This window comes from Tiliqua scincoides, chromosome 6 (assembly GCF_035046505.1).
Source record: "Tiliqua scincoides isolate rTilSci1 chromosome 6, rTilSci1.hap2, whole genome shotgun sequence".
NCBI classification, from domain to species: Eukaryota; Metazoa; Chordata; class Lepidosauria; order Squamata; family Scincidae; genus Tiliqua; species Tiliqua scincoides.
The window spans coordinates 83,413,638-83,536,958 of record NC_089826.1 but is presented as its reverse complement, the minus strand read 5'-3'; the positions used below and the strand labels follow the sequence as shown (position 1 = coordinate 83,536,958).

Sequence of the window (123,321 nt, the reverse complement as noted above, 5' to 3'; positions counted from 1 at the left end):
GTTTCCCCTCTGGCTGAGCCACCTTGGGTACCTATCCTGCACTGGACACAGCGCCTCTTGGCTTGCCTATTCCAGCGCAAGTTAGGATTGTGCCCTTAATATCTTAATGAATGAAGTCCTGAATCCAAACAGTGGTATACAGGATACAATCCAGAAACCTAATATGTGCATGTCAGTCATCTGGGATTGTTCAAAATTTCAGTTTTCTGAAATAGAATTTTGCTTGCAGTTTTGCAGTTTCAGAAACACAGGGCAGTTTCAGAAAAATGCATTTTGAAGTTTATGTTCCTGCTCCAGGATGACACCACTGTAGCCTGAAAACCTCATAATGCAAGGAAAGAAAAATAAAAATAGCTGACAACAAACACAATTTTTAAAAATGCAATAAAGAGTCAAGGTGTCAATGTTCTCTTGTTCATGCCCCACTGAAATGAGTGGGAGCTGCAGAAGAGCAAGCCCTATTAATTTCAAGGGAACCTGTGCAGGAGAACAGCCTGTTGGATGTTGGAAAGTACGATATGCTTAAAATGAAGGTTTTTTTTTAAATAAAAAGGTTGCTTTGTATAAAACTAAGGTGTGTATTCCAGCTTAATTTTATAGACTTGCCTTCCCACCTGTTTTGTTTTTCTCCTAAAACATTTTTAGTCATTATGCTTCCTAGGTTTGGAGTATGCAGTTTCCTGGTGTGTGTGTGTGTGTGTGTGTGTGTGTGTGTTTTAAGAACACAAAATGAGCAGTTAGCTGGAGGGATATACTTTTCATCTGAGGCTTCAATAAACTCATTTTCCTGGAAGCCCCACTGAATATACTGAGCCCCTTCTGAGTAGACAAGAATAGGATTGTGCTGCAATCCTAACCAAACTTTCTTGGGAGTAAGCCCCACTGAACAAAATAGGACTTATTTCTGAGTAGACCTGGTTAGGCTTGTGCCCTCAGTTGTGTCTGCATTGCACAGAGAATATCAACTGGAAACCTCTCTTCCCAGTTAAAGGAATGTATACACTGTATATCTGTGTAACTTGAGAGAAGGAAAGAAGCTAAAAGGTGGTTACTGAATAACCTTTTCCTCTTCCTTCATTCGCCCAGTCCCAATCACCCAACTGCCAGACAGGGAAATCTTAAGACAAGTGGAAAAGGAGTTGAAATCCATGGAAATACAGTACACTCTTGGAACAAGGTGAGGAATGCGAAAGCAAGAATAGAGATAAAACCAAAAGAAAGTTTTGTAGGCCAGGCCAGAACTATCCTCACAGGATATCTTTACTGTCTAGTAGTTCTTATAATAAATATTGTGAGATTCACCCAGAAAACCTGGTATGGTGCTGATGGGGGGTGGTTTTCTTGTCTCCAATAACTACTGTGAGAGCCATCAAGAAAAACAGGAAGCATGCGATGGGCTGGGAAGAGAGTTCACTTTTCTGTCCCCAAAGGAGTCTGGTGAAATGCATCAGAAAGCTTTCCATCTGCCTTTGACCTTCTAGGAAAATGTATCTATGAGGGCATTCAAGACGTATGTGAAAATAAACACACTGCCTTCATTTTTCACTAAACCTGGAGATTTCTCATAGTTTGAACTATTATCCTGACCTTTTCACAATGATTGAGGCATTTAAGTGTTTCTTTTTGCCAATAATCATGGTTTATGCATCAAGTCGTAATGTACTAATTTTGTTGCAAACCACATAGGAGTTGCGGTAGGGGGCTCCCTACAAATGACTTGGGCTCCTGAAGATTGCAGGTGTATGTACAGAATACTTCTCCAGATTAATAGACAGCAAACCACATTTAATGTAAGCATTTAATCCATTACAAAAGTCATTTATTGCCGCTACACAAAGTAGTACCGCACATTACTGCACACATTACTTCAGTGAGACCAGCCATAGTATAGACATGTCTAATTTATTGAGACCTGCCACTGAACTCTGCTTGGTGAGCCACAGAATGAAATCAACAGAAGATCAAGGAATACCCGTTGGAAATAGTAAAGCATTTTGGAACTGACAGCATATTAGAGCAAGCGTTTTGTAGCAGCTGAACCTGTGAACAGTGAATTGTGAAGCTGGCAGTTCAATTCTCACCTCTGCCCAGAATGTACCAGGTGACTTTTGGCAAACTATTTCCTCGGTTGTCCCCGCTGCAATAGAGGGATATTTGATGTGCTTTACAAGATTAAGGATTACACTGTGTTTTTGAAAACTACGGGCCCAGTCCTAAACTGGGCCAGTGCTAGCACTGAGTTCAAGCATTGGGTGTCGCAAACATGCCATAAGGCATGTCTGTGGCACCCTGTGCAGAGTCAGTGCTGGCCAGCTGCCACCTGGAGCTAGGTTAGAGCTGGTAAAGAGGTGCCAGCTGCCACCTGAAGCTAGGTTAGAGCTGGTACTAGAGGTGGTGGTAAAGGCCTCAGGGGTGGGTGGGGGAGACATTCTGGGGTGGGGGGAGGGCAAGGGGAGGAAGCAGGGCAGGAGGGGAGTAGGGCCTGAACTCCATGTCAGGCCAGAAGGCCCAACATGAGTCTCTCAAGTCTGCACCAGCAAAATAGCCAGCACAGAGTTGAGAAGAACTTTGGAACTTTCCCTGGGGGAAGGAGACAAAAGTCCCCTCCCCCAAAGAGACCTTCAGCTTCTTCCTGGTGCTTGCTGGATACAGCGATAGCTGCTTTGTACCGCTGCTCTAGCAGGCCCTGGGAAGCTCAGAATTGGATTGCCCCCCCATAACCTTTAAGTTTTAGCGCAATGGCTTCTTTCTCATACCATTCAGCTATATACCCTTTGTAAAGCGCTCCCCAAGGCATCTTCCGTAGCTGTGGGTTCCACCACCAGGACCCATGAGAGGGGGGTGCAGGATGTAAATTGTACCTAGGCCCAGGGTAAAAAAAAAAATGGGAACTTTGTTCCCTCAGTGGCGTAGCTAAAGGGGGGTGCAAAGCACTGGGTTTTGCAAGGAGCCTCACCGTGGCTTGCAAGCAGCCCCTCCCCCTCCCCTTTGGAGCCATTCCAGGCTGGGGGAGCAAAACGGAGGCATATGCTTCCCCAGCCCAGAATGGCTCCGAAGGGGAGGCGCTGCTTGCACGCCATGGTGAGGCTCCCTGCAAAACTTAGAGCCCAATCCTATGCATGAGCACTCAAAACTAAGTCCCATTATAGTCAATGGGGCTTACACCCAGGAAAGCGTGGATAGGATTAGGAGCCTTAGTGCTTTGCACCCCCTCTAGCTACGCCACCGATCATATGCGTGAACCTAATCCTATGCATGTCTACTCAGAACTAAGTCCCATTATAGTCAATGGGGCTTACTCCCAGGAAAGCGTGGATAGGATTAGTGCTTGGATGGATACAGCCCCTCTGGGAGGCTGGGGCAGGGGGCAATGAGGGGCTGCTTTCCCGCCCTGCTGGGACTCCCCAGAGCTGGGCAGGGTGGTGCTGAACGGACAGCTCTCCGCAGTGGCGCGGCAGCCCCGCCTGGTCCGCGGCGCCCTGGGCAGGGCCGGCGCAGCCTCCTCCTCCTTCGCCCGCATCAGCACCGCATCCTCCCCGCCCCAGATCGCAGAGAGGCGCCGCGATCACTTCCGTGTCAGGCTCTGCCGGGGCTGGGAAGCCGGCTTAAGGGGCTGCTGCCACCGCAAGCACCTGGCCTCCGCCGTCCCCTTCTCCCCTCCAGCTGGACCCTGCCTCTCTCCATCACTGCCTCCCAAGCGCCCGCAGGGAGCCGTCCGCTCCATCGCAGGTGCTGGCCGGGTGGGTCACCTCTGGCTGGAACCCAGGCGTCCGAGGAGGGTGGGGGGGGCTCCCTTTGTGGCGTGGCTCGCGTGACATTCGGATCGGGCTGGCCACTGCGCCGCAGCCCCCCCACCCGTCGAAGGCGCTTCCCAGCCCCCTCCCCGTCCCTTTGTACTGACCTTCACGTGTTCCCGGGGAAGGGGCGAGCGTGGGTGCCCGCAGGAGCGGGGGAGGCGCGTGGGTGGCCGCCCCCCGGGGGAAGCGTAGCTAAGGGGGCACTGCCGGCGCAGTGGCGTAGCTGGAGGGGGCAAAGCACTGAGTGCTTTCCAGGGGGGGAGGCGCGGAGGGGGGCCCCCAGGCAGCCCGGCAGCCCCCCGCCCCCTTCATTTGCATGACCGGCGGCCGCGGCTGGCGGTAGAGGAGCGCCACGATGGCCGAGAGGAAGCGCACCTGGAACAAGGAGGACGACCTGCCCGTCTACCTGGCCCGCCCGGGCACCACGGCGCAGACCCCGCGGCAGAAGTACGGGGGCATGTTCGCGGCGGTGGAGGGCGCCTACGAGAACAAGACCATCGACTTCGACGCCTACAGCGTGGGCAAGAAGGGCGCCCGCACCCCGCGCAGCGGCAGCCGCCACGACCTGCTCCTGGACGGCGCCGGCGGGGACAGCTACAGCGAGACGGCCAGCGACGTCAGCGAGATCTCCGGCTCGGTCATCAGCTCGCCCGGGGGCGGCGAGAGGGAGGACAAGACCCCCGGCGTGGAGATCCGCGAGCCCTTCGGCAGGGAGCTGCTGCAGGGCCAGCGCGATGGCAAGGTGAGCCCGGGGCGCACCGGGACGCGGGGGTGGCGTAGCCAGGGGGGAGCCCTAAGTCTTGCAGGGAGCCCTACCACGCTGCAAAGCACCAAGTCTTTGCAGGGGGCCTCGCCCCTGCCTGCACTAAGAGCACAAACCCCAACCAGGTCTACTCAAAAGTAAGTCCCATCGCATTCAATAGGGCTTCCTCCCAGGAAAGCGTGGGTAGGACTGGGCTCTAAGGCTGCAATCCTAACCACACTTTCCTGAGAGTAAGCCCCATTGAACCAAATGGGACTTACTTCTGAGTAGACCTGGTTGGGGTTTGTGCCCTAAGTCTTGCAAGGAGCCTCACCGCGGCGTGCAAGCAGCCTCTCCCCTTCGGAGCTGTGGGGGAGCACCCCCGGAATGGCTCCGAAGGGGAGGAGCTGCTTGCACGCTGCGGTGTGGCTCCCTGCAAGACTTAGTGCTTTGCCCCCCTCCCAGCCACGCCACTGCTGCTGCTCTGGGAACCCCGAGGGGCTGAGGAGTGGGGTGTTCCCAAACGATCGATGGCTCCCCCTCGCCCCCGCTGCAGTGCCACTGCGGCGTTCTTGCCAGCAGTACCAGGGAGAGGGCTTGCAGGAGGCCTGGTTGCAGCAACACCCCACAGCTGCTCAATGTCAGGGCAGCTGCGACAACCCAACCCCCCCAAGAATCTTACTACAGCTCCAGCCACATAATACCCACTGATCTACTAGGGTCTAGCTGAGCTCTGTCATTCTTTATGTGACCAAAGGAAAGGGGCTGAGAGCACAAGCCTATGTTTGTCTACTCAGAAGTAAGTCCCATGATTTTCAGTGGGGCTTACTCTCAGGAAAGTGTGCAAAGGATTGCAGCCTGACTTGGTTATCTCTCAGTGGCTCCAACTGAGTTCCCTGAGGCACTGTCTCCGCCAAACCCTAGGCCTGCCTAATCAGAAGAAGGCCCCACTGAGTTCAGTGGGACTTACGCCTGGGTAAATGAGCATAGGATGGCAGCCTCAATTCCCCCAGTGGGTTCTGGATTCATGAAGATGGGAGTGGGTGGTGTGGGAGGAAAGGCGTACTTCTCTCCGGCCTTTAGCTAGTATGTAAAACTGATGTGCTTTTAAGAGTCAGTGGTCCCATTGAAACTTGTGTCTGGCTGAGCTTTCTTTCTGTCTGGAAGGAGGACATCCTTATGAAGGTCCTGATAAGATGTATTAGATGCAGTTCTAGAGGTGGTGCTAACAAGCTGAAAAGGCCCCTGGTTTTTGTGGGCAGGTGCTCAGAGAATGTGCTTGCTATAGGGCTGAAATGCTTGTCATGGTGGGCCTTGCATAAATGCGGAAAGGGACCATCAGTTTCACTTTCCATAGGCAATGATATTCCCCCCCCATCTGAAATCCCCTCCTCCCAACATTTGTCTTCATCAGCAGTCCTTTCCCATGGCCCACTGCTAGGCATGCGCATCGGGGTATACCTCCTCTATAGGGGCACCGCATGGATCTCTCCTCCCTTTGTGGCTGATCAATGGTTATGAGGCAGGAGCCCCAGTGGTTGAAGAGCCTGTGAATTGGAGAAGCTGTGGGGCCCTGTAGAATCGGAGCTGTGCAGTTTCAACTTTGCTGAGCTCATCAATGGGCAGTGGCTTGACCCTTCTTCCGGAAAGGCTGCACAGTTTGCTAATTCCTATTTGGAGTCACTGGAGCAGCACAATGATCCAGTCATGTTAAGTTAGGTTTCGGTAGGGGGGGAGCACTTAATGAGTTGGACCAGAAACCCTGCTGGGCTGCTGAGCTAGGAGCCTCTTTCACCGTAGGCACCAATCCATCTCTTAGCTGTTGTGGCATGCAAGGCTGAGAGGGCATCCCTCTCTCTCTCTCTCTCTCTCTCACACACACACACACACACACACACACACACACACACACACATTATTTCTCTCCCACATAAAGTACTTTGAAACCTTCTCAAGCTACCTTTTGAACTACTTGATCCATTAAATCCTATACCCAATTTCTCAAACTGTGGGTCACAAGCCATTTTCAGGTGGGTCCCCATTCATTTCACTATTTGGTTTTTAATATATTAGGCTTGACGCTGACATGGTATGTGACTGCATTTGGGGAAATGTTACAGATCTGTACTTTTAACAAGCTACTATGTATATGCTTTTAACAATGATAGCCAATGGGACTTACTCCTGGGTAAGTGTTGGTAGGATTGTTAAAAAATTTTCTGCTTGATGATGTCACTTCATGACATCATGACATCATTTCTGGTGGGTCCTGACAGATTCTCATTCTAAAAAGTGGGTTCTAGTGCTAAAGGTTTCAGAACCACTGCTATACACACTCTCCTGGGAGTAAGTTCCATTAAATACAATGGGACTTGCTTCTTAGTAGACGTGCATAGGCTTGTGTATTGTTGCAGCCTGTCATCTTTCCCCCTTCATTTCTATCTCTATCTACGGTATGTGTGTGGAGAGAGAGAGAGAGAGTTACATGAACACACACACACACAGAGAATTTCTATATGTTGATAATCTTCTCTTAGGACATAGACTAATGTGGGATTGCAGGTGTAAGCACAAATGGCATTAAGAGAAATAATTTTTCTTAAAGGCTTGCACTCCATTATCTGCAGGGCAAAGGCCCCCCCACTCGGTTTGCCCAGAGAGACCTGCCTGTAAAGGGGTACTTTCAAGAGGAAGATCCCCTGGGAAGCTTTCCTAGACAAGCTCCACAGGAATGAAGGGCAATACAGGAAATCTTCCCAGTGATTTCTGCCCATGGTCTTCTGCCTACTGACATCTGTGAAGGGCCACTTATACATCACAAAAGGAAGACTGACAGATGGCAACAGCATCCTGTGGACTAGTACTCACTATACCCAGAAAACCACACCTTTTCAAGGCCGAAACTTGTTCTTGGCACATGGGTATAATGTTTTCCAGTGATCCAGGTGATCACTAGATATGAGACTGGGAATTCAGAAAGAAGCTATTGTTGTTGCCATCACAACCGTTGGCACCTTGGCTGGAACGCAGCATTACAGGATCTGTTCCACAAATAGACTGTTGGTCCACCTCAGCCCTTCCCACATAGCATGGCCCACTCCTCCAATAGCCAGGAGCCATGTCCCCTCAAAACAGTAGTCTATAGGTCCAAACTAGGCATTCATGAGACATTTGGAAGCTGAGTTTTTCTATGTAGTTTTCTTTCCTTATAAATAGTCACAGGGAATGGTGGTTGGGGACAATAAGGAAGGGAACCAGAGCATTGGAAGAATTGTGATTTAACCCTTTTTGATTTCCCAGTGCAAAATCCCCACCTCAACTGTCAATCTCTCTCTCTCTCTCTCTCTCTCTCTGTGTGTGTGTGGGGGGGAGGGAACACAGAGTACCTGTACATTTTTGCCATAGTTCCTGGGGGCAGGGGATTTCATTGATGCAATTGTGCAGAAGAAGGGTTAAACTACGCTTTTGACATGGTTCTGACCCAAATTGGGGGGCCTACAGCTACTTAAAAAAAAATACATGGGAGATCCTGTCACCGAACTCTGATGCAGTTGCATCACTAGGGCTTGTGTCATGAGAGACCAGGACATCACCCCCATGATGGACCTCTTCCCTTGCAGTGGGAGGGGCAACGCCCCACATGGAGGGCGTGATGATGCACCTTTGCCCCAACCCCACTGGTTTTTATTGCTATAACGCTGGATAGAATAGAGATATTTCAATGCAGTTTATTCAGTTGTATTCTGCATGAAATTATGCATCGAATGATGTGTAACAAGATGGTATTATTTGAATACCATGATTTAAAAAATTTTGACCAGCAGCAGTGTCACCCTCTGTGTTGCCTGCTGTGATTCCCCCCTAATGATGCCACGGTTCTGACATAACATTTATATAGTTGAGACTGTGTTCAATGTGTTGATGCCCTTACCTAGTTTGGAGACTTAGAACAGCGGTGAACAGCGGAGACTAGTTTGGAGACTTAGAACAGAGGTGATGTCATGACTAGAAGTGGCGTCATCAAGCAGGAAAATTTTTAACAATCCTAGGCTGCAATCCTACCCACACTTACCCAGGAGTAAGTCCCATTTACTATCATTGTTAAAAGAATATACACAGTAGCTTGTTAAAAGTACAGGTCTGTAATATTTCCCCAAATGCAGTCACATACCATGGTAGCATCAAGCCTAATATATTAAAAATAAAATATTGAAATGACTGGGGACCCACCTGAAATTGCTATAGAGCATTCTATGACAAGGTTAGCTTTGTTGCTCTCAGCAGAATGAAGCTACTTCATGCATTGCAAGGACAGGTTCTTGTTTGCTAAATATCTCCATGGGACCACCATAACTGGAAAAGAGATTGAGAAGTTTATTTGAAAGCAGGTGATATACCTTTGCCTAGGAGTAGGGGTTGTGATGTTCAGACATGCATCTACCCTCAATGTTTGTCATGAAGAGATGTTGTTGTCAAACAGGAACTTGTCTTTTCTGTAAAGCATACTTGAGAAACCCACAGCAAGTAAGCAAGCAAGCAGCTATCTTTGACTGGAATAGCAAAGGCCATTTCACATAATGTCACATGGTGGTTGCTGTAGATGCTCCATGTCATGACAGCTTCATGTAGCAAGCATGTTGCGTTGCTGTGTATACTAGCACACCATGAGCACATAATGAGAATAAAGAGAATAAAGGCCATCAGAATATGGAAGTGACCTGAAGTGGCATCAGATGGCTGCCACTGACTTTCTGAGAAGTTGACCCAAGTGTATACTGTGCAGCAATTTCCTCATTCACAATTGTGCCTTTATTGTTGTCAGTCACAGCTCTTCTCTTAGGATGGGGCCTTTGGAAACATCACAGAAATCTGTTTTCAGATTTGATTGGCATGGGAGAGAATCCTTTGTTTACACCATGTGTGGGTGTCAATCTGACATCTCTGCACATAGTTGTGATGCAGGGTAGCTGGTTTTTAATAGTGACCACAGAAAATGTCTAGTGGCTGGAGATGTACCTCCAACTAAACTGCAGTTGACAGACTTCCTCTTTTGCCACTAGACAAAGACTCTTTTGCCACATACAGTTTAAGGACTGTATAGAATGCATGTTCCTAAAATTTCTGCTTCTACTAAAGCTGTTATACCTTCTGCCAAGTTATCACTTTGTACCTCTTATGTTCCTGGTTGCCTCTGCATCAAAAGTTCCTTGCTGTTGCCTGTAAGAGATGCCCCATGGCATACAGAAGTCAAAATATGCCCTGACTGACAATGGTGCTTGTCCAATTTAATTGGGTCATTGTCTTAAGGACTATACAGGTTGGATCTCAGTATCTGCAGGGGATCCACTCGAAGACACCTTGTGGACACCAAAAATTGCAGATAATGGAATCCACTGGTGGGGTCCAATGGTTGGCAACCTTCAGTCTCGAAAGACTATGGTATAAGCCTACAGCACCCAGTATTCCCAGGCGGTCTCCCATCTAAGTACTAACCAGGCCTGACCCTGCTTAGCTTCCCAGATCAGACAAGATCAGGCATCTGCAGGGTAACAGTTGCTGCTCCGGATGTAACCTGAAGTGCCTTCTGGTCACATTCAAGGATGTTCTGCACTTCCAGTTGCATTTGGGAGGTCCCCCGTGGGTCCTCCTGCAGGTTTAGAACCCATGGTGGGTCAAATTTGTGGGTTTCAAACCGCAGACCCACTGTACTCTTTTGTCACCTTATTGTGGGTTTCTTGTGTCATGGTGGTAAGCCGAATTCCAGTCCAGACTGGTGGTATTCAGAAGACTTTGCCATATGGTGCAATTCAGATGTGAATGGGATACCAAGGTGTCTGGTTGCGTGTGGCTTTGAGGTGAGAAAAGCAGCTCCTTTGAATGGGATTGTTCTGTGCATTGCAGAAAGGACCACTCAGAGGAAGGTTTCTTTCTGGGTGAGGATGGACCCAGTGGATAGCAGTATTAGCATGTAGAGAGAGAAAAATAGCAGATCTCCTTTTGTACCTTTCAGTGGATCATTTTCATGACAGTAAAAGCTCATATGGAAAAGGCACCATTGCCAGTGGTGTACAAACCAGCCTCTTTTGGGGGGGGGTGCCCTCCACTGTTCTGTTGAATCAGGGTTTGGCAGGATTTGTAAGCCTTCCAGCAGAGTGTGGGCAGTGAGATGGGCCTCCCATTCTCTACAAAGCCCTTGCCCAGTGGCATAGCTAGAGGGGGGCAAAGCGCTAAGTCTTGCAGGGAGCCTCACTGTGGTGTGCTGGTGGTCCCTCCCCTTTGGAGCCATTCTGGGCAGTGGAAGCAAAACCGAGGTGAATGACTGAAATGGCTCTGAGGGGGGGGGGTTGCTTGCATGCCCCAGTGAGGTTCCCTGCCAAACTTAGTGCTTTGCTGTACCTTGCCCTTGCACATCCCCAGCCACATCTGAGCAGAAGAGGGAATGTTGCCAGGTGCAGTTTTTCTCCTTACCTTTGTATAGCCAAATGCACCTGCCCACATCCATCTCTTGTTGCTGCTGTTCAGCGATGCCCACCTGGATCTGGAGGCAGAGAGGGGCCTTTCTAGGATGCCATCCTCTTCACACTTACCTGGGAGTAAGCCCCTTGACTACAGTGGGACTTAGTAGGCTTGCATAGGATTGGGCTCTCAGGCTGCCATCCTAGTCACACCTTCCTGGGAGTAAGACTCATTGACTACAGTGGGACTTACTTCTGAGTAGGCTTGCATAGGATTGGGCTCTCAGGCTGCCATCCTAGTCACACCTTCCTGGGAGTAAGACTCATTGACTACAGTGGGACTTACTTCTGAGTAGACTTGCCTAGGATTGGGCTCTCAGGCTGCCATCCTAGTCACACCTTCCTGGGAGTAAGACTCATTGACTACAGTGGGACTTACTTCTGAGTAGGCTTGCCTAGGATTGGGCTCTCAGGCTGCCATCCTAGTCACACCTTCCTGGGAGTAAGACTCATTGACTGCAGTGGGCCTTACTTCTGAGTAGGCTTGCATAGGATTGGGCTCTCAGGCTGCCATCCTAGTCACACCTTCCTGGGAGTAAGCCTCATTGACTGCAGTGGGCCTTACTTCTGAGTAGGCATGCCCGGGATCGGGCCCCCACGCCTTCCCCCTGCCTCCCCCTGCCGCTGCCGGGGTGGGGAGGGCCTGGAGGGGGGGCGGCGTGTTCTGGGAGGCCGGCCTGGCTGGGGAGGAGGGGGAGGCTGGCGAGCGCTTCCTGGGTTGCGCGGAGCGAGCGAATCGGGCTCCTCGCCGCCGCCGCCGCCGCCCCTCGACGGAGCTCGCCCCCTGCGCCCAGTGCCTGCCGCGGGCTGGGGAGCCGCCCTGCACCGCAGCAGCCCCCGATCGGCGCCCGCGCCCCCGCCGCCCCTTCGCGCTTTGTTGCCGCCGGGCGCGCCCCTCCCCGCCGCCGGCATGTCTGGCTACCAGGGCAAGAAGAGCATCCCGCACATCACGGTGAGCGCTGCGGGAGGGGGCGGGCAGCGACCCTGCTGCTGGCCCGGGGGCTGGGCGGAGAACCCCGCGGGGGGGGGGGCGCAGGCAGCGCACGCCCAGGCTTCCCTGGGCCTGGGGGGGCGTGGACGGAGAGGCTGGTCTGGGGAGACCCTCCGGGCGGGGCGATGCCCTGCTTTGCCTTGGGATCGGGGCTGGAGGGGGGGCAGTGGCGTAGCTGGAGGGGGGCAAAGCGCTAAGTCTTGCAGGGAGCCTGACAGCAGCAGTGTGCAGGGGGCCCCTCCCCCTCGGAGCCATTCCAGGCGGGGGGGAGCAAAACGGAGGCGTATGCCTCCGTTTTGCTCCCCCCCCCGCCTGGAATGGCTCCGAAGGGGGCTGCGGTGAGGCACAGGATCGGGCCCCAGGAGCGTCCGCGCTCAGGATCGGGCCCCAGGAGCGTGCGCCTCCGTTTCCCCCCCCCCCGGCTGGAACGGCTCCGAAGAGGCGGGGAGCCCCTTGCACGCTGCTGCGGTCAGGCAAAGGATCGGGCCCCAGGAGCATAGGCGCTCAGGATCGGGCCCTAGGAGTGTTCGCCTCCGTTTTGCCCCCCCCCCCCGGAATAGGTCGGAAGGGGAGGGTCCCCTTGCACGCTGCTGCGGTCAGGCTCCCTGCCAGACCTAGCGCTTCGTCTCCCCTCTAGCTACGCCACTGGGGGGGCGCATCGCGACCTCTGGGGACCAGGCATGGCGGGGGGGTTTACCCAAGACCCGGGAGAGGCAGCCGGCGAGGATGCGGAGCAGAACAAAAGAGGGAGGGGACGCGCGCCGGGGCCGGGCCTCGCTGGGGGGGGGAGGACCGCCTCTGCTCCAGTGCTCAGAGCACCTGCTCGTTCGCCTGGTCTTGTGAACGAGGCGCTCCGTCGGGCAGCAGGGATGCGATCCGCGAGGAGGTTTGATCTCCTAGGGGGATTGCCAAGGACCGATGAGCGCCATCGGAGGAGAACCAGCGCCCCCTCCCCTTAATATATCCAGAACAGCCTTAATAGCGATGCTTGTGGGGGTGTGTGTGTGTGGATTTTCTGTTGCAAGCAGACCAGCCCCTTGCAGAACTGGGAACGCACACACAGGAGATCAGTGGCTTTCCCTTCCAACTTGTGCCCTTTTCCTGTTTGCTGGAGCCATCCATGATAAAGGAAAGGCAGAAGGAAGCGTTTTTCATGCGCCTTGATGCGCTTTCTGGTGCATCCTAGTCCCACACGTCTGCTCAGAGATCAAACACCATTGAGGTTTATTGCATTTGTGGTACTTTTGTATTTGGGTGTTTTTTTTTTACACACACACACACACACACACACACACACAAGACTGCCTGATCTTTAGGGTGGGAGGTGGAGTGTGATGTATATTTTTATGGACAAATAGGAACGCAGGAGAAGGGAGGCGAGGCAAGATGGGGGGGCAAAGCCACTACTGCCCTAGATTTTTCCTTTGGAAGTCTCAGCAGTCCTAATGCTCTGGAGGCTTGGACTCTGTTCAGATGCAAGCTGTAAAGAATGGCCGGGTTGAGCGCATGTGTGTGGGTCTTTCGCAGCCCTCCCATTTTAATGCTCAGATTGCCTTGAATTTATAGGCATGGCAGACTGTGGTAATAAGACTCCCCATCTCCAGATTAGGGTGCAATAATTTATTTTCCACATTTTTATATATCCTTTCCTCCAAGGAGTTTAGGGTGATGTTCGTGGTTTCTCCTGACTTCTTTTTGCCCTCACAATGTCCCTGTGAGGTAGGTGAGGCTGAGAGATAGTCACCAGCCCATGGGCACCAAGGAAGCTCCATGGCTCAGTGGGGATTTGGTCTAAGCCCAACTCCTGAACCACGACACCACCCTGGCTCTCGTAATTGAAGCAGATGTCCATTGGAGAGGTAATTCTTGCTCCAGCAGTCAGCAACAGAGAAATTGCATAGCTGGTCTGACAAGGCAGTTGCCACCCTGGTCAGTAGCAGGCAACTCCTGTCCTCCTGCACATTGGATTCCCCACTAATGTTACATCCGACTTGTCTGGAATTGGTTTGTGTTTGCTGAGTTGCGTCTATTCAACCATGGCCTCCCTTTTTAGAGTCAGTGTATTTCTGATTACTGGCTGCTGGAAGCAAGCCACAGGGCAAGGCTGGTGCATGATGCCCTTCCTGTAAGGCTCCCAGAAGCATATGGTGCACCATTGTTTGAAATAGGATGCTAGACCCTTGGTATGATTCAACAGGGCCATTCATGTGTTCGCCACTATGATTAAAGGAACATTTCAGAGCTTCTCACATGTGGTTTGCTCCCATTTTCTTTACTAGGGCAGGTTTAATCTGTGTGCAAGGAGAAAGATGAACCTGAACTGAAAACAGAAACTGAAGCCCCAGAAACTGCAAACACCCATGTGGAAATGAGCATTTCGCATGGAATAACTGCACGTTCGAATGCAAAATTCAGATACAATTGACTGCAAAACGCACCTGGGTTTCCTCATCTGTGAGGCATCCATGAATTTTTTTGCTACAGAATATCCAGTGCCTTGTTCCCTCTTAAACATCTTTTAATCCATGCATTTGGGGCCTTCCACCTGGGTTTTTGAACATACGGTTGCACAACTTATGTGGCTTTTGAAACCTGTGACCACAGTAAACAATAAAAAAGCACAGTGAAAAACAAAACAGAGCACTCAAGACATCTCAGCAGCAGATTTAAACAGATCTTATCCAACCAGCAGGTTAAATTGCCTGCATTGGGGTCAACCAGGTTGGACATTAGCTAAGGGCCCACGACCATCCAAGGGCTATAAGGTTAGGCTGGCTTAACTGCCAAGTACTGGTGTGCATTGCTCAAGAGACACACTGTTCTGTGTCCCAAACCCTTTGCATCCTTATGGGGCCTCTAGGAGATTTTCCCATTGGCCAGTGGGGAAGGTGGGAGAAGGGGCTGCCTTGCCAGTCTCTTGGAAACTCACACAGCACCAATTCTTTCCCCTATATTGCCTGCTGGCCTTTACCCCAAAGGCCATAGGAGGACAGTGGGGCTTTTTGGGAGAAAGCCCATGTACCAGTGGGGAGGGTGGAGGTAACTGTCACTAATAGTGGTTCTTTTTCCCATTTGCATTGGTGAATGGGGACAGATTGCACCCAGACTCTTTTCCCTCCTACCCTCATAGAGTGGGAGGGAAGGGGGCACCACCACAGATTTACCCAGTTCTTTGGGAGTGATGAACTGCCACTACAGAAGAGGCTAGTTCGGGACTGTGCCCCAGTGCATCCAGCAACCTAGCACTGATTCTGCGCTGCCTAAAAAAAAAAAAGTCTTAGCTTAGTGGAAGAGAGAGATCATGGAGGAAGTACAATGGGCTTCTCTGGGAAGGGAGTTTCAGAGCTTGGGCAGTACTACAGAGAGGACCTCTTCCACTAGCCTAGAGGGGGTAGTCGAGGGTGAGTGACCCTGAGTGACATGCCTACAGGTGTGCTTCTGCCATCCACTGCCCCCCCCCCACAGACACTCGGTCTCTTGGAGTGGCTGGACACTTCTTTCAAATCAAAAAATAAAAAAGGCAACCCTGTCATTCCAAGTGATCGCAGCCACTCAGAGTATGCGGGAAATAATGGCAGTGCTGTCATGATGTGACTTCAGTTACTTCGAGGTCAGGAGGATGGCATCTCCAGGGTGGCACAAATCCCAGGGATGCCCCTGGCCTCTCCTGCACCAAATGTAACCCAGAGGCCTTTAGGACGTGGATAAGGACCACTTCAACAGATCTTAATGGACACAGCAGTTCACAGTAATCCTTATTCGGCATGTGGGCAAGTAACTGACACCATCATGTAATTCTTCAGTATGGAATTTTTTAAAAATTTACTAGCTGCTCTTGAGATTGAAGTGTGTACAATTAGATCACAGGGTGGAGCAGCACATATAAGTTCTTGCTTGTTTGGTTCTTCCCATTCCAGAACTGTCAACTACTGTGGCTGGTACGCTGTGGGCCAAGTGGAAGTAAGCTTTGATTCTTTGCCTGGCCCCACACATTAAGGGCCCAATCCTATCCAGCTTTCCAGTGTTGATGTAGCCGCAGTGCAGCCCTGAGGTAATGGAACAAATGTTCCTTTACCTTGAAGAGGCCTTCATGATTGCAACCCCTGCCCCCCCAGGATACAGCATACGTCCTGTTGGCATGATTGCATCAGTGCTGGAAAGTTGGATAGGACTGGGCTCTAAGACACATACATTCACACAGTATGTGCACCCTGGCCTTTGTTTTCCTGCTAAGTCATCCTCGCTGGAGGTGGTGGTTTGGAGGAAACCCCCCCACCTCCTGTGATCTGGAAGATTTACAGGGAAATGATGGGAGAGGGCAGGACATGAGTCTATCAGTTTTAGGTGCTTTACAAATAATCAGGATCATAATCCAACATAAACATTTGATCAACAACATGAAGGGCCCAGTCTTAACTAAGTATTGTGTTGACGCGGTGATTTAAGTGATGTGCCACTGGTGTGCACAATGAGGCCACCTGCACACACGATTGTTGGCTGTGCGTGTGGGTCAGCAGAGAGCCCTCTTGCCAGCAGTGCCAGTAGGTTGGCAGTGGGGTTGGGTGGTGGGAAGAATGGGGTGGGGAGGGGGAGGAATCAGTAGAGTAGCTGGGAGGGCAAAATGCTAAGTACTGCAAGCACCACAATGTGCTGTGTAAGCAGCCGCTCCCCATCTGAGCCAGTCTGTGATGGCTACATAAGGCAGGTGCACTGAACCAAAAAGCATCTCCTGTGTGTTGCTGTCCAGAATGGCTCCAATGGCCAGTGAGAGGGTTCACTTACGTGGTGCATCGCACTTGTCTGCACTACTTACTGTTTAGCTCTAGTTATGCTACTGGGAGGAATGGAGTAGAGAGGGGTGGATCGCAGCAGCACCCAATAGCACCGAAATCCTATCACCATTCATCTCCTCTTTCCTCTGTTATTCTCCAAAGTTCAGGTGCAGATCTGAGCAGACCCACTGGGTCAGTGGAGACTTGCCACTGTATGGGAACAAATGTTCCCTGCCCCCTATGCAGGATGGAGTGTGTGCTCTGTTGTCATGGCTGCATCACTGGGTGGGTTTAGTTAGAATTGGGCTGCAAATGAATAACCAGGTTATTTACCTGGTGTCAGCCAACCCTTAGATGGGGTGCTCCAGTCATGACCCCTCTGTGGAGTACGTGAAATTTGAGGGACAGAGAGTCGGGGGAACAAATGGAGTGGATTTGGCATTGTTACTGCAACTATTAATTGCAGCCCAATGCACAGAACTTTAGAGCTCAATCCTACACATGTCTAAAGTAATTCTCACTGTAATTCACACACTCCCAGGGAAGTGTGAATAGGATTGCAACCTTAGTAGGTGAAAAATTTCCTGCACCTTGTCTCATTGTTAAGAGAGGCCAATACCTGTTAATTACGCACTACTCTCCTCTGACAGCAGCCATCCACTTTCAGAACTTTCACAGGCGGTTTTCCCTGGCAAAAATGGGGAGAAGGCAAGAGCCATCCATTCAGGTTCCTGCTCATAAAACCTCCAGTCAATCTGGGCTTAACCCCTTTTCTGCCTTGGACATACTACTCCAAGTTCTACTACTGTGGCGCAAAGCCATAATTGGAGTGACACCTGAGGGGCATCTGTCCCAGTCGCTACAGCTACGCCAAGGGTGTTGCATGACTGCTCCTCAGGCTCTACCCTAGTTATGGAGGTGGTGGTGGCTTCACACCCCTATTCCTTCTCCTGTGGATGTTTCCCATCAAGGGGAGTCTTCACAGCAGAAGGAACGGGGGGGGGGGGGGTGCAAACCACTGCAGTGAACTTCTCTCCTCTGGGGAGAACCTGGAAGTGATGTCACATGACACAATGTCACGTGATTTCATGACGTTACTGCCCCAGGTGTGGTACACCTCTGCTGCAGTGTAGGACAGGTGAAGTAGGAGTGTCTTTTTTTTTCCTGACTGGTTTTCAGTATCTTTCAGAGCTGGATAACAGCAGCAGGCAATTGTTCCCAATGAGATTTGAACCTCGGGGAAATGCTATTGTGTGTAAGAAAACTGTATGACTACAGGTTGAGTCTCCATAATCAAAAGGGTTCCCTTCCCAGAACTCACCTGGCTGGCAGAAATCCAAACTAAAGCAAATTCATTTAAAAAACAATGTCCTTTTGCTCAGTGATTTAATAACAGCCTAGCTGACCTTTTGTCATGCACATAGAGGCAATCAGTGCATGGGACCCCTCCCAGCACAGGGAAGTGATAATGACTTGCATTCTTTCATGTGCTCAGGGGAAGGGAGGGGCTGCTTGCCTGGGAGTAAAGCTGTTCTAAGTGCCTGGAGAGGGAATGATTGATGGATTGTCTACCAGCTGCCCTTTCCATCATTATCAGCTATTGTTAAACATATTTTTCCTTTACTTTAAAGAGCTCTTCTGTGAAAAATCTGTTGATAATTAGCTTATACCTGTAATTACCAAACTATTTGAAACGTCTAAAGCAGGAGAAGCAAATTTAATGTACATATTTACTTGTCCTTGTATTGAATTAGTCTTTAAACAACATCAGTATACCAATTCAGCATAAAATACGCAACCTCGGGTTGCAAAAGACCTGTGCAGAATTGACATTTAAAATGCATCCAAAAACTAAACGCAGTAATACACAAATAAGTCATGCTAGTATTAAAATCCTTATATCAACTGAATAAAATTAACAGCACAAGCCCATGCCTGTCTACTCAGAAGTAAGTATGATTGAAACACAATGGAACTTACTTCGAGGTAAGTGTGCTAAGGGTTGTAGTGAAGTGTTACATGTTGTTATGCAAACATTTGATGACTTAGGGCCCAACCCTATCTGACTTTCCAGCATCGATGCAGTCATAACGCAGCCCGGAAGTAAGAGAACAAACTTTCCCTTACCTTGAGTGCCCCTCCACAGCAGGATGCAATGTGTTCCCCACTGGCACAGCTGCATCAGCACTGGAAAGCTGGGTAGGATCGGCCGTTAGTCATCAGAATCTTCAGCAGCCATGAATCATTTACTCCAGTGTTTCACTGCCAATAAAGCTGCCCTGAGTCTCTTATTGATTATCAGCTTGTAATATAAGTGGCTCCTCCTACTCGCAGGGCTTGAGCCAAAAGTTTTCATTCTTGGGTACTCTGATGGTTTGATGATGAAACAGGACAGTGTTCCGCAGTTCCACAAAGTAGGGATGAGCATTGCTAAAGGTCTTTCAGCCCTGATCTAAACTAGAAAATTGTAGAAATTTGGGTGCAGTGCTGGCTGGCAGGCAGTGTATAGGTGGTGCCTCTGTATCTATGGGGGATCCATTCCCAGCCCCACGAATACAGAAAAACACAGATAATGAAATCCATGGTTTTCTGGCCCACTGGAGCTCCAAGCGTGACCGGAGCTTCACTCCGCTTGCATCTGGAGACGTTGTGAGGCCTGTAGAGGCCATGCGGGGCCTCTGTGGACCTCAGAAAGGCCTCTGGTAGTCCTAGAAGAAGGTCACTTCTGCTTTTCAGCTGGAAACCAGAACTGGCCTTCTAGGACCTCCAGACCGGAGGCCATTTTTAGGCCTTTAGAGGCTGTGCATGGCCTCAACTGCATGGCCTCAGAAGACCACAGCTCCAGTTGCCTGCAGAGGTTTCAAGTTGAGTCTTGGTCAGCAAGGACAAGGACTACAAAATGAGCATGCTTGGTACTTGCCAGATGGGGGTTGGAGTCGAAGAGCTTTGGAAACAACATGCAGCGAACACTGAAGTTGGCAGCCTTGGAGTGGAAGGAGAAGAGGGCGGGGCTGCAGCAGCCACTCTGGCAGTCCCTCTCGGAGGGAGCAGCTGAGCAACTCCTGTGTCTTCTGCTTTAAAAAAAAGCGCAGAAGACGGGCAGAAGACGGGCTCGTATTCTGCCCATGGGTGTGACTGTATCGCTGGGAGAGGACATCCCGCGCCTCCCCTTTGAGTTCCTGGCGCCTCCCTAAGGATCCCTAAGGCGCCTCACAGTTTGAATAACACTGCCCTAAGGAACACTGCCCTAAGGAACCACCATTCCGAGCGTGATACCATAGTCTTCAGAGACTGAAGGATGCCAACAACCAAGGAACAAAAGGTGGTATTCCATTTTTTAAATCCTGTTTTGATAGTTAGGGATACAACATCATATCAGATTGTAATCTTGGAAGTACAGTTGTAAAATTATACGTGATTGAGGCTACAATCTTGTGCACACTTTTTGGGGAGTAAATCCCATTGAACACAGTGAGATACACTTCTGAGTAGATGTGCATAAGATTGCACTGTATGTTATTTTGAAAGTACTTGGGTCTTTTCACAGTATGCTTTGTGATCAAACAAACCTGCTGAAGGTTAATCATATAAAGCTTTATTTTAATTTCACTGATCCTTTTTTTCCTCTTAGAGTGATCGTCTGCTTATTAAAGGTGGACGTATTATCAACGATGACCAGTCCTTCTATGCAGATGTGTACCTGGAAGATGGGCTTATAAAGTGAGTTTAAAACACTGTGTGTGTGTGTGTGTGTGTGTGTGTGTGTGTGTGTGTGTGTGTGTTGCATGTGTGTTGTTGCAAGACTAGGTATTCTAGCAGTTAGAGATCTGTAGGTATAACTTCACAGTTGTATCTAGTAAAAGATACAACCTCTGCTTTTAGTCTTCACTGAAGAGTAGAATGCTAGGAGAGCAGATGACCTGGACACAAAGTATGTATTTAGTGTAGAAATGTGTCACAAGAACAGCTAGACAAACAGATACTTCCCATTAAAGAATGATGTAATGTAAAGCAGGACTCTTCTTTTTGCCTCTTTTATAAAGAAAAATGCAGTTTGGGGAACAGTGCCCACTTAATTGAGGTACAATTTATAGGTAGTTAATATGGATAATCTTGTTTATTACATTCATTAAGGGTGTAATCCTATCCTGTGCTGGAACAGGCAAACCAAGAGGCTTGCGCTGTATCCAGCACAGGATAGGGGCCAGAATCGGCTCAACCAGAGGCAAGGGGAAACTTTTCCCCTTACCCCTGTGTATGGTGCCCTGGCCCCTATGGGTCTCCTCAGACTTGTGCCACCTCCTGAGGTGGCACAAGCCCGAAGAGAGCGGAGCGGCTTGAAGCCACTCTGAACTCCCTGGGAATGGGGGTTGGGATCCAGTATAACTGCTAGATCCCAGCCCTGCGTCACGCCTCCCGCTCCCCACCCGCCCAACCCTAGGGCCACCCACTGCCCGTCTTCCCCCCGCCCCAAAACGTCTGACTTAGCACACAGAATCTGCGGTATTTAACTGTGTAGAGATCTTCAAGATTGCTCTTAGTGTTTCAAGGCAAAGGAGTAAATAGCTCTTTGCTCTTCTTAGACAAATAGGAGAGAATCTGATTGTTCCTGGTGGAGTGAAGACCATAGAGGCTAACGGACGAATGGTTATTCCCGGGGGCATTGATGTCAATACTTACCTACAGAAGCCCTTTCAGGGCATGGCTGCTGTGGATGATTTCTATCAAGGCACAAAGGCAGCTCTGGCAGGAGGCACTACCATGATCAGTAAGTACTGGAAACGTAAAGCCCTTTATAAGGGGGAAGGTGTGGCCTGGCTTTATTGTGCATCTGTGAAGGGAAGGGTTCGCTGCCCTGTATCATGTGGGGCTGGACAGGCAAGTCCAGAACCCTCTTAAAAGACAGTAGTAGCTTAAAGTACAACTGCTGTTATGGGCTCAGTGGGTCCTCCTTATCCATGGGCTCTGCATTCACATATTTAAGCATCTGTGGATACCCTCAGAGGGCCTCAGAGGGCCTCTTGGTCGTGAGCAGAAGCTGCTGCTGGTTGCATCCTTCTGAAGAGACTGGGAGGCTGTTGCGACCTGTAGAAGGCCCGACGTGGCCTCCAGGTGAGATGTTGTGGTGCCACGACCCTAGCGCCCTCCCCCTCCCGCAGACTTCATTGTCCACAAATTTCGGTATCCACAGGGGGTCATGGAACTGATCTCCTGCAGATATTGAGGACCCACTGTAAATGCAAATGGTTCATCTAAACTGAAGAAGGAAAGGCAGTTGGTCTTATTGCAGGACTATCTGTCCATGTGCCATGCTACTGATCTGGGTTGGGCCCTGGGCAGCAACTTTTTTCTTTTTTCTTTTTTTTTAATTATTATTTTTTATTTAATTGATGTTTAATTTTAAAGTATACATTCCACTTATATTTACATAATCATACATCAACAATCTTTTTCCCCCTTTTTCCCCTCCCCCCATGAACAGCGACCATTAACATTAAGTATTTATATCCGCAGCCATAAGCACACCTTTTGGATTTTATCCATTATAACAGTATTGGCCCCGCCTTCCCTTACCCATCTTATATATCTCAACCATTTCTTTTTTATCTCGGTTTTCTTATCTTCCCATGTCTTATCCTGTTTCAATATTGATACTATATCTGATTGTATCCATTCATGTAAATACCAATTCCATTTTTCCACCCATATGCTATAACTGCATGGATAGCTAGAATCATAGCTTTGAATAAATCCTGATTATGTTTTTTTACTTTATTATTTCCCCAAACTCCCATAAATAACATTTTCCCAGAGAGCTCCAGCTTAAGGTTACATAATTCCTCCACGTTTTCAAATATCAATTGCCCAAAATCAATTACCTTAGAACATTCCCACCAAAGATGGGCATAATTACCCTGCTACAGTGCCAACAATTTGAATTCCCGCCCTTAATCATATAAGCCAGTTGGGCAGGTGTCCTATACCATTTCAATATTAATTTCATCTCCAATTCTCTAAATTTTTCCATTCTAATCTCCAATATTCCTTTCATTATTCTGTCTATCTCCTGTACTGACATTCCCACCTGTCTTTCCCATTTAATTTGTATTAACCTAATCATATAGTCTCTATTCATTAAATTGTATAACTGTTTTGCTATACCCTTTTTATTATCCTCTTTAAGACTATATATTTTTTCAAATTGAGTATCCTCTTCATTTAAAACTCGGGAGTATCTTTGTTTTAAAATATTATATAAAGCCAAGATCCTTAACCAGTACTTTCCTCCCACTTTCTCCAATAATTCTTGTATAGGGGTCAATATCCCCTGAGGATTGTATAAATCCTTCACTCGAAAATAACCCTTTAACTTCTCCCAAAAAGTTTTTTCAACATTTTTAAATTCCTCACTTAAAAATTCAAGTGGGGTCTATTTAGAAAATTTTGGCATCCAATTGGGTTGCATTTCCCCCCAAACTTTTAATGCTAACTGTCTTGGTCCTATTGTAATTTTAATTTCCTTTTTCACTTTCTGTGTAAATATTCCAAAATTACCTCCTCCTCTATTTATTGTATCTTCCCATCTCACCCATTTATCCAAATTTTTTGCAAATTTCCAAATTTTGTCCCTTTGAAAACACCATACAGTGGGCCCTTCTTCTCCATGTGTTCAGAACCTATGAATTTGACTCGGTATGGGGGCTGAGCCCATGTCTGGTGGACCTCAAGCATCTTCTGGAGGCAAATGGAAGCGTGTTCTGGTTGTGTCCAGGAGGTGTTCTTAGGTGTGGGGAGGTTGCATGCAGTCCCCCCCCGCCTCAGAAAGCCTCGTGAATGCTTCAGAGAGGCACTTCTCGTTGCCAACCTGCCCCCCCCAGATTTAGAAATCTGCAGAGGCTGGTATCTATGGGGGCGGGCCAGGAACTGTTCCCCCCACGGATACTGAGGGCCCACTGTACCAAATGAATCCAGATTATTTCAAGGCCTGCTTTCCTTCGTGTACAATTATGAGCTATATACCTGCAGACAAAATGTGAACTGAAAGCATGGCTGAATAACAGGTGCTTCATTTCCATTACAGTTGACCACGTCCTTCCTGAACCGGGCTCCAGTTTATTAACGTCATTTGAAAAGTGGCACGAAGCGGCAGACACCAAATCCTGCTGTGATTACTCTCTTCATGTGGATATCACCAACTGGTACGATGGGATCCGGGAAGAGCTGGATATACTGGTACAAGATAAAGGTCAGTGCAGCGGGGTGAAGAGAGGAAAAGAGGCTTTCTGGACTTTTAAAATGTCAGTCAAGTAACATTGAGTAACCTTGTTCTTATCCCGTGAGATTCATAAGAATTAGATAGTATGAACAGTAATGTGCAGAATTCAATCTGAGAAGTTCTGCCCCTGCAGCTGTTGGGTGCAGACTCTGAATGCACAACTGCCTGAAAAGGGCTCTGCCTTTGAGAGTGTGCAGATCACTGCTCAGGACATTGCCATGCATGTTCACCTGTATGAATGACCTTCTAGGGAACATCCTGAATAATTTAGACTGTCTCTCTATAATAATCACAAATCTGTATGTAAAGGTTGTCCTGCTGCAGTGATTGTGCCCACGATGATAGTGACAGAGAGACTATCTAAGTCAGAGGGAATGCTGAGGTTTTTTCCTACAGAGTCCCCATGTATGTCTAACACCACCTTGGAGGTGCACCCATACCAAGAAACAGCAGCTTGAATGCTCCCTCACTGAAAGTATAATCTTGTAGGGGTACATTTTGCCCAAAGGGACTTGCTGTCTTCAAGACACATGGGAGACACCAGCAAACAGTGACAGGAAAAAATTCTGTGGTGGAATGAATAGGGATACTTGCTCTCCACCTGCTATGTTCAAGAAAGCTGTCACTTCTTGCACTTAGTATCACCCTTGTGTTGCAAGAGTTGGGGGCAGAGCTGTCACTGAAGACAGTGGCACCTGGGGCAATGATGTCACATCACAAAATCACTTCTGGGTTCAGCTTCTATGCTGGTGGCAGTGTGATCTGGCTACATCCCTCTCCTTTGGAGGTTCAGTGAGAGCCTCCATTGAGGCTTTCAATGGAGCCTCAGTGAGACTCCATCAATGAGTCTCATCACTGATAAAGAACAGGGGTGGGGCCCAGACTGCAGGGTCACTGAAACTTGAGGAGGAGGCAGAAGTCCCACAATCCAGTGCCCATCTTCAAGTGGCTCCCGGGGCACATGCCCTACTTGCATGTCCCTAGATACTCCTTTGGTTGGGTGGGCAGCTGAAGTTGCCTGAAGAGGCCCTGTCTTGCCTGTTGACAAACATGATCAGAGGAAACATACTAATAAATCTCTGTTGTTTGGGTAGGTTATCCGAGATCTTTTGTGTTCCTTATTACCAGTACGTACCCTATTTGTATCTCCTGGATCATTAGATTTCTAAATCATTAAACATTCTAATAAATCAGCTGTGTTCCATATGAGTAAATGGCAAGCTATAGTATGTTACTATCATGTAGTTGATGTTTGTAGGATAACATCATCTGTCAGTTGCAGTGAGCCAAGTTGGTCTTATGCCTTAAAACAATTTATAGTGTTGGGGATTTGGTGCTGCTGTTAAAATGGCATGTACCAGTATCGATTTGTATCAAGTTTCGCCGATGGTCCAGCGCTTTTGCCTGCCACTTAGGACTCCCACTAAATGTCTAGTTTGAGAAATTGGGTTCCGAGTTGTCTCTCCCTACAGAAATGTGAAATTTTCGTACAGATTAAAAATAATTGAATGGGGAAAAAGAGAATTTTGTCTAAGTGCCCAAGGATGAATTCAAGATGGGATCCCAAACAAAGATGTGGTTTGTAGCGTGGGAACAGGTTGTACCAGGGTGGTCAATTTTCAGGTACGCAGACATACGGATAAGCTGAATAAGAGCCAACAGCTATCAAAGCCCTGTGAATCCATATCATGGATTAGTGAACAGATTCCTGTTGATGAAGGAGCACTGTGTTTTTGTTCTTTGCCAGCTAAAAATAGTTGAGGCAAAATAGACACTGAGTGAGGTACAGCCCAATCCTGAACTCTTACCAGTGCTCCGCTAGTCCTCAGACCTATCCAGTCCTGGATCCAAACAACACAGTCCTGGAACACTCTTTCTCTCGATACCGAGCTAAACAAGCGCATCGGTAAAGCAGCTACCACGTTTTCCAGACTCACAAAGAGAGTCTGGTCCAACAAGAAGCTGACGGAACATACCAAGATCCAGGTCTACAGAGCTTACGTCCTGAGTACACTTCTGTACTGCAGCGAGTCATGGACTCTTCGCTCACAACAGGAGAGGAAACTGAAAGCATTCCACATGCGCTGCCTCCCACGCATCCTCGGCATCACCTGGCGGGACAAAGTTCCACAGTCCTGGAATGAGCTGGAATCCCTAGCATGTATACACTGCTGAAACAGACACGCCTGTGTTGGCCTGGTCATGTCATGAGAATAGGTGATGGCTGGATCCCAAAGGGTCTCCTCTATGGAGAACTCGTGCAAGGAAAGCGCCCTACAGGTAGACCACAGGCTGTGATACAAGGATGTCTGCAAGAGGGATCTGAAGGCCTTAGGAGTGGACCTCAACAGGTGGGAAACCCTGGCCTCTGAGCAGCCCGCTTGGAGGCAGGCTGTGCAGCATGGCCTTTCCCAGTTTGAAGAGACACTTGGCCAGCAGTCTGAGGCAAAGAGGCAAAGAAGGAAGGCCCATAGCCAGGGAGACAGGCCAGGGACAGACTGCACTTGCTCCCAGTGTGGAAGGGATTGTCACTCCCGAATCGGCCTTTTCAGCCACACTAGATGCTGTTCCAGAACCACCTTTCAGAGCGCGATACCATCGTCTTTCAAGACCGAAGGTTGCCAACAATAACTGGTCCTCTGCCGGCGCGGAGTGTCATGAACATGCCATAAGGCACATCTGCAGCTCTCAGTGCTGGTCCAGCACTAGAGCTAGCCCAGTGCCAGCTAGCACCTGTACTCCGCTGCTCAGTGGTCGCACAGACTGCTGGGCGGTGGAGAGGTCAGTGGGGTCATGGGGGAGGTGTTCTGGGTGGAAGGAGGTGGGAGAGGGCAGGGAGAGGGTGGGGAGGAGGCATGCCAGGGGGGAGTAGGGCGGGAGGAAGGCTCCTCCGGTGGCTGAGCTCCGTGTAGGGCTGCACAGCCCAACACAGAGGGTCTTGATTCTATGGCAGCCCAGCGAGGAGCTGCTGGTAGGCTGCCTTGTTGCGCACAGGATTCTGTGGCAGCTAAACAGCTAATTCTGGCACTGTGCAGCTAAAGTAACAAATTATTTATTTATTGAATCAATAAATTTGTTTATTAAGTGTGTGTTACCTACCTTTCCGAGTGGGCAGCTTGCAACAATGAACAATACAAATAAACAACAGCAGCAACAAAAATTAACTCAAAACCACAACTAAATCAGCAGCGAATACATTTTTTCATACCGAGGTTGTAGCCACCATGTCTGGCTTTTCTCTCTCCTTCCTCCTGACAGATGGGGCTGATGGGCAGACCTCCTGCCTTTGCCAACTGCCCAGGGCTAAGAGCCAAAAGCCCTTAGGCTCATGCCACCTAACAGGAAACAATACTGGGAAATCACAACAGAGTAAAACTGTCTTCTGGATTAATAGGCTAGCAGTTTATTTCTTGTCTACTCTTTAAATGCCTCCGGTCTGCCTCTGGCTCTGATGACAAAGGTCACATTAACATGATAAAACTGGTTAAAACTGCTGGGACTGAAACAAAAATAGCTGCATATACATTAGGGCACAATCCTAACCAGGTCTACTCAGAAGTAAGTCCTTATTTTGTTCAGTGGGGCTTAGGAAAGTGTGGGTAAGGTTGCAGCCTTAGTAATTCAAAACTATTAATTTAACATCTGCAGTGTTGATATGAATATATTTGTGCTAGATCTCTACTTTCAGCCTCAAAATGCTAAAAAAAAGCTGCATTAGCTCACCTTTTTGGCATTAATTGCTTTTTTGTTCTTTTATAAACAGGTGTTAATTCGTTCCAAGTCTACATGGCCTACAAAGATCTCTACCAAATGACTGACAGCCAGGTAGTCTGCTCCACACGTTTGTCTCTTAAGTATTTGAGTCATGAGGTTCAGGATTGTATTTTGAATTTTGACAAATGCATGTCATGCATACAATGTTAAACAGAATGTGGGGCAAACATTATTCAAAATACAAACTTGAATGAAGTGTTTTGGACTCTGAAACATTTCATCATGATAGTCATGTCACAGTTTTGAGATTTTTTGTATGCTTGGAGCTTACCTTGACTTTGCTTTGAAATGTCACCTAATTGAATAATTTTTGGAATACGGAATGCAAGAAGCTTGATATTATTGAATATGATACTTGGAAAAACTCATTTGTTTTCTTTGGGAACATTTGCGAGAAACTTATGAGAGCCTGGCGTTGATTGCTCTTGAGTTCGTTTTTTTGATAACATTTGCAAACTCTTAAATGTTGTTCTTGGACAACAGCATGGCCTTGCAGTAGAAAGAGGCTCTTAGGCTGCAATCTTATACATGCTTACCTAGGAGGAAGTTCCAGTGAAATAAATGGGACTTACTTCTAAGTAGTCATGCATAAGATTGCACTGTCAGTTTATTCAATTTTGTTCCTACTTACTCCCCAAGAAGGATTATTTAAAGGGTTGTTACTTTCCAAGGTGTGGAAGTCTTGAGATTCTAAGCAAATCAGTCTCTAGAGCAGTGGTTCTCAAACTGATGGGTCGCGACCCACCAGTTCGTGTAACACTTCCCCATCCCTTTAAGGGGCGGGGGAAGGGGAGGGATCGTGTTGCTAAGGGGGGTGAGGGGGTTGCTTGTGCCTTACTTTGCATGATGCTGGGCTACAGGAGGTGCAGGCAGCCCTTCACAGAGCTCCCTGACGCTTGGAACCTGCCAAAGACGCGGGCGCAAAGCACTTCCGTTTTGCAGGAGGTGCTTTGCGCCCGCTTCTTTGGCAGGTTCCAAGCGTCGGGGAGCGCTGTGAAGGGCTGCCTGCACCTCCTGCAGCCTACTGCAGCCCAGCATCATGCAATGTAAGGCACAAGCACCCCCCCTCACCCCTCTTTGCGACGCGATCCTGGGGATTGCGTTGCTGCCCTAGCCCCTCCCACACAAGAACTTACTGAGGGAGTAAAGCTCCCGCAAAGTTTGAGAAACCCTGCTCTAAAGAGATATTTTTAAATGCCATGTAGAGTCAGGTACAAATGTTGAAGTGAAGCTTTACCTTTCTCAGGCTTCTGTCCGATCCTAAACAAAGAGAGTGACATGGTTTTAAAAAATGGGCATAAAGCCATTAAAATAACAAGGCCATTGTTGACCTCATTGACAGTTCTCTCTTTCTCCTATGGGTAGCTCTATGAAGCCTTTACTTTTCTGAAAAGTCTGGGAGCAGTAATCATGGTCCATGCTGAAAATGGAGACTTGATAGCTCAGGTGAGACAAACCTTTTCTGTTTCTGATAGGGTTAATCAGGGTTCATTGATGAACAGTTCCACCTGGGCATGTCCCTAGAGGTGGCAATTTGGTATAGTTTGGTTTATTTAAAGCTTGATACCCTGCCCTTTCCTCCCAACTGCCAAGGGGGGCTATTGTACAGGTGTCCCCTGTATCCAGAGGGGATATATTCCCACCCCCCTGCAGGTACTGAAACTGCATATACATAATATATATGTACTTAACTTTTTGTTGCGCCAAGCACTCATCTCTTTTATGTTAGAACAGCATTCTGTTCAGAATGCTAGAGGAGGAACATGAGAAGCTATCTTTTGGAACGCTAGAGCAGTGTTTCTCAAACTGTGGGTCAGGACCCACTAGGTGGGTCGCAAGCCAATTTCAGGTGGGTCTCCAGTCATTTCAATATTTTATTTTTAATGTTGTACTTGATGCTGCCATGGTATGTGACTGCATTTGGGGAAATTTTACAGATCTGTACTTTGAACAGGCTACTATGTATATGCTTTTAACAATGATAGTCAGTGGGACTTACTCCTGGGTAAGTGTGGGTAGAATTACAGCCCAGGATTGTTAAAAATTTTCCTGCTTGATGATGTCACTTCTGGTCATAACATCACTTTCGGTGGGTCCTGACAGATTCTCATTCTAAAAGATGGGTCCCAGTGCTAAAAGTGTGAGAACCACTGCGCTAGAGAATGGACAGTAAGAGAATGCTAGCAGGAAGTATTTTGTCCCTCCTCTAACATTCTGGGTGATTGCCATGAATATGGGGCATGTGCCTTTATTCCCTCTCCATTGAGAGTTCTGATGGTTAGATATGTGCACATAGAGAAGTGAGTGTGTGGTCTGGTCCACACATGATACAAATGGTATGCAGTACCTTTGCAATGTGGAAATCGGGTACAGGGGAACACGTTTGTAGGGGCAGTTATGCTCTTAAGGGAATATATGAATCTGGCTTTCCTTCTATGTGATGACTATAGAAATGGGGTTTAAGGACAGGTACTTACATTTCCTTTGAGAAATTTAAGAATTTAGACTCTCTTGGACACAAGAAAAGAAATGAAAAGATAAATCCCTGTCCCAAAGGGGTTCACACCAGAAAATGTGTGCTGGAATGAACAGGGCTCTGTTGCTATCTCCCACTAAATGTAAGAGAACTATGAATTAGCAGGGAAGACCTTCTCCTGTCCTTAATGTGAAGATGCAATGCGCAAATGTCCACGAGTTATCAGGACTGACCAGCAGCATGCGTGCCTTAAATCCCCGATGCCTAGGGATTAAAAAAAATGTATATAAAAATTATGCATAAAATGAGATGGGAGACTTCCTGCTTGTCTTGGGACATTTTTCAATTTCCAAATGTTACATTTGTCAGAATTTGCTCATTAGAGGATGAGGAAAGTCAAGAGCAGAGATGTATTTAGAGATCTGCAGCACATTCCACTTTTGGTTTGTGCAGGACAATCTATGACTTCTTTTGCAAATGAAGTTGCTACCAACAAAAAACAAAAAACACCCTGGGGTGCTGTCTTTAAATCCAAGGGGCCTTTGAGGTCCCTTATGCTTTGAGGTCCCGATATGCTTTCATATACCCACAGCAAAGTCTTTTGCAGTGAACTCCTGGAATTCCTGCCCTTCATAAGCTGAGCGGAGCAATTTAAAGCAAAAGGGTATTTATAGCAAGAATGCTGGATTGTTAAACAGAATCTGGTTATGGTCCATTTGTCTGTTGCAGCAAGTGAGAAGCTCACCAGAATTATTGGCGATGACTCACCCCGATGAGCAGACAGTCCAGGTTTCCAAGACCTGTTTATCACATGGAACAACCTGCTAGTTAGCGCTTTGGGGATGTTGTAGATATGTAGGAGTAGAGAAAGGGTTTTTTTTTTTAATTGTTCCTTTACCAAGACTCAAGACAAAGATTGCCTCTGGCAAGTAACTGGGTTTGGCATCAGTCAAGGGCCACCTGGCTTTTAGACTCTCCCCGCCCTGTTCCATTTGCTTCCGATTCTTGTAAACCAGGGAAATTTGTAGTGGTGACGCAGTTGGGAGGGGAAATCTGGGAGCAGCTGTGTCTTTGGGCAAGGTCAATCGATGCTTTCAGATTCTGTTGTGCTGTCAGCAAAGCAGCTGGACCTAATGATCATGAATCATGCATGCATTTCAAAGGGGTGGGGAGGAAGACTGGATGATCTTTGTATATGTGAGGCTAGGCTTTTTGTTCTACATTTCCATTTGGTAGACATGATTGAATGCAGCCTGTGGACATAACTCTTGGTATATCACCTAAGTTATCAATGATAACCCCTTAACCTATAGGCTTTGCCATGCATCTGTTCTCTTTCTAGGAACAAAAACGTATCCTTGAGATGGGAATCACAGGACCTGAGGGACACGCCTTAAGCCGTCCAGAGGAGGTGAGGGCTGCGTTCAGTTCAAGTGCTCCAGCACCACTGTGTTTGAAAGATCTCACTTTTCCAAGTGCCTAAAATGTAAGGCAAAGCCTGGGTGATACATTTGGAACTTAGCCAGCGCTTCACAGTTTTACAGATCTGTGATAAAAATGCTCTAAATATAGAGTCCCTTGCTAAAAAATTAAGCTGCAGCCTTGAAATGGATGAGCTGCAGTTGGTTCCACTGATTTCTGAGAGAATATTTATGCAGAAGAGTTTTTAGAGACGGGAAAGGAGGGGGAAGCTGCAATTGGAAAGCCCAAACCCGTTCATGTGGGTGAAAGCCCCCAAATAACTTGAATGGGGGAAAAACATAACAAGGCTATCTGAGTCTTCCTTTGGGATACCAGCAGCCAGTAGACGAATGCATTTCCTTTATCTGTTATTTGCTGGATTTGTATTTGCTACTTTTGCAAATTGCCTGGCTAGATTTCCATTTGCATTCCTTTCCCCAGAATTTGAAGGCATTTAGCTTATTAGGATATAATCAATAGATAATCTTGATTGAAATATTTGGAAAGCAGTTAATTTTTTGATTCTGAAACAAAGGATTTGATGGATAATGACAGCAGTCAGTGTAGGATTCTCATTAAATATACTTATGGCACAAACCTATGCATGTTTACTCAGAAGTAAGTCCTGTTCTGTTCCATGGGGCTTATTCCCAAGTACGTGTGTATAGGATTGCAGCCCTACATTCAGACCTATGTCTTAATATTTTCATTGCAACTTGGAGGCTCCTCATTTTTAAATACAGGGAAGTGAAAAGATCTTTTTTTAAGGGCAAGATTATTTTAATTTAGGTTGTTGCTAAAACGGGAAAAGCAACTGAAGGATATGTTGAGAACTTTGAGAAGGATATGTTGGGAAAAATTAATTCCAATTTTAATGGCAGTGTCATGAAGATTGTGTGTAGTTTTCAATTAATTCAGTTTAGAGCAGTGTTTAAGAACATGAGAACAGCCCCACTGGATCAGGCCATAGGCCCATCTAGTCCAGCTTCACTGTATCTCACAGCGGCCCCACCAAATGCCCCAGGGAGCACACCTGATAACAAGAGACCTGCATCCTGGTCCCTCCCTTGCATGTGACATAACCCATTTCTAAAATCAGGAGGTTGCACATACACATCATGGCTTGTAACCCATAATGGATTTTTCCTCCAGAAACTTGTCCAATCCCCTTTTAAAGGCATCCAGGCCAGATGCCGTCACCACATCCTGTGGCAAGGAGTTCCACAGACCATCCACACTCTGAGTAAAGAAATATTTTCTTTTGTCTGTCCTAACTCTCCCAACACTCAATTTTAGTGGATGTCTCCTGGTTCTGGTGTTATGTGAGAGTTATGTAAAGAGCATTTCTCTGTCCACTCTGTCCATCCCCTGCATAATTTTGTATGTCTCAATCATGTCCTCCCTCAGGCGTCTCTTTTCTAGGCTGAAGAGGCCCAAACACTGTAGCCTTTCCTCATAAGGAAGGTGCCCCATTCTCATTTCGGCAAAGTCCTGAAAAAAGAGCTCTCTGTCCAAGCTCTAAACTTTCCAGAAACTTTAAAAGCTGCCAGGATAACAGTGCTTCTCCTAGCACTCATTACCAGGTCTCTAGACCTGCAGTTTCAGGTGAAAAACAGGTAATCTCCAAGAGCTGATCCTGGAGACTGTCCTGTTTCATTCGCTGCTTAGCCCCTCCCCAGATGTGACACTTTTAAGGAACGTATGCATTCCTGGGCCTGGTGCATGAGGCTTCTGGCCGTACTTGCCGCCATGCGCCATGCGCATCCCATGTGGTCAGTGACTCTGGGTGAAATTGGAAAATTTAAGATCCCAGGACATTTCTGGGCCCCCTCCTTTGGCTTCTGGGCTCCCTTTCTGACACTGGACCCGGGTACAAATTACCCCCTTTACCCTTCTCTCCTAGGCCCAGATCACCAGACATCTCCTCAATTATCACTGGTGGTACAAGTACCACTGGTTGAGAAACACTGTTTTAGAGCAAGAGCAAAAAAGGGTTAACTAGAGTGATAGCACAATCCTATGCTTGTCACTCAGAAGTAAGTCCCATTGTGTTTAATGGGGCTTTCTCCCAGGAAAGTGTGCACAGGATTGTAGCCTGAGTAAAGGAAGAGAGATGAATTTAAAAGAGCCACACTTTCATGAACTGGGGAAAAGATGGCGAAGGCAAGGAAAGCTAATTAATATAGCAGGAAAGGGAGACTTGAAACCTTGGACATACATTTGTGAAGATGTTGCATAGTAATTATGGACTTACTTCTGCTGAAGAATCTGTTTTCTTGTTTCAGCTTGAAGCAGAAGCTGTTTTCCGGGCCATCACCATAGCTAGTCGAATCAACTGCCCAGTATATATCACCAGAGTCATGAGTAAGAGTGCCGCGGACATCATGTCGCTGGCTCGAAAGAAAGGTACAGGCCGCTGCTGCCTTTGAAAGGAAGTCCCTTGAGTCTTTGCTATTGGCCTTCTGGCAGCGGGGTGGGTGGACGGTTGGCTGCCAGCCAAGAGTAGATTCTGAGTTATTCTTGTACAAGAGTGGTGGGATCAGGACCTTCTGACACCGTAGAACTCAGTGCATAAGTGGTCACATGAAAGGGAGGCTATTCTCATCAAAACAAAAAGAGAATGTCCTTTAACAGCCCTCTACCCAATGTTCAATGCACACCAAATAGTGCTCCCTCTTTTCAAGGCCACCACTCCCCTTAGTGCCCCTTAGTTAAGAGTCCCACAACCTCTTAACAGTTCCTTTATCTTTAGGTAAAGGTTGGGAACCACTGCTATATCTAGGGCTTTTAGCCACTTTGCTCTCCTCAGACTTGTGCCTCAAGAGGTGGCACAAGTCCAAAGAGACCCATCGGTACCAGTGGCCCTTTCCCAGAGGTAAGGGGAAACGTTTCCTCTTGCCTCTGGCTAAGCCGCTTGTGGCCACAATCCTGCGCTGGATGCAGTGCAAGCCTCTTGGCTTGCCTGTTCCAGCGCAGGATAGGATTGCACCCCTAGTTGAGTTTCCTAATGTAATGAGAGTCAGCAAACTGACAGCATGAAAATCTGCGTGATAGAAATAGTGGTTGAACTCGAGTGTTGAAGCTGAAAGATGATTGACTGCTGGGAGACACAGAGCCCAATCCTGAGCTCTGTGCACCATCTCACCGCCAGCGCGCAGTGTTGCAGACTTGCCAGAAGGCACATTTGCAGGGCTTAGCACCTGCCCGGCCCAACACCAGAGCTAGCCCAGTGCAAGCCTGGACTTGCCTGGACTGCCTGGCAGCAGAGAGTTGGGTGGGAGCATGGGGTGATTGAAGATGATTATAATATCAGTCAAATTAAACCAGTGTTGACCTCATTTCTTCAACATTAGCTAACACATTTAAAACTATGCTTAAAAAACATAAGCAAGCCTGCTTATATAATTATTAAGATGCAGAAGTAGGCACAGTTCTTCAGAGTTATTGTCTTTGTGGATGGGCATGGAACTTCCCTGCTTTGGAAGAAGGGGGTCGTTTGACCGATTGCTTGTTTCCTTCTCTCAAGGTGCTCTTGTTTTTGGGGAGCCACTCGCTGCCAGCCTAGGGACAGATGGAACACATTATTGGAGCAAAAATTGGGCCAAGGCTGCAGCATTTGTGACCTCACCACCCCTCAGTCTGGATCCTACCACACCGGATCACTTGACCTCACTTTTAGCATGGTACTTCATTGTAACTGCTTATAAACCTAGTGATTGGGCCAAGGGAGTCGTTGAGTATTTTAAGTGTAATCAAAAGTGCATCAAATAAAGGGTAAAAATAGACAGGAATTGTGTTCTGATTGCTCTCAAAGGAATAGTAAATTATGGATTCACTTAGGGCCAAATGAGACATAATGCAAGAGGTGTAGAAACAGTTTCCTGGCCCTTGAAAAACTGAGAAGCATCATTGGGGCTGAGAAAGAATGGTAGGGGAAGGATTGTTTGGCCTCTTCATATGCTAGTGAAGCACCCCCAAGCTGTTATCTCAACCACGGTTGGAAGGTCTAAAGGACCTATCTTTCACTCTTTGGGGAGAACGATTAGGGATGAAGACTTTGAGTGGAAAATGTGGAAGAGAATTAAACAGCCCCTCCTGCTTTTTCTCTGCTCAAACTGGCAGCACCTATGTTTGCTGTTCAGTCAAAAAAAAAAAAAAATCCACCAGGAGGTTGTTCACAGACCTTCCACATTACATGTAGGGTGAAAGAGGATTATAGCAGAGGTGGCCGAATTCGATTAATGTAAGAGTCGCATACAATAAACTTCAGATATTTGAGAGCTGCATATATAAGAAGCATTTAAATTCTTCAATGTTATTTACTCACCATGAACATTAAACTAATGCTTTAATCCGGTGGACTCTAAGTTTATACCTGGTAAATAATTTTAAAGCTTGAAAATGTCTTATTTACTTTTTATATTAAAGATAGACTCAGCCAACATATTTCCGATAGCTGTGCATTAGCTTATGTTAAAGAGCGGCATGTGGTTTGTCCACCCCTGGGTTATAGAATCAAATAGCAATATATAGAAATTCCAGTGGTTTAGTTTCATCTTAGAGTTGGTTTGCATGTGCTTTCACTGAAACTGACCACAGAAAATCAGAGCAAAGAGATGGTAACTTCAGGGGTATCTCTTTGTTGATGTGAAGTGGACGGAGCGGCCAACATAGTTAACAGAATTGAAAAGCAGTAGTTGTGAATAGACTGGACCTATTTGACTGCAAACCCGTTCCTGTCAGAGAGTGATCAAGAGCCCAATCCTGGGCTTGAGGTGCCAGCTTACCACTGGTGTGCCATAAGGCACGTTTGCAAGGCTTACAGCCAGGTGAGCATCTGTGCTAGCCCAGCGCTGGGCTAGTGCCGGGTGGGCGCCTGGCCTCCGCCACTCGGCGGTTGCATGGACCGATGAGCTGCAGTAAGGGAAGTGGGGGTGGGGAGGAGGTGGGGAGGAGGCATGACAGGGAGGCGGGAAGAGGGCGGGCGGGAGTGGGGAGGGAGAGAGGCGTGTCCGGTAGAGCTCTGCTCCACCGGATCCAGAGTGTTCACGTGGGGCTTGGCGCCCGACACAAATGCTCTTCCCTCACTGCCGACCTTTTGGTTGGTGGTGAATCCCCATTGTGGGGCTACTTCCCTTACCCGGGAGAAGGAGACGAAAGGTCCCTTCTCCCGAGGTGCTTCCTGTGGCTGCCGATGATGTGGCGGTAGCCATTTTCAGTGCCGCCGCAGCCGCGTGCCACGGGAGCTCAGGATCGGGCTGTAAAGCTGTAAGAAGTCTACAATCTCGTCCTCCAACTTAAATATTTCATATGTAAATTCTTTCAGTGGTGATCTTCAAGTGACTGGGAGCGGCCATTGTACCTATAGTACAGCCCAGAAGGCTGTTGGAAAGGACAACTTCACTCTGATTCCTGAAGGCGTTAATGGAATTGAAGAACGAATGACGGTTGTCTGGTATAAGTGTGTAGTAAGTAAAGGCTTTCTTTCTTTCTTTCTTTCTTTCTTTCTTTCTTTCTTTCTTTCTTTCTTTCTTTCTTTCTTTCTTTCTTTCTTTCTTTCTTTCTTTCTTTCTTTCTTTCTTTCTTTCTTTCTTTCTTTCTTTCTTTCTTTCTTTCGAGTTTACAGACTGTTTTGTTTGTTGCTGCTCCCAGCAATTCAAACTTAATGTAACTTCGAGGCTTATGTAAGGTGGGGACTTGCTGTACTTTGGAATGGCCTCAGCAGGTAACCTGTTTGGTGAGCTATGAACTACATTCTGTAGTTGATACAGGTTTCCAGAATCCTGTGTTGCTTTGGGATTTTCTCCCTATGTTTACTAATCCTCAAGTTCTCTTATATGTACTTATTACTAGATCTATTACTAGAAACTGGGAATTCTTAACTCCTTCCCAAAGCAGAACCTTCAAGCAGAAACTGAAAGTGTTCTTATTCCTGACATCTTATAATACTATATTTTTCTGCTTCTATGTATGCTTATCAATAACTGTGGGCTTTGTATTTTATTGCTTGTTGGTTTAAAATTGTTTTTTGTGCTTTCAGCAGTGTTTTTGTTTTACTTTCAACTGTTTTGATACGTGCTTACTGAACTCTGGCTTATAGATATTGGTAATAAATAACTGTTACTTATTGAAAATGGATTTCAGTCGACAGGTAAAATGGACGAGAACCAGTTTGTTGCAGTCACCAGTACCAACGCAGCCAAAATCTTTAATTTGTATCCACGGAAGGGCAGGATTGCTGTGGGCTCTGATGCTGATATTGTGATCTGGGATCCCGAGAAAGGAAAGACCATCACAGCCAAAAGCCATAAATCGGTAAGCGCGAGAAGCCTTTGGTCCTAGGTCAGTCGATTTATAGAAAATAAAAAAGAAAACCTGAAAGAAATGGCATAAAAAATTAGTATGTGGTTTTCAGATGCAAAAGTATCCATATCAACATATTAATCTATCAGATGAATCTATCAGAATCAAATGGAGGAATAACATAACTGTAGATCACCAGAGATGATTTTTGCTCTGCACATGAATTTCAAGTACATAGTTCCACTGTTGAGGGACAGGGGGCAGGAGGCTGTGGGAAGGGGTGGCAGTGGTGCACTGCATTCTACCTCCTCCATTTAGAAGCTCCCCACCTCTCACCCCTCCTTGGACTTGGACCAATGAGCTGGTATAGGTCTGAGGAGACCCATTGAGGAGTGGGAGGGATGAGGGAAAAAACTGCTTCTCCCCCGCTCCGGATTTAGTGCGTACCTTTCTGGCGTGGCTGCATCTGCCGTGGGGGTGGAAGGATAGGATCTGGCTGTTATTTTCTTTGCCAAATCCTGCTCCTTGTTTCTCCACCAAGTAACAACCTTTTGTTTTCAAACCTTTAGTCCGAAGGGTTTACAATTTTTATTAAGTGCTATCATTTAATTATGACCAACGAATCTATTGCATTGATCCAGCAATAGGGAGCATTGTCTAGAGTGGACTCAGTATGGTATAAGAGATGCCCATCAATGAATGAGAATAAACTTGGTGGATTTTCTGTCGTCATTACAGGCTGTGGAATACAATATCTTTGAAGGCATGGAGTGCCACGGGGCCCCCCTCGTAGTCATTAGCCAAGGGAAGATTGTGTTCGAGGATGGAAATCTCCATGTCAGTAAAGGAATGGGTCGTTTCATTCCTCGGAAGCCTTACCCCGAATATCTTTATCAGCGTATCAAAATTAGGAATAAGGTAGGTGTGTGCCCAGCGCCAGAGTCAAAGACCTTTACAGTCAGATTTTTATTGTGATACCGGAGTCCTCTGATGCTGAGCTGCAAGTGAAGCCCCATTCAGGGACCCTCTTGACTGAATGAGGCTGCAAACAGAATCCCGTCTGAACCCTCAAATCAGCCCCATTTTTTCAAGGCAGCAGGAGTAGGTGAGGTGCAGATGCCTCCGTAAGCTTTACACAGAGGAGTGTTACACTGACTGGTTACCTGCTTTGGGCGTGTTTAGTTTAGAGCTCAATACTTACTTTTTTCCCTTACTTTGGGGTAAGCCTGCACTTCCCTAATGGGTCTCCTCAGATCTACGCCAGTTATTTTGCTGGTGTAAGTGTGAGGAGGGTAGTACAGGAGAGGGAACTGGAGAAAGGAAAGGGAGAGGATACCAACACAAGTTGCTGCTATTGGGACCCATCCCCAGTCCGCTTTCCCCCATCCCTGCCCAGACAGTCCCATTTCTCGCCCCCATTCTGGCTTATTTGTGTTCCCTCAGGCTGTGGTAATGAGCCTCTACCATTTGTGGTGGGGACCCCAAAATGGCTGCTGGGGGTGTGCTGCAATATAATCGTTAGCATCTTATAAGAACATAAGAACAGCCCCACTGGATCAGGCCACAGGTCCATCTAGTCCAGCTTCCTGTATCTCACAGCGGCCCACCAAATGCCCCAGGGAGCACACCAGATAACAAGAGACCTGCAAGGCATTCTGGGAATTGTAGTTAAGAACATAAGAACAGCCCCGCTGGATCAGGCCATAGGCCCATCTAGTCCAGCTTCCTGTATCTCACAGCGGCCCACCAAATGCCCCAGGCAGCACACCAGATAACAAGAGACCTGCAAGGCTTCCTGGGAATTGTAGTTAAGAACATAAGAACAGCCCCACTGGATCAGGCCATAGGCCCATCTAGTCCAGCTTCCTGTATCTCACAGCGGCCCACCAAATGCCCCAGGGAGCACACCAGATAACAAGAGACCTGCAAGGCTTCCTGGGAATTGTAGTTAAGAACATAAGAACAGCCCCACTGGATCAGGCCACAGGCCCATCTAGTCCAGCTTCCTGTATCTCACAGCGGCCCACCAAAGGCCCCGGGGAGCACACCAGATAACAAGAGACCTGCAAGGCTTCCTGGGAATTGTAGTTAAGAACATAAGAACAGCCCCACTGGATCAGGCCACAGGCCCATCTAGTCCAGCTTCCTGTATCTCACAGCGGCCCACCAAAGGCCCCGGGGAGCACACCAGATAACTTAGAAAGGATTGGGCTGTGAGTGCTTCTTGAAGCAGGAGCAACTTTTAGGAGAGGACTGTGATGGGGAAATTATCTGGGAAACAGCTGTTTGATCTCTCCCCCCCCCTTTTGTTTTGGGAGTTCTCTAGCTTTGCTGCAGTTTGGTGGGTGTTTCCCAGCAGACTGTCAGCCCCAAATGACCCCTACAAAAATAAATCCTCAAATATGATATAGTGACATTCATTTAAAAACCTGAAAATGTGTATCTTGCTATTTTTCAGATTCAATGTGCGCTTTGGTTGAAATATTGAAACCTTTTTTAAAGCCAAAAATGGAGACATATTTTTGGAAATATGGAAATTTTGGAAATTTCCTGGAAATTTTGATTTTTACATTTTGAAACTGGAATTGCTACATGTACACTGGGAACAATCAGGTTTATGTCAGAAGATTTTTGACACAGAGTCTGCAGGCTTAAGAACTAATAGATACAGTGATTGAGGGAGTATGTGTCACTCACAGTTCCTCTGTTGCCCCCGTGGGTGAACATTTGAAGCCAGCCATAGCTACTCCTGTATTTGCGTTGATTCATTCTCTCTCTCTCTCTCTCTCTCTCTCTCTCTCTCTCTCTCTCTCTCTCTCTCTCTCTTGTGTGTGTACATGTGTAAGAGAGAGAGAGATGTGGGTGGATAAAATGTCATTGGGTCATAAGGAGTGAGTTAATGCATTTCTTTTTGCAATATGTAGGTCACAGAATTACAAGCAGTATCCAGAGGAATGTATGATGGGCCAGTCTATGAAGTCCCCGCAACGCCAAAATATGCAACTCCCGCACCTTCCACTAAATCGTCTCCTGCCAAAAACCAGCCTCCACCCATCAGGAACCTCCACCAGTCTAATTTTAGCTTATCAGGTGAAATGATGTCACAATGAGGCAGCCTGTAATAATAATATAATAATAATATACAGTATTTATATACCGCCTTTCTTGGTCTTTATTCAAGACTTTATTCAAGGCAGTTTACATAGGCAGGCTTATTAAATCCACGCAGGGATTTTTACAAATTGAAAGAAGGTTCTTTCTTTCAAGAACCACTACATTCAAGGTGTTACACTCTGATCTGGTTTAACATTCTGGCCTCCATCCTCCCATGCTCCGAGCAGATGGAACAGCTCAGCTGTAGCTTGCCAGCTGCTTCAAGGTCGCACGGTGCCGGTGGCCTCAAACTGGCAACCTTGTGGATGTTAATCTTCAGGCAAATGGAGGCTCTACCCTCTAGACCAGACCTCCTGCCCTCCTGTACCTGTTTGCTGTGTCCTCCCTCTAGCACAAGGGTCTCCAAACCCCGGCCCGGCGGCCTGATGCGGCCCGTGGCAAGCCTCTATTCCGCCCGCAGCCAGCCTCTTGTCCCCTGAGAGCCTCTGGCCCACTCAACTAAACACAACTGGAGCTGTGTTCTGGGTTGTGTCTGGAGGGTGTTCTGAGAGCCAGAGAGGTTGAATGAATGAGCCCATTCATTCATTTATTCACTCATCTAAGTTCCATCTCTATTTTATTTAAACTTTATATTTAAATTTTTTTCCGGCCCTCCACACCACACCAGATATTTGATGTGGCCCTCTGGCCAAAAAGTTTGGAGACCCCTGCTCTAGCATGTAGAAACTGTTCCATTTTAAGGGTTCTAAACTGGTACTAAAGAAACTGGTACTAAAGAAAAATGAACGTAATGGGTGGGGGGGCATGGAGCATTGCTCTTTATATAGGTTTCCCTTGTATCCGCTGTTTCCACATCTGTGGATGGCCAGAATGCAACCCCTGCTGATGCGGTGGGAAATGCCTATGTATGGAAATCTAAAGGATGGATGAAGGATACCTATCCCAGTAGCACACACTTTCTTGCTCTCTGTGTTAGCCTCTTTAGCAGGGACTCAGGACCCGGTATAAAATTTGAACACAAGCAGTGTGGCCCACTTTGCTTCAGAACCCACCCACTTCTCCCTCTGTAAAATGTGCAGTAGTGTTCGCTTTCTTAAATCCATATTTCTAGAAGTCAATCTCAAATTTTCACCAAAAAACAGAAAACCTTCATGAAATGCTCATCGGTGTTTAGCATTTATTGCTGATGCCAGTGAATGCTAAAGGAATGGGAAAATGTCAGGCCTTGAGAGCTGATTAACTTTGATTTCTTTCCGTCTACCATTCTTACAGGTGCTCAAGTAGATGACAACAACCCTCGTCGTACTGGACACCGCATTGTTGCCCCACCGGGCGGCCGCTCCAATATTACTAGTCTTGGTTGAGCTCAGAGGAAAAACAGGAAACTGGGAATGAAGTCTCATGGGAATAATCTTATTTCCGTTCTGTGTCCGTGTTATTGAACCCACAGTTTTATTCGATGCTAATGAAGGGGGAAAAAAATGGAATTGTCTTTTTTTTAAAAAAAGTTTTGCCTAGAAAAGGTCATCATAGTGTGGTGTGTTTGCTTGGAACTAAATTGCGTCACAATTGTGGTTTCATACCTTTTTGTCACCTTAAAGCATGGTGCTTCCATTTCCCCCTTTCCCCTTAGTGACTACTGCGTTTAGCTGTGTCTTGTAACTTACCCGCTGGTTCCTTTGCACCCCTCACCCACCCCCACCCCGTAGCTGTGCTCGCGTAGTTGATGCATGTAACTAAATTATCGATGCAAGTTGCAGTTTGTGAGTGAGTCCATTTTAGATCATGTTGCCAACACTTACCTAGACACGATGCCAAGATAAGAAAATTCCACAAAAGAAGGAAGACTATGGACATTTTAAAAAGTATGCTGTAGACTAGGACAAGCGGTTTTCTGTTAATGTATTTTTTTTATTTATTATAGGCTCGAGTAAGGAGGATTGTCAATTAAAAACCTCACTAGAGGAGGGCCTAGCGGCTCCGATCCACTTAGTACATTCCAAGTCTGTGCCATTGTTTGTTTTTAGAAAGAGCCATAACTTTCTCACAGCAATGCTCTTGCCATCTTGTTCAGGGGATTTCCGCATCTGGGCAGGAGCACTGGCTTTTTGCATGAGATTTTTTGGTACTTGCGAACAGTTTCGGATTGCTGTCGGATTTTTAAAGTTTTTGTACAAAGTTTTTTCTCCTTTTAATCACGTTCATTTTTACTTCTTACGATGTATGGGATCGACTAGTTGTGGTTCATTTTCGGAGTTGAAGGCTTGTGAAATAAAAGAAAATGAAATGTGCTTCCCTCCTTCTAGTTCCTTCTAGTTGAAGGTCAAGACGTTCTAGTTCTTGGTCAAGAGAGTTGTGATGTGTTGTCACACAAAAGTGTCTGCATATCACCAAAGTGCTTTAAGTGGGCAATTAAACATGCAAAACAATATTGTCATGTACGCAGACACAATGGTGTATCTATGGTGTTTCAAATGAGGACATCTGCCCTGGGTGGTACTTGAAGGGCAGTGCTGGGCATGAACTTACCCATGTTCTGCTGATGGTGAATTTCCACACTACAGCCAATGGTGAGTTTTTGCACCAGTTTCAGGGAATCTCTAAAAAGAGGTAAATGCTTGCAGAAAAAAATCCAAGGTGTTTCCATATACCTGAAACAGAGTTGTTGCAAATGTGCAACGCTAGTAGGAAAATAAATCATTTTTTGCAGTACTGTCCAGGGTGCTGATGTACAGATCCTTGTCTAAATCAGTCAGAAGCTGACTTCACCCAAGAAAATCTCAACAGGACTGGCTTCCCACCCCAAGATCTCCCGTTTGGACGGGGAGGTCTCGCCCATAGCAAGCAATTTCAGTGCTTGCCATGGGCGAGATTTTCCCTAGGATCACCACTGCACAGACCTATTCCATGAAATCTTTTTTGTGTGGATTTGAATGGATGTTGTCAAAGTTCACAGATGCTTATGTTAATTAGCGAGTTGATGGCTACCTTGGCTCTTTGCCAGGGACTATAGGCCTGGAGCTGTTGAGCAAAGTATTGCCACCTCATTAAGAAAATGGGTGTGTGTGTGTGTGTGTGTGTGTGTGTGTGTGTGTGTGTGTGTGGAAAGGTATTTATGTATTCTTTATTTATTACTGAGTAAGGTTACACTGCATTTTTTAGGTTGCTGAATCAGGAAAAAAGCATTTTGCAAAACATTTTGTTTTCTTGCTGGAAAATGAGTAGTGGACTAATGGGGGAAAGGGGTAGTCCATTAACTTCAAATGCATTGAAATCAATGGAGATGAGCATGCGCAAAATGCACATGACTCGTTTTTAATGAAGCAGAAAATATCTGTTGGTTCCAGACTCTGTTACATTGTGCAGTAAACTCAGTTTAACAGCCTGCAATATGGCTGCCGTAGTATATCAGTGTATAAGTGTAGATATTCCTATGGAGGCCATGCAGATTAGTTGGCATAGACCAGGGACTCAAGAGAGAGAACAAGGGGAAGGGTGGCACTGCTAGAAGATTACATTTCAAAGGCTTATTGAGAGGCAGAGACCTTAACAACAAAGAGCTTCCCCTTCGCAGTCAATAACAGTCAGTGTGTTGTTATCTGAATGGAAATAGACTACAGAACAGCAGCCCTAAGTATTCTTGGACACAAACTCAGTGGAATCAATGGGACTCTCTCCCAGCATAGTTCAGGTCGAACAGGTCCTGGTTCTAGATGATCTCAACCTACTGTGGCCATTATGACTGCCCAACAGATAAGTAACTCATTGTTGGAAACGGGGGCTACTTGACACATTTTACGCAGAGGGTTACATGATACAGCCGACGCTGATACTAAGGGGGTCTGGGTCTGGTTGAGATGACTGATAACGACATATATCCTGCCTTTTTTCAGGCAGGCACTATGGAAAAAAAGGGAGGTATCAATGAATATGTGTTCTGTGGATGTTGAAGGAATTGCCTCAAGATGGTCTAAAAAGTACACAATAAGTTATGCTCCTACAAATGCCTCCGTTTTGCTCTCACCTCCCAGAATGGCTCCAAAGGGGAGGGGTCACTTGCACCCTCTAGCTACCCCATTGGCTGAATCATGTCATTTTGTATAAAGAAACCATGCTTGACCACCTGCATATTTCAATGCCAAATCACAAAAAACTCATGAGTATTTTTAAACTTTTCTCTAAAGCCTCTTCTAACTGTGATGTGACAGAAGGACCGGACAGCCTCATGCAAAGGCCATTTCAGTTTGGAAATCCCAGGATCAGTAAACAATGCTTACTAAAAGCACTGAATGTATTTCCTGCACACAAAGGGCTTTAGAACAACACCTGGTTGATATCATTAATTCCATAATGCAGTTTCGGCTCCCTTGGACCAGTGTGTTACGTGAAAACCCCCTTTTTCCTTTTAAGTTGTGATTTTATATCTGGTTATAGGCCAAACTTCTCACAGGCCCAATTTCCAAAAACCCTGGTAAAAGTCACAAGTTTACACAACCTCCAGCTCTCCATGCACACAGCAACAAAGACTTTAGCAACGAAGTCTAAAGAGTAAATGGTTGCTTAAGTGTCTCCTATGGTTGTATTGTTTAAATCAATCACTGCGTGTTGTAAGTTTCCCCAGCCAGGTAAGCCAGCCATTAGACCAATTCAATTTTGCTGATATGCTGATAAGGGACATCTTGACCCCAAACACCCTGGTGGGCGGCAGCTTTCCCCCAGCTCAGCGCCCAGCCCATTTCCGTCACAGCAAAAAACCCTTTTAAGAGAGGGCTCCTGCCACGTTCTCCCTCTCTGGCTGCCCCTCCAAGGTAGAGGTCCTCCTCCCAGGACGTCCCCCCCCATCCAACTGCTCCACAAGACAGGTAACTATATCTGCGTCTGGAACCTTTTCCCTTCTCCCCCCACCTTTAGTCAGCAACCGGGTTGGCAGATCAGGGACACCTAAAATTCTTCCCTACAACCTATCCCAGTGACGGCAAACCTTTTAGAGACCGAGTGCCCAAACTGCAACCCCAAACCCACTTGTTTATCGCAAAGTGCCAACACGGCAATTTAACCTGAATACTGAGGTTTTAGTTTAGAAAAAACAACTCTTTAACATCTTTGCGCTGCTTCCCTCAGCCTGTGCTGTGCAGTGCAGAGTGCTGGCTGGCTGGCTGTATGAGCGGCTGGAACATAGGAACATAAGAAGAGCTGGATCAGGCCAATGGCCCATCTAGTCCAGCTCCTGTATCTCACATTGGCCCACATCTATAATAAGGGGGTAACACATACCCATCAGGGCTAGATGGACTTTTCCTCCAGAAATTTGTCCAATCCCCTCTTAAAGGCATCTAGGCTAGATGCCATTACCACATCCTGTGGCAAGGAGTTCCACAGGTTACTTACATACTGGGCAATTGTGCTCACTGTGTACACGCTGGGCAATTACATGCTGGGTAAGTGGGTGTTCCTCTTTGATTGAGCAGGGGGAGAGTAACTGGTCCTCCGCACCCCAGCAGTGTCTTTTCTGGTGGCTGTCTGCTGGTGTTCTTTTTACATTGTGAGCCTCTTAGGGACAGGGAGCAGTTAGAAAAGTGAAATATAAATAGCGTCAATAACAGTAATACTGTGAAAGATGGCATTTATTATTTTATTAAGCCAGCAGTATCTTAGTTGGATGGCTGCATCATTCTGTATTTCATGCTCACAGCTATGTGAAATTCTGCATGCACTTTTTTTCCAATAGGATTGGAGAAGCAATTCTGTGGTTTACTTTTAAGATCATATAAAAATTAGTTTTGTGTGACGTTCTTACAGATAAGCCTCCAGCGGGCAACAAGGCAGGGCCAGCAGCACGTGCTCTGCTCCCCTCCAGCTATGCCACGCTGTGAGCTCTGCTCCCCTCCAACCTAGCTCCTCGCCACAGGAATGTCTGTGTCGCACCTTCAGGCTGCAATCCTACCCTCACTTTCCTGGGAGTAAGCCCCACTGACTACAATGAACTTACCTCTGAGTAGACATACATAGGATTGGGCTCTCAGGCTGCAATCCTAGCCACGCTTTCCTGGGAGCAAGCCCCATTGACTTTAATGAGAGTTACTTCTTAGTAAGTCAGGACCAGCACCACGTGCAGCGCTGGCGCCCCAAAGCCCGCAGCAGCAGCTTCACTGTGCCCGCCCACATGCCGCATGTGAGCCGCCGGCCTTACCCCAGACAGGGGAGGGAGGAAGTGCTCCCATTGGGCTGCTGGGCAGAGGGGCGGGTGATGTGAGAAACGTGCCCGCACAGAGCCTCCCAGCCTTCCTCCTCCCCGGTGGCCTGGCTAGATGGGGAGCCTTGGGAGCACGCCTGGGTCTTTGGCGTCAGCCCCCCCCCCATTTCCCTCTTCCCCCTGCTGCGCTGGCCTCGCCCCTCGCTCCTTTGCCCTGGCTGCTGCCAAGCAGGAGGAGGCTGGCTTTGTGGCTGTGCGGGCTCCTCAGCCTTCCACAGCAGACGCCGCGGCTGTTGGTGACTCCCGGGGCGGGAGCCTAGAGGCTCGTGCCTGGCAGCTGGGGCAACGGTGCGCGTGCCCACAGAGAGGGTTCTGCGTGCCCTCTCTGGCACACGTGCCATAGGTTAGCCACCACTGACCTATCCTTTTCTGATTTTCTTGGATGCACCAAATACACTCCACACGCAACCACCATGAAGGTCAGGTACACTGGATCCAAGTACTAGGATTCAAGTAGACATATATTTACCATTTTTCCATGTGCATTATGTATACCTGTGTGGTTTTGTAATAAAAATATAATCTTTGATTGAAAGTTATCTTTCTCCCAGTCTCCTCCTTAAGTTAAAAGGGAATTTCTCTGCATTACGCCATTTTGTTATCCAGCCTGCGATCCTGAAGTTTCCAATAAGGGCAGTGAACTAATTCCCCTGAACAAAACAGCCCTCATTTGGTAACAAGTGAAGGAATGAGCTGGGGTTTGTTTCACCAGTTTGAACAAGCTGCTCATGGTTAATCTGTTTATTCATCTGTTTTGTGTTTAAATTTCCTAACTTGGAGTTTTCTTGGAGATCTAGGAAGAAGTACTTGCTAGGCTTGCTTATCTAATTCCAGAAGTGGAACCTCTTCACCAAAGCTGAATGCCCTCTTGCCTGTGAGAAAAACTGCAATATATGTGAAGGGAAGGCATCAGTTTTGTATTTTTGCCACAAGATGACACTCTTGGCCTAGATTTTGGTGTTTTAATGGTGCAACAATTCTTGAATGGGAAGAAATGGGATTTTGCTTCTGGTTGATAGAGTGCTTTTGCTTCTATATGACCATGCCTTAGAGCAGCTAGTCAGGGAGCCCACCAGAGGACAGGTGACACTGGATTTAATATTGTGTGACAAGCACATCGGTAAAGCAGCTACCACGTTTTCCAGACTCACAAAGAGAGTCTGGTCCAACAAGAAGCTGACGGAACATACTAAGATCCAGGTCTACAGAGCTTGCGTCCTGAGTACACTTCTGTACTGCAGCGAGTCATGGACTCTCCGCTCACAACAGGAGAGGAAACTGAACACTTTCCACATGCGCTGCCTCCGACGCATTCTCGGCATCACCTGGCAGGACAAAGTTCCAAACAACACAGTCCTGGAACGTGTTGGAATCCCTAGCATGTATGCACTGCTGAAACAGAGACGCCTGCGTTGGCTCGGTCATGTCGTGAGAATGGATGATGGCCGGAGCCCAAAGGATCTCCTCTATGGAGAACTCGTGCAAGGAAAGCGCCCTACAGGTAGACCACAGCTGCAATACAAGGACATCTGCAAGAGGGATCTGAAGGCCTTAGGAGTGGACCTCAACAGGTGGGAAACCCTGGCCTCTGAGCAGCCTGCTTGGAGGCAGGCTGTGCAGCATGGCCTCTCCCAGTTTGAAGAGACACTTGGCAACAGACTGAGGCAAAGAGGCAAAGAAGGAAGGCCCATAGCCAGGGAAACAGACTAGGGACAGACTGCACTTGCTCCCGGTGTGGAAGGGACTGTCACTCCCGAATCGGCCTTTTCAGCCACACTAGTCACTGTTCCCGAACCACCATTCAGAGCGCGATACCATAGTCTTTTGAGACTGAAGGTTGCCAACAGGCAGGCACTCAGGACCTGGTTAGGGACGTAAATGTTACTGAGCCATTGGGGAACAGTGATCATGTTGCGATCCGTTTCGACGTGCACGTTGGGGGAAGAGTACCAGACAAATCTGTCACAAAAACCCTTGATTTCTGTAGGGTGGACTTCCCTCAAAAGAGGAGGCTGGTTAGAAGGAGTTGGTAAGGGAAGGTAAAAGGAGTCCAATCTCTCCAGAGTGCGTGGAGGCTGTTTAAAACATCTGTCTTCATGGCAGATGACCTCTGGCAGACCTCAAGAAGACCTGACTAAGGAATTAAGGGCGCAATCCTATCCTGCGCAGGAACAGGCAAGCCAAGACAGCTTGCGCTTTATCCAGCGTGGGATAGGGACCCAAAGCGGCTCAGTCAGAGGTAAGGGGAAACTTTTCCCCTTACCTCTGGGTAAGGCATGCTGGCCCCTATGGGTCTCCTCGGACCTGCTCCACCTCCTGAGTTGGGTCCTGGACAGATTGTCACTCTAAGAAGTGGGTCCTGGTGCTATAAGTTTGAGAAACACCTTGCATGTTACTTTTATAGCAGAAGCCATCCATTCCTCTCCTAACATCTTGTTCAGAGTAGCTGAGCGCAGTTGTTACTGATAGAGAGGACTTCAGGGAATGATTAAAAGAGTATAATGAAACACAGACCTCTGCTGGAACTATTTATTTGTTTGTTTAATTTAAAAAGATTTGGGAGGTCATGGCAATCTTTCCAAGCCTGTGTGAGAAAGGGCTAGGATCCAATCCAATCATGGTACTGCCTTATGCAAACCGAGTCCCAGAAGAGCCAGCTGGAAGCTGCAGGGTCATGAGCCTCTCGACTCTCTCGGGGAGACGGTGAAGGAGCACATCCTCAACGCTTGCACTCCTGCAACTGCCAGCTGGCTTTGCTGTGCTGCCCGAGGCCCTATTCACCTTCAGGCCGCCCAAGATCCTGCTGGAGCTTCTGTGAAAACCAGCACTAGAAGAAATGGGTGCACCCCAGAAGTGATTGGTGTACAGACATGGGCCAAGGGGTGGGGACAGCCCATGGCTGCACTGAGTGCCATACTTCTTCAGGGCAACTCTGTCCTCATATCCTTTTAGTGTGTATGGATTCTGGGTGAAACTATTCATTGTGCCAGACTGGCATCTAGATGTGTTGGCACGTAAAGCTGGTGCTTCTGGCAGCTGGTAGCAACTTTAATAGTGGCAGTCCAGCATGGCTGACTAGGTGAGGATGGGATGGGATGGGTAGTCTCCACTCCTCCCACAGGTGCTTCTATGACATGAGGAACTTTATGACATCATGAAACCAAGGGATGCTCAGGGGTGTCTCTGCCAGAAGGAGAGCAGGCAGCAGGAGTGATATCTGATTGGCGACTGGGGAGAGAAGGCAAGTTCACTTTGCAGTGGACTTGCAGGAGGAGGGGTGAGGAAGTGGCCTGAAGCTGGCAGACGTCAACCAGCTGGCTTGGTGGAAGCTGGTCGATGTGAGCAGTCAGAAGCTGGTGGCCGTCTGCTTTCGGAAGCCAAGTGCGGATATGTCGCCTGAGTCGTGACGAAGCGGTTGGATGGTGGCGGGTGGTGGAAGCCTGCCCACTAAAGCCAGCTGGCAGAAGCCACTGGATATCTGCCGACTGAAACCCGGGTGTGTACGTGCATGGAGGGTGAAATGGGAGAGCGAATGGGGGTCAGTTTGATGCTCCAGCATCGCTGACTTTGTGGCAGCAAATGTAATCAAGGCAAGTGGCGGTTTGCCCTTGGGAGCTGATGGAGATCGACTTCCAGGCATTACATGTGCATGGGACGGAGGACAGGAATAATTGGTGGAGATCCGTGGGTGGAAGGTGGCGGAAGCTGGCGTGCGGAAGCCAGGCATCATGTTGGCAGACAGAAGCAGGTGGATGTGCCTGGGTGATGCTTTTTGGACGATCACGACTTCCAGGCCTGTAGCCAGGATTCTAGAGATGGGGGGGCAACCATTTTTTCAGGGGGGGGCAATTATGTCAGGTATCTATACTGGTGTGCAAAATGAAGGATAAGTATGGAGAAACATCAAAGACCCATCACTAACCCCAATTTCATTAGGAGGAAATATTTTGGGTTGTGTTTTTTTTTCTTTGAAAGATGCATTCATTATCTGTAAAGCAATCTAACAGTGATCTGCATAGAATAAATGCATCTCTGTATGCAATATATATTGGTCTACATAGAAATAACATGCAACTTGTCCTTTCATTTCGGACACCAGTGCAATACACAGACTTGCAACACTGCAGAAATAAAACATATTACTAAGATACAGGTAGTATTTACTTGTATTGAAAGCCTTTCATTTGCTGATGACAAAAGTAAATTTACTTTACCTAAAAGCAAGAGGAAAGATATTGAAGTAAAATATAGCAATGCCATGGAACATTAGTTTTTTACATTATTCATTACTTTTAAAAAGCAAGGTACAGAAGATTTGAAACTACCTAGTAGAGCTGAATTCTCCTATCTTTCTGAGAACTGAATCTTCTTAGAACCTTTTCCACACTTAAATTCTTGGTTCTCTTTAGCTCAAAAGCAAGGTATACTAAATTAGCCATTCTTGAGTGAGACATTGATAGTCTTTGCGGTCTGTTAATTCGTGTAAGCACTGAGAAGGTCGATTCACAAACTGCTGTGCTACATGCAAAAGTTCTTACAGCCACTAACATACTGTAACAATCTTCAAAGGCACTCCAGTGTTTGTATATTTCACTGAAGAAATTTTGCTTTTCAATTTTGTTCTTCTCAAGGAAATGTTTTACTACTTTCATTTCTTCTTTACTTGGAATGTTAATATTGAAATTTTTTCGATAATTAAGCTTACCATTTTCATCATCTAAATTTTCTGCTGCAATTATTGCCTGAAGAATCTCTTCATTGTCGTGGAATCTTCTTTTTATTTCGGCTAGCACTACATCCAGAATTTCAAAAAAGTCAGAAGCATGCTTGCTGTGGGTGTCACTACACGATGCTCTGTTACCTGTTGTTTCAGACACCACATAATCATCAAGTAAGGAATTAAATTTCCTTTTCCTTGGCATTTTTACTTCTTCCTCTTTTTGATGTTTTGATGTTTCCTGCAGAATTGATTTCAAAGTCTCACTGTTTCTTAAGTCTTCTAGTGAACTTTCTGTAGCTTGAATTAAGTTATAGGCCTGCTCCAAGGAAATGTCATGACTTTGGAGTCCCTTATCTACTAGAGAAGGAATTTCTAAAATATTTTTCATCACCACTAGACAAAATCTAAACTCTTGCTTCCACATTATAAGATGGAGACCAGTGCTAAGAACCACATCTTCCCCAGCAAATCTTTTTCCATTATTTATTGATATTAGTTCAAGAGTTTCTGATATATGTTTGTATTCTACAAAAATTGTCCTACACACTTGAAGATGTCCTGACCATCTCTGTTCCAGCAGACGAGAAAGAGCTTTGCCTTCATACTCAGCAGCTACTACCCCACGGGACAAAAAGTTGTATAATTCCACACATTGTCCAAAAAATTCCCTCATCATTGGAACAACTTCAACTGCTTTAACTACAACTAAATGCAACCTGTGGTTAAAACAATGGACGTGTGGAATTACTTTCTTCAGTTTTTTTTATTAATGCCTGGACACCACCTTTCTTGTCACTCATAACTGATCCTCCATTGTAACATTGGCTCAACAGATTGTTAGGATTTAAACCATACCTTTGGAACGTATCTAAAGTTGTGTTTGTAAAAGTCTCAGCATCCAAAGCAGTTGTTGTCTCTATGGATAGCATGGATTCGTAAATTTCATATAGGCAAATAGGGCTCAATACATTTTCCTTGTCAGTTTGAAGGGGGGGGAACTTCCTCCCCGAGAGTTTGGGGGGTTACGTTCATCAGATCGGGACCATTCTCATGGCGTTACATGCCTCTCAGCCTTCCTTTCTGGAAGTGGACTGAGGCATGGTTGCCCTACTCAAGAGTAAACACGCCTGTGCAGCTCACTTTCCATAGGGTTCAATACACTTGACAGCTATCAGCTTGTCAGTTTCAGGACCCACCAACAATGAGGCTGCAACCCACAGTTTGGGAAACACTGCTCTAGACAATAGTGATGTTTGCTAAATGCTGATTCATGAATATTCTGCCACTTCTGAACCATCTGGCAATTACTGGCAAAATAATTTGATTTTTATTGAGTCAACCTTGAGATTATTTCTCCTAAATTTGTCTCTTCAACTCATCCCCTTGCAAACTAGTTCATAATGTATCTTGGTGCCTAACTATACATGGGGGCAGGAGAGGAAACATCCGCTGCAATGGAGCAAACTGACTTGGCCCAATCCTATGCATGTCTACTCAGAAGGAAGTACCATTATAGTCAAAGAGGCTTACTCCCTTGTAAGTGCAGCCTCAGTCAGTCTTGGGCTGGTGTATGGGAAGGCCCCACCTACTTCAGGAACTCCGCCTATCGCGGAACTTCCTGCCACCACGTTGATTCCATACCTCTCTTCTGAAAGGCCCAACCCACTATCAAGAATTTTGGAGTCCATATGCATCATCACTATGTCTGTTTAGGACTAACAATGATCCCCCGTTGGCTCACTGATCTTAGCACTGGGCAGCTGAAAACACAGAGAGTGACACAATTGACTTGGCCCAATCTTACGCATGTCTACTCAGAAGGAGTAACAGACCCATTCTACAGTTGTGATTTTAGAGGTTTCTATCATCTAAATCAGTGGTTCCCAAACTCCTACAGGGGAGCTGACAAAGAGGTAAGTCTTTGCGGGAGCAGGATGGGGGCAGCAGCTCCTGTGCTCATGGTGGCACCGGGAGCAAGGGGTTTTAAACTTACCCGGAGGCAGCACTGGCTTCGGCAAAATCTAGGGGGCTCATAGCCCCCTCTGCAGGCTTCCATGCTGCTGTAAACAGCATTTATCTCCTATCAGAAGTCACTGCTCATTTGAGTGCAAAAACCTGAAGTGGTTTCCGATAGGAGACAAGCACTGTTTATAGCAGTGTGGAGACCCGCAAAGGGAGCTTTCAGCTCCCCCAGACCCTGCAGAAGGCCAGTGCTATCCTCCAGGTGAGTTTAAAAGCCCCGTGATCACTGTGACATCATCGGGGCACTCATTTCTGGACCACTCCCCTTAAAGGGGAATGGCTCTCTTCCATGCCATAAGCCTGCTGAGATAGAAGGCACTTTAGAGAGGGGCAGTACAGAAATACAGTGCTTCTGTACTGCAGCGAGTCATGGACTCTTCGCTCACAACAGGAGAGGAAACTGAGCGCTTTCCACAAGCGCTGCCTCCAACGCATTCTTGGCATCACCTGGCAGGACAAAGTTCCAAACAACACAGTCCTGGAATGAGCTGGAATCCCTAGCATGTATGCACTGCTGAAACAGAGACGCCTGCGTTGGCTCAGTCATGTTGTGAGAATGGATGATGGCCGGATCCCAAAGGATCTCCTCTATGGAGAACTCGTGCAAGGAAAGCGCCCTACAGGTAGACCACAGCTGCGATACAAGGACATCTGCAAGAGGGATCTGAAGGCCTTAGGGATGGACCTCAACAAGTGGGAAACCCTGGCCTCTTGAGCGGCCCGCTTGGAGGCAGGCTGTGCAGCATGGCCTTTCCCAGTTTGAAGAGACACTTGGCCAAAAGACTGAGGCTAAGAGGCAAAGAAGGAAGGCCCATAGCCAGGGAGACAGACCAGGGACAGACTGCACTTGCTCCCGTTGTGGAAGGGATTGTCACTCCCGGATTGGCCTTTTCAGCCACACTAGACGCTGTGCCAGAACCACCTTTCAGAGCGCGATACCAGAGTCTTTCGAGACTGAAGGTTGCCAATACAATAGAGAGGGGCTCAACTGGGGTTCCTTCTGCAGCAACAAATTCCAGAGCACTAGGGAGTCCCCACAAGGGAGAGCTATGTAGTGGCCGGGAATGTCAGGTGGGTCTTTCCTCTCTCAAATGGCCTCTTCCCTGGGATGGTGCATAAGATGCACGTAAAATACAGTAGCATAGCTAAGAGGGGGAACAGTAAGTACTGCGGGTACCGCAATGCACCGTGTAAGCACCCCCTCCCACTCGCCGTCGGAATCATTTGAAGCAGCAACGGCAATTTGCAGAAGACACCATTCTGTTCAGTGAGCACCAGAATGGCTCTGATGGCAAGTAGGAAGGGCTGTTTACATGGCATGTTGTGGAGTACTTATCGTTTTACACCCCCCCGAGCTACGCCACTGATAAAATGTGAAAATAAATAAGATGCAGCGAACACTGTGCTGGCAGCCCTGCATTCAACACACTGTCACCGGATAGAAGTGGACCCTTAGTCATGAATGTTGGCAACCTTCAGTCTCAGAAGACTATGGTATCGCGCTCTGAAAGGTGGTTCTGGAACAGCGTCTAGTGTGGCTGAAAAGGCCGATTCGGGAGTGACAATCCCTTCCATACTGGGAGCAAGTGCAGTCTGTCCCTGGTCTTTCTCCCTGGCTATGGGCCTTCCTTCTTTGCCTCTTTGCTTCAGACTGTTGGCCAAGTTTATTCCAGGCTAAGAGGCCCCAATACTGTAGCCTCTCCTTGCAATGAAATTGCTCCTGCCCTCTATTAAATAGTAAATAGTGTTCAGATATAGAATATATAGTGGAGAAAAATAAGCTTTCTCTACTACCATAAATGCCACCATATGGTTACTAATTATGGTGCGTGACCAAGCATGTTTTTAAAAATGAAGTTTAACAAAACCAAAAAAAAGAAGAAAAAGGCTTCAAAACTACAAAAGAAAAGATGAATACATCTGAAAGGATCAGATTCTAGCTAAATATAAGAGAGGCTGCCTTTTTATATCTAAAACAACCAAAAAATGATTCCAGTTGGCAACTTTCAGTCTCGAAAGACTCTGGTATCGTGCTCTGAAAGCTGGTTCTGGCACAGCGTCTAGTGTGGCTGAAAAGGCCAATCCGGGAGTGACAATCCCTTCCACACCGGGAGCAAGTGCAGTCTGTCCCTGGTCTGTCTCCCTGGCTATGGGCCTTCCTTCTTTGCCTCTTTGCCTCAGACTGTTGGCCAAGTGTCTCTTCAAACTGGGAAAGGCCATGCTGCACAGCCTGCCTCCAAGCGGGCCGCTCAGAGGCCAGGGTTTCCCACTTGTTGAGCTCCACTCCTAAGGCCTTCAGATCCCTCTTGCAGATGTCCTTGTATCGCAGTATGGTTTACCTGTAGGGCGCTTTCCTTGCACGAGTTCTCCATAGAGGAGATCTTTTGGGATCATTAAAAAATGATTAATGGATCCGGTTTTTTGACATATCAGAGGAGGTGTCAATCAAATCCTGATTTTCAAAGGTTTCCTTCACCTCTTAAATATCTCGCTATTGCAGAATTATTTTGTCTGATGTGACCAGGGTGTCTGATGAAGGCATTTGTGTAACACAGACAACAAGTTGGACAAAGATATGCTTTGCACACCACTCTATTATGCTGATATACTGTTGTACGCTGCTTATTTAACTTCTCAAGATCTTGCCTGGCACATGACTTTTTAAATCGGCAAACAATATTTGTTTTGCAAATTAATTACGGATATTTCAATAACTCCGCTATCTCACCACATTATGCCTGCTCAATTTAGTTGCCTTGTTGTATGAAGTTCACAAATGAACTCTAAAAGCCAGCACACAAATATAATACCGTCATATTCCTTAATCAATCTTTTCAGCCTCCCCATCCTTACCCTGGGCAAATACGCACTGATATCAGTACCCTCAAAAATGCGCCTTAACAATTCCTCCTAAAATATGCATAGCCCAATGTGCTTGTAAAACCACCCAAGATGCATTCACAAAAGGTCAAATGACAATATGGAGATTCCTAGAGATAAACTTTATTACAGTAGGTAGGTAAGAGGCAGCCCCCTTATTCAAGGTCTTGGTTAATGAAATAAAAGAAGTTATAAGTGAAACAGACAAGTAATGTGAATCAGCTTCTCATAAGCTAAACAAGCGCATCAGTAAAGCAGCTACCACGTTTTCCAGACTCACAAAGAGAGTCTGGTCCAACAAGAAGCTGACAGAACATACCAAGATCCAGGTCTACAGAGCTTGCGTCCTGAGTACACTTCTGTACTGCAGCGATTCATGGACTCTCCGCTCACAGCAGGAGAGGAAACTGAACGCTTTCCACATGCGCTGCCTCCAGTGCATTCTCGGCATCACGTGGCAGGACAAAGTTCCAAACAACACAGTCCTGGAACGTGCTGGAATCCCTAGCATGTATGTACTGCTGAAACAGAGACGCCTGCGTTGGCTCGGTCATGTCGTGAGAATGGATGATGGCCAGATCCCAAAGGATCTCCTCTATGGAGAACTCGTGCAAGGAAAGCGCCCTACAGGTAGACCACAGCTGCAATACAAGGACATCTGCAAGAGGGATCTGAAGGCCTTAGGAGTGGAGCTCAACAAGTGGGAAAGCCTGGCCTCTGAGCCGCCTGCTTGGAGGCAGGCTGTGCAGCATGGCCTTTCCCAGTTTGAAGAGACACTTTGCCAACAGACTGAGGCAAAGAGGCAAAGAAGGAAGGCCCATAGCCAGGGAGACAGACCAGGGACAGACTGCACTTGCTCCCGGTGTGGAAGGGATTGTCACTCCCGAATCGGCCTTTTCAGCCACACTAGACGCTGTTCCAGAACCACCTTTCAGAGCGCGATACCAGAGTCTTTCGAGACTGAAGGTTGCCAACATGACATGATGATAAATTATATGCACCATTGCCCATATCCATATCCCCTGTCCCTGTCCCATATCCAAGTGCCCCTGTCCATATAATGCACAGGTTGGCACACCTGTGTGTGTATCATGCTGCCTGATACACACACCTCATATTAGCACTGATTCCCAGTGAAAAAATAGAACCTTCAAGAACTACAACCAGGGCTGCAATTCATTAGATACAATGGGACTTAATACACATGTATAGTATTGCACTTAAACAGCCCAATCCTATCATCAGTCTTGTGTGCCAGTAGCACAACTCGAATTATGGCATCACAAAACATGACTCTGTATAGTGTGCTACTGTACCGCTGTAGGAAGTGGTAATTGCCAGTTACTTCCAGACTGGGAGGCTAGATGCAATGCTACAAACATAAGAACAGCCCCACTGGATCAGGCCATAGGCCCATCTAGTCCAGCTTCCTGTATCTCACAGCGGACCACCAAATGACCACCAAATGACCAAAGTCTTACCAAACTTTGGGAAGAGACTCAGGGTGAGCATGTGGACTTTTTCAAGCACATGAAAACTGTGCACTGAAGCTCTGCCAGCCAAGCCTTCTACCACTCATGTTGTGGTCTCACTGCCAGGTGGCGAGTGTCCCATGGGAGCTGCACATACCACTGGACAACACCTCAAGTATCACTGGTGGTACGAGTAGCACCAGTTGAAAAACACTGCTGTAAGTTATTTCCAGCTGCCTGAAAATAGATGCCTACTCTATATACAAATATAATTGCTGCAGTAAGCAGTTGTTTGTTTGTACTTAACTTTTTCAAAGCCCTACCTCAGGAGGGAGAGAGACAAAGCAAATCCCTATTAGTTCAAGTTGACTACAGTTTTTTTTATGTTTACAGTCATTGCCCCTACCTACTATTTGCACCATAAAGCCAACACACTAATCCATGGTTGTAAATTGTGTGTACACAGAAGAGCGATCAACAAACTTGGCACCAACTTTTCCTGGCATCAGATGCATCCTTGATTAAAGCTGGCCTTCTAAGCAGGTGGTTCTTAGATTTCTCAGCCTGGATGCAATCCAGCCTGGCGATATTATAGTGGTGGCTGAGTCATGGCCATCAGGAGTTTGAATGGCTGTCTCCCCAGTAGTTCCTAAGCCACATTTTTTTTGAATGATTCCATTGTAGGTCTTTTAGAAGTCCATTTTTGCAAGACTTACGTGCTGTGCCTGGCTAAATGGGCAGATGGCAAATCCTTCGTCGAAAGCTGCAACAGAATGCACCAGTACAGTTTCAAAATGGACAGACCTCAGGAGCACTTCAAGTCATCAGGATGGTTTTGCTTTGATAATTGAGAGAATAGTTCTTTGCCACAGCGATTCCACCTTTCAGCCCAATCCCAATCTTCTTCTGCACTGGCGGAACGCGTGTTTCACTGGTGTGTGCTGTTGCACAAGCAATGTCAAGCATTTTGCAACAGCGCTTCTAGCTAGTGGGAACACCAGTGCTCACAGGAACGCCCACTGGACCAGGTAAGCATGGCGCAGGGGAAGGGGGAATAATGGGGAGGGCCAGGGTTGGTGGATTGGGCCCAGTAGGGGGCAGGACCAGTGCATGTATCCTATCACCCTTTCTGGACCCAATCTCTCGGTGCAGATCAACTTGGACCTGCACCAGCGATTTCGAGTTGTCCCATTGTGACTTCTGGGGCAAGGGGACAAATGTCCCCTTACCCCGAGGAGACCTCCAGATGCCGCGTATCTTGCACCCATCACCATGTGGGAATTTAGTTAGGATTGGCTGTTTAATTGTCAGGGTCCTGTATACATTTCTGTCAATCTGAGAGATACTGTTTCCTCATGATGGCTCTCCCGGTCCATTTTGCCACAAGATCCTCTCAACAAAGATCCTAATAAACTTAATATGATTCATAGCTCAATCTTATCTCTTGCCTCTCCTGCTGGTGCAGCCATGCCTCTTGCCCTGCAATAGTTCTCCTGGGACCTGTGCCAGCAATTTCACTGGCTCAAGCTAGTGCTTGTTGGAGGATGGAGGATAGAAAAGGGGCAAGGAAGCGACCACCAGAGGGGCTAGAATATAGCGTGTGCCATTGGATGCACCTCTTCCAACAGCCTAGCCACCCCTGTTCTCTCACTTCCCCACCCAGTTTTGCCCACTCTCTGTCCCTTTTCCAGCTCCGGCCTACACAAGAGCACTAGGAATGATCCTCCACGTGCCTCCCCAGTTCAAAGCTCAGGGGGAGAGCAGAGAATTGTCCTGGAAGATGTGCTATATTTTGAAGGTATCGCTCAAAGTCAGGGACAAGATCTTGGCTCTTGAGGGAGGAGTCTGAAGACCACATATTTTTGAGCAGCCACCAATGACAGCCAAAATCTGTTGAACCCTGAATATAACCTGTCAGACTTACACATCGCATGTCAGCACTTCCGGAAAAGCGATCACTTTGAGGAAGGCCTGGTCCTGGTATCTGTCATCGCTTGCTGCAGAGTGTATTGTGGTGGATGAAGCACCATCCTCTTTTTCTCTCTGACTAAGGGATTCAAGGCTGCTTGAAGTGGACACTTCCAGAATTTGATTCGGCAGAACAGCCTGCTTTGGATTTTCATGCAGTGATGGGTTGGATGAGCCGTCTGCAAGGGGCTTTGGTTAAGGACAAATTTTCCAATTAGTAGATCACAAAAGCTTCCCCCTCCCTTTTATAACATGACACCCTGCAGTTGTTCCTCCACTTATAGGCTAATGCCCAGTGTGGCCAGCCTCTGACACCACCCTTGCCAAAAGTGTCTTGCTTCAAACAAATGCTGTAAGCACAAAGCTTACAGCCTGCAGCCTAAAAGGGACACTAAGAGCAAACAGGAAGCAGGAAGTTAATGTCTGCGCTTAGAGCCAGCGGAGGAAGAGGGACTGACAACAGACGGTTGCCCTAAAAACAGAGCCACAGAACCAGGAAGAATCTCCTGGAAGCTGAAAGTGACATCACAAGGAAAGACCATAGAGGTCAGTGTGACATGTGAAGAAAAATATTGAAAATCGTTGCTGTACATTCTTTCTTTCCTTTTCTCCCCCCCCCCCCACTAAAATACCAATTCCCCCTAAATGTGTCATGACCTGTGGCCAAAGATCCTTTAATGTGCTTCTTTGGGGTACATATGTAGGTCCACACTCATGTTTCTGAGCAGGTGCGGTAACAGCAACCCATGAAAATGAGTTTCCTTTTCCACTTTGAGCCTCTAATGGGCTTGGATTGAGAACCAAGTTATTTCCTAGCGAAGCCAGCTCATTTCTAGCTGCAACCATCAAGGATTTAAAGCAGTTGCTAACAAAAAAACATACCTCAGTTTCAAATGATTACCTATAATGACATTTCTTCCATGTTAATTCCCTTTAGGCTACTTTTATGTTCAAAAGTGTGCCCCCCTTTTTTTCTGTGACACTGTCACAGAAAAGTTAAAAAGTCTTACCCTGAATTTTTGATTGATTGGATAGATGACTTTGTCCTGCCAGGTGATGCCAAAGTTCCTAACAACACAGTCCTGGAACGTGCTGGAATCCCTAGCATGTATGCATTTTTGAAACAGAGACGCCTGCATTTGCTCGGTCATGTCGTGAGAATGGATGATGGCTGGATCCCAAAGGATCTCCTCTATGGAGAACTCCTGCAAGGAAAGCGCCCTACAGGCAGACCACAGATGCGATACAAGGACATCTGCAAGAGGGATCTGAAGGCCTTAGGGATGGACCTCAACAAGTAGGAAACCCTGGCCTCTGAGCGGCCCGCTTGGAGGCAGGCTGTGCAGCATGGCCTTTCCCAGTTTGAAGAGACACTTGGCCAACAGTCTGAGGCTAAGAGGCAAAGAAGGAAGGCCCATAGCCAGGGGGACAGACCAGGGACAGACTGCACTTGCTCCCGGTGTGGAAGGGATTGTCACTCCCGAATCGGCCTTTTCAGCCACACTAGACGCTGTGCCAGAACCACCTTTCAGAGCGCGATACCATAGTCTTTCGAGACTGAAGGTTGCTAATACAATATACAATACAATAGGATAGATGACTTTTGCTTTTATGGCAAATTCTGTAACAAAAGTGTCCAAAGGGTGCTGACTTTCCTGCAAAGAAAAAGAATACAGGGAAAAAAATTACTCTCCCTCATTTACTGTGTTTCTCAACCAGTGGTACTCGAACCACTAATGGTACTTGAGCTGGTGTCTGGTGGTACATATGGAACGCCCAGATCCTGCTGCCTGGCAGCAAGACCAACCAAGCAGTGCAACAAGCAGCAGTAGGAGACTCGGCTTTGCGGGCAGAGCTCCAGCTTGTGCGTTGTGTGTTGCATTTGGCCTCTCAATCTGGAAGTAACTGGCAATGACTCATAGCCAGTTACTTCTGGTGGTATTTCCAATACGTGGACCATGCAAAGTGGGACGGCAGGGGACAAATGTTAAGAAATGCTGGATTAGAAGGCTCACAGATGCCTGCTAGCCTTATACCATAACTAGTATATCACTGCTGAAACAGAGACGCCTGCGTTGGCTTGGTCATGTCGTGAGAATGGATGATGGCCGGATCCCAAAGGATCTCCTCTATGGAGAACTCGTGCAAGGAAAGCGCCCTGCAGGTAGACCACAGCTGCGATACAAGGACATCTGCAAGAGGGATCTGAAGGCCTTAGGAGTGGACCTCAACAGGTGGGAACCCTGGCCTCTGAGCGGCCCGCTTGGAGGCAGGCTGTGCAGCATGGCCTTTCCCAGTTTGAAGAGACACTTGGCCAACAGTCTGAGGCTAAGAGGCAAAGAAGGAAGGCCCATAGCCAGGGAGACAGACCAGGGACAGACTACACTTGCTCCCGGTGTGGAAGGGATTGTCACTCCCGGATTGGCCTTTTCAGCCACACTAGACGCTGTGCCAGAACCACCTTTCAGAGCGCGATACCATAGTCTTTCGAGACTGAAGGTTGCCAATATATATATATATATATATATATATATATATATATATATATATATATATATATATATATATATATATATGTAGTATATGTATATGAAAAGCAATGTATCTAAGACACAGAAAAGGTCAAATTCCCCTCCCTGCAAGGAAAATACTAGCTCACAGAGCTCACAATATACTCAAATATGTGAGCTCAAATACTAGCTCACAAATTCCACTCCCTGCAAGGAAAATACTAGCTCACAGAGTTGCAGCATGTAGAATTCTGATATCCTTGGTGTGACATGAAACCTCCTGTCTGCATGTGACAAGGCTTCCCCTACATCAAAATGTTCTTAATGTGCACTGCTACTAAAGGGTGAAACAATTATTTCAAAAACCACTATGAAATAGCATAACATACAGGTCGTGCCTGATTCCAGAACCCCCAGTAGATTAAAAAATATCAATAGATACCAAATCAGTGGAAAAATAAAGACTCACTTCCAGGTTTCTTGCTCCTCTGTTGTCACCCCAGAATGGTGTTGTCACCCCAGAACTGGTATAGACCAACTGGGGTATTGTCACCCCAGAATTGATATAGACACTATACTATGTTCAGTCACTAGATGGAGTGAATAATGGAATTTAATGGAATGAAATTATAATTATTTAACAGCACAAACATAGGAAATTGGATTTTGATGCTACTTATTTTCCTTGTTACAAGGCATTTAAAGGTAGACCTCGGTATCAGTGGTGAGTCAAATCAGTGGATATCAAATCAGTGGTTAAAAATCACAGAGGTCTCACATGTACATTCATATGGATATTACATATTTTTTGGGAGGGAAGGGGGAACTGGGAATGTGGTAGGTTTGCACAAGATATTGCCAAACTCTCTAACAGGAAAACAAAAACCAGAAAGAGTTCTAAGCCACGATTACATCTATGGAAACTTCACACCTGTTTAAGAATCTGTGATTTAGTACTATTTAATCTCTAGTGATTATTATCAATAGTTTCACTTCATTTTTAAAAAATGAATTCTTACTCAGTTGGGCTTTAACCAGTAATGGTGGCGTAGCTGAGGGGACAGCTCCATACGGCTCCGTTTTTTACCCCCACCCTGCTGGGAATGGCTCCGAAGGGAGAGGCTGCTTGCCCGCTGCGCTGAGCCTCCCTGACAGGCTGAGTGCTCCGCCCCCCCAGCTACGCCACCGACCAGTACCTGTAACATCTGAAAAAATTGCTCAAGTTCTGATATCATTTCTGTGGCCATCCCAGTGGCTGTTCCCTTTTTTTCTGGTAACGGATAATCTTCGCAAAGATGATCTTCTGTCTCAGAGTGATCACCTTCCACCAGTCTTTGGGAATCATCCTGCTGGGACACCCAAGGCAAGGTTGTTTTTATGAACAAGAATCCACAAATGCATTCATCAGAGCGACAGATTCGAAGGCCTCTTCATTTATCTCTGAATCCAGGAAATTAGATGAGAATGATGCTCACATAGGTGTTATAAAAGTTCACTATTGCTCAGATAGTGAGCGCACAAATTCTGAAAGTGTTTCAAAACCTTTGAGTTCTTCAGAGTTATAGAAAAAAATCACAAGGGAGGTTGTTCACCTGAAGATTTTGCTGATGCACACTTTGCATATAACTTGTATATAAACATGGAGCTGACAGCATATCACTTTGTACTTGAAGAAGGACTCAGATTTCAAGTATAAACACCAGCATTTTACTGTGTTCTTTTCAGTGCTGAGTGTTCCATGTTTACAGTGTATGTGTGAAGACTTTGTTTCTAATATTACAGTCACTTCTCATCAGACCAGTTTCCCAGGAACATGTTTTGAGGCATACAACTCGTCTTTTACACCTAAACAGAAAGACGGAAGGCTGTTTCTAAATGACAAAAGGACATACAGAGTGGTGTAGCTAGATGGGGTGCAAAGCACTAAGTTTTGCAGGGAGCCGCACTGGGGAGGGAGAAGAGCAAGTTCAGGATTGCACTGGCTGTCTCATTCCTGATCCCCAGATGTTCAGTGTCACTTGCACAGAAGCCACACACAACCCACCCCTTCTATTTTGCAGGATACAGACTGGATGCAGGAAGGTATACAGGAGGAAGGTATACAGGTTCTGTGCTAGTGGCAGCTTGAAGTCCTGAGGTTGGGAGCAAGGCTGGTGCATCTGACCCCACCCTCCTCATCCTCCACCTGTTCATTTCTATACACCATTGGAGGAGCTTGCTCAGGCTTGCAGGCTCCACACACAACGGATCGCCTGAACTAGGCTAGCTCTGGGGACTGCAAAGAGGCCAGAATGAGTTCTGGGATGTCAAGCAATTTGCATCCCTGTTCAGGCAGCACCGACAGCTAGGAATTTCTTAACCCTGGGAATTGCAATGAGGAGATGGGAATCCATGCCAAGCCAGGCTCCAGTACCCCCGTTCCCCTACATCAGTGGTGTAGCTGGGGGGGGGGTCAAAGCACTACGTTTTGCAGGGAGCCTCACCGCAGCCTACAAAACTTAGTGTCCCCCCCCCGTTACACCACTGCCTTGCATCCAACAAGGAAACTTCTGAGTGCCTCAGCAGCAGACGGGGGGGGGCAGATGCAGGCGGGGGGGGAAGGTACCTGTGGCTGGAGCAGGCGGGGCCCGATCCCGCAGAGCCCGAGCAGGCTGGCCGCCCCGAGCCCCAGCCCGAGCCCCGGCAGCACGGCCAGCGCCAGCAAGCCGGCCGAGAGCTGGTCCAGCAGCGCGCCACGTGCCAGCTCGACCTGCGGCAGGCAGGGGCCCGGCGGCGGTGGGGACTCCTCGGCAGTCAGTGCCCCCCGGGGCTCCCCCCCGAGGAAGCGCGTCCGGACCCCGGAGAGCGCGGACGGGCGCCGTGGGAAGCATCTCTCCCCGGGAGCGCCCCGATCCTGGGCAGGCTGGCAAAGCAGGCGCCTCCCGGGCGGGCTCGGCTGTCCCGAGGAAGGAGGAGCGGAGAAGCCTCCGCCCCGCGGTGGGCCGGCCTTGCGCGCAACCTGAGCCGCTTCCCCTTCGGAGAGCCGCTGGAGGCGGAGCGCCTGGCCGCGCCTCGCCCACCCTCCTCGGTGGGGGCGACCCGACCCCCTCCCGGAAACTTTGCCCGGGCCTAGGGGTGGCAACGCTGCGCACACTTGCCTGGGAGTAAGCCCCCTTGACTATAACGGGACTTACTTCTGAGTAGACGTGCCTGGGGTTGGGCTCCGAGGCTGCCATCCTATGCACGCTTCCCTGGGAGTAAGCACCATTGAACAGAATGGGATTACTTCTGAGTAGGCATGCATAGGGTTGGGCTGTAGGGGTCGGAGGGGGAGACTGCGCCTGGCTGGCTGGAGGCAGGCTCCCTTCCTGCCTCTCCCAGCCCCGCATGCCTGGGGGACGGAGGGGAGCGCGCCCCGCGCCACCCTCCCGCTGCCTGGGGATCGGGGCGCTGCCGGGAGTCCTGCTGCTGCTGGCGATCCCCTCTCGCGGGGGGGTGGACTGCCGGAGCCCCCCCGCTTGGCCACGGCCCCCGAGCCGCTCCCCGCCTTGCCTGCCTCCGACAACGTCTCCTTGCTGCGGGCCAAACTTTTCCCTGCTCTCCCAGGTGAGTAAGAGCCCGATCCCGAGCATGTCTACTCTGGAGTAAATCGCGTTATAGTCAATGAGGCTTACCCTCAGATAAATGTGGATAGGATTGCAGCCTGAAACCGGGGGGCGGGGGCTTCTTCTACTAAAGTTGAAGCTGCCAAGATGCACAGGGACATGACTGGGGGGAGAGGAAGCATCTCCAACTCTCCAAGCATCCCAGGTGGCAAGTGCCTACCTGGGCAAGGTTCTAGGTTCAGTCCAGTGGATCTCAGGTAATAGGAGTTGAAGAGCTCTCTCTCTGCCAGGTGGTCTGTCTCAGTTTGAGACTGTGGCCCGCCAGGTAGTCCTCCAGCTCCGGAGATCATACCTTTCCTGGCATCACCTTGAGGGCAGGAACGAGGGCAGATGTTTCAAATGTGCTTATAAATATGAAGCTTTTCTGATGAAGCTTTGGGACAATTCACACGTGCATGTCAGGGGTGGGTGGGGAGGCAGGTGAGGCAGAGCCTCCCCACTGCAGTCTGGGGGGGCAGGTGAGGCAGAGCCTCCCCACTGCAGTCTGGGGGGGGCAGGTGAGGCAGAGCCTCCCCACCGGCATCCTTTGAAAAGTGCTGCCGCCATGTGAGGTACTCAAGCACCTCACACGTGCTCTCTCACATGGCACTTTCCAAAGGACTCCAGTGGGGAGGCTCTGCCTCACCTGCCTCCTCACCCACAGCACATCGCTGGTGCAAGGTCATCACACTTAATGAGCCACTGAAGATTTATTGCCAGATAGAACTTCCATCTTGCATTGAGACAGTGGTTTTCAGCAGAGACAGTTAACGCAATTGGCTGAATGTCATCAGGCAATGAATAACTGAGAAATGAGTGATCAGGTGATGCCCTTAACTTAAGCCATTTCAGCCCAATGTTGCATCTACACAACAGGGGCCAAATGTGTCCACCTCTCTGCCTGGCAGAAGTGGGTTAAACTTGGGACAGGGGCATATCTACCTTGTGGCGAGACAGGGTAAGTGCCCTGGGTGCCACTGGGAGAGGGCACCAGCATGTGCCAGCCAATAACTTCCAACTGGGGAAACTAATGAAGCACATGTGCACTCAGGCCATTTTGCCCCAGCTGCACAAGTGCTCCATTTGCTTTGCCAGTTGGAAAGCAACTGGAGCACCTGCTCCCTGGACACTCACAGTGGTGGCTGTGGTGATTTCGCCCCAGCTGCTACTGTGACTGCTCATGAGCTCCAGCCCCTTCCCTAACCTTCTTGGAGAAGGTCATGGTTTAATCTGCTGCAGACCTAGTTCCCAGGGGCTCCCCTTCCCTTTCCAGTGGATGGCATTTGAAACTTCCTGTCCTGGTTTTGAACAAACCAGGATTAACTGGAACATCCAAACCCAGCAAACCCCAGTTTGTTCTAACCACAGGTTCAGACAGCCAGGATGGGAAAATGGGATCCCGTTAACTATGACTGGCTCATTCATGACACAAATAATGGCATTTGCATCAGGCACCAGATTGAGGGGAGCGGCAATGAGATAGTGCTTCTAAATGTGATCTCGGCCGCAATCCTATACGCACCTTGGAAAAAGTCCTATTGTGTTCAGTGGGGATTACTCCCAGGTAATCATGCATAGGATTGCAGACTTTGTCACATTTAAAAGTAGACATGCATAGGACTGCACTGTAAAAAAATTTGTTTCACTTTTAAAATATATTTGCTTTTTCAGTCCATGATATTACCTTAACTGCAGGTGCAATCAGAAATGTGAAGCTGCCAAAGCGATGAGCCTTGTTTTAGATATTTATTTAGGATTATGTGATCGTGTTTATTATTGTGTTACAGGTTGCTCGAGCTGAGGTTTGGATTAAAGAATGGAGGAAGTGTTGTAGCACAGCCGGTCGGTATTCCTTATAGCTGGCATTTCAGTCTGGTGCTTGTTGACTTGAAATGCTGTTGAATTAAATGGTCTTTCATTTTCAAGTTATTTGCTTAGGTTGGATGTTTTGTGTTACTGATACCACCCTGTAAAGAAATAGCATCACCCTGGTGAAACAGACAACATCTAGCATAGAAAGTTCATAGTCAATCTGAAATATGTGCAGTGGCGTAGCTAGAGGGGGTGCAAAGCTAGGCATTGGCATGATGGTGCACAGAACTGGCTCTCTGGTGTTGGCATGGCAAGATGTGCAGGGGACCAAATGTATGTCCTCCAAAAGCTTTCTGGTTCTGGTGTTAAAATGGATGCGTGCCTAGCTTTCTGCAGATGGGACCTGACTGACTTTGAGCAGATAGCACCCTGGGCTAGCTGTCTTGCCTGGCATTTATTTGCATTTTACAGAAAAGTTAAATGAGATACTGATGCTCTCTGTACTCAGTGGGGTTTAGGCTATAGCTAAGTGGTTGGTCCCAGTTTCAATCTAAGTGGTTGGTCCGTGGCATCATCATCAGACTGGGAGAAGATCCCTGTGTGAAGCCATGGAAAGTCTCTACCAGTCAGTGTAGTCCAGTGTTTCTCAAAGTGTGGCCCATTGAAAAGGTTGCTGGTCCAGAAGCAATCTGCTGCCGGTCCGCAGCATGTCTCCTGATGCTTCCTTCCTCTGGCTTCTCAAAGTTTCCTGAAGTTTGCCATGTGATTTGGATGTGCATCAAGCCTCATGAGATGCTCTGAGAAGCTGGACAATCCAGGTAAGCATATGAGGCGCAGACCAGTGTTATGTATACACAGTATTTTTTTCTGATGCGTCGCAGACCAGCACACTATCCATTTATTCAGGTATATAGTGTACCTATCTGCAACACACTGCAAAAAAAAAAATGCTGGTTCAACAGTGAACCCTTTGAGTAGCACTGGTGTAGTCAGCACTGAGCTGGACTTGCCAACTCTCTTGCTTGCTCTTGCTCATGCACATTCATGTGCTCACACACACCTTACTGGACCCAAAGTCCTTTCCTTTTTGCACTACGTTTTCTTGTGTTTTTTGCACTGAGTTTTCCTTTGATTTTTCTTTTAAGCTGTTAAAACACCCCTGGCAAAGGTGCAAAGTGAAGACCATACTCTGTTTTTAACGTCTGCAGCACCAGCTGTTCACCTCTTTCCTTCCTTCCTTGCTTTGATCCCCTCCTGGACAAAGAAGATCTTGTTGAAACGAGAGGCTCCCATTAACCGTCAACTGGTTAGTAAAAGGTCACCTGAGTTTTGACACCACATTGACGGGCTGTTATTTGACTGCAGTACGAAATATCTAGGGAGAGGCTGAAGCTCTTTGTCTTGGGCAGAGTTGCTGGTGAGGAAGGGATGCAGCTACCCCACCATGGACCAAATTCCTCTCCACTGATCAATTCATGTTGTGGAGTATTTGACCCAACAGGTTTCAGATCTCTTGCTTGCAGTTAAAATTCCTTGCATTGCCCTATACTCCTCTACGAATGGCTTGATGGCCCTCTGATTTTAGCTGCTTGTCTATACACAGTTAAGAGGAAAAGAGTGCCTGTTAGCCTTGTATTTGCAAATATATTCCTTGCAGCTCCATTCAAAATGGTCAGTTACACACATTGGGGGTTGGGGAGTAGTTCTGCAAAAGTAATACACGATGACCCTTAACTTGGTCGACCAAGGAAGACGTTTTCTAATCTCATGATAAAAACAGTCCATTATGTAATGGTGAACGTGTTTAGTATTTTTTTCATTAAGATCAAATGTGTGTAATGGATTTAAGTTGAATGTTGCAACTTACATCAAAAGGTTAATTTTCTGTGCAGCATGGAGGTGTATCAGGAAGTGCAGTGTCTTCTATGCATGGGATCACTTTTCAGAAATGCGCAGTGGTAAGTTTCGACATACTTTATTGAAGAGTTGTGAGGTCTAAATCCCTGAGAAAGTTGTTTGAGCCCCAAGATTTTTTTTTTAAAGACACAAAGTATAAACTTCAAACCAGTAAACTCTATCAAAACATTAGAAACTATAGCACAGCTTTGGAAGTATTCTAGAATTAATGGCATTTGATGTGGAAATTGAACTGTGAAATGAATTAAACTTAATTTTTGACCACTTGCAGTTGTGGACCTACTATATGGTCCGATGGGGCAAAAGCCCCAAGCGCAAGGTGTAGGGCCCCACGGAAGCCTCTCTGAGGCTCCTGACAGGTGCGGAAACTGTGCTTCCGGTTTTCTGGAAACACAGTTTATAGCGTCGGGGAACCTCAGAGAGGTTTCCCCTACGCGGGTGGAAGTCACACAAAGCTCTGTGAGCCTCAGGTGAGTAGGGGAAGCCTCAGGTGAATGCGAAGGGTGGCGATAGCCTGCGGGGGAGTGCCATCGCAGACCTTTGCCCTGTGTGTGGGGCTGGGGTGGTCTGCTGCTGAACACCTGTATTCCATTTGTATTAGACCACCTGTAGAATCTAAATCTATAAACACTATTCAAGGACTGAAATATAATTTAAACACATAAAACAACAGACTGAGCTTCCGTAAGACAAGACAGAAGGCTTAGTTGATGGCATGCTTTCATATAGGGTGGTGATTTTCAACCCGTGTGCCACGAATGGTCCACAGGTGTTCCGTGGAAGTTGTGGGAAGGTAGTTCATTGGGGTTGTGACACCCCCACCCCAGCAGCATGGTGTGCCTTGTCAATTGTACAAAATCTGATAGCGAGCCATGAAAATTTTAGCACCTTGTCAGTATGCCTTGAAGTGGAAAAGGTTGAAAACTAGGTTCTGTGGTTAAAAACAAAATGGCAGCATGAGTCTTATGCTCTACAGAGGCCGCTAAGGTTCTAGATCCACTTGCTCTCCCTTGCTAGTCTAATAACATTGGGGCTCTGATTCTGTTTTGGGGTAGGGATAATTTATAAATAAGGGCTGAATTCATTTGAGTAGCAAGAGTATGTTGTCCCTCTGCTTAGCTCAGAAATTGATTTTGGTTTGCACATAAAGGATTGTCCTATATAACTGCCGGTGTAGAGATGTGGTCTGGCTATCAAACAGTAAACTGAGTACTTAAGAGAGTTCAGATGAATATTCAGCCATAATAAATGTATTTAATTTTTGTACCCGTAGTTTTGGAAATACAGTAGAGTAGCTTTAAGAGAGTCTGTAGTCAGTTTAGGCTAGCAAATACTACCAGATCTCGGTGTTATAATGGATAATCAATACATGTGGGAACCTAGGAAGAATTCATGGGAGAGGGAGAGATGTAGGGAAGACAGAACAAGTAGATGTTGGTCCCTTCTTTCTCCCCCCACCTCAGGTTGCTCACTGACTTATCAAGAGAGAGACATGGGGTAAAGCCAGATTCTGGTTGAAGTCTGTTTCTAATTAGCATTAATGTTTCTTTTTAAGGTTATTACGGAGCATACACCCCAAAGTGCTTATGTGAAACTTCTGATTAACAACACCAACATGGCCCTTGAGTTTAATGTCACAGAACTTGTTTTGCTAGACAACATTACTGGGCTACACATTCAAAAAACAACGGGTGAGAAGACAGCAGATGGGTTTCAAAAATACAGAAGACAGTTTTTGCAAGGTAGGCTCACTTATTTTGGTGCAAAATGCAACTGTTTTCAAAGTGTGAGAAACCTTTAGATATTTAAATAAAATGTGGGTTTTTGCTACAGCATTGATATCTAAATCTGGATAGGATATTGGCAGTACTACTGCCGCTGATACTATCCCCAACACGGTGTCGGCCTTCCTACACCCCTTACACCCCTCCTACACCCTTCCTAATCCAGTATGTATGCGCAGAGTTCAAAACGGTCACATCATTTTTCATGTTCATTTTCTGCCCTCGGCCATCAGGTGGAGAATATTATTCAGTGGACTACATTGCTGCCATCAAGACAGAAGAAATGGGGATTTCCCAGGCATTGACGTTGCCTGCTAAACTGACTTTCCAAAGCCCATCCCTGGTATTTACCTTAACTTTATTATGTATTAATACTATATAAAATTGTATGCAGCGTGCCTGATATTTGTGTGGAGGAAGGGAGGCAAAGTGTGTCTGTGGATCTGCTCTGAAAGGATCTGCCTTTTGAGAAGGAGCAAAACTCTTGGTGTGTGAGTTATTGTACCAGAAGGGTTCACTTGACCTGGTCTCCATGCATTTAGGAAGGACTTTCCAGATTAGCTCTCTTGACCACGATGTGCCACAAGTAAGGAAGATGACACTGCAAAAGAAAAGTAATATGTCCAGTAGCCAATGATCAGATATCCATTATGTCTCAGCTGTTTGGAGAATGATAATACGGTGGGCTCTCCTTACCTGTGGATTCAGCACCAGTGGTTTTGACTCAACACAGATGCTGACCCTGCAACCGGAGGACCTCAAGGACCTTCCAGATATGGTTGGAAGGCACTTCCAGTTGTATCCAGAAGGTCCTGTGAGGGCTGGCTGCAGATTTGATTATTGGCAGAAATTGGTATCTGCAGGGTGTCTTGTAACCGAGGGCCCACTGTATGTGTACGAATTCACTAGTACCTGAGGGACATCCCTTTTGAGTCAAAGAAAGGTTTGGCCACTTCCAATTCATGCCTCTTGTGCTGGCCCCTGTCACAAAGAAGGGCTGCTTTAATCACTGTAAGAGGAATCACATAGAATCAACCTCCTTTGATACTTTTTGGGATGGTTCCACACATGGCACAATCTCCAAACTGCTGGGCTGGCAAGAAAGTGCTTAGGGTTTGGTGTTCTTATATGACACTGAAAAGCTGGGCAGAGACATGAGAGCAAAATTTTGGGATTAGGAGGTGACTGATCTATTTTGCATTCTCATCAGATAAATCTCAGCATAGTTCCTTCAAGTACTAGACCACTTTGGGTCGTCCTTGACTCTACTTTTTGCTCACGAAATTCTTGTGAAGAGATGGTGTCATCATTTTAGAGTTGCCCAGTTAGGAAATATACACCACCATATAGTGAAATATTCTGACCATATACTAGTCAGAAATATTCTGACCATATAGTACAGTGCATAAAATAACTCCCTTTAAGTACAGAATTCGGCCTCTTGTTTGAAATTGTGTCATTTTGTGACAGAGGAGGATGGAATCAGTTTCTTCTCAGATTAGGGTGTCAGGTTTTATTGTTGAAAATGTGCTGACAAATTGATTTTTTTTTTTTGCCTTTTTCCAGAACAATTCAGAACTTAGTTCATTGACAGCATCATTCATAATAAGAGGAGACAAAAAGACCATGGTAAGTAACTCAGCTTTTCCCCTGAGTCCGCTTGCTTTCTTCTTCTGTGTAGCTCGTAGTGATATTTTGAATGGTATTTGAACCCGAAACTTGTAATTTAGCAGCAACAACAGTTTTGGAATTCTATAACCAGTATGTCAGTGGAATCTACACATGAAAATGTAATTTTCCTATATTGATATAGTACCATTAATCTCCCCCCCCCCCCTTTTCAGATTCTGTTTAGCCATGGTATCCATGCACTGGGATTCTTCATTGCTTTCATGATTTCTTTTGCATTATCGATTCTGGCATGGTGGGTTGCTTATAAAGCTAGGAGAGTTCTCCAGAAGTGCCATAATGAACAGGTAAATTTCATAATAAAACCGTTTCAATGTTTATAGAACTCTTAACAGCACAATTCTATGCATGAATAGCTTAAAGGCACCGCATTTCCCATAGACTGTGCAATGTTCTGGGCATCTTTTGAAATCTGTAGCATCAGCCCCAGTTTAAGACCAGAGCAGTAGTTGCTCCTTTTCCCAATAAGTATGGCATAGTTATGCTAACCTAATGTTTTGTGTGTGAATTTAGGAGATGGGACACAACCCTGATCCAGAGTGTAATCTAGAGCGTTCACGCTTTAACCCAGGTTGTGCCAACCTTGAGGACATCTTTCTGAATGACCAAATTATTGACATCCTGTCTTTGGAAGAATCTGAAAAAATGCTTCAGTCCTTAGAAGAGTAAGAGAGTTCCGTCTGTAGCTTACTTTAATTTGAAATTGGTATATGTCTTCTTTGCTAAGATAAATACATACAACAAAACATGGGAAAGAACCCTTTGACCATTGGCAATGGATGATGTGCCAGTAGGCTTAAAATTGGCTGGTGTAACTGCCAGAACTTGTGCCTTTCCACAATTCCTCAAATTCCTCCCTTTCAGACAATACACTGAGAGCCCAATCCTGTCCAGCTTTCCAGAACAGATGCAGCCATGCCAACGGGGTATGCGCTACACCTTGCAGTAGAGGGGCTGTCACAGAGGCCTCCTCAAGGTAAAGGAACATTTGTTCCCTTGGGGCTGCATTGCTGCTGCATCCAGTCACAGGATGGCACCCATGGTTGAGTCAAATCTGTGGGTGCTGAACTTGCGATTAAGGAGGGTTCAGTGTATTGGAAAATGGAGTATGAACAATATCGTCCTTTCTCAATTACCTTGACTGCATGCATGCTGCCTTCCCACTCTTCTAATTTTAGACTCCTGTAGGGTCCCTGCCCTGGAGGGGCTGGAGCAGGCTTGTTCCACCCCCAGGGAGGCCTCAGATAGGCTAAAGGGGGGAGGGGGTTCCAGCACCCTTGTCCTCCTCCCTAGCAGAGCTGCCAAACCTGGCCTAGGAGCAGGAGCTGTTCACCTCCCAGCTCCCTGCTTCACACTGCCTGCCTCTCATCCCTGGCCTCCCTGTTTTATGGAGCAAGCCCGCCCCCTTTGGCCCCTCCCCTTCCTCCAGGTGGGGCAGAAAAGGCCTTTCCTGTTCCTGGCTTGTTTCCTTCTGTGTTCCTTGTTTGCCCTGCCAGCCCCCTCTGGCTGGTTGAGGTGAGCCAACCTGCTTTGCCCCCTTGAAGGGCAGGGAAGCCTCCTCATCCTGGGCATGGGGTGCCTGCTCCAGGGTAAGTCGGGGGTCAGGGCATTCTGGGAGGGGCCCCGACAACTCCGTTTTCTTCAGATGTATGTGCATTTTCTTTGGTTTGGTTCTCTCTAGTATTCTTTCTCTATTTTTCTAATAGTAGTGAGGGTTCAGGAAAGCTGCTGGTCTTGAAACTGTACTTTTTTACTTCAAGCAAATTATATTAGGTGTAATACTTCCTGTTGTTTTGAGAATGCTACAAAATATTTTGGTGTTTATTATCAGTGACGGAGCCCTTTGTGCTGCAGGGTTTTACTCCCTTTTATTTTACAGTTTTGAGATAGCAAACTTGACCTGCGCAGACAGAGATTTGGAAGGCTGCCGAACACAGATTTGCAAAGATGTGATTGTCCTGTTACTGAAAAACACGAGTGCCACTCAAAGGCTCTCTCCTCGACTGGAGAAGAGGATGACTTCGACTTTCAAGAAGCTTTTTCTCACCATGGAGATGGAAATTCAGGAAGAGTACAAACGGAAGATGGTAGCGTTGACAGCGGAGTGTAGCCTGGAAAATAGGAAAGAAGCTGAGTCTCAGCAGAGGAGAGAGAGAGCAGCCAACGAAGAAGCAGAAGAGCTGATAAAGCAGTCAAACGAAAAGGTAAATCCCATACAAAAGCAACAAGACTTTGCTGAAATGAAGCAACTTTTTCACTTTGGTATTTTCCTATTCCTTGGCACGGTGATTCCCAAACTTACAGGGGTCATAGTGCCCCCACAGCCTTTTCTTCCTGGCTCAGCCTGGTGCCGCCACCTTGGACATAATGAAATTGTGTGAGATCCAAGATGGTGATGCCCAATTCCTGCGAGATATTGTGAAAACCAAGATGGCGGTGCCTGGGAGAACCAGTAGGAGGAGTGACCAGGAACTTTTGCAGTGCCCCTGTGAGTGTGCCACGGCACCCTAATATACTGTGGCACACAGTTTGGGAACCACTGCCTTTAGCAGAATCTGTTCATCTCACATTTTTTGACAAGGGGAAGTGCAGATGCCTGTTCTCCTCTAATCTTGGAAGCTAAGCAGGGTCAGGCCTGGTTAGTACTTGGATGGGAGACCACATAAGAACATAAGAACAGCCCCACTGGATCAGGCCATAGACCCATCTAGTCCGGCTTCCTGTATCTCACAGCGGCCCACCAAATGCCCCAGGGAGCACACCAGATAACAAGAGACCTCATCCTGGTGCCCTCCCTTGCATCTGGCATTCTGATATAACCCATTTCTAAAATCAGGAGGTTGCGTATACACATCATGGCTTGTACCCCATAATGGATTTTTCCTCCAGAAACTTGTCCAATCCCCTTTTAAAGGTGTCCAGGCTGGACGCCATCACCACATCCTGTGGCAAGGAGTTCCACAGACCAACCACACGCTGAGTAAAGAAATATTTTCTTTTGTCTGTTCTAACTCTCCCAACACTCAATTTTAGTAGATGTCCCCTGGTTCTGGTGTTATGTGAGAGTGTAAAGAGCATCTCCCTATCCACTCTGTCCATCCCCTCCATAATTTTGTATGTCTCAATCATGTCCCCCCTCAGGCGTCTCTTTTCTAGGCTGAAGAGGCCCAAACCCCATAGCCTTTCCTCATAAGGAAGGTGCCCCAGCCCCGTAATCATCTTAGTCACTCTCTTTTGCACCTTTTCCATTTTCACTATGTCTTTTTTGAGATGCAGCGACCAGAACTGGACACAATACTCCAGGTGTGGCCTTACCATCAATTTGTACAACAGCATTATAATATTAGCCGTTTTGTTCTCAATACCTCAATACCTCAATTGAGGTACCTCAATACCACCTGGGAATACCGGATGCTGTAGGCTTATACCATAGTCTTTCGAGACTGAAGGTTGCCAGCCATCTCCCTATACTGAACACTATCTCCCGATCTTGTCTGATCTCTGAAGCTAAGCAGGGTCAGGCCTGGTTAGTGCTTGGATGGGAGACTGCCTGGGAATGCCAAGTGCTGTAGGCTTATACCATAGTCTTTTGAGACTGAAGGTTGCCAACCAAGTACAGTGAATTAAAAAAAAAAAATTATTGATAGCTGGTAATTGAAAGGGCTGGTCCATGAAAGTGAGACTCTCCCTCAGAGAAACCCCTTCTATTTCTTATCCTCTCCATACCTCAGACCTAGTGAAAGAAATCTCTGCCTCTCCCTGAAGCCCTCTGCATCTGTGGTGGGGAGACCTGCTAGCAAGAACAAATAGAGACTGTCTAGTAAATCAAGCCAATATTTCTAGACTTTTAGTGTTAAATATGTTGTTTTTATTCCTTGTTTTTATGCTTCTTTACTCAGTCAGCGGCGAAATGCAGAACCCTTCTGGAAACACTCCACCAACTTGAGCATCATCACATCAAGAGGTTTCTGATGGTGAAGCAGGAAGAATACTTTGCCAAGGCTTACAGAGAATTGGCTATTTCTGAGAGAAATGAGATCCACAACATCTTTTTTACACAGACCAGAAATGCGGTTTTTAAAGGAGAACTGAAATTAGAAGCCGCCAAAGCTCTCGTTGAAGATTACTCTAAAATACAGGTATTGGGTGAAGAATAAAGCACCTCATACGTAATAGGACAAATGAATATTTAAACGTTTTGATAAACTGCAAGCTGGTGCAGCTTGCGGAGCACTGGTGCAAGCTGTCGTGAAAGGGCTGTGAAAAATTTCACAACAACATAACCCCATGCATGGCAGCAGAAGACCCAGCATACATGGTAGGTTCCACACTGAGTGATATGGGGCCGGAAAAGGGCAGGAAGGGGTTAACAGGATGGGTGGATTGGGCCCATAAGGGGACAGGATTGGCAGCATTGGCCTGTGTTACATCCCTATTCCCCCTCCTGGGCCCAGTCCACCAACACGGTTGCCATGAGTATGTACATGTTAGGCCTAGGTGGACAGTAGAAGCCTGAACCAAACTAAGTCAGTAACGGAGAAGTTGCTAGCAGTTCCCAGTTGCAAGAATGTGAGTAAATAAACAAAAAGATGGTTGTCTCTCCTCTGCTGGCCAGAAAGGACAGACAACAAGAATTACAACCCAATGGAATGTTTAACATGAGGGTGGGCCAAGAGGTTCCCAAGTGTGTTTTGTTTTCATGATTTGCTGGAAATTTTCAGTGGCGATCAAACCAGGTGCACATGCAATCTACAGTGTGTGAATTGCCTCAATTTTTAACACTCATAATGAAGCAGAACTGACTCCATTTAAAACACACAGGAGTAAATTCATTGTTATGCTATAAAGACTGCTATGCTTTCTAAAGACGGTTTAATCTTTGTATTAATGCAGCCGTTTAATTGCCATTCTTTTTCAGGTATTATCTTAAATGATCATAAAAATTAATGGGATGCATTTATTCATTTTTTTTTCTGCAGGGAGACATTGAAGAGCTGATGGATTTTCTGCAAGCTCATAAAAAGTACCATCTGAGTAAAATATTTGTGCACAGAGAATATCTCATTCAAATTGTTCAGTTGTTGGATGCCCAGATGTCTTCGCTTTGGCACTCTGCAGGAAACCAGATAGCAGCTTTCATTAGTAAAGTAGAAAGGTAAATGTCTACTTCATTGTATTTTTGGCTTGCAGGTATGAAATTATTTGGACTCGAGTACAGGACTGCACAACTTGTCACCCACATAGTCAAATGTAGCCTGCTTATTATATTTAGCCTTGCCAGAAGCTTGGCAGTCCTTGTCTTTGGAGGCAAATGAAGGTTTATCATGTCCTTGCTGAATTGCCATATGTTACTGATAGACTCTGTTTGGCTTGCTAGGTCACAAATGGCGCTTGTGTGCTCCACCAAGAGGCTAGATGCATCTGATTTTGGCCCAGACAGTCATAACATGGAAAATTGTGATTGAACTTCCGAGTCTTCTCATTTTAGATTGCATGTGTGCAATGTATGCGCTCAAATGTGTCTGCCTGTATTTTTAAGAACATTAGAACAGCCCCACTGGATCAGGCCATAGGCCCATCTAGTCCATCTTCCTGTATCTCACAGCGGCCCACCAAATGCCCCAGGGAGCACACCAAATAACAAGAGACCTCCATCCTGGTGCCCTCCCTTGCACTGGCATTCTGACATAGCCCATTTCTAAAATCAGGAGGTTGCACATACACATCATGGCTTGTAACCCGTAATGGATTTTTCCTCCAGAAACTTGTCCAATCCCCTTTTAAAGGCCTCCAGGCCAGATGCCATCACCATATCCTGTGGCAAGGAGTTCCACAGTAAAGAAATATTTTCTTTTGTCTGTTCTAACTCTCCCAACACTCAATTTTAATGGATGTCCCCTGGTTCTGGTGTTATGTGAGAGTGTAAAGAGCATCTCTATAGACACTTTATCCTTCCCATGCATAATTTTGTATGTCTCAATCATGTCCCCCCTCAGGCGTCTCTTTTCTAGGCTGAAGAGGCCCAACGCCGTAGCCTTTCCTCATAAGGAAAGTGCCCCAGCCCCATAATCATCTTAGTTGCCCACTTTTGCACCTTTTCCATTTCCACTATGTCCTTTTTGAGATGTGGCGACCAAAACTGGACACAATACTCCAGGTGTGGCCTCACCATCGATTTGTACAACAGCATTATAATATTAGCCGTTTTGTTCTCAATACCTTTTCTAATGATCCCAAGCATAGAATTGGCCTTCTTTACTGCCACCGCACATTGGGTCGACATTTTCATCGACTTGTCCACCACGACCCAAAGATCTGTCTCCTGATCTGTCACAGACAGCTCAGAACCCATTAGCCTATATGTGAAGTTTGGATTTTTTTCCCCAATGTGCATGACTTTACACTTACTGACATTGAAGCGCATCTGCCATTTTGCTGCCCATTCTGCCAGTTTGGAGAGATCCTTCTGGAGCTCCTCACAATCACTTCTGGTCTTCACCAGTCGGAAAAGTTTGGTGTCGTCTGCAAACTTAGCCACCTCACTGCTCAACCCTGTCTCTGGGTCATTTATGAAGAGGTTGAAGAGCACCGGTGCCAGGACAGATCCTTGGGGCACACTGCTTTCTACCTCTCTCCATTGTGAAAATTGCCTATTGACACCCACTCTCTGTTTCCTGGTCTTCAACCAGGTCTCAGTCCAGGAGAGTTCCTGCCCTCTAATTCCCTGACTGTGGAGTTTTTTCAGTAGCCTTTGGTGAGAGACCCTGTCAAATGCCTTCTGAATTTCCAGATATATAATGTCCACGGGTTCTCCGCATCGACACGCCTGTTGACCTTTTCAAAGAATTCTAAAAGGTTCGTGAGGCAAGACTCACCCTTACAGAAACCAGGCTGATTCTCCCTCAGCAAGGCCTGTTTTGAGATTCTATCTTTGATGAATCTTGTCGCTGATTGGCTCGTATAGAGCTAAGTAGTTGTGTTAGAGTCCTCTCTTACTCAACTTTCTGGGGCCAGTGCTGCCCTGCTGTAAGGGAACAAACATTCCCTTACTTTGAGGAGGCCTCCATGATTTCTCACCACTAAATTTGACAAACATCTGGTAACTCAAATCAGGGTGTGCCTACAGAGTCACTAGTAACCTGAAATATTAATGACTAGAGGTGAATCAGGGCCATGGTCACCATATATGAAGTGTTCAAACTAAGGGATAAAATGGATTCTAGAATTCTAGTTCATGGGTGTCAAACATAAGGCCTGTGGGCCGGATGCTGTCCCCAGAAGCTCTTTATCTCCCCCCCACAAAGATAATTGGGCTGTTCCAGCAGTGCCCTTTCAGCAGCGCCACTTCTGCCAAGGCTCTGAGGGAGAAATGGAAGGAGGCCTCAAAAGGCAAAAAATATGGAAGGGGCAGACCAAGAGGGGTGAGAGAGGGAGACACTGCTGAGGTGCTGAGAGAGCCCAGTGGTCATGCAGGCCACCCTTTCAGCACTGCTGCTTCTGCTGAGGTGTCACTTTGCTGTCACTGTGGTAGAAGCACTGCTGCGGAAAGGGCTGCCAGAGTGATACTTGGGCTCTCCCATATCATGAAAAAATGGTAAAGATTTGCACATTCTCTGTTCTGTCATTTGCCGCTAATGAGTATGTGAGAACAAAGTACTTATTTCTGACCATCATCTGCTTTATGACATCATTTCCTGCTTACCAACGTCACTTATTGCCCTCAGCAAGTGCCATGAAAGCTGCTTGGCCCACTATATGAAACAAATTTGGCATCCCTGCTCTAGATGATGAGTTCGTTTGGGTTACTTTGCTTGCAAGTGCTAACGATAGTTTCATATTCTTTTTTTTTTTTTTCAGAAGCTGTCATATAGCTGAAAATCACTTGGGTGGAGTGTTGAATGTAGCGCAAGTTGAACTGCACTCTGCCAAACAGAAGCTGGAGCATGTTTTAAAGCAGGAGAAACACAAACTTCACCAAAAACTTCGAGCTGCCAGACAGCGAGAATTGTTGCATCAGGTAATCCAGAGTTTAAGATAAACTCTTGTTGCAAGATAAGATAAATATGCACAAGAAATCTGCAAAACAAGGTTTGTGTGTGTAGGTAGTAAAGAGCAAACTTGTACCCACCCTGGATTGCCTTGCCATTAACTCGGGGCCCAATCCTACCCCAATTCCCAGCACGGATGCAGCCATGCCAACAAAGCATGCATCCTGTGGGGGTGGGGGTAGTCACAGAGGTCTCCTTAATGTAAGGGAATGTTTGTTCCCTCACTTCAGGACTGCATTGCGGCTTCATTGGCACTGGAAAGTTGGATAGGACTGGGCCCTCAGTTTTGAGCAAGTGTTGTGGAGGAAAGCTTGGAATCTGTTATGTTATGCTGTCTCTTTAAGTACCCTGGGGTTCTTGGCTGGGTGGTAGTCCTTTGTCCTAGCTACCTAGTTTGCTAGTTTCTCTGAGGATATCTGAGATCTGAGGAGATCTGAGGAGACCTGAGGCAAGGTCTGTGGAACTCCTTGCCACAGGATGTGGTAATGGCGTCTAGCCTGCTTTAAAAGGGGATTGGACAAGTTTCTGGAGGAAAAATCCATTACGGGTTACAAGCCATGATGTGTATGTGCAACCTCCTGATTTTAAAAATGGGTTATGTCAGAATGCCAGATGCAAGGGAGGGCACCAGGATGAGGTCTCTTGTTATCTGGTGTGCTCCCTGGGGCATTTGGTGGGCCGCTGTGAGATACAGGAAGCTGGACTAGATGGGCCTATGGCCTGATCCAGTGGGGCTGCTCTTATGTTCTTAACTACAATTCCCAGGAGGCCTTGCAGGTCTCTTGTGATCTGGTGTGCTCCCTGGGGCATTTGGTGGGCCGCTGTGAGATACAGGAAGCTGGACTAGATGGGCCTATGGCCTGATCCAGTGGGGCTGTTCTTATGTTCTTAAACTACAATTCCCAGGATGCCTTGCAGGTCTCTTGTTATCTGGTGTGCTCCCTGGGGCATTTGGTGGGCCGCTGTGAGATATAGGAAGCTGGACTAGATGGGCCTATGGCCTGATCCAGTGGGGCTGTTCTTATGTTCTTAAACTACAATTCCCAGGATGCCTTGCAGGTCTCTTGTTATCTGGTGTGCTCCCCGGGGCATTTGGTGGGCCGCTGTGAGATACAGGAAGCTGGACTAGATGGGCCTCTGGCCTGATCCAGTGGGGCTGTTCTTATGTTCTTATGTGTTCTTCTGAGAGCTAAGAGAGTTGTCATGTTTGTGGGGACATACAGACAATGCTGTATGTCCAATGACTTTGGACATTGGCTTCAAACCAATGACTGGTTTGAAGCCCACTCTGAGGAGTTGACACCAGTCATTGAGGAAAAGAGGAGAGCTCAAGCAGCATACAAGGCCTGTCCCAGTGAGCGCAACCTGCAGGTCCTCCGAACTGCTCGCAGCAAAGTCCAACAGACTGCCAGGAGATGTGCTAACGACTACTGGCTCCAGCTCTGTTCCCAGATACAGATAGCAGCTGACACGGGCAACATCAAGGGGATGTATGATGGTATCAAGCAGGCCCTAGGTCCAACACAGAAGAAAATTGCCCCTCTGAAGTCTGCCACAGGCGAGGTCATCCAGGATCGGGCGCAGCAGATGGAACGCTGGGTGCAGCACTACTCTGAGCTATATTCCAGAGAAAATGTAGTCACCGAAGAAGCACTGAACAACATTGAGTGCCTGCCTGTGCTGGAAGAGCTTGACAGTGAACCAACCCTAGAAGAACTTCACGTGGCCCTGGACTCCCTTGCCTTTGGCAAGGCACCTGGAAAAGTCAGCATCCCTGCTGAAGTCCTAAAGTGCTGCAAAGAGATCATCGTCACTGAGCTGCATGAAATCCTCTGTCTCTGCTGGAGAGAAGGTGGAGTACCTCAAGACATGAGGGATGCAAACATCATCACGCTGTACAAGAACAAAGGTGACAGGGGTGACTGCAACAACTACCCCGGCATCTCTCTCCTTAGCATTGTAGGAAAGCTGTTTGCCCGAGTTGTACTAAAGAGGCTCCAGGTACTTGCAGAGAGCGTCTATCCAGAATCGCAGTGTGGATTCCGAGCCAACAGGTCCACCACTGATATGGTATTCTCCCTTAGACAACTGCAGGAGAAATGCAGGGAACAACGACAGCCACTCTTTATAGCCTTCATAGATCTCACAAAGGCTTTCGACCTGGTCAGCAGAGACGGCCTCTTCAAGATTCTCCCCAAGATTGGATGTCCACCCAGGCTCCTCAGCATCATCAGATCTTTCCACAAGGACATGAAGGGCACTGTTGTCTTCGATGGCTCCACATCAGACCCTTTTGACATCCGAAGCGGAGTGAAGCAGGGCTGTGTTCTTGCACCAACCTTGTTTGGGATTTTCTTCGCTTTCCTGCTGAAGCAGGCCTTTGGAACTGCAACAGAAGGCATCTATCTCCGGACCAGATCAGACGGAAAGCTCTTCAACCTCTCCAGACTGAGAGCAAAATCCAAAGTCCAGCTGAAATGTCTGCGTGACTTCCTCTTTGCCGACGATGCAGCTGTCACTACCCACTCTGCCAAAGATCTCCAGCAGCTCATGGATCGTTTTAGCAAGGCCTGCCAAGATTTTGGACTGACAATCAGCCTGAAGAAAACACAGGTCATGGTTCAGGATGTGGACTCACCTCCCTGCATTACAATCTCTGAGCATGAACTGGAGGTTGTCCATGACTTTGTGTACCTTGGCTCAACGATCTCCGACACTCATTCTCTCGATACCGAGCTAAACAAGCGCATCGGTAAAGCAGCTACCACGTTTTCCAGACTCACAAAGAGAGTCTGGTCCAACAAGAAGCTGACGGAACATACCAAGATCCAGGTCTACAGAGCTTGCGTCCTGAGTACACTTCTGTACTGCAGCGAGTCATGGACTCTTCGCTCACAACAGGAGAGGAAACTGAGCGCTTTCCACATGCGCTGCCTCCGACGCATCCTCGGCATCACCTGGCAGGACAAAGTTCCAAACAACACAGTCCTGGAACGTGCTGGAATCCCTAGCATGTATTCACTGCTGAAACAGAGACGCCTGCGTTGGCTTGGTCATGTCGTGAGAATGGATGATGGCCGGATCCCAAAGGATCTCCTCTATGGAGAACTCGTGCAAGGAAAGCGCCCTACAGGTAGACCACAGCTGCGATACAAGGACATCTGCAAGAGGGATCTGAAGGCCTTAGGGATGGACCTCAACAAGTGGGAAACCCTGGCCTCTGAGCGGCCCGCTTGGAGGCAGGCTGTGCAGCATGGCCTTTCCCAGTTTGAAGAGACACTTGGCCAACAGACTGAGGCTAAGAGGCAAAGAAGGAAGGCCCATAGCCAGGGAGACAGACCAGGGACAGACTGCACTTGCTCCCGGTGTGGAAGGGATTGTCACTCCCGGATTGGCCTTTTCAGCCACACTAGACGCTGTGCCAGAACCACTTTTCAGAGCGCGATACCAGAGTCTTTCGAGACTGAAGGTTGCCAATAATGTGTTCTTCTGAGAGCTAAGAGAGTTGTCATGTTTGTGGGGACATACAGACAATGCTGTCTGCTAGCCTCCTTTTACTTCGCAGCATATTGGTCTGGGCACTGCTTAACTGAAGTTGGGACCTGGGTCTACCCAATGGTACTCTTGCCCCTCCAGCACTTTGGCAGTTCTAGCCTAGCCACCTCCGTTTCCAGCTGGACCATCGAGTGCTCTGAGGTGCAACTCCTAGCATGGTCAGCGGTGTGCTTGTGTGTGGTACATTGCAGCATGTGGCCACTTCAGACATTTGTGACATGCTCCATATGCACAGTGGCATAGCTAGAGGGGGTGCAAAGCACTAAGTTTTTCAGGGAGCCTTACCACAGTGTGCAAGCACCCCCTCCTATGGAGCCATTCCGGGTGGTGGGAGCAAAATGGATTGTTCTGCTAAAGAAATATTTATGCTTTGTCTGAGACCTAGAAAGATATTACTTGTTTTATTTATTGAATCACAGAAAGAGAAGCAAAAGGAGCAGAAGTGCTTTGGGGATGCCTTCAGAACCTGTGACGACATCTGCCATTACCTGGCTCAATGGCAAAAGATTCTGGCTGATCACATGGCTGAATTTGAAGAGCTCACGGAGAAACTTGACAGTGAAGCCAAGGAGGAACTGGTTGCCCTCCGGCATAACCTGACTGAGAAAGCGACTGAAGAAATCAAACGGGTCCAGTATGGATCCGTGCTGCAGGAACTGCACAAACTCAGTGTGCCGAAACCTTCTCTTCAGCATGTTGTGGAGGAGCAGAAAAGAGAGACTGCGCAGAACCTGAAGTGGCTGGAAAAAGACAAGCAGGACAAGACTATGGCTGCAGAGAGGCTGCTTCAGAGCAAGAGGGAAAAACTGGACCAGGAACTTCAGAGCAGGATTGCAGAACAGAGACAGTTAAGGGACTGGGAACAATTGGTGTTCTTGTAAGTCGTTGCTTTGTCCCTTTTGTTTGTTTTTTCACCTGAACGGCGACTTTTGACAAGCATCAAACAGATACACAATCTTATTTTCAGTGTTATTCTTCTGTTTCTCCTTGGCTCTGACTTGATAATGTGTGGTCTTAATAAATGGTGTGGTCTTGATACATGCTCACAGCTGGATTTTGTCAGAATGATTATGCTTTAGCCTAGGGGGTCTCCAAACCCCGGCCTGGGGGCCAGAATGCGGCCCGCGGTGAGCCTCTATCCAGCCCGCAGCCAGCCTCTGATCACAAGAGCCTCTGGTCCAGTTGACCAAACACAACCAGAGTTGTGCTTGTGGGTTGGGGGAATGGGGATCCATTTAAGTGTGTGCTTTATTTCTTGGGCTGTGTTTGTGCTTGGAGAAGTCCTGGACATTTAGTCATTCATCTAAGTTTCATCTCTAATGTATTTATTTAAATTTTTTATTTAAATATAAAATTGATACTGTGTCAGATGTTTGATGTGACCCTTCAGCCAAATAGTTTAGAGACCCCTGTTTTAACATATAGTTTAGAACATAGTTTGCAAATACACACATCCCCCCGTTTCTGGATGTTCTGTCCCCCATGGACACAGAAACCATGGATTTGGGGGAACCCAGTATAAATAGTGATTCCCCCTTTGCCCATTTCCTTTTCTTTAGCAGCAATGGGGGTGCAAGAGTTTCTTGTTAAGAAATGAACTTTCTTGCTTAACTGAAGAACTGTAGGCAGTCAGCCTGCATGCTACAGAGAGGAGACTATTCAAACATAAACAGGAAGCAGGAACTGTCCTGCTTCCTATTAGCCTCCCTCTAGTATGCAGACTGGTTGCCTGCATGTCCAGTTCTTCTGTTAAGCAAGAATGTTCCTTTCTTAACAAGAAACACCCATTGCTGCTAAAGAAAAACAAAGTTAATGGGTATGGGGGGTGCAGAGTGTCCCCGTAGATCCACAGATAAGTGAAACCACGGAGAGTGTATGTGGGGGGTATATATCTTTTGTTACAGGCTATAGGTGGAGATGTTTGTTTCTGCTGAGTAAGATAGAATTGGAGCACAAGTCTTACTGAACACAATGGGCTTACTGCTGAGTAAAATAAATAACACCATTTTCAAACACCTCTAACTATAGGAAAATGTCCTTTTCCTTCACAATCCTGGTTTATGCAACCTGGACTGCCACGAAGAAGGGATCTAGTTCCACTTTCCTGTCCAGCGTTTTAAACCATTTATAGACCACAGCCCCCAGATTTTGCAACATGCAGTGCTTTGATGTAACTGAAGTGGGGTTCTCTGCACATGCAAAGTGAAGAGGAAAGGGGCTCAAAAAACTTTGTTGAATCCATTGTGAGCCAGTGTGGATTGAGCTCGCAGTTTGATAATAAAAAGGCTTGTTTTCCCAGTCGTTCTAATGAAATAATTGCATTCCTCATGTTAGTACTGAAGAATTTCTGTCCATCTTTGAAGAATGTCTTTCTCTTCCCAGGAAACTTTTAGGTTTGTCGCTTTCTTTAAGTGAAGAAGAATTGCTGAAAATCAGGCAAGAGTTCCATGGTTATTTTTCCCAGATGGATCTCAGTCTGGCATTACCAAAGATTCGAGAAAGGGTGTTGCTTCAGACATACCAGTCTGAGTGTCGAGAGATAGCACTGCAGAAAGTAGATCAGAGTAGACCAGCACCAAGCAAACAGGTAAGACTCAGAAGGTGGGAGGGGGCTCCCTTTGGTGGTGTTGCTTTTCTGCTCAGGACCTTATCCTGGAAAGCTGGAGTTAAATTTGAACTAAATCTTTATCTGGACTTTGTTTCGTGCAGACCCCCCAACCTGCCTTTATCAAGTACATATTGATAGGATTGGCCGACTTCATTCCTGCCTAATATTCTGAGAAAAAACAGGCCAATGCATTGATTTCATAGGCCAGTTCCAATCAATGTCCAGTCTTCTGCTGATGGCGCGATCAGCGCAAATTCCCCCCCGTCGATGCATTCTGCAGGGGAATTTTGCAGGCTGATGATCATGAGGTAAGGGGACATTTGTCCCCTTTCCCGAGGGCAGGGGTGTCCAAAGTTTTTGGCAGGAGGGCCACATCATCTCTCTGACACTGTGTCGGGGGCCACAGAAAAAAAAAGAATTAATTTACATTTCAAATTTGAATAAATTTACATACATTTACATAAATGAATATATTAAAGATGAATGAATGAAGGTCTTGCAATAGCTCAAGGCCTATAAAAGGCCTTGTACAAAGCAAGGCTGGCCTTTCCTTTACTGCCACTACTGCATCACAGATGTGAAACAGCAACCAGTGGAGGGAGCCCTCATCCCACAGTTCATGCGAGAGGTCAAACAGTTGCCCTCACACTGAGAGCAGTTGCATCAGGCCAGTGTGGGCTCCAACAAATCACCAGAGGGCCAGAGGCTCATTGACGACTGGGAGCTCCCTGAGGGCCACATTGAGAGGCCTCAAAGGCCGCAGGTGGCCCCAGGGCCGGGGTTTGGGCACCCCTGCCCTAGTGTAAGCTCCAGAAGCTGCAGTGGGGCAACTCAGACCTGTGCAGGCTAAATCACTGTCGCAAGTCCACATTGCCTTGTGTCACCAGATTAGGCCTGGGAAAAGGGATAGGATATGGGGTGTGCTACTGCTGCCAATGTGACCCCCTCTGGACCCAGTCCACCTATCCCCTCATCATATTTATGTCCTCATAGAGACAGCTCTAATCCAGCTAGAAGCCCTGAGGAGAGTGAGCTGCAGAAGATTTAACTAGCAGAGGTCCAAGTTGCCCCATTGCATAGGCTGGGGCTTACCCTGAGTCAAGGGGATGACTCCTCTTACGTCAAGGAGACATCCCACCTGCTAAATTCCCCTGCAGGATGCAGCAGAAGCAGTGCTGGTGCTGCTGGATCAGCTCACGGAAATTTACACTGGATTGGGCCTTAATTTTGTAGTTGTATCTCTTTGGTAGAAGAGTTTAGAACGTTGCAGGTGCTTCAAGAACTGTGAACTGTGAACCTTTGCTACCAATGCAGGTATTTGTTTCTGAAATTATTGCTTTTTGACTTACTTACTTGCAAGTAACAATGTCTTCAGCCTAGCTAAGGATTGTCTTAATTGCGTTTTTCCTTTTTCCAGCAAGGGTCTGAAGTGCAAACCAAGTCCAAGAACAAAAGTAAGATGGATGTCATGAAGAAATCTTTGGAGAAGAAGATTGACATATACAAGAGGCATTCAGTAGACGAACATGTGAACAAGGTGACTGTGATCAGTGGTGCAGCTCATCCAGCCAAAACAGCAGGTTTTCACTATAATTGTCTGCAAAGAATAGGCAGAGAGGTCTTGATAATAGTTGCTTGATTCTGTTTTTTAGTGCAGAGGGAGCCTTTGTCAAGACTTCACAGGAATCTGGAATGAGGGGGTGGAGCTGGGCCATTTATTGATTATCTAAAGAAAGACTTGTCTGTGGTCAGAGAGGCGTTCCAGTGAGAGGAAATCGTGGGATAGGGGAAAGTGTATTTGAAAAACTACATATCATGCAGCCAGAAATTCTCAATGACATCTTGAAAATCTGATCTACCAGTTCCTCGATATCAGTGTTTGACTGGAGAAGGGTTGATCTTGTGTGAGTCACAGCCCAATCCTAAATCCCCCGCACCGATACAGCGGCACTAGCATGGATTATGCTGCATCCTGGGAGGGAATTTTGCAGTCTGGAGGTTTCCTTGAAGCAAGGAAACATTTGTCCCCTGCCCTGGGGAAAGCTGCAGCCACTGCAGTGGGGCAACTCAGACCCATTGCCCTGTGTCAGTGGATCAGGCCAGGAAGGGGGATAGGATACAGTGTGTGCCACTGCTGCCAATCTTATCCCCTTCCTGGCCCGATCCGCCCACTTCCAGGCCCGATTCCTGTTGCCACTCTCCCCCTGTTACAACCCTGCCCTCTGTTGGTCAGTGCAGAGTTTACATGACCTGGTGTGTGTCGCGGCCTGCAGTGGTACCAGTGGGATGGCACAGGCTTTCTTGCTGGCGGGCCTAGCTTCTTCGCTGTCAGTGCATGCTTTGCAACATGTTTATGACAGCAGTGGAGCATGTGCTCTGACAACTCAAGGGGGAGGATGGGCCTGGGCCATCAATGAACCTACATAAGCAGACTAGAGAAATGTGTGCACAGGCGGGTACTTCTCTTTCATTCACATGTGATTACTCTGTGATTACACATGTGATTATGCAGAGATTACTCTGCACATTGCCAATTCAGTTGCAAGAAACGTGCCAGCAACTGTTACCCTGCACATGCCTGATCTCGTCTGATCTTGGAAGCTAAGCAGGGTCAGGCCCGGTAAGTACTTGGATGGGAGACCGCCTGGGAATACCAAGTGCTGTAGGCTTATACCATAGTCTTTCGAGACTGAAGGTTGCCAACCAACCATCTACAAGAAATGTAATAAACCTTCTCTTGAGGACAGAAGCAGTTTCTTGCCCACTACTGGTCTATTCCTTCAGCTGTTGATCCTGAGACTACAATTATGGTGCTGGAGTCTCACAGGACCACTTCAGACAGTCATCTAAATCTGGATTACTGGATACACTTGGCAGGTTTTTGTCAGCCTTACTATATAAGGTTTGTTTGTTTTCTTCTTCAGATTTTCCGGGAACTACGACTTGAAAGAGAACATCAGCTTCAGGCCTTGGGGAATAAACTTGGGGAGTACATCACGTCTTTGCAGTTCCAAAGGACTGCAAAAATACCCCAGACTTTAGAGTTTTGCATGGCTCTCCTCCAATTACAAGCTTTGCTCCTGGAGGAGCTGAACACCTCGAAAACCATGACAAAGTCCGATTGCGCTGAGATCTTAGAACAAGGCAGCCGGGTAAGTAAGAAAGTAGAAAGGAAGTGGTGTGGGCCAAATCTTCATCAAGTACAAAGTCATGTAACTGTACTATACAAAGAAGTGTCAGTGATTCTTAAACTTTTTTGACCACAGCTCCTCATTCGGGCCACAATCCTACACATTGTATAGAGTGGTGGGCTTTTCACATGGATTCTGCTGCTCCCCGGTTGGTTTCCACCGTTCCCTGGGGAGCTACAGCTCACAGTTTGGGAACCACTACGCTAAGTAGTCGGGAAGAAGCCATCTTCCGCAGCCTACGCCCTTTGTCTTGTTTTGCCTTAATTAACCGGAAGTTTGATGCTCAGCCTCCTTTCTCCACCCCACTTCTGGTTCCTGTGGAGCAGTGCACACTGGAAACCCAGCATGCATTGCTCTATTTGAGCCAGAAATGGCGTGAGGAAGGAGGCTACTTGCCAAGTTCCTGCTAAGTTAAGGGAAGAGTAGGTGGAGGTGCATTCGCTCACTCATCACATAGATAATGAGAGTGGGAGACCCCACTACTCGCCTGCTTGCTCACCTGTCCTTCTTCCTCATTCATAGCAAGGTGGGCACATGCTCACATCAATACACAGGGATAGCAGAACTGCAAGAGAGATTGAGTAGCAGGGAGGCACAGACAGCCCAGAGGGTCTTGGGTCTCCTGAGAGCTTTTCGGTGGTACACATTCTCTTTGCAGTCTCCCTCCTCCCCTAAAAAGCCATAGCAGAAAAGAATGTCCTGAAAGATCCCCAAAACGTTCTGTGTGTGTGTTACAGAAGGAGTCTGTCAGCTCAGTGATGTTACAAAGTACAGTGACGTGTTGTTTTTTTTTGCAAATCAGTGGCTCTGTTGGACATAGTGGCTCTGCCTGTGGTGATGTTTGCCCTTGTGGTCATTCTTTGCTTTTAAAATCAAGGAAATTGAGGAACTAGAAAGAAAGATGGAGGATGAGATGGCACAGCAGGAGCTGACTCAGCGGCAGCAGAATGTCATCAGCAGGAGGAGACAGAACGCAGAACGGACGAGGGTTGAAGACGACACTGAGGAATCTAATTCCGATGGACAGATGTCTGCACGTCTCTGGGAGGCACTGAATAAGTGTAAACAGTTAGTGTGTCTCCATAGGCAAAAGTAAGGATTTCTGGAGTTTTTTCATCATCATCATCATCATCATCATCATCTTTGTATACCATTTTTCAACCAGAGTAGTTCACTATCATTATCACTATCGGTCTTCAGGCTCTATTGTGTTACCAAGTAGCAAATTTGCCACAAACTGTAGAATTGGAACTTCTAGTGTGAAATCCGCTTACATTGCATAAATCAGGGGTGCCCAAACCCCGGCCCTGGGGCCACTTGTGGCCCTCAAGGCCTCTCAATGCGGTCCTCAGGGAGCTCCCAGTCTTCAATGAGCCTCTGGCCCTCTGGAGATTTAATGGAGCTCGCTCTGGCCCGACGCAACTGATCTCAGCAACTGAGGGCAACTGTTTCGCCTCTCGCGTGACCTGTTGGATGAGGGCTCCCTCCACTGCTTGCTGTTTCACGTCTGTGATGCAGTAGCAGCAGCAAAGGAAAGGCCAGCCTTGCTTTGTGCAAGGTCTTTTATAGGCCTTGAGGTATCGCAAGACCTTCATTCATTCATATAAGTTCATCTTTAGTATATTCATTTATGTAAACTTATGTAAATTTATTCAAATTTTAAATGTAAATTAATTCTTTTTTTCTCCGGCCCCCGACATAAGAACATAAGAACAGCCCCACTGGATCAGGCCATAGGCCCATCTAGTCCAGCTTCCTGTATCTCACAGCGGCCCACCAAATGCCCCGGGGAGCACACCAGATAACAAGAAACCTGCAAGGCTTTCTGGGAATTGTAGTTAAGAACATAAGAACAGCCCCACTGGGTCAGGCCATAGGCCCATCTAGTCCAGCTTCCTGTATCTCACAGCGGCCCACCAAATGCCCCAGGGAGCACACCAGATAACAAGAGACCTCATCCTGGTGCCCTCCCCTGCATCTGGCATTCTGACATATTGTCAGAGAGCTGATGTGGCCCTCTTGCCAAAAACTTTGGACACCCCTGGCATAAATAGATGCAATGGAATAGCTAGAGGAGGTGCAACGCACTAAGTTTTGCAGGGAGCCTCACTGCAGCATGCACGTGGCCCCTCCCCCTCCCCTTCAAAGCCATTCTAGGCAGGGGGAGCAAAACGAATGGCTCTCAAGGGGAGGGGGAGCGACTGCTTGCACTGTGTGTTCAGGCACCTGCAAAACTTAGTGCTTTGCACCCCCTCTAGCTACACCACTGAATAGATAAATATAAAATTTATAACCCCCCTCCCAAGCAGCCTGGCCTTACACCAGGCTGCTTGGATCTACACCAGTCATTTAGATGGCACAGATCCGAGTGGCCCTATTGTCGTAGCTGGGGCAGTACTTGGGGTAAGGGGAAAAATATCCCTTTACCCCAAGTTGCTAATAGCCAGTCTGCCTGTTCCAGCCCAGGTTAGGAATGGGCTGTTAGAAATTCTTGCTTCGACAGACTTTCTTACATGAACTTTTCAGCAGTCTCTTGCCTCTCAAAAAAGGTATTGTTGCGTTTTGAATTTCAGCTCAAGAGAAGTTCAGAATAATATTGTGGTGCTTGAAAATATTCTGGAGATGATAGAGACGGACAAACTTTTGACGCTTTATGCCAAGGCAAGTACATGTCATTTCTGAATTGTCTCCCTGCACCAGAGTGCTTTTGTGAATCATGTCCTCAGGTTTGATGAGGGAATCTAATTAAAAAATAATAGGTTAAGAACAGAAGAACATAAGAACAACCCCACTGGATCAGGCCCTAGGCCCACCTAATCCAGCTTCCTGTATCTCACAGTCGCCCACCAAATGCCCCAGAGTCCTACTGGGTTATTGGGCCCTACTCCTGGAACCCAGTGAGTTATCAGTGAAACTTGGGGCCTGATCTTGTCAGGCGCAGCGCTTGCACCACCAGCACTGCGTGTCATAAAGGCACTTTCCTGCCAGCGCTTGATAGTCAGCGCCGGCGGAGAGGACAGCACCAGTTGACGCTGGGCCCCTGTGCTGGGATGTTGCGTCGCTGGAGTGACTGATGGGAGTGGCTGGCTGGTTGGCCCTCCCACATCTTAATCCCCATCCCAGGCCCTACACATGACTACTTAATTCTGTGCCAGCAATTTAGGCTGCTGGGGCTCAAAGTGGGGTAAAGGAACAAATGTTCCCTTACCTTGAGGAGACCTCAAGCTGCCTCTGCCCCCCAGGATACAGTGGAATGGCTCCGAAGGAAGGGGCCACTTGCCTGCCCGCTGAGGGACTCAGCCGGACTGGCTGCTCCACCCCCTCCAGCTACGCCACCGCCCAGAGGTAGCTGATAGCCAACATGACTAGTAGCTGCCAACTTGCTTTCCTGCTAGTGAATGTTTCATTTAATGCTGTTTCAGAAATATGTGTTGGTGAATTATATTAATTTAAAATAATGGTGTGCCCTGCTTCTGATGGCAAGAACCTCTGTTTTCCTGTAGGAGCTCAGATTGACAGCTTATTTAGCAAAGAAGACCATGATTCCTGCAGGGACATTGCACAGAATCCTGAACTTGCTTCTGCCGGCAAGTTCACAGAATGAACTCCTTTCCATTCTGAGCTTGATCAACACAAAATATTCAGAAGCAGTGGCTGAAAATGATAGTGGTGGAGAAGAAACTGGCAACTTTAAGAAGAGGTGTGTATATGTGTTTGTGTGCATTTGAGAGAGAGAGAGAGAGAGAGAGAGAGAGAGATGCTCTTGTGTATCTTCTTTCTCTGCTTGCTCCTCCTTGGAATAATGTAATATTTATAATAATAATAATGGTAGCTATTTAAAAATGGTGTGCTGCTTACTCTTCTGAAAGGAATAAAAATAGTTTCTCCCCCTCCCTTTTTTTTTTAAACGACATTCCCTCAGGAAGCCGCAACGGTCTTGGCAACTTTTAGAAACCAAAATGAGACACAAGATGATAAACACGCATTTGGGGGCATCTGCTGACTGCAGTGAAAGGTATGGGAACATTTTCATAGTCCTTTGGGGCAGTGGCGTCACCAGGGGGTGCAGGGGTTCAGGCTGAACTGGGGGTGATACCACTACTTGCCAAAATTTTTAAAACCTTGGTATTTTTGAATAATACCATCGTTATATTGCAACTGATGTGTGATTTTATGCAAAATGCAATGAAACAAAGCACGTTGAAATAGCTCTGTTCTGATCTTGTCTGATCTTGGAAGCTAAGCAGGGTCAGGCCTGGTTAGTACTTGGATGGGAGACCGCCTGGGAATACCGGGTGCTGTAGGCTTATACCATAGTCTTTCGAGGCTGAAGGTTGCCAACCATCCAAAGTCATAGACAAAAAACCAATGGGGTGGGACGATGGTACATCACCACGCCCACTGCCCAGGGCGTGGCCCCACCCATTGCATGGGAGGAGGTCCAACTTGCGGTGACACGCTGGCCTCCCGCACTGGTTGATGCAAACCTAGTGACGCCACTGCTTTGGGGAGGAACAAAAGTTAGTATTTAAAGTTAAAATTTAAGACGCTTTGTAGCATCTCCTGGGAATCGCTGCTGGTGAAAATGAACACTGCCTAAAATTTCCTCCTGTGATTTTTGTCGGAAAAAATGTTTCAAATGTGAAGTCAACAGAGGGGGGCATCCCTTCTTCTCTAGTGCTCCTGTCCAAAGATCTAACAGTTTTGCTCCAACATGGTTCTCTGTGTATTCATACCATTTGGACTCATTTGTACTTCTACTAAACTGTTCTGAGGGACTTGGTAAACCACACAGAACCTCATTATTTATCTTTTATTTGTGGCAAAGATCCACAGTGCAGCTTAGTGGAGAATCAAGGAATTTCATCAAAACAGGGTTGGTTTGCCAGGATACGGAGGTTATCTTGCCGACAGATTTTCTACACACATCCATTAAATCTTGCCTGTAATGTTTTATTTTGAATGCTGGTTCCCTTTAAATCCATCCCAGAATTGGCCATTGGACTTTCTAAGAAGCTGGCAAAATACTTGTTTAATGATGTCTTTAAGATCTTCTGAATGTTTGTCCTGCTTTTAAGCTCCCTGGTTTGAATTGTTTTATGATGTTTCCATGCCCTCATTATCCTTTTATTCTCTGTCCCACTCCGCCATATTCTAATGTTAAAACCTTGATTTAAGAGTTTTTAAAAACCGTAGGAAAGCAGAAGGTCTGAGAACAGAACTCAGTGTGATGTTGGTAGACTTGCCACCACAGGGAGGGTGTTATTTAAAGTGGAGAAGCGACAGGTGAGAAGGGGCAGGATGTGGGATCAGGCCATCAGGAGGAGGTGGAATCCTATCCTTCCTGGGCCCCATCCACTGAAACAGATCAATGCAAACTTGCACCAGAAATTTCACAGACTGGGGCTTATCCTGGGGCAAGGGGACAAATGTCCCCGCACTTCAAGGAGACTTTCTGCCTGCTAAATTTCCCCTCAGGAACCTGTGTAACCGGTGCCTGCACAATTGCATTGGCATGGGGAAGTTTAGGTAGGATTGGGCTGTACGTGAGAATGATCTGCTTCATAGCAACAATTCCTGGCCAGTTTGTCAGTTGTCCTGGTAATATGCATTAAGTCAGTGTTTCTCAGACTGCGGATCAGGACTCACTAAGGGCCCAATCCTATCCAGTTTTCCAGGCCTGGTATAGTGGTGCCAATGGGGCATGTGCTACACCCCTTGGTGGGGAGGCAGTCACTGAGGGCTCCTCAAGATATGGGAGCGTTTGGTCCCTTACCTCAGGGCTGCACTGCGGCTGCACCGGTGCCAGAAATTTGGATAGGATTGGGCCCTAAGTGGGTCATGAGCCAATTTCAGGTGGGTCCCCATTCATTTTAATATTTTATTTTTAATATATTATACTTGATGCTAAAAATTTTCTGGCTTGAGGATGTCACTTCCGGTCATGACATCACTTCCGGTGGGTCCTGACAGATTCACATTCTAAAAAGTGGGTCCCAGTGCTAAAAGTTTGAGAACCACTGCATTAGGTAATATAAGGTCACCTCTTGGACTTTATCCATGGCAATAATTTTACTTTTCTAGATTCAGTGTATTGAGGCAAAAACAGCTGGCACTGCTGGAAAAAATAAGACTTTTACATCCAGAATATTTGCCTGAACATCTTCAGCCAGATGAGGTGGATCCTGTTGGCACTGCAGAAGTCATTGAGCTCACAGACACCAAGGAGAAAGTATTTGTTTTCCGTGATCCCACATTTTCTTCGGCTGCGCCGTCTAAGAAAAACAAGAAAACCAGCTTCCTCAATTCAAAAAAGTCTACCCATATAAGGATGGGTGTGTGAAATTCCACCCAGGATGAGCCATGACAGAGAACATTCCATGCTCATGTGATCAGCAGCTGAAAATGTCACTGTGTGGAGAGCATTCGTGTTACTGTGTGGATAGCTGAAAATGTCACGGTGTGGAGAGAGCACTATCTTTCCTGAGCAACCTTTGGAAAAGTCAGTAGCTCACTCAGAGCATCATATCTGTTCTCTTTACCTCATGAGGTGGAAACAATGGACCTGCTCCTTGATTCAGGGATCCTTAATAATTTGGTGCCTGCCCAGCATAAAAAGCAGGGTGACTATGAATTCGACACATCGTGACAAATGATACATGAATGATTGCTAAGACGGCAGCAGGTTGTGGCTGAATTCGTGCCCTCAGGAATTGTTAAAGGGCGTGAGATATTTGAGATGGAAAGGTTTAGTTCCATACAAAATTGTTGAGCGTATGAACTCTGTGTTGCTAACCCTTGCTAACTGGGCAGAGACACCTTTCAAAATGGCATCCTCTTATATTTAGCAGAGGGAGAACAACTGACCCTCTTCACCCCAGCATGGTGTCTTCTCAGTAGCTGGAAAAGTGCTGGTGTCTCTTCAGTATTTTTTTTAGATTGTGAGCCCTTAGGGCAGTGGTATTCAAACTGGGGTGTCGTGACGCCCCAACCTGAGGGTCCTGGTCCCTTTCCCCTTAAGGAGGCAGGGAGGAGGCAGGGGCGCGATCCCCCAGTATTGCGCCACTCAGTGGGGCTGCAGGGGCTTGGGTACACTTGCCCAAGTCTCCTGCAGCCTCCTGGGGGTACGGGGAGCCCTGCGCGAACTTCGGCAGACCTCCCCAGGTCAGGGAAAGTGAAAGCGGGGCGATTGCACCTGCTCCGCTAAACCGGAAGCGGAGCATGATCACTCCACTTTCCCTTCTGATGGGGCTGCAGGGACTGGGGTGTGACCTCCAGTCCCTGCAGCAGCCGTCCCTGGGTGCAGGGAGCTGGGCGCGAGCTCCTGCAGGGCTCCCCAGGTCAGGGAAAGTGAGAGTGGAGAGATCGCACTCCACTTCCAGTTTTGTGGAGGCAGAGGGCAGGCCCATGGGCAGAGGGCAGGCCTGTGGAGGCGTTCTAGGGCAGACCCGTGGGTGGGCGGAGAGTGGGAGGCAAGGCCAGGATCCAGTCCTTATGCTGGATCCTAACTCCATTCCTGTGAAGCCTGGGACAGCCCCGGGCTGCTCGGATTTGCCCCACATTTTGAGGTGGCACAGATCTGAGTAGCCCCATTGGGGCTGTCCCCAGGATAAGGGGAATTTTTTTTCCCTTGCCTCGGTCCAAGCCTCAGTCAGCCTGAAACTTGTGCTGGATTCAGCGCTGGCCTGCCAGCCTGCCTGTTCCAGCGCAAGTTAGGATTGTGCTGTTATTGTTTTATTTTAACTTGTAAACCACTTTGTGAACTACTGTTGTTGAAAAGCAGTATACAAATATTTACAATAATAATATGTCTAGAAGTAAAGCGGAGAAAGAGTTCATTTCTGAAAAGTACAAATATGGTCAGCCCTCCTTATCCACAGGTTTGCGACCTGCTGATTTGACCCAACATGGGTCAGGAAGTCCTCCCTGTACCTCCTGGATGCAAAAGGAAGACTCTTCCAGTTGCGTCTGGGAGGGAGACCTTCTGAGGCCCGGGGAGGCTACACAAGACCTTCCCAGGTCTCAGAATGCCAGCCAGAGACCTCCAAAAGGCACTTCTCGTTTCTGGCCGCATCCGCAAGTGCCTTTTCAGGGCCTCCCAGGGGCTCTCTGAGGTGCAGAAGGGCCTTGTGCGGCCTCCCCGGGCCTCAGAAGGCCTCCTGGATGTGACTGGAAGACTCTTCCAAGTGTGTCCAGAAGGTACAGGGAGGACTGACCTGCAGATTTGATTATCCATGGGTTTCAGTATCCATGGGGGGGAGGGGTGGGTGTTCCGGGAATGGAGCCCCCACAGATGTAGAAATCCTCGTGTAACCAAATGTGCCCATGCTGGGTGAGGCATTAAGAACCTCAGCACACCTGAAGCTTGCATAGTTAATATTTTTCGACAGCTCCTTGCCCATCTGCCAGTGGATACGTGGACTATCACGTTGATCATTCAATCTCTTCTGGCCTAGATAGTCATGTCAACATTTTTAGGCATGTTTAAAGCTTATGTAAGAAGAGGAAAAATGTGTTTCAGACAAGGCAATAAATGCTCACTTAAGATATTTTTCTACTTTGGTACTAGAAGAGCCTGCACTGTGCAGTTGTGGGATTTCCATCATTGGAGGTTTTGAAGCAGAGGTTGGATGGCCATCTGTCAGGGATGCTGTAGTTGCCTGTACTGAGTGGGGATTGGACTAAATGATCTCCAAGGTTCCTTCCAACTCTAGTTTTCTGTGATTATGTATATACCTTTGCCTTATACCAAGTCAGACTATTGATCTCTGTATCCCAATATTGTCTTTTCTGTTGGGCAGAAGCTCTTGTGGGTTTCAGGTGGAGCTTTCACAGCTCTACTTAGCGATGCCAGATATTGAACCCATTATCTTACTCAGGCAAAGCATGTGGTCTGCCACTGAGCTATGACCCTTCCTCCTATGTTTGTGTCTGTAGTTAGGAGGAAGACAATTTCTGATGACTTTTGTACTGAACACATTGTATATATGATATAAAACTTGCTGAATATTTCTAATTAAGCCATTGAAAATACATTATTTTGGTAGATAAAACTCTCTGTGCAAGATGTGTACCTTATCAACCCAAGCAGCTTTCTTGTCTAAATCAATACATAGCTAATGTGAAGTGTATCCAGTAATCTCAGTGGAATGCCTCCATATTACTTCAGAGATGAGTTGGTGCTCCCTGTCTTCTGTGAACAGCAGGGCTAGCATTGTCATAAAGGGTGATTGTGGAAGGGGTTTCCTATTTGATGAATCTTTGACATGTCCATAAAGCCCAAGGATTGGTTTGCATAGGTCCTGTGGTTCCCAAACTTCCCTGGTCACCACACCCTTCAGCCATGGTTCTTAGCACTTCCCCAGAATCGTGCATGATCTTGAGCCAGCCAAGATGGAGATGCCTGGGAAAGCTGAAAGAAGAGGCTGCTGAAATCATTTGAACCTGGATCTTCCAGGTCGGAGTCCAACACCAGAACTACTACACTAGCTCTCAATTAAAGGATACCTTACTATCTCAGGATACAGTTCAACTTAAACGGAGTATGGAAAGACTGTGAGGGAAAAAGCAGCAGGAAGCTGCTTTTGTGATAGGAAGCAGCAGGAAAGTACATTGGAGAGCTCCTCCCTGTCTTAAGGCCCAGTCCTAATTTGGGCACCCCACTGACGTTACACAGGCACCAGTGTGACATCTGTCATATACCAGGCCGTCTTGGCAGCTCCATACAGTCGACACACCAATGGCAGTGCAACAAGAGCCAACTGTTCAAAATTGCCCTGAAAAGCTTGCTGTTGAGTTCATTCTGAGCATGAAAATGGCTGCAGGGAAATGTTTTCAGCAGTGTCTCTCTCCCACCTCAACTGTTTTATTTATTTAAACTCACCTTTTTCATAGGCTGCTTTTGGTTTAAAGACAAACATATGACCAGGTAAACCACATACACATTCGGGACAGGCAAAGAAAGTCCGCACGGTGTATAATTTTTAGAGAATTCTACTGTCATGCAGCCAGCACTGGTTTATGGCCAAATTAGATGCTATAAGCGCTTAGGGTACAATCCTAACTGACTTTCCAGCACCAAGGTAAGGGCAATGCAGCTCCGAGGTAAGATAACAAACATTCCCTTACTTTGAGGAAGCCTTCATGACTGCCACCCAACTGCAGGATGCAGCACATGTCCCATTGGCAGACCTACACCAGTGTTGGAAAGTTGGTTAGGATTTGGGCCTTAGGCATAGGTTTTTTCGAATACTTTTTTTTTTTTAGCCAAAGTAAGTCTCTGACAAACATGAATTTAAATAGAGGAGCGACTAGAGCATCAGCCATTTTTCACCTTTTTCATCTCACTGCATGCTGACAAGCTGCTAAAAACTGTCAAGGCATACTATTTGTTTTATGACAATTGCACTGCTGGTGGGGGGGGGGGTTCACATGGCCTTATTAACAAACGACCCTCCCCCAAAGCCATGCGGCACACCTGCGGACCATTCGCAGCACACCAATGTGCCGCTGCACACTTGTTGAAAATCTCTTAAGTCAATGTGATATTTCTAAAAGTTGCAGAAGAATTAGGTTCCACCATCACCCCCTAATTAAATGTGCGGCCTCCCAAGGCTGTGTGATACAGGAAGCAAGACTAGATGGGCCTTTGGACTGATCCAGTGGGGTTCTTCTTATGGTCTTATGTTCTTCCTTATGGCATGATGTGGAAAGAATAGAAGAGACCTTGAAAATATCAGGGAGGGAATGCATCTACATTTTGCTTATGAGTCAGTTCCTTTCTCTCCTTGCTTCTGAACTTCTTCACAACAAGGGGGACCAATACCATGAAGCTTTAGCTGCAATCTTGTATGTGTTTACCTGGGACCCATTGAACTCAATGGGGCTTATTTCTGAGTACACATGCCTAGGATTGTGCTGTTCATCACTTTAACCTGAATTTTTTTCACCTTTATTTTTCACATTTGTATGCTGCCTTTCCTCCCAGGTGCTCAGGGTGGTGTACAGATCACAAACTACATGATGAACTACTTAGAATTTGTATACAGAGGAAAACACATTGATAACGGAAAGGAATGGAATAAAGTTTTCGTTTTTTAAAATGTAGTTTTATTCTAAAAGGTTCAACACAGTGTTGAGAGTCTCCTTACAAAGCAGTCTTACTTGGCAAAAGTGTCACCTTGGAGACCAAAATGCAAGACATCTGCTACGGAGCGCAGGCAGTTTACAGGACTAAAATAAACATAATTTTCCATTCTAAATATGCGCACTCCATAAAAATTCAGTTCAGAAACCCTCTTTATGTTATCTGTCACATGCAATGACAAACACCTTGGTCCAACATATGCCAGTTACAACCCACTGGGAAGATCTCCTACATAAGTCACCCTGCAGTGAGTGGGACTACCTTGCTCTTGCATCACTCCTGTTCATTTCGATTCTTTAATCTGCAGGAGAATGTCTTACTGTGGATTGTGGGCGTTCACTTTAGGCAAGTTTTTCCTCTACAGTTCTTGAAAAGCCTCTGTGTTACCTTGAACAACGTACTGTTTGTTGGGAAGGGAGCTAATAGTTTAAAGAGTCACAAAAACTAGTCTCTTCTAATGTTACATAAGTTCTAACTGAACCAAAAGACGGAAAATGTTGTATAAATAGCAGCTCTGAAGTTATGTAAGGCACGCACTTCATTTCCTGGCAGTATGTGGGTAGGCTAAAGACAGACACACCATTGCTTTTGTGTGTGTGTGTGTGTGTGTGTGTGTGTGTGTGAGAGAGAGAGAGAGAGAGAGAGAATGCGCACCCAGAAAGAACTGAGTTTGTCTTTTCATTCAACTGAATTTGGGGGTTTTGGTCCCTTTTCAACATTTCCTGTGGCATGCTGGAATCTCAGTCCTGAGTGGTTGAACGATCTGTAACCGACAGTGGTTGGATTTCCAGGGCACTGCAATCATCACTAAGAAAGACCAAGTCCTGAGGGAAGAAGGGAATCGCAAGGGTATTAGCCTCTGCACAGAAAACATATTTCCAGCAAAACAAATGTGGTGTGGCACAACCCATTGAGAACATGCTTCAGTGTGAGCCGTACTGCACACAGTGCTTTTGCACCACTCTCATTTCTTACAGTGAGGCTTATGTGAGAACCTCCTGATGGATTCTGCAATGAATCCATGAAACAAAAAGATAAGAGTTCTGTGACATCTTAAAGCAAGGAAGCCAGTTTTTATATTCTCAGGGGCCCTTTATTGTCTGTTCTAGGCAATGGTCCTTGGGGATTGAAGTTTATTCTGCCACATAAAACTGACAACCTTTCTCATGTCTACAGTGGCCTGATCAATAATCTTACTGAAAGGTGATCATAACAATTCATGTTGCAGTTTCCTCTGACATTTGAGTCCTGCTCCTGCATGCCCTCTTTGGGCTAGCTTCTGAATCATTTGGCTCCTCTTGAGACAGTGATGTGAGCATCTGAGGTTCTGAGCTGTCTGTGACAGATGAGGAGAGAGATCTTGGGGTGTTGGTGGACAGGTCGATTAAAGTGTTGACCCAATGTGCGGCGGCAGTGAAGAAGGTCAATTCTATGCTTGGGATCATTAGAAAAGGTATTGAGAACAAAACAGCTAATATTATAATGCCGTTGTACAAATTGATGGTAAGGCCACAGCTGGAGTATTGCGTCCAGTTCTGGTCACCACATCTCAAAAAGGACATAGTGGAAATGGAAAAGGTGCAAAAGAGAGTGACTAAGATGATTACTGGGCTGGGGCACCTTCCTTATGAGGAAAGGCTATGGCATTTGGGCCTCTTCAGCCTAAAAAAGAGGCGCCTCAGGGGGGACATGATTGAGACATACAAAATTATGCGGGGGATGGACAGAGTGGATAGAGAAATGCTCTTTACACTCTCACATAACACCAGAACCAGGGGACATCCACTAAAATTGAGTGTTGGGAGGGTTAGGACAGACAAAAGAAAATATTTCTTTACTCTTTACTGTAGTTGGTCTGTGGAACTCCTTGCCACAGGATGTGGTGATGGCATCTGGCCTGGATGCCTTTAAAAGGGGTTGGACAAATTTCTGGAGGAAAAATCCATTATGGGTTACAAGCCATAATGTGTATGTGCAACCTCCTGATTTTAGAAATGGGTTATGTCAGAATGCCAGATGCAAGGGAGGGCACCAGGATGCAGGTCTCTTGTTATCTGGTGTGCTCCCTGGGGCATTTGGTGGGCTGCTGTGAGATACAGGAAGCTGGACTAGATGGGCCTATGGCCTGATCCAGTGGGGCTGTTCTTATGTTCATCTGCCCTTCATTTGAGTGTTTATATTGGGCACAAGCTGACCAGATAAGCACATCTATGTTCCATCCAATGAGTGAAGCACATGTTTAAAAACTTTTGTACACTGAAAACCATGAGAAATAAAAGTGCTTATCTTTTGCTCGACTGCTGGCACAACCCTATACTCTCTTGTGCCAGAGGAGTGTGCATGCCACCAGCATAGGCAGCATAAAGCATGCAACAGTGTAAAAGATATTAGCCTGCACCATCATGCCGGTGCCAGTGCGTGCCTTGATGCATAAGAACAAAGAACATAAGAACAGCCCCTCTGGATCAGGCCATAGGCCCATCTAGTCCAGCTACCTGTATCTCACAGCGGCCCACCAAATGCCCCAGGGAGCACACCAGATAACCTCATCCTGGTGCCCTCCCTTGCATCTGGCATTCTGACATAACCCATTTCTAAAATCAGGAGGTTGCACATACATATCATGGCTTGTACCCCGTAATGGATTTTTCCTCCAGAAACTTGTCCAATCCCCTTTTAAAGGCATCCAGGCCAGATGCCATCACCACACCCTGTGGCAAGGAGTTCCACAGACCAACCACAGTAAAGAGTAAAGAAATATTTTCTTTTGTCTGTCCTAACCCGCCCAACACTCAATTTTAGTGGATGTCCCCTGGTTCTGGTATTATGTGAGAATGTAAAGAGCATCTCTCTACCCACTCTGTCCCTCCCCTGCATAATTTATGCGCACCAGAGCAGGTAAGCTCCACAACAGGTAGCGGAGGAGTAGGGGAAAGGCGGGGGGAGGGCAGGGTGGAATGGAGTGGGACTGGGCAGAGTGGGTAGGGATTGGCGGCCCATTGAATGGATCTACTCAAACTTGCACTGGCAATTCAGCAGGCAAAGTTCTGAGTAGACCTATTGCTGCAGCTGGAGCTTACCACAGGGCAAGGGAACAAATGTCCCCCTACCTTGATGAGACCACCACACTGCAAAATTCCCCTCTGGGATATAGCAAATTTCAATAGGATTGGGGGGGGGGGGCTGTCCATGATAGCTGCTCATCATGAGCTAATCCCGGTATAATCTCTCCACTCTAAACCATGCTGCCATGCTGGTTTCTTAAAGTGCTGGGATATAGTGGTGGATAAATCACGCAAATGGTAAGAAAAAGAAAAGTTGGCCTCGTGCGTTTTGCCGAAATATGAATAGCAGGGTGAATAGCAATAATTCAGAGAAGGATAGATACATGCTAACAACCCCTGAAAAGTTAAGTCCTAAACTAACTGTGATGAAATCAATGGAAGGCTTTTTATGAGATCAGTGTGACTTGAATCTGGCTTATAAAGATAACAGCAAACAAGAAGGTATCTTGGCATACCTGTCTGCAGAAGGAGATCATGATGGTATAGAGGTTCCGGGCTTTTTCCTTCAGAGCATTCAGTTGAGGCACTTGCCAACATTGAGGGTATGCCACAAAGTCTCGGAGTTTTGCCAGAACACAGTAATTCTACAGTGGTAAGAAGCAAAGCTGTTAATGCCAGTCTGTGGATGGGAAGGAACACAAAGCTGGCACTGTGTTCATAATGCTTGGATATTCTGGTGAGTTTCTGTTTATTATCCGAAATAAAACTGCAAGAAGATTTTCATTTTGGTTTTGGTTTTTGCACATTAGCAGTAGCATTGACAATTGCAGACAAAATATACATCCAGAGGCCTGTGTGTGTGTAGCCAAGGACAACCCTGCAACATGTAGCAAGCTGAACCAGAGGGCAACTCTTCGGAAATGATGGACATTATTCTCTGGTTTTGCTAGCCCCCAAGCAAGTCCAACTGAAGTTCTACAGCTTTAAGACCCATTGAAATCACAGGGACTGAAAAGCTCTTAAAATTACTTGGATGGCTCCCATGAAGTTTAGAAAACCGTTGGAAAGACGTGGGCTTTGTGGAGGAGTTCAACAGTGTGGCTTGGTCTAACAAGCAGGTAGACATGGTCTCAGGAGAGTTTGGTGTTTACCCCCCCCCCCGTGTCATCTGATGTAGTCCTCACTCCTGCACCCTGTCAGTGACATCACCCATTGATGGGAAAATGACTTGGAGCTTAGAGACCTTAAAATAGACCTGATCCTCTGCGAAGTTCTCCAGCTTGTTCCATAGCCACTTAAGCTAGTGACTATCACCACCTCTGGTGGCACCATACTCCAGTAGTTAACTAGGCACCCTGCACTAAAGAATCCCTGCCTTTTGTACTGAGCTGATGGCTGATCGGTTTCAATGGGTAACTCTGCCCTCTGCTGTTATGAGTACAAGAGAAAAATGTCTTTCTACACATGTTCTGAGCCCTTTCTAGCTCTCTGATAACCTTTTAAGGGTGGGATGAAAAGAACTATACAGTGTTTTTCATATACATCCTGTGCCTTTTCTTTTACAAAAGCAAGCATAGGCCCTTTCAAGGAGTGTTTTTTGTTGCTTCTCCTGAAACACACCTTGCAAGTCAAGCATTTGTCTTTTGTCAATTGCTTCCCCCCAATCCCCAGAGAGTAATAAAGGAGTAAACTTACATGTATGTCCAGGTAGAGTGTTGGTAGCATCATCACACAGGGGTCCTGTTATAAAATAGGAGAGTATTACATATTATTCAGCTGGAAATACTTTAAGCTCCCTGTCCACTTCCCCATAACTCCCACCCAGAGACTTTCATAACTAATAGCGTACCACCATTTCAGATTTCTGTAGATCTGCATAACCGTCTGTGATCTCTTGACTCAGTGACAAGATCCGCGAGTAGCATGTTGGAGGAGCTGAGCTTGCAAATAAAAACATACAGAGTAGTATAGTCAAACTCAGCGCTTCCTTCATGGTGGGGAAAAGTGCCAGTCAGTCAAGGTAAATCCCACACGGTCAGGGGAGAAATTCCTGTGTTACCGTCTGAGGAATTTCTTAGCGGGTTCCCCTTCATGCTCAGTCTGCCACTTAAATAGTCTCTAGTGTTAATGAAAAAAATGTTCGGGGTTGGTCCAGCAATCAACTCACTGCCTTTTTAAATTTCCTGCCAACATGTGAGCAAAACCTGAGTGTACTTTTTCTCACCCTCGGGCAAGGACTGTGAGAGAAAAGCTTACCCAATATTGCTGGAACACTTTATGCCCCAGAGAAAAAGCTCCAGTAAACATCTTACCAAAAATAAATATCTCCCTTGAGGAGACACTAACAACAGGCTTCTTCAAGATGTCTTTCCTGTTGAGAAACGTGAGCGCATCAAACTATCCTATAGGAAATTTATATGCATCTTAAGTTATGAGTCTTACAGCGCAGTACTAGGCATGTCTACTCTAATGTATGATCTGTTGTATTCAATGGGACTTACTCCCAGAAAAGTGGTCATAGCTGCTTCTTTGAGACACTATACACACTTCCCTGACAGTAAATCTCACTCAGTGGAGTAGCTCTGTCATGTGCCGCCTGGGGCGCACCTCAAGCTACTGCTTCCCCACATGACCCAGAAGTAATTGTGGTGACATGACGACATCATCACAATTACTTCCGATTGTGTGTGATCACAGCCAGTCTGGGTGCAATTGGCAGCAGCCAATCTCAGCACAGTTGTGTGAGCTAGGGTGGCACGGGTGCAAGGACAGCATTGTTGCCCGCCATAGAGTGCCACCCAGGGACCTGTGACCCCTGCGCCCCTCCCTCAGCTATGCAACCGATCCTACTGAACACAATGGGACTTACTTCTGAGTAAACATGTCTAGGATTGCATTATTAAAATAACACTTTTTCCATATAGTTGTATCTGAAGCATAAGATCAGCCTGAAACTGATACTACAGCAGGATCAAGCTTTAATTTGTTTGTTTTCACGCCGCAGAACAAAACTTGAACCAAAATCAAAAGTCTTTGCTGAACCTCAACCAGATCAGCATCTAAAAATATTCAGGGTTTAGCTGAAAAGTAAACATGTGAAAAGTTCAGTATCTGCAGAATGGCTTTAGGGCTCAGTAGGCATATACAAACAGTTTGTAGGAAGACTTGTGTATAGGACCAGCCCATCCATGAGGTGTTGTGAATCAGCTGCTTTGAGTGTCAGATGGCTGAAAGCAGCATCCGGTGCCTATCAGTCAGCATTGCAGCCACCTCGCCCTGGTCCCATTTCTCCCTACGCCTCATTTCTGTTTTGAAACTCAGCTGGAAGAGCTGGAAGACAAGAGAGGCCTTCCGAAAAAAAAGAATCAGACAAGCTATTAGACCTTTACTGGCCTCAACTGAAAACAAATTGGAACAGTTTAAGTCATTCCCCAAGCAGAAATGAAATACAAAATGTAAGTTTGAGAAGACCACCAAATAATATGGTTCTTCAAAGTTTTATCATTCAAATGATAGGTTTCTTCACCTATTGCAGGGTTAGTGGTGTCATTGAACTTAGGCAATTAGCAGAGGTGTTTGAAAAATAGTTATTCACCTTACTCAGAAGTAAGCCCATTCTGTTCACTAAGACTTCAGGTGTAAACCTATCTTACTCACCGGAAACAAACTTCTTTAGCAAAATACAAATTCGGTGCAATTGTACAGTGAACCTATATGCCATTCCAGGCAATTTTCTTCTCATAAGTCCTTTAGAGTGTAGTCCAAGCTAGAGAAGACTCTTCACTACCACTCCCAGTGACTCCAAGAACAATCCTATGCATGCCTACTCAGAAATATGTCCCATTGAGTTCAATGGGATTTACTTCCAGGTAAATGTGCATAGGACTGCAATCTCAGTCGCTTACAGGCAGCAGAGAGAGCAGTGTGGAGCTGTGATCATGGCTGACTTCCATTGAAACAAAGCAGGGTGACTTGCTTTCAATTTAAAAAAGAATTGAAATTGAGTTGGCATCAGCAAGCTCTGGGGAGGCAGCAGGAAGAGTTGCCTCCTTTCTGTTTGACAAAAGCTGTGAAAAAGCAGGGAGCTCATGCAAAGGACTGGCTCCCTCTAAAGCAGCCATTTTCAACCACTGTGCCGTGGCACACTGGTGTGCCGCGAATGGTTCCCAGGTGTGCCGCGGGAATTTGGGAGAGGTTCGTTTATCAATAGGACCATTAGGGGATGTAAGCCCCCATTGACAGCACAGTGTGCCTTGTCAATTGTCAAAAAGCTGATGGTGTGCCTTGACCATTTTAGTGCCTTGCCGTTTTAGTGGTATGCCGCAAGATGAAAAAGTTTGAAAATCACTGCTCTAAAGCACCAGCGGAGGCAATTGCCAGTAGCCTCAGGGGATTTGTGGCTGAGCTCTCCCCAAGAGGGGGTAGAAGAGGTGAATTTTTAAAAATTTATTTCCCGCAAGGGGGGAGTGAGTTTTTTTTTTTAAAGGAAGTTAGTAAGAGAGACTGAGCTTAAGGGGGGAGGGGTGGGGAGAGTGTGTATTCACATGGCTATGCCTCCCTGGGCCTGGACCTCACAGCACATCACTGCTTTAGTGGGTGCTCATATGAAATGTTCACCAAAGTACTCCCAAGCAGGCTAAAGTACAGCCAAAGGATTTTGCCTCTGAATAAACTAATGGATTGAGTTGCCACATTTGAGTCTTTTTCATGCGTGGGTCATAGACACCCTGCTTGGAAATTGCAACATATTTGTTGACTCTCCTCTCCACTCCTGCATGTCAAAACAAAACATATTTGAAAAGAGAACTAGATGTATCTTGTGATTTAATTGCCAACATTTTCAAGATGCCTGGGCTTGTTTGCTTTTCATTTTGCCCCGCCCCACCCAAATCGAAACAAAAATATTTTTCTAAATCTGAAAGGACTTTCTATGGGGAGCGAAATTCCTCCCAAGCTGGGACCAACCAAACAGTTTTCTTCATTATCTCCTTCCAGAGACAAACCATATAAGCAAAACTGGGTGTGTAATGAATGAGTGTATTTACAAATAGTTCAGGGCTGCCATAAGACTAGAGCCGTTTCATGAAACGGACCACTGACCACAGCCCCATAGAAAAACAGCCTTTTACAGAGAGGTCTTATGTAATGAGGAAGTGGTCAGAAGGGCCTTTGCATTCTATTGGGAAAACAAGAGTGCCCCTTTGTCTGCCCCCATCGCCATCCCCTTGTGAAACCACTGCTACTGACACTGTTCAAAAAAGGAAAAAAAACAAAAAACACTTTAAAGTAGCAGTTGGAAGATGCTGGAAATCCAAAAGTTCAGATTTTATCAGTGCCGTCTATGAAAATTACTTGATTTCTGTACAAAATCTCCGTTGACTTGGTTGTTCTTAATGTTGGTCCTAAACTACCTTTTGATGATTGTGTCTACCTCACCTCTGAATTAAAAAAAAAAAAAAGGAATTCAGTCTGGATTTTGTCTTGGTCCCTGAGGCAGAAAAAGTATGAAAACCTACATGTGCTCAGAAAAGACATGTGTCCATCAAAGCCGTCTATTAAAACGTTTCAAAACACAACCACTTCTTTGTGTTCTGCCTGGTAGCCCTTCAGGCCAGATTTGTTTTGTATTAAAACTCCAAGTTTTCACTTCAACTTCCTTTTGCATGTGGTTTTCGGGCTACAGTTTTTTTCTCTGAGGAATGTGTCCACACAGCTAAACAAGATACCTCCCTGAGGGAGAGCTGCGTTTTAACATGTGTTGTAGGCACTTCTTAGGAGGAAAATGAGACTTCTGTGGAGAAAGAAACAGCCTTAACAGCCTTGATTTTAAATAAAAGGGAGGGGGGGGGGGCAGAAGTAGATGTTGGTTCTCCCCCTGCTGCCACAGCTCCATCCTTGTTCTGGCTGTGACTTCATAAATAATTGTCCATCAAGCAGCTTGCAAAGGTATGAGGGCAGTGTGGCAACCCCACAAAGGAACATGGATGAGTACTGGTCACAGCTGCTGATCTTGCTGTACGCCTCACATGATTTCCCTGGACTTGAAGGTAGGGAACATCCTTGCGTCTGTATCCACTTTTGCTCTTCCCATCTGGTCATCCACGGTTGTAGCTGTTCAGCAGCTCAGATCTAAACTGTATCGCTGCCTCTGATGCTCTGTCTTCTTCACCCCCAGGCCAATTCACAGTTGGTTATCCACTGGTTCCTAATAATCTTCAAAAACAAAAGAGAACCATACAAACCACAAACCAACAAGCCCCCTCAAAAAAACAAAGGAATCCCTTTTACGCCCCCCCCCCCGCCACTAGCCTTTGAACACATGACTTGAAGGGGGAACGCATAATTTACAGATGAGGCCTTCCTTCTGTAGCAATCCTTCTAACCATCGTTTGCCATTTTGTCCACATCTAGCAAAGTATCGTTCGCTGCAAACAGAAACTGGCTGTTTGTCACTGCACAGGGGGAGAAGGAAAGGAAGGGAGGGAGGGGTGATCACATGAGCTGGAAATTTGTACCCACGTGTGCTCACACGACCAATGGAGTTTGACGATGTGATGTCTGAATGAGCCTGTGGTCACATGAAGAACTTGCCCCTTGCATCACACCCATGTCAACACAACCTGTCCTTCCAACAAGGGACTCTCAGCCCCAGGCCCCTGGCCATTGCCAGGCAGCCATTTGTGACCTTGGGAATTCAGCTTGCCTCAGGCCCCCTCCACAGTCATGGCTGTGGGAAGTGCCTGAAGGGCCCCCTGCCTATCAAAGCAAGAGAAGCGGAGCAACAGCAGAGGAATCAGGCAAGCGCAACTCAACAGGCAAAGGCACTGAGCCTTTTTCCCCTGCTTCATATCTGCCTCAATGGCTTTCTTTGTACCTGCTGAGGAAGATGAAGAGTAGCCCTTGCTGGGACAGCAGCTTGCCAGAGGAGGCGGCTGCCAAGGCGTAGAGCTGCAGGGTGAACAGGGCCAGCCAGAAGACCAGGAACAGGAGTGGGATGGCCAGCTGCTTCCAGAGGGACATCCCCAGGCTGACCAACCGATAGACCTCCAGCACCTGGACACAGAGGAAACCCAAGCCACTTGTGAGGCAACACAGGTACAGTTGGGTTGCTGTGTTGCATTCTCAACTCTGCCGTGCTCCCAGTGATGCAGAATGGCAAAATATGACCGGCCAGCCCTTTTGCTCGTCTCACTGCTCTGGGGGAGGGGAGGAGTTGCGAAAGGAGGAAAGACTCCAAGCACAGCCTGAAACCATTTGGACTGGCACTCAGCTGAGACAAAGGTCAGCCAGCTTGCACACCCCCTGTCCAATACCTAGAGCAGGTTACAGGGCTGAGAAATGAGGCCGCACAGTCCTCCATGACCTGTGGTACAGGGATACTGACCCAGTCACACTGAGGATGTGGACCTGAGCACCAGGCGACATGCATGTGGAGAATGCTGTGGGCACAGGAATTATGCAGCCCTTTGCCAGGTCGGAACTACACGCATTCCACACGCCAGGGTTTCATGGCAGACGTGCACAAGCTGATATTCGGAAATCGGAATTGCAAAAATCCATCCTCCCCTTTACCCTGGTTTTTGTCCCGTCCCCCCCAGAAATAAGAAGCAAAACAACTCCAGGGATGGAAAGTACAGAGGGCAGGCTTGCAATCTAACAGGACATCAGCCTATGCAAGCCTTCCAGAGACAGACCTTACTCATTCCATCTCCATTGTATTTAAATGCCTGGGTGGTGCAAGTTTTTAAACTAGAGCTGGACACATGCAAGAGATCTGGTCGTGAAGCAGCAGAACAGCCCCTACGCTCTTGGGGTGGGACGGATTCACACCAGTTCCACACTCCATGCCACACATGGTCAGGTGAACACACGGAGCTGCCCTAACCGCACCAGACCAGTGCTCCATCGAGGCTCCTGCTGTCTCCACTGGCTGGAGCTTTTCCGGCAGGCTATTTTTACCCTAGCCTGACCTAGAGAGTCTGAAACCTGTTGCAGGCAAAGCAGGGGCTCCAACGCTGAACTACAGCTCACTGGTCTCACTTCAACATCTGTTTACCTAAATGATGTATCTCCTAAAAAAGACTGAAGTGTTTTATAATATTAAACAACAGATTCTTCTGCTGTGTGATCTCGTTCACACAGCCCCCCTGCAACATCCCATTCTTGCCTCCTTGCCAGAAAGGGCTGGCTCTTGACATGAGGAAATACCCAATATTCTTGTTGGCATCCTTCAGTCTCGGAAGACTCTGAATGGTGGTTCTGGAACAGAGTGTCCTCTCCAGTGCGTGAAGCCTGGGTAGAGTAGATACGGAGGATAGGCTGTTACCCATGCAGCAAATCCCCCCTCTCCATGTCGCTGAAATGGTCCAATGGAAAGGCAGAGGCCAATACGGTTGGTTCCAGCGGCGTCGCAGGAGTTGCCAGAACGTGACTGTGTTCAGCCATGAACTGCCTCAGGGACTCCAGCACCGGATTTTGCCTTGAGGTTGACTCCTGAAGCCTTTTCCATAACTGGATGTAGCCACAAGGCAGTGGAGGTTTGGGATCAGAGTTTTCCTTCTCTCAGATGAGCTGCCTTCTCAGGCTAATGAGTCCCATCTACCCGGTGGCTGTTTAGTCGCCTCTTACGACAAGTACAGGCGAACCGAGGGCCTATTCTTATCCCCAGCCCCCAGGGGAAACCCAATAGGAAGACTAAATATATAGCTGGCTACATAAACGCAACAGGGGATTCTTAAGAACAGAATTGGGGAAGAGGGGATTTGGAGAAGGGTGGCCTGGCACACACAAGCCAGGGGAGCAGCAGCAGCCCCATGTAGAGAGTCTTTGCCTCCCCTGCACGATCTCCCAGCAGGTGGCAGCTGCCAGCTGGAAAGGCACTGACAGGCATGAGGCCACCACAGGGCCTCCGGAGCAGTGAGGATGGCAGCAAAGTTGTGGACCACGGGCAGGGTGTGCAGAGGGAGGCAGCAGAGCTGGCCGGCCAAGGGGAGCAGCTGGGTTGAGAAGAGCCACACCCGCTGGGTCTTCAGCAGGAGGGCACAGAGCGTGATGACAATGACCTGCCCTGGAGAGAAAGCAGATGCAGTCGGGCAGGTCAAGGGCACCCTTGTGGCACAGACCATCCTCTCCCTCTGGCTTCCCACAGGGGCCAATCAGATGCTTCCAGGAAGTCCACCAAGTGGGGCTGGAAGGCCACAGTCCCAGCTGCTACTTGCCCCTTCCCCTCCGCATCTGCAGTCAACCAACTGCCCACATCTCGAGCCAGGGAAACTGCAATAAGGCATTATCTGTAGGTTAATCCTGCTACTGCCCCAATACTAACACCGCCACTTTTGTCAATGGACACCCAGCCTGTGTGTTTTTATCAGCAGCATGCTTCAGAAAATCAACAGGCAAAACTTCCCCCATCGTACTGGCAAGAGATGCACCTGCTGATTTTCTGCCTGCCAGGTGTCAAAATTTGCTAGGGCCACAAAGGGCAAGAAAATTCGATTTGTGAGCGTCTAGTTGACCAGTAACTTGACTATGAAGTTCTCTTATGCTTAGCAACAGTCTTGGTTCACCTTGCCCAAGACTCTGATTGGCAGCAGCTCTCCAAGGTCTCAGGCGGAAGGAGGGGCTTTCTCAGCTCTCCTGGCTAAGATCTGTTTAACTGGAAATGTTGGGAATTGGATGTGGACCTGCTGGGGACAATGCCTGTACTTTAGCTTAGCTAAGGAATGACGCTCCTTGTTTCACAACAGACCTTCTCTTGAATGCTGGGCAGGAAACAGCACCCAGTGGTGCCTTAAACATCAGCTTCCAACACACACAGGAGTGAAGCCACAGTGGGTTGAGGTAAACTAAGGGACACGGACACCCCCTCTGTTCTGCAACTGTGAGCGCAGTGGCAAAGCGGCTGAGAGCCGCAGGATCGTGGTACACAGCACCATGGGAATTCCCACTCCTTCTCATGGCGAATGTAGCCCCTGGAGCAAGAATACACAAAACAGTACGCGGTGTTAAAGCCTGCTGTCTAACAGTGACAAACACACACACACAAGCAGGAGGCACAAAATAAAACAGTGCTCCTAGCACCTTGGTACCACAAACCCCTTATCCTGCATCTCTCCTGAGCCAAAGAGCGCACCCATGCTAATTGCTAAGTTGCTTCCATTCCAAAGAGTTTGGCCAAGTGCTCATTTTGCACCACTTGTTTGCATGAGATGATGTAAAAATGGCAGTTATGCAAATAGTCCAGTCACCATCACTTCAGCCCAGCAGGCAAGGATCAGTCCAGGCCCCAGTCAGGCGCCCCTCACTCTTTTTGGGGATGTTCGCAGGAAACACAGTCTTGGAGTAGGGCCTTCGCGACCCCATTTGTGACGCGTGTGGCCTCTGGGAACCAAGTGCCTCTGGGAACTAAGTGCCGGGTAAGGCACAAGAGTTTAGCATCTGGGCGAGGAGAAGGCAAGGAGACCTCTGAGTTTTGGAGAAGGAGAGGAGGAGGAGGAGGAGCAGGAGGAGGAGGTAAGTGTACTCATTCTAACGCTTTGTCTTTCTAACTCCCTGTCTTCTAACCTTAACCTTACCTTTAAAGCAACCTTAAATCAAAATTGAAAGTTAGCACCTAAGGGAGGTACATAGGGCTACTCTGAGCAGGAGCAGAGTCCTACCCGTGAGTAAGAGCAGCGCCCTACTCGTGAGTAAGTGCCCAAGGGTCAGGCATTTAAATCAAAATTGAAAGTTAGCTGCACCTAAGGTAGCACTTAATCGAAGGAAGGGAGGAGGATAAAGTGAAAAGCAGGTTTTCTACTTGTTTAAATTAAACCTATACTTAACCCAGGTTAAACCTAATCTAAGTTGGAACATAACCTAAACAGGTCAGTAAATTGGGACACAGGATCTAGAGAGCAATAAATAATTAAACAAACCCAAATAAAAACTAGCTTGAGGTTACAAAAACAGTCCAGCCTAAGAGAACAGAACTAGGAGGGAAAGGACCTAGGAAGGGCCAATTCCCAACCCATTAAGAGCCCCATTAGGCTAATCCAAGCAGTCCATTCAGGAGCCTGCAGAGTAGGTCACGCCCATCAGCAGCCATTTGCCTTCCTGAGCTTTTGTAAACTCACCTGGGAAGGCCAGCCCCCTTTCAATCAGGAAGGAAGGAGGGGGGAGGAGCCAGCCAGGAGTATAAAGCTAGGCAGGCCATCGCGTGAGGCTCTCTGCAGACGCGTGTGGCCTCTGGGAACCAAGTGCCTCTGGGAACTAAGTGCCGGGTAAGGCACAAGAGTTTAGCATCTGGGCGAGGAGAAGGCAAGGAGACCTCTGAGTTTTGGAGAAGGAGAGGAGGAGGAGGAGGAGCAGGAGGAGGAGGTAAGTGTACTCTCTGCAGACGCGTGTGGCCTCTGGGAACCAAGTGCCTCTGGGAACTAAGTGCCGGGTAAGGCACAAGAGTTTAGCATCTGGGCGAGGAGAAGGCAAGGAGACCTCTGAGTTTTGGAGAAGGAGAGGAGGAGGAGGAGGAGCAGGAGGAGGAGGTAAGTGTACTCTCTGCAGACGCGTGTGGCCTCTGGGAACCAAGTGCCTCTGGGAACTAAGTGCCGGGTAAGGCACAAGAGTTTAGCATCTGGGCGAGTTCAGCAGCAGGGCGAGGAGGCCAGGGCCCCATACACTGCCCTTCCTCTTATCTTGAGAAAAGGGCTGCTATCCAGTGTACGGTTTTTAAAAGGACCCCTAAATAAAACAACAACAACAACAAAAAAGCTATGCAGTCAGACAGCCAGCAGCAGGGTGGGGGCTATCCAGTGTTCTGCATCAAGTGCCACATGTATGATTATATGCCTCTGGGGCATAAGTCATGGGTGTGTCCTCGGTGCAAGGAGCTCCAGGCTCTCAGGGAACGCGTCCGCTCCCTTGAAGCCTTGGTGGCCGACCTGGAGAAGCGCAGGCAGCCAGAGGAGGACCGTGGGGAGACTTCTGGGGACGATCAGGCTTCGTCCCAACCTCAGGCGTGCAGCTCCTCGGCTGCCCAGGTGGGAAGTCTCGGGACTGGAGGACGTCATCCTGGAGAGGAGGGAAACAATCCCCTAGGGGGGATCCCTTCTCCAGGGGATGGGCCCGTATCCGAGCGCACTCGGGATACTCCTCAGCGGGAGGGGGGTCGGGGGCTTCTTGTAGTGGGGGATTCGATTATTAGAAACATAGAGAGGGGGGTTTGCGACGGATGTGAGGACCGCATGGTGACTTGCCTGCCTGGTGCGAAGGTTGCGGACATCACTTCTCGTCTAGACAGGCTAGTAGACAGTGCTGGGGGAGAGGTAGCGGCTGTGGTGCATGTCGGCACCAACGACGTGGGCAAGTGTAGCTGGGAGGTCCTGGAGGCCAAATTTAGGCTTTTAGGCAGGAAGCTGAAAGCCAGGACCTCAAAGGTAGCGTTCTCTGAAGTGCTACCTGTTCCACGCGCAGGGCCAGCTAGGCAGGCGGAGATCAGGGGTCTCAATGCGTGGATGAGACGGTGGTGTAGGGAGGAGGGGTTTAGATTCGTTAGGCACTGGGGAACGTTTTGGGACAAGCGGGGCCTGTACAAGAGGGACGGGCTCCATTTGAACCAGAACGGAACCAGACTGCTGGCGCATAACATTAAAAAGGTGGCAGAGCAGCTTTTAAACTGATCCCTGGGGGAAGGCCGACAGGAGCCGAGGGGCATCCGGTTCGGGACTCCTCATCCCTATGGGATGAGGATGGGGAGGTTAGAGAACAACAAGACAAAGGCAGGGTAGGAGAAGAAATTGGGAAAGGTAGGGAGATGGGATGTGATAGACAGTTTGGCACAATGAGAGGATGCGGGGACAAAGGAGCGAATAAGCAGCCCGTCCTGGGGCATTCCGTGTATAAATGCTTTTATGCGAATGCCCGAAGTCTACGAGCAAAGGTGGGAGAACTGGAATGTCTGGTGACAAGGGAAAATATTGACATAGTGGGCATAACGGAAACCTGGTGGAATGCGGAGAATCAGTGGGATACCGCAATCCCAGGCTATAAACTCTACAGGAGGGACAGGCAGGGGCGTGTTGGAGGTGGGGTGGCCCTTTATGTTAAGGAAGGGATAGAATCCAGCAAAGTAGAGATTGAAGGTGGGTCCGATTCCACTGTAGAATCTCTGTGGGTTAAATTACCAGGCTTGAGCAGCGATGTAATACTGGGGGTGTGCTATCGTCCTCCAGACCAGAAATCTGATGGGGACCTTGAAATGAGGAAACAGATCAGGGAGGTGACAAGGAAGGACAGGGTTGTAATCATGGGGGACTTCAATTATCCTCATATTGACTGGGTCAATTTGTGTTCTGGTCACGATAAGGAAACCGGATTTCTTGACGTGCTAAATGACTGTGGCTTAGATCAGCTAGTCACGGAGCCCACCAGAGGACAGGTGACTCTGGATTTAATTTTGTGCGGTACGCAGGACCTGGTTAGAGATGTAAACGTTACTGAGCCATTGGGGAACAGTGATCATGCTGCGATCCGTTTTGACGTGCACGTTGGGGGAAGAATACCAGGCAAATCTCTAACAAAAACCCTTGACTTCCGACGGGCGGACTTCCCTCAAATGAGGAGGCTGGTTAGAAGGAGGTTGAAAGGGAGGGTAAAAAGAGTCCAGTCTCTCCAGAGTGCATGGAGGCTGCTTAAAACAACAGTAATAGAGGCCCAGCAGAGGTGTATACCGCAAAGAAAGAAGGGTTCCACTAAATCCAGGAGAGTGCCCGCATGGCTAACCAGCCAAGTTAGAGAGGCTGTGAAGGGCAAGGAAGCTTCCTTCCGTAAATGGAAGTCTTGCCCTAATGAAGAGAATAAAAAGGAACATAAACTGTGGCAAAAGAAATGTAAGAAGGTGATAGGGGAGGCCAAGCGAGACTATGAGGAACGCATGGCCAGCAACATTAAGGGGAATAATAAAAGCTTCTTCAAATATGTTAGAAGCAGGAAACCCGCCAGAGAAGCGGTTGGCCCTCTGGATGGTGAGGGAGGGAAAGGGGAGATAAAAGGAGACTTAGAGATGGCAGAGAAATTAAATGAGTTCTTTGCATCTGTCTTCACGGCAGAAGACCTCGGGCAGATACCGCTGCCCGAACGGCCCCTCCTGACCGAGGAGTTAAGTCAGATAGAGGTTAAAAGAGAAGATGTTTCAGACCTCATTGATAAATTAAAGATCAATAAGTCACCGGGCCCTGATGGCATACACCCAAGGGTTATTAAGGAATTGAAGAATGAAGTTGCAGATCTCTTGACTAAGGTATGCAACTTGTCCCTCAAAACGGCCACGGTACCAGAAGATTGGAGGATAGCAAATGTCACACCTATTTTTAAAAAGGGAAAGAGGGGGGACCCGGGAAACTATAGGCCGGTCAGCCTAACATCTATACCGGGTAAGATGGTGGAATGCCTTATCAAAGATAGGATCTCAAAACACATAGACGAACAGGCCTTGCTGAGGGAGAGTCAGCATGGCTTCTGTAAGGGTAAGTCTTGCCTCACGAACCTTATAGAATTCTTTGAAAAGGTCAACAGGCATGTGGATGCGGGAGAACCCGTGGACATTATATATCTGGACTTTCAGAAGGCGTTTGACACGGTCCCTCACCAAAGGCTACTGAAAAAACTCCACAGTCAGGGAATTAGAGGACAGGTCCTCTCGTGGATTGAGAACTGGTTGGAGGCCAGGAAGCAGAGAGTGGGTGTCAATGGGCAATTTTCACAATGGAGAGAGGTGAAAAGCGGTGTGCCCCAAGGATCTGTCCTGGGACCGGTGCTTTTCAACCTCTTCATAAATGACCTGGAGACAGGGTTGAGCAGTGAAGTGGCTAAGTTTGCAGATGACACCAAACTTTTCCGAGTGGTAAAGACCAGAAGTGATTGTGAGGAGCTCCAGAAGGATCTCTCCAGACTGGCAGAATGGGCAGCAAAATGGCAGATGCGCTTCAATGTCAGTAAGTGTAAAGTCATGCACATTGGGGCAAAAAATCAAAACTTTAGATATAGGCTGATGGGTTCTGAGCTGTCTGTGACAGATCAGGAGAGAGATCTTGGGGTGGTGGTGGACAGGTCGATGAAAGTGTCGACCCAATGTGCGGTGGCAGTGAAGAAGGCCAATTCTATGCTTGGGATCATTAGGAAGGGTATTGAGAACAAAACGGTTAGTATTATAATGCCATTGTACAAATCTATGGTAAGGCCACACCTGGAGTATTGTGTCCAGTTCTGGTCGCCGCATCTCAAAAAAGACATAGTGGAAATGGAAAAGGTGCAAAAGAGAGCGACTAAGATGATTACGGGGCTGGGGCACCTTCCTTATGAGGAAAGGCTACGGCGTTTGGGCCTCTTCAGCCTAGAAAAGCGACGCTTGAGGGGGGACATGATTGAGACATACAAAATTATGCAGGGGATGGACAGAGTGGATAGGGAGATGCTCTTTACACTCTCACATAATATCAGAACCAGGGGACATCCACTAAAATTGAGTGTTGGGCGGGTTAGGACAGACAAAAGAAAATATTTCTTTACTCAGCGCGTGGTCGGTCTGTGGAACTCCTTGCCACAGGATGTGGTGCTGGCATCTAGCCTAGACGCCTTTAAAAGGGGATTGGACGAGTTTCTGGAGGAAAAATCCATTATGGGGTACAAGCGATGATGTGTATGCGCAACCTCCTGATTTTAGGAATGGGTTAAGTCAGAATGCCAGATGTAGGGGAGAGCACCAGGATGAGGTCTCTTGTTACCTGGTGTGCTCCCTGGGGCATTTGGTGGGCCGCTGTGAGATACAGGAAGCTGGACTAGATGGGCCTATGGCCTGATCCAGTGGGGCTGTTCTTATGTTCTTATGTTCTTATGTTCTTATCCTCCTTCCTAGCAAGTCAAATCTCTCCTCAGTTTCGTTCTCACTGGGAAGTCTGATGACCCACGTAGAGCAGCAACACAGTCAGGATGTAGAGGTACAACTTCACAAGGGACTGGACCGGGAGTAGCAAGACAACCACACACACCGGATGACCTGAAAGAGGGTAACAAAGTTGGAACAATGCCATGGAACTCAATTCAGAACCAGTCCACATTCCTAGGAGCCTCTATCCAATTCTCAAAAAGCCAGTTTGCTGGCCAAGGCAATTAACGTATTGTCCCAAACCACGCTGCAGGTCTGCCTTGCCATGACTGTAAAATAGCAAGACTGGACATGGAATGGGGAGTAGAATTTAGTATCTCAAGAATCTAAGCTTTCAGATTTTTTTTTTTAAACAGGTTTCTAGTGCATACTTCAGCATAAATAGGTTTGAAGCTATGTGGGCAATACATAAGAGGAACTTAAAAACTGGCTGGTGGGAGGTGGACAAGACTTCGAGTGGTAAGAGATTAGAGTGACGCCGCTTAGCTTCCCATGGCTGGGAGAACTTGAATGAATTTCACCCATTTCTGCCCAGCCCACAGATGTATACATTTGATCTCTCTGTCGCATATATGCAACGTTTGGCAGAAATGGCTTAGGCCCACAGAATTACTGACCGCTCACTAGCAGTCACCAGGGAAGGCCCTTCAGCCACCTGGAGTGCAGAGAATGGGCTCTCAGGCTAGGGCGTTCTCGTCACTGGCTCTGGGGTTCTGTAAACCAGATTACTTCTTGGATTGCTACTTTTTTGGGGGTGCTCAGTAGTCAGGACAACAGGATTCTGCCCAGACAGGTGTTTTATTCAGATGTGTCCCTGATCGGCTTTGTTTCTGGCTTAGGTTGTAGTGGTGCCTTGGTGAACTGGCTGCTCCTAACAGTTTTGTAACTTTGTAATTGCTGGCTGTTAGTCACCCTCCTTGAGACGGAAAGAGCAAGAGAGTTTATATATATATATATATATATATATATATATATATATATATATATATATATATATATTGAGTTGGCAACCTTCAGTCTCGGAAGACTATGGTATCGCGCTCTGGATGGTGGTTCTGGAACAGCGTCTAGTGTGGCTGAAAAGGCCGATTCGGGAGTGACAATCCCTTCCACACCGGGAGCAAGTGCAATCTGTCCCTGGTCTGTCTCCCTGGCTATGGGCCTTCCTTCTTTGCCTCTTTGCCTCAGTCTGTTGGCCAAGTGTCTCTTCAAACTGGGAAAGGCCATGCTGCACAGCCTGCCTCTAAGTGGGCCGCTCAGAGGCCAGGGTTTCCCACCTGTTGAGGTCCACTCTTGAGGCCTTCAGATCCCTCTTGCAGATGTCCTTGTATCGCAGCTGTGGTCTAGCTGTAGGGCGCTTTCCTTGCACGAGTTCTCCATAGAGGAGATCCTTTGGGATCCGGCCATCATCCATTCTCACGACATGACCGAGCCAATATTAATAGAAATACAGCCAATAATCAGAAGACACACACTTCTATTTATTTCAGTTGCACAGTGTTCTTCAGGGTTTCCCATGCAAAACGTCTGGCTATTCTGGTGTCGTGCCTGGAGGGTCTCTTTCAACAGGGCACCGAGCACTTTGATCAGCACTACAGTTAGGGTCAACTCTGCAGGCGAGTCACGACTTTCTGCTCCCACAACCAAGCCAGGCTGCCCAGGTGGGACTTTGCTCCTTCCGCCTCTGGTGTCGCCAAAACTCCAGCACAGGTGGCAGGGCCGATTTCAGGGCTCTACCTGCTCGCTCACCTGCATAACAGATATTCCACAGGTAAAACTCCTCAGTCCTGGAGCGCAGCAGCTCGGCAGAGGCCTGCACGTCCCACCGGTAGAGCAGGTCCAGCAGAACAATGCTGGGCACCTGCAGGATCATGTTGGCCACCTTCTCCAGCCTCAGCATGGCTGGGCCACATCTGCTGTCCAACAGGGAGAGAGCCCCATTCCTTGCTCTTCCCACACCCCAGCCAATCACAGCAGG

The 123,321-nt window shown here is 47.2% G+C and overlaps 3 protein-coding genes and 1 pseudogene across 4 annotated transcripts; 3 read left to right on the top strand and 1 right to left on the bottom strand.

Moving 5' to 3' along the window:
• Window positions 1-4,152: 4,152 nt before the first annotated feature.
• Window positions 4,153-42,841, top strand: CRMP1 (collapsin response mediator protein 1). Of its 2 annotated transcripts, none has more exons than XM_066631571.1 (14): window positions 4,153-4,539; window positions 20,449-20,537; window positions 21,401-21,585; window positions 23,899-24,063; window positions 27,857-27,918; window positions 29,233-29,313; window positions 31,686-31,754; window positions 34,090-34,210; window positions 35,331-35,487; window positions 37,131-37,272; window positions 37,949-38,119; window positions 38,846-39,025; window positions 41,032-41,197; window positions 42,494-42,841. In XM_066631571.1, exons 1-14 carry the CDS (start codon window positions 4,153-4,155, stop codon window positions 42,583-42,585), a joined length of 2,067 nt encoding a protein of 688 aa, XP_066487668.1. In that variant the 3' UTR covers window positions 42,586-42,841. The 2 variants fall into 2 exon arrangements, with proteins under 2 accessions (XP_066487668.1, XP_066487669.1); XM_066631572.1 differs by lacking the exon at window positions 4,153-4,539 and adding an exon at window positions 11,965-12,006.
• Window positions 42,842-69,764: 26,923 nt separating this feature from the next.
• On the top strand, window positions 69,765-100,310 carry EVC2 (EvC ciliary complex subunit 2). The gene is made up of 20 exons (XM_066632074.1): window positions 69,765-69,787; window positions 70,374-70,439; window positions 71,954-72,140; window positions 72,416-72,525; window positions 73,749-73,811; window positions 74,027-74,158; window positions 74,385-74,536; window positions 75,751-76,075; window positions 77,771-78,010; window positions 78,851-79,026; window positions 81,729-81,888; window positions 85,894-86,351; window positions 87,857-88,061; window positions 89,500-89,619; window positions 91,007-91,234; window positions 92,151-92,365; window positions 93,847-93,934; window positions 94,777-94,973; window positions 95,196-95,288; window positions 97,358-100,310. The coding sequence occupies exons 2-20, from the start codon at window positions 70,407-70,409 to the stop codon at window positions 97,614-97,616; spliced, it is 3,441 nt and encodes a 1,146-aa protein (XP_066488171.1). The 5' UTR covers window positions 69,765-69,787; window positions 70,374-70,406; the 3' UTR covers window positions 97,617-100,310.
• On the top strand, window positions 90,635-90,751 carry LOC136656620 (5S ribosomal RNA; annotated as a pseudogene).
• A 2,849-nt stretch (window positions 100,311-103,159) lies between the features above and the next one.
• On the bottom strand, window positions 103,160-107,417 carry CYTL1 (cytokine like 1). The gene is made up of 4 exons (XM_066632938.1): window positions 107,274-107,417; window positions 107,120-107,164; window positions 105,940-106,068; window positions 103,160-103,243 (listed from the first exon to the last, which is right to left on the bottom strand). The coding sequence occupies exons 1-4, from the start codon at window positions 107,415-107,417 to the stop codon at window positions 103,160-103,162; spliced, it is 402 nt and encodes a 133-aa protein (XP_066489035.1).
• Between the last annotated feature and the right edge of the window lie 15,904 nt (window positions 107,418-123,321).

What these genes read in the sequence shown, in the direction of transcription:
- CRMP1 (XM_066631571.1), top strand. Translation starts at nt 4,153, where the DNA reads ATGGCCGAGAGGAAGCGCACCTGGAACAAGGAGGACGACCTGCCCGTC. An exon ending in AGGGCCAGCGCGATGGCAAG is followed by an intron (nt 4,540 to 20,448) that starts GTGAGCCCGGGG and finishes TTTTCCTCTTAG; the next exon opens with AGTGATCGTCTGCTTATTAA. An exon ending in GTATCAAAATTAGGAATAAG is followed by an intron (nt 39,026 to 41,031) that starts GTAGGTGTGTGC and finishes TGCAATATGTAG; the next exon opens with GTCACAGAATTACAAGCAGT.
- EVC2 (XM_066632074.1), top strand. Translation starts at nt 70,407, where the DNA reads ATGCATGGGATCACTTTTCAGAAATGCGCAGTG. An exon ending in TCTTAGAACAAGGCAGCCGG is followed by an intron (nt 91,235 to 92,150) that starts GTAAGTAAGAAA and finishes TTTAAAATCAAG; the next exon opens with GAAATTGAGGAACTAGAAAG. An exon ending in ACTGGCAACTTTAAGAAGAG is followed by an intron (nt 94,974 to 95,195) that starts GTGTGTATATGT and finishes ACATTCCCTCAG; the next exon opens with GAAGCCGCAACGGTCTTGGC.
- CYTL1 (XM_066632938.1), bottom strand. Translation starts at nt 107,417, where the DNA reads ATGAAGGAAGCGCTGAGTTTGACTATACTACTCTGTATGTTTTTATTT. An exon ending in CACTCTACCTGGACATACAT is followed by an intron (nt 106,069 to 107,119) that starts GTAAGTTTACTC and finishes TTACCACTGTAG; the next exon opens with AATTACTGTGTTCTGGCAAA. An exon ending in TGATCTCCTTCTGCAGACAG is followed by an intron (nt 103,244 to 105,939) that starts GTATGCCAAGAT and finishes TTCTTCCCTCAG; the next exon opens with GACTTGGTCTTTCTTAGTGA.